General features: G+C 42.4%; 7 protein-coding genes across 9 annotated transcripts; 3 read left to right on the top strand and 4 right to left on the bottom strand.

Annotated features, from left to right (window-relative positions):
* Window positions 1-30,783: 30,783 nt before the first annotated feature.
* thrb (thyroid hormone receptor beta) lies at window positions 30,784-41,040 on the top strand (the record flags this gene model as incomplete). Its single annotated transcript, XM_079231836.1, has 8 exons — window positions 30,784-31,114; window positions 31,952-32,052; window positions 32,143-32,290; window positions 33,057-33,262; window positions 34,400-34,486; window positions 34,713-34,859; window positions 35,046-35,304; window positions 37,149-41,040. The coding sequence occupies 8 exons, from the start codon at window positions 30,784-30,786 to the stop codon at window positions 37,388-37,390; spliced, it is 1,521 nt and encodes a 506-aa protein (XP_079087962.1). The 3' UTR covers window positions 37,391-41,040.
* A 4,009-nt stretch (window positions 41,041-45,049) lies between these two features.
* On the bottom strand, window positions 45,050-53,954 carry nr1d2b (nuclear receptor subfamily 1, group D, member 2b; the record flags this gene model as incomplete). Its single annotated transcript, XM_079231835.1, has 8 exons — window positions 45,050-46,540; window positions 47,338-47,548; window positions 47,652-47,837; window positions 48,120-48,805; window positions 49,649-49,793; window positions 51,243-51,331; window positions 51,439-51,657; window positions 53,936-53,954. The coding sequence occupies 8 exons, from the start codon at window positions 53,952-53,954 to the stop codon at window positions 46,344-46,346; spliced, it is 1,752 nt and encodes a 583-aa protein (XP_079087961.1). The 3' UTR covers window positions 45,050-46,343.
* A 5,356-nt stretch (window positions 53,955-59,310) lies between these two features.
* On the bottom strand, window positions 59,311-62,301 carry rpl15 (ribosomal protein L15). The gene is made up of 4 exons (XM_079232342.1): window positions 62,267-62,301; window positions 61,210-61,391; window positions 60,987-61,123; window positions 59,311-59,665 (listed from the first exon to the last, which is right to left on the bottom strand). Exons 2-4 carry the CDS (start codon window positions 61,379-61,381, stop codon window positions 59,360-59,362), a joined length of 615 nt encoding a protein of 204 aa, XP_079088468.1. The 5' UTR covers window positions 61,382-61,391; window positions 62,267-62,301; the 3' UTR covers window positions 59,311-59,359.
* A 975-nt stretch (window positions 62,302-63,276) lies between these two features.
* nkiras1 (NFKB inhibitor interacting Ras-like 1) lies at window positions 63,277-65,024 on the top strand (the record flags this gene model as incomplete). Its single annotated transcript, XM_079232329.1, has 3 exons — window positions 63,277-63,370; window positions 63,539-63,780; window positions 64,782-65,024. The coding sequence occupies 3 exons, from the start codon at window positions 63,277-63,279 to the stop codon at window positions 65,022-65,024; spliced, it is 579 nt and encodes a 192-aa protein (XP_079088455.1).
* Window positions 65,025-66,554: 1,530 nt separating this feature from the next.
* Window positions 66,555-80,044, bottom strand: LOC306748776 (ubiquitin-conjugating enzyme E2 E1). Of its 3 annotated transcripts, none has more exons than XM_079231988.1 (6): window positions 79,833-80,044; window positions 78,405-78,563; window positions 77,959-78,009; window positions 69,219-69,351; window positions 68,509-68,656; window positions 66,555-67,236 (listed from the first exon to the last, which is right to left on the bottom strand). In XM_079231988.1, the coding sequence occupies exons 2-6, from the start codon at window positions 78,554-78,556 to the stop codon at window positions 67,139-67,141; spliced, it is 582 nt and encodes a 193-aa protein (XP_079088114.1). In that variant the 5' UTR covers window positions 78,557-78,563; window positions 79,833-80,044; the 3' UTR covers window positions 66,555-67,138. The 3 variants fall into 3 exon arrangements, with proteins under 3 accessions (XP_079088114.1, XP_079088116.1, XP_079088115.1); XM_079231990.1 differs by lacking the exon at window positions 79,833-80,044 and adding an exon at window positions 79,503-79,557; XM_079231989.1 differs by lacking the exon at window positions 79,833-80,044 and adding an exon at window positions 78,735-78,742.
* Window positions 80,045-85,251: 5,207 nt separating this feature from the next.
* LOC306748775 (ubiquitin-conjugating enzyme E2 E2-like) lies at window positions 85,252-137,761 on the bottom strand. The gene is made up of 6 exons (XM_079231987.1): window positions 137,657-137,761; window positions 134,257-134,455; window positions 128,487-128,537; window positions 96,416-96,548; window positions 91,580-91,727; window positions 85,252-85,989 (listed from the first exon to the last, which is right to left on the bottom strand). Exons 2-6 carry the CDS (start codon window positions 134,445-134,447, stop codon window positions 85,892-85,894), a joined length of 621 nt encoding a protein of 206 aa, XP_079088113.1. The 5' UTR covers window positions 134,448-134,455; window positions 137,657-137,761; the 3' UTR covers window positions 85,252-85,891.
* A 1,444-nt stretch (window positions 137,762-139,205) lies between these two features.
* sf3a3 (splicing factor 3a, subunit 3) lies at window positions 139,206-143,679 on the top strand. The gene is made up of 17 exons (XM_079231713.1): window positions 139,206-139,385; window positions 139,498-139,545; window positions 139,886-139,938; window positions 140,090-140,195; window positions 140,292-140,364; window positions 140,520-140,611; window positions 140,710-140,792; window positions 140,974-141,112; window positions 141,200-141,268; window positions 141,378-141,445; window positions 141,793-141,900; window positions 141,996-142,065; window positions 142,153-142,317; window positions 142,833-142,943; window positions 143,072-143,162; window positions 143,263-143,318; window positions 143,420-143,679. The coding sequence occupies exons 1-17, from the start codon at window positions 139,290-139,292 to the stop codon at window positions 143,495-143,497; spliced, it is 1,506 nt and encodes a 501-aa protein (XP_079087839.1). The 5' UTR covers window positions 139,206-139,289; the 3' UTR covers window positions 143,498-143,679.
* Window positions 143,680-144,179: the final 500 nt, after the last annotated feature.

Here is a 144,179-nt window from a genome sequence, read left to right as displayed (position 1 = left end):
AATCATTAGGTTCCTCCAGTGTGTGATATGTATGTTATTCCTTAATTTCCAGTTCATGAGGATAGTTTTCTTGGCGATAGTTAGGGCCACGAGGAGTAATGGGTGGTTTGTTGCTGAAATGTCTCCTAGTAAGCACAGTGAAGGAGATAATGGGACGAGGAAGACAGACAGTGACTCAGTTATTTTTTTCCAAAAGTGTTGAACTGGTGTGCAGTGTATAATTAGATGTTTAATAACCACAATGTGTGTGTGGTCTAGTTTTTTGGAACTGCGATCAATTGCTTGGTCAATTGACATTGGCATTGGCATTTATTAAATTTTTTTATATTTCACAATTGTCTGTCATTCATCAAGTAACAACCTCAAAAATGATTTGGTGCCAGCTTGTGCGAGGATTTTAAAAGGATAGTACATGTTATATCTTTGGCAACCTCCGGTTCTGCCGAGTGAAGCCAATGCGGAAGTGTCTTAAAATGTGTCTTCTCTCCACTGACCAGCAGGGGGCGACTCCTCCAGTTTCAAAATGAAGTTCGATTGTATAGAAGTCTGAGAAGATGACTCTATTTCTCACTTGATATATTACCTCAGTAAACATTGTTTATGGTCTCAATCGCTAGTTTCAAGTCTTCTTCAATACAGCTTGATGTTCGTTTAGTAAATTATGGTCCCATTTAGCATAAAATAAAACAGAGTATGCTTTAGGGCGGGCTTACTGTGATTGACAAGTCACTGGCGTTACCAGAGCCGTATACAACGTCTCTCCTGCGCGTTCCAAATAAGGTAACTTCCGTTTATTGGTTGCCAAAAAAACAACATGGCGACGGCCATTTTCCAAGATGGTGACCCTAGTATTTCGCTTTTAATTTGTGCTGTGGGCCATCTTCTTTACTCTTAACCAGTAACATATACAGTGATATTAACACATCTGAACAATTATTGTTTATTTTGATACCAATATTATTAAAATAGACATTGTGGTTGCAGATATACACCTTTCTTTAGTTTGGGTATGCAACTTCAACCAATTAAAGAACAATTAGATCCGTTTTTAAAGGGTGAAAATAATTACTCGTTGCAGCCCGAGCAGTAATGCAAGGTACAGTATTATTATTATTGTATCCTCTGTCCACATCTGATGGTGTGAGATGAAAGCCATTAGGCTGCTTAACCGCAGTAGCCTCTGCAGTTTATCTTGTTGACATTAAAGTCTCAGAGTTAATTTACCGATATTAGGATTCTAGCAGTGTGACGGCTGCAGGCCCGGCCTCAGTCTGGACGCCGGTCACCTCAATGTCACATCTTGCAGGAAGCAGCAGCTGCGACTGATCAGTGGCTCTGTGAACATGTACTTCCTGTGGCGCTTCCTGTCCGCTGCAGGCATACACTCCCGGCATTCGTGGTGAAACCGGTTCACACGCTAACACACTTCAGATACCACTGTACACACACACAGAGGTCGCGGGTGGGTCACGGTTTCACATAGTATGGTTCAGCAGAGGCTTCTATGTCAGCGCTGTGGTGGTTGCTGCGGTGCCGGGCAGTTAAATACCAGCTGGGGGAGGGAGAGTTGACACAACATGCAAGGTCAGTGTTAACAACGCTGCCGGGGTCAAACGGTGTGACCCAGGTTAGGATGTGAACCAGTGGCTGGACACAAAATGTAAACAATTTCTTTTAATCTTTCTTCTTTTTGTCGGCATTATGCCTTCTTTTCTGATTAGTGATGGAATCACAGTCTGCTTGGATTCATTTTTAGTGCTGAAAATTAGTTGGATCAGATTTTTAACCATCATATTCGCTCGTCTTTCAGTGTAATCTTGTACCAGTGGCACAGTGAGATTTATATTTCTAATTTTCAGTTCATATCCAGCAGCATCTTGTTATCCCTCCTGCTGTCCCACCTCCTCACCGCCTGTATCTAAATACATCTCCGAGGCTCCACAGAGCAGAGAAGAGTCAACCTTGTCCCTGACTAATTCCCTTTTATATATAAACCACTAAATGCTTTTGCCAAATATGTTTTGGAGAAAACACAATTGCTGCATGGATTACATTCAGTGGAAATGCTTCCAGTGCAAGATGTGTTCAGGTGTTGGTCACTGCAGTAGATGAGGCGTTCAGGTGTTTGTCACTGCAGTAGGTGAGGCGTTCAGGTGTTGGTCACTGCAGTAGGTGAGGCGTTCAGGTGTTGGTCACTGCAGTAGGTGAGGCGTTCAGGTGTTGGTCACTGCAGTAGATGAGGCGTTCAGGTGTTTGTCACTGCAGTAGGTGATGTGTTCAGGTGTTTGTCACTGCAGTAGGTGAGGCGTTCAGGTGTTTGTCACTGCAGTAGGTGAGGCGTTCAGGTGTTTGTCACTGCAGTAGGTGAGGCGTTCAGGTGTTTGTCACTGCAGTAGGTGAGGCGTTCAGGTGTTTGTCACTGCAGTAGGTGAGGCGTTCAGGTGTTTGTCACTGCAGTAGGTGAGGCGTTCAGGTGTTGGTCACTGGAGACTAAAACGTGGATGTCTTGGTGTAGCAAAATAAACACATTGTCGTCAGTGAATGTCATGCAGAACACAGATTTAGAATACCCTGATAATAAAGTGAGCAAATCAAATCTTAAGTAATAATTGCATGTTGTTGTGCACCCGAACATTATTATCCAGCCAGTAATATGCTTCTTCCACAATGTAGGTAAACACTGATTAGACAGAATTAGTAGAGAATACCACCAAGCATAAAAATACAAAATAAAATCTAAGTAAATAAAATCTGCAGAATATGCTGTATGCTTTCATTGCCTTTTTAATTTGATTGATTAATCAATAAATGATTAATCAATTCATTAAAAAAATAATTACCACAGTCAGTGATCATAATTTCTGCACTTAATTAAAGCTGTGAAAAGAGCTGCAACTTGATGACATGCAGCATTTTATAATTAACCGTGTTAACAGTCTTAAGTCACACAATCAGTTCATCTGTCACTGCATGTGTCTGTATTTTTGCTTTATGTGGAGGTGAAAACACTTATCGGCAAACTGAAAGAAGAGGCTTCTCTTCATAATGATTGAGAGACTTGTGAAAAAAATATAAAATGTCTGAAAGGAAAGAACCACATAACCTAATTTATCTAAAATCCTTTAGACTCGGTCGTACAAAGCAGCGATTCGGTGTACTGGTGCAGGTCTAATGGCACAAACAGTTGAAACGGAGAGCCGCTGCGTTCATATTTGTCAGAATAAAATGTTCAATTCCTCCATCCTCCGCTGATCCAGACAGTATTTTTGTCTCCTTTCCCTCGCCTCCCCTCCCTCCTGTCTCTCTGCATCTTTTCCCTCTTTTTCCTTTTTTTCCATTGTGAACAGCTTACTGCAGTATCCTTAAAGTCCCTGCATGTGTCCTGAGTTGTCCTCTCTTACCCGGCATGCACCGCAGCAATGTGGAGCTCTGTCGGCTCAGGATGGGCGCGCACTTTTGATGTGGGGAGGGAGGGGGGGGGGGGGGGCAGGCAGACGCTATGATGCTGCTTTATACACTCTTTTCAATGGTTTCCCTCGGCGCCCACTGCTGTCATCAATTTGAAAAGAGAGTTTTTTTTTTTTTTACCCACCCCTTTTTTTTTTGCTGTTTTTTCATCCGGGCCCAAAAATAGTGTCCGTGAAGCTGAAGAAGAAGAGAAAAAAAAAGCGGGGGGGGGGGGAAATATATTCTGTATTGCTGCAAACAGAGTCTGCAAGCCGGCGCATTGTCCTGATGTGACCCACACTGGCTCACACAGGCGAAGGCAGAGACTGTGTGAGGGAGGGGGTGAGTGAGTGTGTGTGTGTGTGTGTGTGTGTGTGTGTGTGTGTGTGTGTGTGTGTGTGTGTGTGTGTGTGTGTGTGTGTGTGTGTGTGTGTGTGTGTGAGTGTGCTGTGAAAGGCTGTGATGTTAGGAAGGCAAGAGATGCATGAAATGTTGATATTTTTCTCATCTTTATTTGCAGGATCCCAATGTTGCACATTACTTTCTGTATGTTAACAAACATAATCCTCTGCGTCTCGCACACATTTCACTCTGCGGCGGTGATCTTCCCTCGTATTCATCCTCCTCATATCACACATTCTTGGCAACAACTCGGTTAGCGTCGGCACAATTAGTCAGTTAATTAATTGGTAAATCAATAGAGGGTTGATCGTCAATCATTTTGACAATGGATTCATGTTCATGCCATATTAACAAACGTTCTCTTTTTCCGATGTTTTAAATGTGAGGATTTACTGCGTGTTGTTTTCATTGTTGATTCCGTCAAGAGTGACGTGATCTTTTTATTTGGATGATGGATTAACCATTTTTAGAATATCATAAATCAAGATTACAAACCATAACGTGTATCTTATATATTATCTCACCTGCCTAAAGTTCACAAACAAGCCAATGATACAAACAAGCAAACACTAAAATGCTGAGAGTTGCGCAATAGTTTTTCTGTTTATTATCTATATTCAGCCATCATGGACCTGGTTTTCAGCTGCTCTATAATAGATTTCAATTCATCAACTACAATTCATTAGTCTACATCTATTACGTTACATATTAATCCAAAGGCCAACACAAACAAAGCTGACTACACAGACTAATTAAATTAAATTGTCTTCCTTACATAAATGTATCCCATGTTTTCCATTATAATTGATCTTGCTTTTTTGCAATAAGTATCTCCATATGATGTCGTTCTCCTCCCAGGAGAGTGCTAATCAATGAATCATTTGGTCTTTAAAATGTCTGGTTTTATACAACCATCTGTCTAACATCCAAAGATGTTCAGTTTACAACAATAAAGCAGAGAGAATTATTGAATGCTTCTACTTGAGAAGTCAGAGTCTTGATAGATGACCGAAATTATTTGTTTGATTGAGTAATTGATTATTGGCTGATTTTATACAACACCAAATTGATTTCGGACCAATGGTTAGAGAAAATGAGCAATGAGAAAATGACACCTTGGGTATCTTGGGAATTCTGATAGTTTTATGACCTTTTATGGACTGAATGATTTTAATCTACTTGTCAAAATTGTTCGGTGTTGTTGCGAGGTAGACTGGACAAAAGTTCTGAAGCTCCGTGAGATCCTAAGCGGACCTTGAGTTTGGATTGTTTTATCAAAATCTATTTTTTTTTTGTTCACGGATGGAATTTTTAATGAAGACGCTGATTGAAAGCCCTGTTAAAGCTAGTAAGCAGACCTTTAGTTAGGATTGATTTAATATGGCAATGATGCAGACAATCCTTTAAACACTTGCCATTATTTTTTCCAGAGCTTTCAAACATATCACACAATCTTCATCAGCAGATAAAAGATGAAATTTGTGTTTTTACGGGGGAGTTTTCTAGATGAACTCCATCCGCTGATGGTGAAAGCTCTGGGAGAAGAAAAAAAAAAGAAGCTCATAACAGTGAAGAATGAACTTCGATAGCATATTTGATTAGAAACCTAAGATGACACATTATGTGGAACATTGTTGGAATGTAGTGTTTTGACTGCAGTCTTAATGTCGAATATCAGTGTTATTATGTCACATGTTCACGTAATGTATTCAACACTTTGCAGAATCGGCTCTGGTACTGATTACATTGACTCATTTTGGTCCCAGCTGTTTCCTCAGGTGCTGACCGCACAGATTGGTGCTTGACTCAGACCAATTATGTCACTTATGTTTATCTTTGTCCTCGCTTCATTTAGCTCAGCTCACTGGAAGGTATCGTTTACTTGAGGGTCGATCTCGACGGTCTCCTGTCTTGTTTTTTTTTTTAAATGTTCCCAATCGATGTTTTCTTTTCTTTCTTTTTTTACATCAAATTAGCCTCATATCTGTAGTTTCCTCTCCCCAACTTCCTGTAACAGTGTTTGTTCCAGATGCAAGATATTGACATCGTTGCATACTGATGTATTTCTTGGAGGAGCGGTTCATTTTGATCGTGTTCAGTTTGGGTCCATTGAAGGCCGCTCGGCCTCCAGCATGGGAATGGCTTTCTGCTTTCTTGTGCTGACTTTTCTTTTTTCTTTTGTCTGATTCACAGACGTGTGCCACCCTTGAAGTTCAGTTTCGCTCTGACCTTCATATTCCTACTTTCAATACACTGAAATTTTTCTGATCCAATCTCCTTTTTGTGCTATTGAAGCTTTAAAGGGTGATGTTGATACAAACTTAAACACTTACTGCTGCTTCACATTAAAAGCCTACTACAAAACAAATAATATACATTTACTTGCACAAAATATTTAGATTTCTTTGCCCTATTTTTGAAAAAGACAACATTCCTGCTAAGCTATATGTTTGGCTAATAAAAAACACTAGTACGACATGACACGCCCCAATGAGGTGCGTCCTCTGGCCACGCCCTTTAAATTACTTACATTTCCTGCTTTTTCCAACTTGTCAATTTTGAAAACCTGTGTTCTTCAAGCTATTGTTTTTTTACGTCAATGCACGAGAAGAGACTGCGCCGCTGTAAACGGGCAAGAGGCCATCTGTTGTAAATTGTGGTTTTTAAAAAAAACAACCTCTAATTAAACACGTATTTCCAGTGCACCGCGTACACGTCCAAAGAATGCTCGTAAAGCCCGATTAATCAGACTTTAACTTAATCTGAAAATGCTACATTCAGATTACTGCCTGTCGTGGTGTTGGCATGGTCCTGTTTCCTGTTTTTTATTTTTGAAAGTTTTCCCAGGAGATGAGTTTGAAACTTTGCGAGGGAGGAATGGAAGATACAGGCGCAAGACAATGATTTAGATTCAGAGCTGAAGGTGACTGATTAAAGATAAGACACACCTTCTAACATGCTGTTCCTATTTCATGGAAAACTGGGGAGGGACAGATCAAAAACTAATGCACCTTTTTACGACCGATACTAAATCTTATGTTGAGCGTCAAAACTAGAAATATGTCTCATCAGATCTCTTTTCTTAGTGCAGCACGCTGCTTCTCTACTGCTGTGTGCATGTAGAAAACATAACAAAAACTGTGTTTAAACATGCCTGTTCTCACTCAATTAACAGAGAATAATACAACAAAGTTTTGTAAATCAAGCTCATAATCGTGCCGCATGGCTCTCTCCAACTACATGGATTGATATTAAGTCGGCGTCTCGTGTTTACGTTGTCAGAAGAAAATAAAAGTAATTGAATACTTTCTGTCTCTTTGTTCTCTGTACTGAAGTGAAAAGAAATACATAACTGTGACTGCAAAACCATGAAACCATTGGACACTGTCTTGACACTTTTCTTGAGTGAGTCATGGGGACCACAGTTACCACAAAGTCAACTGCTACAAATCACTATAAGCTATTTACCGACATTATGTTTTATTGTTTTAACATGACTCAACTCACCAGGCCGTTTCAAGCACAACAGCAGAGTGCAAAAAAAGAAATGCTCTTGTAAACAACTAGAGGCGCCTCTCGCTGCGAAATAGGTGATGTGGGCGATCGACCCCGAAGCCACTGTTGCAGAGCACCCGGCTTGAAAAACACGGGAATCGTAGCTTGTTTGCGAGCTTTAAAAGCGAGCGATTGCATTTCTGACCACATTCTTGCATCTTGCATCTTGCACATTCCAGAGCACTAGCTAGCCACGCATCCCGTTTACACACGGTACTGATTCTGAGTATTAGCAGTAGTGGATTCTTTGCACACGGCACTAATCACACTGGACACATGAAGTGGGGACTCGTGAGTGAGGATCACAGGCAGAAGAAAGCATTGCATTCATTAAGATTTCCACAGACCACTTGACACACCCCATGGAGGAAAATGCATGCGAGCACTTTAACTGAACCATTGACACCATTGACACCATTACAGTCCAGCGTGTGTCCAGTTCATTGTGTGGACCGTCTGCAGGACACGGGCCCAGATGTCATTTTAGTCTAAACCACACACACTTTTAGCTCACTGCACTGGAAAAGATGAAGACCAACGGCAAAAAGTGGAAGCTGGAAGCGTGCGTCACATTGTCAAATATAACTCAAATCACCATGGAAACTGAGTAACAGAGTCTATCAGTGGGTGTTTTTTTTTTTTCACGCACATTTTTTTTCATCTCTCTCTTTGTGTGTCTCTCGACCGCAATATATACACACACACACACATTTATGGGTAGAGTCTGAAAAAATATTTCAGACTAGAGAAGTTGGAATCAAGAACATGGAGGACTTTAGTGGTATTGCGACTGCTTTGTCTTTGTCATATATACTCTGTGGGCGTCTCAAATGAATTAATGGTTATGTGATAGTGAGCATGTACATTTTATTTATTTTATGATGTTATTGAACTACTTCACAGACGTCTAACTTGTACATGGAAGCTGAATACAGGATAGTAGATTGCGAGAGTGTATCTACATATGTATTAATATCTAAAATCAGAATGCATCTCAGATCTATTATGTATCAGTGAATGATGTGCACTAATATATACATATCTTAAACATAAACTAATTTTTGTTGAGGGGAGAGATGTTCTTTTGTTTGTTCTTTTGCAATTTTAGTGACTTAAGTAGGTCGACTCTTCACAGAATAAATTTGGGAAAAAATTCGTTCCTCTATGTTCAGTGTTTTTCATCCCCCCCAAAAATTGTGCTTTTCAAAACCGCTGTCCACAATGTGGAAATGCCTGCCTTGGCTTCTTACAGGGGCCATGTGGAGTTTTCTTGAACGTAAACAAGTTTAGTTTATATCCACTCACTTTTTTTCACATCCTTGTTTACCAGTTTGCAGTCTTGTCTGCTTTAAATGGAGCGTTATACCTCATCTAGGTGTGTTACCGCCACCTGTTGATCAGTGGAAACGTGTGACGCCATTATTAGGATTCTGTAGCCGCGTAACCCGCATTTGCCACCTGCAAATGTTAACAAAATGTATTTTTTCCCAAGAAATCAAACGTATTATTTGATAATATATTTAATTGGTGTATAAATACTATTTATAGTGCCTCCACACAGATGTTATATGACTTTAATTCCCTATAGCGGTTAACTTGCTACCGAAAACAACGCAGAGAGTTCTGAGGTCGCGGCACCATTGTTGTGGGTTCCAACAGTCCGGTCATTTGTCATCACCACATCTGGACCCACTGTAATGAGTCCTTCTTTTCTGTGCTGCGATGCGGGAGCTGCATCGTTTAAAAGGAGTCTGACAGCTCAGTGTTCAGCCGTCATAATACTGCAACAAGCTTTCCAGCGCGAGGACGTGGGAACCAAAAAAGTTAAGGCGCCACTGCTTCGTAGTAATAATTTTATTATTGGGCTCATGGACATTCTCATAACTGATGATGGCCAAGACTGCAAAAAAAAAAAGTGGATTCTCCTTTCGTGAGCATTTGTCTGATTGTAGAAGTGTTGACGGAGAGCAGGAGGAGTCAGAACTGAGCTTCAACCAGCTGAAACTCGGCCGTTGCAAATGAATGAATGCAACTCAAACCGGCAGAGAATATGAACAGGCAAATATGTAAATTAGCATCACACACAAATAGGACTTGATTATGTTGTGCTGTTATGGACAGATGGCATTATTTAAAACAATAATTCAGAGGAAAGTGCGGCGTTGCATTTCCCCCCAGATGAGTTGTGTGTGTGTGTGTGTGTGTGTGTGTGTGTGTGTGTGTGTGTGTGTGTGTGCACGTATCCGCGGACGAGTGCTACGGAAACGGCGTGGAGGGAACGCATTCCCATCAGGGTGCCCATTAAGGCTGATTACACGTGATTGTCGTCTGTCGGAGAGAGATGACCAGTCCATTAATGACATAAACAAATGCTTTTCCTCTCTCACTCTCACCATAATCAAACCCCCTCCTGTTTTTCTTCTTTTTCTTCTTCTTCCCTTGAGATCTCAACATGAACTTGACATCACTCCCAATGATTTTTCTGGCAAAAACACCAGACTCCCAACCCAAGCACTTCTGCTTCCCTGCACATGTTGTTTTGTCGTTGTTGCTTTTATTTATGGCGGGTTTCCTTCCAAAATGTCATTCTTCTCTTCAGGGGCTGACGCGCACAAAAAGATATATCGACCTATTTGAGGGTCCAAAAGGGGAAAGAAATGTATACCGGGATTCCTCCGCCCTTAATGCAGCGTGGAGAGGTGGGAGGTGGGAGGGGGGGGGGGGTATTGTGGTCGTAACCACATGTGGAAACCGCCAGAGGTTACTTTAAAGTCGCTGTGGGAGTTGCTGTGTTGAGGGTTGTGTTGCATGTAGGTCATCTTATCCGGATGTAGTGATCTGACTACATCCTGCCGCACACACTCTGCACAATAGGCATTAAAACTGGCGTCCGTGCTTCACTGTGATGTATTTACTCCCTTTTAAAATATCCTATTCTGACTTGCATATAATTACAAAGGGACAATGAGGTTTGCATGTGTTTTTAATGTCTTTGCTCTCACCCAGTGAGAAGCTTTCAGATCTTTTGAGAACTTTAAAAATGCCTTTGGGTTCATTTTTGATGCCATGGCAACATGTGTCTTGAGCCTTCCTGAGGACCTACTGGTTTTGATTTTCATCTCCGTCGCTCATTAGCTGGACTCGGCTCTGACTGTGTGTGTGTGTGTGTGTGTGTGTGTGTGTGTGTGTGTGTGTGTGTGTGTGTGTGTGTGTGTGTGTTTTTGTAGGTGTTTCTCTCGGGGAGCTCAGCAGCTCCTCAGCGCTTCGTGGAGCCAGACTTCTCCTCTTCCTCTGGTAAGACCTTCATGTCTCTCAATTCCATACAGACAGAGGCCTGCAGCCTGCCAATGCACTGTTTCTCCCCACTCGACCTCCCTGCTGTGGCCACACACACACACACACACACAGACACACACAGAGAAAACCAGGGTCTAGCAGTGGCGAGTCGTGATGTAAATGTAATGAAGCTTAAATCCTGGTCCTGATCCAGGATAAATCATTCTGTGCCAGACTGGGGATCTGTCTGTTTACTGTCTTGTTTTTGGGGGAGTGACAGCTGCAGCAGCCTGCATGTTTTGTCATAAGGCTGGTTCATGTGCAAGAATTTGTCATTTTTTTAAAATTATATTTAGAGCGCTTGGAGGACTTTTCCTCCATGTTGGCTTAAAAGTTAATTTTCAAAGTTTGTCAATCTCACCTCAAGATCCATTTGGCAGCTGTGTTTTGGAGCTTTTGGGGAAATGTCATGCTTTTCATTGGGAATTAGAATCAGAATTGTAGACGTGAGGGGGGGAGGGAATTCAACGTCTCCAACTCAAAGAAAACTTTCCCTCTGCTGATGAAGATCATGTAGCCAAAAGCTTCAGAATAGCTACTTAATGCTGGAAACGACTGTATCCAAATATGAATGAGAAGTGTATCAGTGCAAACCTCCGACAGTTTTCAAATCCACACGTTTTTTACATGAATCATTTCCAATGATTTTTTTTCTAAATCTGACCCAACAAATGAAGTAGCTCACTGGTTGTTAGCTTATATCAAGTCCTGCTTATTTAGCTGCCACAGTACAGCATTTAGCCGGTATATAATGGGATATCACACTGTGACATAATATGATCTTGAGATCAAACGATCAGATTAACCACAGAGATGTTCTAAAATACTACTGGACTCGAGCACAATGGGCCTTCTGTTGTTTAAACTTCACTCAAAGGGCTATGCTAACGGTTTGACCGTCACATGGGTGCATTAGAACAGCATGCCTGCTATAAAAAGCACATAATGCAAACGCTTCCCCTACAGGCTTCAAGCTGCTGCTCATTCAGCGCAGTGGAAAACTTGCTTCGCTCGGCACCTATTTCAAAAAGCTGATGCATCAAAACCTCACTGCGATTGATTTAAAAGTCAGCTAATCAGAAAAGAAACACACACAAAAAAATAAAACAATTATGAAATTGTTGTGACCATTAAATTAAGACAGCTTGCTACATTTACTGCAAAGGCTTGCATTACTATAAATCCTCGACAGAAGCAGCATTGTTTACGCCGTATTGCAAGGAGGGGAGAATATATGTGACAGCTTATTAAAAATGAAGACCAACAGACTGGCCGTGTAGCTCAGAGGAGATGTCAGAGGGAAAACAGAGAGGCCTCCGTCTGCACGCGATGAAATAGGAAAATGAGCCGGAGCTAAAATGTAATGGCGGTAACTTCGATGCCAAACATCCTTTATGAGTCTGCAGGTGACTCGTTGGCTCCAGCTGTCAGCCATTCGTCATGACTGTGTTCTCCCCGCTGGTCGTTGCAGCATGGATTATTGGTTGTAATACTACCGATGCATTATTTTGGACGCGCTCGGCTCTCTTCGTCTCCGGTGATGGATCGGTAACAGGAACACTGTAGCAGGAACACTGTAGCATTTACCAAAACACATCAGATAGCCCCCTGTGCATCAGCGGTCCTCTCTGACATTGGCCTGTGTGTCTTTTTTTTTTTCTCTCCCTGCAGAACTTAATGTAATATGATAAGTGCACCGCAGACTCCCGGCACAAAGTCATTCGGTTGATTCTTCTATCAGCTTGAATTCTTTAATGAAAACACCATCTGCTGTCCTTTTTGTGATACCAGTTGCCATGATGATGCACCTGTATCACGTTGCACAGTTTGATGCAGCTTCGTAAATAAAGTATTAGATGGCTCTAATTATAATGGTCGGCGGATCAAGATCGAGTCTTATCTGAATGCGACCTCAAACAAGATGCATGCTGGTCAGAGCCGTGACTGTTGTTTACCGCTGTTTACCGCTGAGGCAGAGGTCACCGGTGAAGACTGCTAGGACAGCTGATATTTAGACTCCGATAAAGACCCTGATGCCCTTTTGAGTTTTCAAAACAACTAAAGCCATCGTTTTTTTTTATCATAGGTGAATGCAGCATTGTTGTTTGTATTAAGCAACAGTCTAAAAGAGGCATTCATTGAAAGCCCTCTGAGGCAAATTTGTGATTTTGGGTCATACAAAATAAATGGAATTGAAGGAAGAAGAAGTAAGGATAATAGTGCATTATCAGTGCTTGAATTAGATTTAATTTGAAAGATGCATTAATATTGATGCTTCAATGTGTATGCAACATTTTATAAACGTCTATTTTAGTCCAGTGTTGTATGTGAACACCGAAACATTGCACATGTTAATCATAGAATATTAATATAAACTCAAGGTTTTCCGACCAAATCTCACGGCTATCTTCTGCAAGTTTCTCAGGGCATGTGATGACACGTAAGCGAGTCATATTTGTTGAGGAAGGCCATGCAATAGGACTGAAAGCTCTGGGGAAAAAACGTAGCGTATTCATGTATGTTGAAGTGTGGTGAGATCTGTTCATATACAAGCCCAGAAGTACACAGAGGCAATGCTGATGTTCAGCAATTACTGTCCAATTAAAACATAAACTCTCCCTTTTACCAATTTGGCAACAACATATATTAGATTTCTTCTCTTGAGACCAAAGTTTTATCTTCCAAAAATAATTATACCATATATTTTAAAACGCTAGGCAGACTTAGGAGCCAAGAATGAATTATTAAATATGACCCTGTTCTTCACAGATTCTTTCCCGATTTAACGGGTAACTTAAATGTTTTCAATCTGGACTGTATTTTCCCATGTTTTGGCATCAAAGTGACTAAAGGGTACAAAACATTTAGAGAATAAAGAGTATGGAGGGAGTACCCTGCAGCCGCTAAACAGGCTCCTCTGTCAATGTGCATGCACTAAAAGTGCTTGTATTTGCCTGTGACAGGCTCGGATGTTTTAATATTAGGGTCTGACAACATTATGAACAGAACTACATGAGTGTAGCTTCATGGCTGAATATTGAGCTGATTTCCACAATGTGGAATGATTTCAGAATGAGATTTCTCTGAGCGAGACTCGGTTAGACACAGTGACAAACAAAAATCGAAAAGGTAAGACATTTTTTATTTTATTTTTCCTTTCAAGTCCTGCTATAATGTTGTCAGAACCTTCTCATAAGAATCTGAGCCTGTCGGTGGCAAAAACTAAACACTTTTCTTGGACATACGTTGACGGCCCGTTTAGCGGCGTTCTCGCTCAATACCGGACCAATTTCACATGTGTTTGTCCCCATTCGTCACTTAGACACAAGCATGACACAAGCATGACCTAAACAGTGTCCAGCTTGAAAAATACAGGTTACCCAAAGTCCACACATTCACAAAAGACCGTTGTTTACTTCCAGATTCATGAATACATATTTACATCTATAGCTTTTGTGCATGTTTGAAGTGTTTGTGTTTCACCTTTTTGTTCCTCAGAGCTCAGACTGACTTGTGGTAATCACCATGAACCTCTGTTGTGAGTTGTGAGTCACTTTGTTACATTACCTAGAAAACACTCTGGTGGAGAAGGTGTGATCTTATGCTGCTCAGAGGATGGCCCGTCTAGCACATTTGACCATATAGTGGAAATGTTAAGTTTCAATTTCTACGATGAAAGACGATTTTGTTTGCAGAAGTTGCCACAGCTTTCAATGTGTGAAGTTCAGAAAATGTATTGGGATGGAAAGTTTGACGTGGGCGGAAACCCTGTTAATGCATTGCATCGGTTTGTGCTCCTCCTTTAACTAACTAGTAGAAGACTTACGAGAAATGGGTTCACTGAGAATCCGTTTGATGATATGGGAGCGTGATCGTGGTGAGTGTGAAACCTTTGATCCAGTTATTCGTCGGCCTTCTTTTTCTCAGTGTAGCTGCTTTACCGAATGCTCTCTGGTGGAAGCTAAACAATGCATTAGTCAGAGGGAAACACTCCTTCTAGTTTGAAAGTGTGGGGGGATGTTGATACAAATGTGTTTTTCATTACCTTAATGTCAGACTCAAAGAATGTTGAGTTCTTTCATGCCTTGAGCTTCGGCCCCATTTTGATGACTTGTTGTATTTTCGTGCTTCCCCTCTCAAACATCGGTTGCCCTCGTTCATTTTGGCAAAAGCTTGAACAGGATTCCGCTGACATTTGAAGAAAGCATGAAAAACAAACTGATAACGGGCATAAACAGTTCAGCTATGAGTCCGCTGAAGGTCTTCATCTGTGTGCTTATACACTGCTGTGGTCGAGTGTATCTGCAGGACTGGCGTTGAACGCAAAGAATGAGAAGGATTCAGAGCATCCTTCATTTACTGATCTACAGATCTACTGCGGTTTCACTAGCTTTTGCAAGAAAACAAAAAAGTATAACATTGTGAAGACTTTGCTTGAATCAGCCAGTCCCATTGAACTCTAAGTCGCAATAATCAGTTAATTTGTTCTTTGAATGCCAGCAATGAGGAAATAAATATGTACTCCAGTAGGAGCCTATTTCCTGTGTCCTTCCTTACCCCTAACACTTGTGAGTTATGTCACCACGCTTTTTAAATACAAGCTACGGTGTGTCAGTTATGATTCCACTGGAAGGTGTGTGTAGTTGTCACAACCTTTCAAAACCGAAAATGTTAAGTGACGGCCAAAGCTGTCAAAATCTGTCTGCCATATGTGTTTTACATCCCCACACGATCTCATATCTTCAAAAGGGGAAATTCAGCCAGTATCATAACATCAATGTGTTTTCTATATTTCTATTTGTGATATTCGCCACGTATTACATCGCATCATTCGTTTGTGCATCATGCTTTCTAAATGGTGGGAGGAGTGAGCACGGTAAATGAGCGTGTGCTGGTGAGCTTGCATTTCTATGTCCTACTGTCATGTTTTATTTGCAACAATAACAGCAGCACATAGTACACAGTGTTCTTGTGCAGGATGCGGTAGTTGTTGTGGCGGAGAAAATAAAATGCCCCGGTGTAGAGGAGGAAGTACTCACCCACCAGCATTAAGAGTGCAGCGCCGTCTCCAGACCAGAGGCACACAAACACGCCCACAAGAAGACGGTGCAGACCCGTGAGTGGACCTGACGTCCAAACACACAGTCTGTTGAGTGTTTGCAGTTGTGCAATCTGTGAAGGAAACAGTTAGAGCGGGAATAAGGGTTTTACTCTCTGACTGCAGATCAAAAGGTTTTAATTTTACAGTTGTGGTAAAAAAAAAAAAAAAAATCAGTGTGAGACAGCGTAAGTGGAAAGTTGCTGCCAGTACAATCTGAAACTTGCTGGCTTTGGTGACCCCTTGAGTCTCTAAAGTGGAAGTGTTTTACATCATCAGTGTCAAGGACAGTCCGTGTCAAACGGAGTCACCAACGTCCTGAGACAATACTATTAAAATGACTCGCTTAGTATTTCGGCTTTTGCCTTTTCTTAATCTTTGTCCCCGCGGGCTCCCGTACATTCAATCAGACTATCATCCCAAATCAGATGAAGGGGGAAAAAAATCTAAAAAGAAAATAACTTTAAAAAGATTAAAATCTCAGTCTGAGTCATATATATGATATCAGTTGATCTAAATACTCATAAACATACAGCATCACTGAATGACAGGTACTTTTTTGGCTCATGCTTACTGAAGCCGTTTAAAGCAACATGCACAGTCTTGATGCTGTATTATATTATGTGACTTGAGCTGTGTTCATGTATAAAGAGCGGCAGCAGTATCTGGTTGTAATGGTTAACCAAGGCCCGCTTGAAGGCTGCTGCATGCTAGCTTATGCACATACATGTACACACACGCCACACCGTACACACCATGACACGTAACTTTCACGGCCCCGGACGTAAACAGCAGGCTGCAGTATAAATTGCTCAGCACTTTGCTCATAAAAAAATGGTTCTTTCAGAACTCCATTTGCGCTCTCGGCTGTTCCAGGAAAGTCAAGGGTAAAAATCAATATGTGCACATACAGAACAAACAGACAAAATGTGAGACACACCATAGCTCCACGCCTGAAGCAGTGTTCCCGTGTTGTCAGAGACGGGGAGGAAACCCCAGGGGGTTTCTATAAATTTGACAGAGTAAGTTTGTGTGTACTTGAAAAGATAAGAAATTAGAGTTTTTCTGCATGGTAACCGTGGTTTAGTTTCCCCTGTCCGCAGTATAATCACACAACATGTTGAATATTGTTACCGCCATGCCATGCATTATACCAAATCCGGATACAAATGGGGATAATAAAGAAAGTAGAATGGCAAAAAAAAAAGTGGAGGATGCAAAAGCTCAATGCAAAGCGAACGGGTGGACTGGAGTGACCCCGCTCATTTCCACTGCAGCTAATTTACGCCTGCGGTGGAAGTCCATTATTGTCACTTTTGTTTATTTGGGACACTAATGTGCAGAAATGGCAATTAGAGAGCCACAAAAAGCACTCAGCTGCATGATTTGTCGCCCCCTTCCAAAATAAATTGCCATCTGTGGACCTCCTATCTGAAGGATTTGTCCTGGAATGCCTCCTTGTGACCACACATCGTAGGTGTGGCTGACTGTTTTACCTCAAACTGGCTTTCCTCTGATGCGTTTGTGGGTTTTTTGGCTACATTTACATGGACCTATTTTAGCTCTGGTAATGTCCTGGTTACAGTCAATCCGTTTAAATTATTCTCCATAGCAAAGGCAACTGGGGCAGGAAGTATCTAAAGCCACCTGCTGCAGCCCAGTGTCCTAACTAACGTCTAGTGATGAAGCATGAAGTAGCATGCCAAGTATTACTTACTTGCAATTTCCGTTTTCCTTTTTATTAAATGTAGCTATTATCTTGAACCTCAACCAAATGCTTCAGTTGCTCAACCACAGCCATGTAGTTTAATGTACAACTACGATTGAGTAACCTGGACCGTGTGTTCTCTTTCTCTTTCCAAGGTCATGAATTTGAACATGAACTTTATCGAATTGTAACCCTAATTGCCATTATCAAATTCTTTATTACGCTAAATTGGGTTTCTCGTCTGGTGAAAAGCTTGAACTGAAATAAATTAACTTCTCAGAAATGAGGTTGAAATAATTGAAACCGGTGGACAAAACCTAAAACTATTTATCTTTAAATTATGTTGAAGAATACTTTCAAATTGGAGTTCACAGACTTGAATCAGCCTGGTCTCCTAAAAGCAACGCTGCCAGACAACAATACTGCATCGGCAATTACGTTTTTAGGGAAAGTAAGTTTGTTTTTAATCACAAATACTTTTCTAATCAAAGTCTGCAGAACCCGTCACATGGAGGAGGCCACAGTGGATGGATAGGCCAAACATATGAAGGACTTTCACCCAGGAGACCGCTGTCTGTGTCCTGTGTGAATCAAAAAGTAAATATTGACTTGTTTAACATTATGTACGTAACTTAAGTTCCCTAACCAAACTTATTTTAACCCAAACTGAACCAAATCAAGTAGTTCTGTTGTATCTTGTATGGGAATGTAATTTTTTTTGGGACAGGGTTGCATTGGCAATACTTTGACTCTCTCCCATGAAGCAACAATTAAAATTAGGGGAGCCAACAATCAAGAGACGCTCATTTCCCCTCCACATCCACATCCGGCCCAACTGTTTGCCTCCAGGCAACTCGTTCAGTCAATAGATGATATAGATATGAGCTACTGATAAAAATGTCCCCATGAGGAGTTTCACTTTGCTCTCTTTCTGCTGTGCTTTGTTTTCTCAAGCGCCTCCTCTGGCCTGCGATCACCTTTCTCTTCCGTCTGTATCTGTGCACTACAGCTCGTTTATTCCTTCCACCTATCTTCAGATTTTGTTCCAGCCAGAACATCTTTGAGCATCCATCTGTCTGTCTGTGGCCTCATTAGAGCTTTTGAAACCTGTTGAATGGATGAACCAGCTTTCGGGCCTCCCCCAGCTGTTGTCTGGATAATAAATGCTCTCTAGGGTGAAAAGCAGCAAACCGAATCATAGTTTCCTGTAATGCTTTTCAAGCCAGCTGTTCTTCCAGTGCAGAGGAATTATGAAAGCTGTAAATTCTGAGCTTGTTGACTGTGAGATTTTATAAACGCAGGCTGAGTTACAAAATGGAAGTCGGCGGTTGGTTTGCTTAAACAGTTGGTCATCTGAACGTTTAAAGGAGCGGGTAAAGACTCGGGCAGCCGAGGACATGCTATGAGGTTATTTCATGGCTTCATTTCATGAGGTTTGTGCCTTGAACCCATTTTCATCTGTTCCTCCGTGCAGCTATGATTTGTATTTGTAGTTTGATTGAATGACCCTCGTACTGTAATGGTAAGGACTCTGGGTTTTCAAATGTTACCGTGAGAAAAAAAATGTGATTATAGGACAGCTTTCCCTTTTCTGGTCATGAAATGGTTCTTGTGCCTTTTATGTAACTAGATTCAACATGATGAAAAATGCTGACAATTCGAATTATATGCTGCAGCATTCAAGGAAAAAGCCTTGGAGCTATAGCCGAAAGAGACTTTCCTCAAATGATGTTAATGGGGTTTACGCCTTGTGTAACTGAGCTATAATATTTTAGATATCATTTTAAAAGAACAGTCCCAAGATTGTAGGACCTTCGTTGGATTAATGCTGAGTCATCTTATTTTTGTACATCCAGTCCAGAAATACTGAAACTAACTGTGACATTAGCATTTCATATGTGAATCGTCCGTCACTTTCTCTTATTTGTCAGTGGGGTGTGTCTTGAAAGGTATTTTGGGAACTCTCAGAGGGACACACTGACTCCAGAACAGCTACTAATTGTATTGTAGGGTATTTTTAAGGGTGTGGTCTTGCGCTCCTCTTCATCTACTGGTCTTTTTGAGGGGACAAATCCCAAACTGTGTTTTCCCTGTTGAGGTAACAGGACTGGAAGACTGAAACCACCCCAACGTAGTAGTGTGCACGTCATCATACTCAGTAAGAATGTAACATAAATGCAACTCAAGTGTGTGTGTGCGTGTGTGTCCTCCTGATGAATTGCAGCATTTGTCACTGCAAGACACTCGTCACTGCTTTGCCTCAAATCATCCGCCTGATTAAAGATTGACCCATTTTTGCTCCTTTATTATCACTCCGAGTGTGCGATGGAGAAAAAAGAAAACAATCAAGCCTTAAGAATAAAATGTCTGCAATCAACGCCTCAGATTTATCATTTCCAAAACAATTGTTGGGAGGTTATGTAAACTGGTTTTCCATGTTTGACCACTAGATGTCATCCATAACCAGCCAGTCTGTGTGCACGATTTGATTAAAAGTAACATCACAGAAATATCTCTGCATTCTGACCTGTTTCATCACGCTGAAGAGGCTAATTACATCCAATTAGTGGCACTTTTTCCTCGACACACACACACACACACACACACACACACACACACACACACACACACACACACACACACACACACACACACACACACACACACACACACACTGTAGTTTGTTAAAATGGCACAGCGGGGATGGACAAGCTGTGAATACAAAATACCGAATTTCAAGATTTGAGATTGAAGTGTTGCCGGCTATTATACGTGTAATGAACTGAGTGATTGATGGTTTCTTGGCTTTGTGTTCAGCTAGGTAGGTACCCAGATGTCTGAGGAGGCTCTGAGGATGACGTCTCGGCCTTAGACCCCACCAGTATGTCAGGTAAGATGTCTGACACACACACTCGCAGCCTCATTCCCCAAGGTTTATTCCAAATTAAGATTTATAGTTGATATTTAAAGCTATATTCACAAACCTAAACGTGACTTTTAGGCTAGAAAAGACACTAAATCTCATTTTTTCCTTCTCTAAACGTAAACCCGAGAACTCAAATGCATTCAATCTAAAAAGAAATAGTTTAAATGGAAAATATAATTAGACCCTCTACACATCATTATGTTTGTGAGTCATTGTCTGCTATTCCCAAGGTCTATAATGACTTTTTTCAAACCAAACTTGGAAGACGTTTAGAAGTGCTCAGAATCGAGGAAGTTGTGTATATATATATATATATATATATATATATATATATATATGTATATATATGTATATGTATATATATGTATATGTATATATATGTATATATGTATATATATGTATATATATGTGTGTATATATATATATGTATATATATGTGTGTATATATATATATGTATGTATATATATATATATATATATGTATATATATATATATACGTATATATATATATATATATATATATATATATATATATATATATATATATATATATATATATATATATATATATATATATATATATATATAGTTAAAAACAACTGAAAAGACGCACCCTGCCGACGCTCCAGAACAAATCAAGTAGCTGCACTCGGGTCAAGAGTGAACCTGAAAGCTCAACTTTCCACTTTTAGTGACCCTTCTATTTCCAACCAGTCGTCTCTCTGGTCGTGACCGGAAAGCCATCGACATAATTCCAGCTTTACATAGCGCACAGCTTGTACCGCTGATCATGGGAAGAGGGCGCCAGACAAATACCTTTTGCGTTCTAATTTACCGGGTTAGTGATGAGCTGTCCTCGCCAGCAGAAGACCCCGCTTACTGTTAGATGCGGTGAACGGCAGCAGGACACCTGTGTGGTATGAGGGAAGATAAAAATCAGTTTAAATCAAATGTCTCCTTTTTAGAAAATAGAATTTTTAGCCAAAATTGATGTCTCAGAGTTAAAGTTGAACACAATGTTTTACTGAGTAGATATTAAGTGCTCTCTTCTTTAATTTCCTCCATGATTTGAGAGTTAAAATGCATTAGTTTGAACTTATAAAGCCGCTGTGCACCACTTTACCTAATTCTCCAACCCCTTCACCATTCATTACAACTCATTCTGAGCACTCTAGGAAAGTAGACTCCCCTCGCGCTCATGAAAAGCAGTAAAACTACGAGATGTACCTGTTTCTGTCCCCAGGCAGTCCTGTGCATTTGCTTACCTAACATATTTACTGTACGGGGGTGAATTAGCCGTTCCCGGTGACCTCGCTGAGCCGTCACACATGCTATTGACCTCGGCGTAGTGAACCGACACGAGCTTACGTGTAGCGCATGAGGAGATGAACCCGATAACCCTCATTCGCTGTAACAACAACATACTGTGACTGTTTCTGATGCTTAGTTCACTTTAACCTGCTGTTTTATTAGCGTCTGATTGTTGAATCCTTTGATTTGATGTGAAAAGAAGAGCAGTGTCAAGTCTGCCTCTCTCACCTGTTTCACTGAGCAAGTAGCTTTATTTTTTTTAAAGTGCCTCTCCCATCTATTTTAGAGCCAGCAGAAAATTGCTCCCCCGGCTGGAAAGATGAGGCCATTCAAAATGGTAATATTTATCCTCCCTCTCAGCTTTTTCCTCCTCTCCTCTCTGAGCTTTTGGAGAACTCGAATCTGTGCTCGAGCTCTTCACTAAAAACTGAGACGCTCTTTTTACGATTTTAACCTCTTTTTGCTTTAAATGTCGTGAAATGCCTTGAGACATGTTTTGCTCATTTCTAGAACATGTTGAGACACTTTAACGTTTTAAAACCCTTTTTCTCATACTGTCTGTCTGAATATAACTGTATTGTCTGAAACGCTCATTTGTAGTGCATTTTGCTCGGCAACAGTCGGGTCCGTGTTTACTTCCTGTCAGCTGATGTCACACACATACACTGCACCAATGAACATACTTTTGACGATTTATAGAATTAGAAAACCTCACGGCTCGTTTAATGGCACAGTTTCTGAATATGCGCTGTGTGTGTTTCTCCAATGGATAATCGTACAGTATTTATATAGCACTTAGACCTACCTTTTGTAATAGAACAACAAAGACGTCTCACTTTTTACAATGTGGGACCTTGAAGCTAAAACTTGAGGTGTCTTTCTGGGCTAAAGAAATCGATAAACCTGTTTAAAAACAAAGCAGCCTTAATAGTCTTTTACTAACTAACTCTTTTGCTTTGCCACAGACTCACTAATGGGTCTGTCCATGCAGTGGAAACTTTCCACTTCTCTATCTCTGCTTTCCTCATTGTGAACCTACTCTGCACTGATTGCTGGTGCATTCAAGGACACTTCAGTCAGCGTTGTTCATGGAGGTCTGGGCTGCTGGGAATGGACTATTTATTTCTGGTCCTCTTTGACTGCTGTTGACACAAAAAGATGACTTTTAAAATGGCCTCAATACAGTTCAAATTGCCTCAATTCAAATTCCATTGCTTGCATTTGTTGAGTTTAGAGGGTTTCTCAAAGTATTTATATTTAGGGCATGTCTGGTGGGTGCACGAGGAAATTGTACGAATTACATTTTCTTGATGGCACTTTCCACAATGTGTCCTCTATCACGTCTTTTCCTTTTAGCTCCTTGCAATAGATTAGAAGGACAAACACGCTGACTTAGATGTGACTTTGAGGTAATTGCCTTGTTAATCAATGTCGACAGTACATCGCCGCGCTGCTTTTTTCTCTGCTCCTCCTGGAGAATACCTTTTTGCGTGAGCCTGCTAACTCCCTAGCGCTCCTCTCTTTTATCTGAAACTAACTTTAAATAGCGAGCATCATTCACATATTTCGCTATGAAAGAGATACCAGACCGAGCCAGAGGTACTGAGAACAAGGACCAGCAGCTCAGCGGGCAGCAGTGTCGATATGGCCGATATCTCTCGAATACGGAGGTTTTTGATATAAGCACCAAATTGCATTTGCATCCGAATACAGAAAATCAGGTGCAAACGCTTTGTTACATCTTGAGCAAAGGGGTTTTATGCTCCGTGTGTTCACAGATGAGCTGCGGAGGGATTGTCCACTTAGTTAGTCGTGACAGTTTGAATCGTATCTGCTTTGGTTGGCATCGCTGGGCTTAACGTACCTTTTAGAAGACACATTTACACTGGGCATTGTGTGTGTCTGTGTTTTTGTGTGCGCCTACCGGGAATCAGCATTTGATAACTGAAGCAATGACCTCATGTTGATGCATCTTCATGGGAATGGACTGTACTGTATACAATGCAGTTTTCTTGCAGCTTTGGAGCAGCTTAGCATTTATCTCTAGATGACATCATCTCCTCAGTCGGCCTCTCAGCTGTTCAGATACAGGAGACGCTGTCACAAATTCACAAATTCAAACTGAGCTGTGTAATCCAACATGTCTACTCGGCGCTTCAGTACGTCATACGTCACCCTCTGACACTCGGCATATCAAACGGATACAGAGCGCTTTTTGTCAGCTTTGATTTGGTGTTTAATTTCTATGCGTCTCAGGAGGAATCTTGTTCAATGATGTTTGTCTCTGCTGTGATGATTCACTCATTGCATCTCCATCTCAGCAGCGGCGTGTCTGCAGACTTCCTAATGAGGTCAAGCTGGGGAACAAAAGCAGCGCTGATGAATTGTTCACAGCCACAGTTACTTGTTGAAGAATGAGTTCAGTTGTTTTCGTTTACAAGCTAGAAACCTTTCAGAACAAAAATGACAGGACATATTCTGGATTTTTTTCTTTTATTTACTTTTTTTACAGCAAACTTAATACTTCAATATACACTAGAATGATTATGTTTGCAAGCATTTGCTGGATGTGTACAGTTGTGGCAACATAAAGGCAAGGCAAGTTTATTTGTAGAGCACATTTCAACAACAAGGCCATTCAAAGTGCTTCACATGAAAGCATTAAAAGCATCAAAACACAATGCAGAAGAAAACAAGATTTAAAAACAATTAAGAACATTCATTAAAACATTAAAAAAAAAGTCAAAAAGCAACAACAAAAATTGAATAAAAGTTGCAGTGCAAAGGGCAAAATTAATGCACGTGGACCTTTTTGTAAGAGAAGCATGTAAACGTGAATATAGTTCAAAAGAAGAGCCGCATCTAAAATAGATTCTTGCACTTCATTCCAAAATGCGGGATAATCCTCTCGAACCTTAACCTTGGGCGTTGGGAGCCTTCTGTTGTTCTCCTGAGCTCACCCCAAACTTTAAGGGGAAAGGTTCAACAACTAATGTGTCCTCTTCAGGTAACGCAGGGTAGTCGGGGACATCTGGCAACGCACATCATGTCAATCGAGGGCCCGGGGTAAAAAGAGACTCCGCACATCCAATAATTATACAGGACCTGCTTTGAACTCCCTAGGCCTAAAGTAATCAATCAGGGAGGGCATATATCTGGGCAAAATCTGGCTGCAGGGTCACTGTGGTGCGGTGCCATCCGGATAGAAACGGTGTCCGCGTTAGCAAGACGAGAAAAAGATGATTGTAGAGTTAGAAGTCTGTGGTTCTCTAGAAAAGACCCGACCGTTTGTCAGGAATACCTGGAGTCAGCTGCTGGAGACGAGTTATATTTATACTTACGCAGCAGAACTTCACACGGGAAGCGGGAAATATTCTCGTGGAAATCGTATTCCAACAAATGTTTATTACAGCAAGGTCAAAAAAAAGACAATCTGGGTAAGTAGAGAAATATTTAAAACATTTTGATGTATCGTAGATTGTGCTACTGTGAAAAGACTTTTGTTTTTATCGACTAAAAGTGATGCATTTGTGGACATTCTGAAAATACAGAATGTGAATGGATATCAAAAAATACAAAGTAATCTTAAATCTTTATTTTTCTTTCAATCACATGACTGATGTGCAGATGTGTCTAACGGGAGCTGTAAACAAAAATAAAGTTTCAAAATCAGTCATTTGGAATAAAAGATTAAAGTGTAAAAATCATTGCAATAATGAATTTACTGTATTTCTTTATTCATAAATATCTCGCTCAATACCTTCATTTACAAAGAAATAGTTTGAAACAGGTAGTCAATACATCAAATATATGGTTAAAAAACAAAAAAGCATCTAACGTGCGTAAACGTTAATACTGTCCTCTCAGACAACAGATTGTTAAAGTATTGACAGGCGTAACACTCTGTCTGATGGACGCTTAACAGTATGTTGAGTCAAAACTCCAAACAAGATTAGTCCATGGTGAGGACATCACCTCATCAAAAAGTTAAACTGGTATCAAGCCCTCTTTGCAAGCAGATTTGCCTCATAGGGCCTCGTCTCTTAGCAGCTGCTGCATGTTGCTCACATCCACTTGTCACAAACTCCCACTTATTGCATGAATAGGGTCAGTAATCCCACGATAAGCTCTTTTCTTCAGACGGGTTTTTATAAAGCAAACATTGATTCATTCACGTGTGCCTGGTTGTCCAGTTTATACACAATTATGTCCAAAGATACAATGGATTTTGCCTTTTTTTTGTTGTTTTATTTGCGGTATTTCATGTTCAGCTACTAGTACTCGTGGAAAGTCTGTCTGTGGAAAAGGTGTTTCCAATTCAGTCTTTTGAGTTATTTTCACTTCACTGGAATTGATTTAAATAAAAAGTGTTGTAGTGCCAGTTCCTGTTTGTTTGATGAACACCATATATTGGAGCGTGTTAAGGTAATTCTAAAGCAACATCCCCAAAAAATACAAAAGAAGTCAGAATTCTTATTTAAGTTGTGATGAGCTTAGTCTTTGGATTCTTATTTACTGAAAAAATCGTATATTCTCATTATTGTTTGCACAGTGTTTTTAGCACAGCCTCAACCGTCTGCCACTCTGCTTTTCACTGCACATATTTTAACACAAAGAAGCTGAACTGACCTTCCTTACACCTGTCTTTAATTGGAATAGGTGTAAATAAACAACAATATCAGACTTTAGGTCTTTTGTGGAACTGTATTCTCCTTTCCCCATGCACTGCCCACTTTTAGTTCATGAAATAAAAAATGTAGTTGTATGGAAACACAATTTACACTTCATCTCCATAGATTTAATGTTACTATGATTCTGTTTTCTTCACAAAAATGTATTATTCCTCATGGAAATATCTACTTTCTACATCAGCAGTATATAATTCGTAATAATACTTGTAAATGTATTGTAATTACCCATATGTAGTACAAGATATAGATATAATCATTTAACAGTTAGGAAGTTATCAATACATTTTCAACTTGTTATTGGGACCTAATCACCAACAAGCTTTTATATGTAATTTGAGATGTTTTAAATCACATTATGACTAGTCAGTTATTTATGCATTATAGCATACTGAGTACAACACAAAACAGTTAATACACAGGTAAGATGCACTGAGATGTAATATTCTTTATGAGGTATTTTACATCAGCACAAATTATATAGATCTGAAATTTGATTTTCTGATGGCTTTGGCATTTTTTATTGGGCAAAATGCTTAATAATTTGGTGAAAATTAAATAAAAGGTCATTTTCAGCAGACATAATAGTATAACTAGTATCGGTAACTTGAGCTTGAACTAAAGGTGATAATAAATCAGGTTTGACCAATTGAACTGTTACCTGTTGAATAAAATGGGAAAAAAAAACAATAAATAAAAGTGACATTTAATAAACTGTAAAGATGCAGCACAGGTTGTACAGTCAAAATTAATTTAATTGCATTGTTACAGTGTTACACATGTTTACTAAACTGTGGAAAAACAAACATACTATTTAAAAATATATTAAAATCAACTACCTTTTGAGGCTAATCTCTGTAAATGTAGGACATTTAATATGAAATGTATGTATCTGCATATTCACTGCTATAATCTAGTTAAAGTAAAAGCCAATTCTTATTTCTTCCAGAGATTTTTGTTTGTTATAATGTAATGGGGAACAGTGATTTAAAAACTGTAAATAGAAGGAAAATAAGTTAATATTTTATTGACTTTAAACGCTACCTTGGGCTAAACATTATAAGGACGGGGGCTCTATTTGAATACTTCATACAGAGTGATATAATTAACTTAGCAAAGCCCTCTTGTCACTTCCAAGCCATTGATGCCTGTGTTTTATCTTTTATATATTTATTTAACGTCTTATATCTTTAGTGAATGTCTTGTTTTAAATCAGTAATGTCTCTTTACCTTGTTGCTGCCTAACTGACTGAGTCAGCAACTTAATTTCATTGTATCTTTTTACAATGACGATAAACATCCTTCTCATTCGTGAAGTTGCATATCCCACTGTATGTGTAAATCATATTAATAAGAATGCAAAGTTGTGCAATATGATCACGGTCTTTAAAATGTGTTGACTTTTCTAGTCAACGGTCCACAACAGAACCCTTTTTATACAGACTTCTTTATAATCCTGAACACCAATTATATTGATTGTCTTTTCTGAGAGGCGTGATGTGAGCGTGTAGACCGGCTGCAATTCAAAGAGTTCAGATAAGTACAAGCAGCAGGGATTTTAAAGCCAACTCTGCTCACACATCTTTACTCAGACTTCGCCATGTGTTCAAGTCTTGCTTCTGACCATCAGTGATCCATTAGCCAGCAGGAAGTTTTGGGTTGTGGTTTTGGTCATTTTAAGAAGATTACAGGTGCCGTGTGGTCAAATCTTACCCAAAATGTGTCTTAAATCATCTTTACAGAAGACTGCAGAAACAAACCAATATTCTGATTGTGAAGTATTTGGCCTGAATTGCAAAAGTGCAAAACTGCAGCAATTTTTGATAAACTTTTAAATTGACCTCAAATACATTCAAGATTCAAGATATTTTTATTGTCACATGCACAGATAACAGACAGTTACTCCGTACAATGAAACGCTTATTTTGCTAGGTCCTCCTTACACACAGAATTACAATAAACTTAAGGTAAAAACATTGCTATAAATGCTAATAGTAGAAGAAAATATATAAAATAAGTCACAAAAATATGACAACAGTATTGCACAATCCAATGCTTTTACATTAAACTTGTTATTCATGTACCTCATCTTACCATTGGATTTCTTGATTTATATAGTAATCTTCAGTTATATATAATAGTATATATCATTTGTTTGTAATCATTTTATTCTTCAGAGAATTAATTACGTCTAAGTATGTGATTATTTCTTTGATCCTCAATAATCGGTTTGTAGCTCTCTCTCTGCATGCTTCTGGAAATGTATAACTAAATTATACTCACATTCACATGGCAACTTAAAACTCCAATTTCAGAACTAATGCAAATTTGGGGATTCTTAATTGTCACCAATAGTATAGATATTATAGTAAGGCAACACATCATGTTTTCCTATTACTTCTCTTTATGATATATCTTTATAACGTCGACCCTGAACGGTCCAGTTTAATTGGTTGGTAATTCAAAGGTTACTAGAATGGACTCCCTTTCAGCCAGCAGTCTCTTCAATCATCCAAATCCTCTCTGAGTGCCAATATAGGGCTTTGTATGTTTTTATTCTATAAATGTATACTGTAATTTTCACATATTCTTACAGTGATGAAAAAATATTGAAGCATTTATGATAATCAGTAGAATACCTATATACATGTTTAAATGTCAGAGACAGTTCTTGTAATAATGAAAAGTGAAAGCATCCATATCAATTAATAAGATAATAATCACAATGAACAGGCTAGTTAAATTAGTTTGGCCCAATACTAACATTAATATTATACAAAAAGTGAAGTTAACACAAAAAAGCATTTAAAAGCGTTTCATTTTTTTAATCTGAAGGTTTTTAATTCATTTTTATTTCATTAAAAGCATTTCTCAGAACCCTTTTTTTAATACAACAACCTGTTGTGGGTCGGTTTAGGGAACATTGTTACATTATTGAAGAAGGCATTAATAATCACAGCAGATACACATGCTCGCCATAAGGCTGATCCTGTTTTTATTGAACAGGAAGCCGCTCAATACGTCTTGGATAATAGATTTATTATCTGAACCAGGTCATGCAATGTGCCACTCAGTGTGTTGCTCACGTGTCTCACATTGTGGGGAAACATTGATTTTTTTTTTTTTTTTTTGTTAAGTCTTACTTCATGATTCAGCTTATTTTTATATACTTTTATATTAGGATTTCAGTATAAAACATAGAAAATGTTATACTTCAATACCTCCATATATTTCAAGAATACAATACTTAACATTCATTTGAGTTTGCATTGTTTTTTATCTTATTAAAAATAAAATATCTATTAACTAATTATAACGCATACATTTAGATTTTATTATATGCATCTTACGAACAATATCGGATAAATAAAAGTATAGTTTATTCCCTGATTTTGATTTGCCCATTAATTTAGATAGCTAGTTTTATTGGAGTTAAGATAATCTATTTGTTATTAAGTGTTATTTATTCTCAGTGAGCCATTAAAATACTGTAAAGAGTTCAGTGTTCCTTATTTGCATTCTGTCCATTATCTTTGCAGTAGGAGCTAAATACGCATGATCGTATGTTAAAGTGTTAATGGTTCAAACTCAGGGTGCGTAAAAAAAGGAAACTTTAAAATCGTGGTTATCTTCTTAGCGTTATAACATTCACCAATTAGTTGGCCGGAGTAATTATATGTCACTGACCTAAAAAAGCTACGGATTCTGTTCAAAATACCCATAGGATGAGTTAGGGGTTAAATTACAAAGGTTAAAGGTTAAATGGTGAGGAAAGGTATTGTAATGAAGATATCTATCAAATCTTATAGGCGTGAGAACCCTCGTTAAAAAAAAAGGCATTTAAAATAAACTTTAACTTTTAGCTTCTTCTTTTTTTTTTTTTTACAGTAGTTTCCCAGTCATTGTTATTACACATAGGTGCAACTTGCAAGGTCTTAATCTGTGACATCGCCACTGTCTGTGAGGATTTGTGGAGTGTAAGATTAGCGCTCTACGTCGTCATAAATCTCTGCTTCCCAATTCGGCCGTGTGGTGGCGGGTGGGGCAATTGAGAGGTGTAGTCTGCGGATTTGGTGGCTAAAGCGTTTGTGCGTCGACGTAGGGTCGACCTCTAAGAAGTTTTTTATTTATTTTTATCCAGACCAGGAAACTTGTCATCGTCACGTTCGTGTGACTCGCGTCTTTCTTTCTTTTTTGACCAGTTTTTTTTTTAAATAGATTTTTAAGAACCTGTCAAGATTTTTGCACAGGAACAAAAAGTTCCCCCATAACTTTTTTTGGTTATATGGTGCTCTGCTGTGGCTCTCCAAGATGAACTACTGCATACCAGACATGTACGAGATGCCCCACTCGGGGATGGGAGGCTACACGGTGCCGGGCGGCGGGGAACACTGCATGTACTCGGGCGAGGGACCCGGGTACTGTGAACCTCAGCCTCTGCACCATCCGCCTCTCATGGACCAGCCGTGGCCGCCCAGCCAGCACTACTCCTGCTCCTACGCGGGCGGCTCGCCTGCTTTTAAGAGCGAGTTTTGCAGCATGGACATCCCTCTTAGTCATTTCCACCACCAGCCTGAATATTTCCCTGAGATCAAACCTGACTTCTCACACCTGCAGTGGATGCAGGAGGTGCACAAGAAAGGTACGGCGTCTGGATTGTGATTGTTCACGTTTTCTTGGTGAAAGTGTATTTTTATGGCACACGAGTTTTAAATCAAATTGTTTTCCGTTGTTTTGTGGTTGTGTCTTTTGGATTGCGTGGAAAGGAACATGTCTTTTCGTATACGAAGAATGCGTTTGGTAATTAGTGATAACTCCTCGATCGACGAATAAATGATGAATTAAGTCTGACTCGCGCAAATCCAAGACTTAAGGCATCCTGTGGCGGCAAGTCTTTGAGCGGGACTCGGTGCATCTGATGCTCAGAGTGTTTGACGGAGGCGGGCAGGGGTTCCTTATTGATTGATGGTGAGGCGACAGAAGGCTGATGCGAGATTCTTGGCAAACCCCAAAAGGTTATTGATCTGTTTGTTATCTCCGGTCCTTGAGTCTGCCAGAGGTCAACACATTGATCCCATTAAGCCGAAAGCCGAATCTTGAAACCGGACCAGGTGTTAAGTTAGTTAGTTAACGGCGCTATCTCAGGAAGCCTCCGCTGATCAGATATTAGGTGTCGTACGGATGGACTTAACCTCTATTCAAAGAGAGTCGTCTAATTTTAAATCTTCTTCGTGTGCGACTTTTCGAAGCCGCACCTGCGTGTTGCAAATGGAAACAAAAGGGAAACGTTGAAATACTTGTATGTACACAGGATGTATAAGAAAGAGAGCCAAGCAAAACATAAACTAATATTATTGTTGATTAAAAAAAGGCATCATTATTAAAATTATCTCTTAATTTACCAGTTAACTCTTTCTTTTTCTTCTTCTCCTCCTCCTCCAATAAAATCTGATACTAATCATTTGTTTCTCTTCTCCAGGGTACATTCCAAGTTACCTAGACAAGGATGAGCTCTGCGTAGTGTGCGGGGACAAAGCCACGGGTTACCACTATCGCTGCATTACCTGTGAAGGTTGCAAGGTAACACAAAGCGGGTCTCCATTGTTATTTCAGAGCCTGTCTTTTTGTTTTTTCACGGCCTTTCTGAGCGTCTGTCTGTCTGCTCTCCAGGGTTTCTTCAGGCGGACGATCCAGAAGAACCTCAACCCGACCTACGCTTGCAAGTACGAGGCGAAGTGCGTCATCGACAAAGTGACCAGGAACCAGTGCCAGGAATGTCGCTTCAAGAAATGCATCGTGGTGGGAATGGCAACCGACCGTAAGTCCGAGATGTTGTGAATGCGTCTTCCCTTGTTTGTTTGTTTGTTTCTGTTGATGTGTCAACCGGCCAAGAGACTGCGGAGAAAATGTGCCTTTTTGATATTTTTTGTATGTTTTTTTTGGGGGCCAAAATAAATGTTGTGCTTACTGTGCACATTACAGCTTAAATGAGTCTACTAACCAATTATTGTTGTGTTATATTTCTTAAAATATCTTTTTATTAATCATTTCCATTAAATATCCGCTGGCTCCAGCTTGTCAAACAATGCTTTTCTCTGGCATGTATGACAGTGAACTGCTCATCTTTGGACTGTTATCCATATAAATCAAGGAGAGGAAACTGCGATTATCACTATCTTCTGACATTTTATACTAAAAATTATGAACAGGTCAATTTTTTTGATTAATTTACAGGTGAATCAATGATGAAAATAGTCACATTTGCAGCCTTAGTATAAAAAGTGGAGAGTAGCACTGTGCTATAGTGAAGGTTTAAGCCGTTTCTTTGGGTATTTTGTCACTTTTTTTACCATAAAAACCTTCATAAAACAGTTGGAATCCTTTGTAAATGAAATAAAGCCCACCAGGCTGAACTCACTGATTGTTATGCTGACTGACTATTAACGACTACTAAGAGTACCATGTTTGATGCAACTTTCTGTTAATCTCTGCCTGTTTTGGGGATTTTTACAAACGCATCGTTCCTCATCATTCTTCTCCTCCCGCTGATTCCCGTCCCCTCTAATTGTCTCCCCTCCCTCCAGTGGTGTTGGACGACAGCAAGAGGCTCGCCAAGCGGAAGCTCATCGAGGAGAACCGGGAGCGTCGTCGGAAAGAGGAACAGCAGAAGACGGTGTTGGACCGCCAGGAGCCCACCCAGGAGGAGTGGGACCTCATCCGTATGGTGACTGAGGCCCATATGGCCACGAACGCGCAGGGCAACCACTGGAAGCAGAAGCGGAAATTTCTGGTGAGACTCCCTCCTCCTCCCTCCCGTCTCACCACAGCCTTCGTTGTATTGATTACCCTGCCTCATCCAAACCGCCCCCGACCTCCTCCTCCTCCTCCTCCTCATCCTCCTCCTCCTCCACCTCCAGACCCCTCCCTGTCTCCTCCACTTCCACCGCAGCCCGTGTTAATATGTCATGTGTTTTTTTGTATCTCCTTGTAGAGTGGGGAGAATTAGCTGGACGAAGGAGAAAAGTGTGTTCAACGCAGCAGCGCTAATTTATTATGGGACATCTTATTCTTGTCTTTTTGCTTCTTTTTTTACGTCTTACAAAAGCAATGATCCTCAATCGCAAATACTAATGACTTGCTTTTTTTGTGCCGTTTCATTTTTCTCTCTTTCTGTTTGTAGCTTTTGATTTTCACACCTCACCCCTTTTTTGACTAATTTTCTTTGCCTTTCTGTGAAGTCTCACTGCTCTCCAGATTGAACGTCCGTCTCAACTGTTGACTCTATGTGGGTTTCTGTGGCACGATCGGGACGAGCGCTCGTTAAAGCGCTGCGTTGAATTCAAAGGTCTTTGGTGTAGTCGCGGAGGCGGAACGCTTGCAGACGAGGATCTCGTTTGACGAGGAATTTGTGAAATATTATGTCATTTCTTTTACTTATCCGGAGAGGAAGTAAATAACATTTTCTTAGTACGGAAAATAAATTAGTTAAACTTTCTGGATAAGTCGCTTTACACGCTTTCCTTATATACTCTATTTCACCTCAGCACTTTCATCACGTTAGCTTGTGAAACTAAACTCTACTACAAAGTAGTGTTCGCGCCTTTAGGATTTTTTTTTTTTAAATAATCATTTGGAAACGTTTTGTAGAATCTCTCAGTGTCCCATCATGGTCCTGGGTTTTTTATTTAAAAAGTCTTCTATAATTAATAATGAATGTCCGCGCGGTCGAGTGTTTCTGAGGACCTGTTTGAAGTCGCGGTCCTGAGCCTGAATCTTGCCACAGAAACCCATCTTGAATTTCTGTCCTCACACTGTTCTCTATCTGCACACTCTTTCATCTGTCCTCAGTTTTAACTTGTTTTCTTTTTAGTTGGCTTGACACGGGTTCTTCATTGAAACTTCACGATTCCTGTTGATTATCCAACAGGTCGAGGAAGCTATGCTTCTTAATGAAATAACATGTAATTTATTCTATACTTCTGACCAGAGTGCAGCGGGGGTGAAGGAAACTAAGGTGAGGACACGTCTGTAGTGATGCGTATTTATTCACATCTTTACATCATTTTGACCAGGCAAATATATTGTCGACTACATCCAACCACTTCACTTTGCACTCCTCATCGTAACTGAATTGTTGATGCGTAATGCTCAATAATATAGACATTTCTATGTGCGGTTTATTTTGTATTCAAACTTGGTGACTGTTAAGACGCTGACCGCCTGTCTCTTTGTTGTTTTAGCCCGAGGATATTGGTCAAGCGTCCATGGTCAATACGCCTGAAGGAAACAAAGTGGACATAGAAGCCTTCAGTCAGTTTACAAAAATTATCACCCCTGCCATAACCCGAGTGGTGGACTTTGCCAAAAAACTGCCAATGTTTTGTGAGGTAAGTGCAGCAGCTTATTTGATAAAGTGACACTTATAGCGTGTACGTATGTCCGTAATCTGTGATTTACGTCAAGCTGAACTGAACTTTATTTAAACCTGAATTTTCCACTGTTTTAAAGTGCCACGCTATCACTAATTTGGCCCTTGTCTTCTCCTTCACTTATCTCTTTCTCCTTATAATCAGCTGCCTTGTGAAGACCAGATCATCCTGTTGAAAGGCTGCTGCATGGAGATCATGTCACTGCGAGCTGCTGTTCGCTATGATCCGGAGAGTGAGACCCTCACGCTCAACGGCGAGATGGCGGTCACGCGAGGTCAGCTTAAGAACGGAGGACTTGGCGTGGTGTCGGATGCCATCTTTGACCTTGGCGTGTCGCTATCCTCCTTCAACTTGGATGACTCGGAGGTGGCTCTTCTACAGGCTGTCATCCTGCTTTCATCTGGTAAGCACCCGGTGTCCGGATTATTGTTACTCATGCATACGTGAGCTGATTAATTCTTATTTTAGCCCTTTGACGTATTCTTTCCAGGAACTTCCAAAGCAATGCCAGTACGGCAGAGAAAAACATTTTAGAAACCAGTGAAACAATAGTTTGTTATTGCATTGCACACGTAAAAAAAACAATCACAAAGCTCACTCCTCCTGCTGTTTCAAAGGCAATGATAATTCCTGAGTAATGCTTTATACTCCCTCCGGCCCAGATTGCGTGCACCGCTTTTTTAATTTCTTTTACATTAAATCCATACCAAAACTACAGTCCAATCAATTAACGACCATAATCATTCTGAGGAGCTTTGTCCAGCTAGCTTGGTTTTGGCTCCGCCGCCATTTCTCTGCATGACGCTCTGCATCTCATTGAAGATCAATACTGTTCTGCTGTGTGTTGGACATGCAGACATGACATGGGGTGAACCGGCCCATCTGTCTGAGCACACTTACAAGAGCCACCGGGGTTTAATCAATACAATTTACAGGGCTAAAAGGCTGAAATCAATCATTTTAGTTGATATTTAGAGCTATAATTGCCTTTTTTTTAAGTCGACTTTGTTTTGGGTTTAAAAATTACATTTATGGCTGAAAAGCTTCTGAAATGAATCGATCCATTGAATGTCAGGCATAGGCCCAGTTTGAGTTTAGGATGGAGGTTTATAAGACGAAGGGCTTCAGTGAGCCACCTGAGCCAGTGGTATCACATTTAATGTGACCTAAATGTCACTAACCCACCAAGTGAATTAATGATTAAGAACACAATGTTCAGCATCTACTTGATTCTGTATCGTAACGAAGTACAAATCATGTCACGTTTTGTGAATTTCTATTCCGCTACAGAAGAAGTGAGTAGATGGATGCAGCAGCTGGTGGTCCACATACTAACCACAGTTTGGTTTCTGTGCGATGTTGTGCATCAGAGTTTACCAGAGTTGACACAAAAGCATATTGTGGATTTATTTTTGCTGCTGTGAAAGAATCCGATTGCGATCATTAATTACATTCATGTGAATGAACTCGAGTGAGAAATTCTGCCAAGAATCTGAGCTTCTCAAGGTAATTATGGTTTATTACAATTTGTCTATTTGTTTTTTTATTGCTGTGGCCTTCATGTCGTTCAGTTATGACTGTGTTCACCGCCGTCATGGCTCACGTGTGGGAAAACAGAGACGTAGCAACAACAAAGTCAGACCAGCAGATTTTTTTATAATCCCACAATGCACAACTGTGGTAAGTATGGTACATGAAACAGGAAGTGAGTCAGTGATTGTTTTACTTTTCCCCTTAGTTTTCTCTTTCAAATATGTTTGTGGGGGATTTTACTTTATCGTTGTTTGTTTTTCCCCAACCGGAGTGAACCTGGCTGCTTGTGTTTCTTGCCCCTTTGAACTGAGCACGATTAGCAGCGGCATTCTCTACCGACCAATTAACTCTGTTAGTAGCGTGTTTTCACCACTGATTGGAATAGGGGTCTTACCTCAGAAAAATAAGATCTGAATTGTCACAAACCACAATTAGTTGGCTGCAAAAAAAATTCCACGATCGTCCAATTAACACAACAGTATTCCTCAGACTGTATGTTGAAAGCGTTCATTATATTTTACAGACTTGCCTCTCGGTTCAACTTTGAGATCTCCACAGTGACTTAGTTTATCATAACAAAGCTGTGAAAAGAAAACTGCTTTAAACCAAAACCGTGATTCATTAGAGAGTATTCACTCATACTAATACTAATACTCTCTGCTCTAAATTCCTGCAGCACGCCGACTAATGACGTCATCGTCTTTGTGTCCTCAGATCGGCCGGGCCTGAGCAGCGTGGAGCGAATAGAGCGCTGCCAGGAGGAGTTCCTGCTGGCCTTTGAACATTACATCAACTACCGCAAACACAAAGTGGCGCATTTCTGGCCCAAGCTGCTAATGAAGGTGACGGACCTGCGGATGATCGGCGCCTGCCACGCCAGCCGATTCCTCCACATGAAAGTGGAGTGTCCCACCGAGCTATTCCCTCCTCTCTTCCTGGAGGTCTTCGAGGACTGACCAATGGATTTTAGTATACGTGTGTGCGTGCATGTATGTATGTGTGTATGTGTGCATACGTCAGCGCCTGGGCACCCTGGTGGTCTCAGGGGTGGCTCCAGCCGAAGGCCCGTCACAATGAACTTTCTATTAGCACTACTGAGTGTCACTTCATTCCATAGTTTAGGAGTAGCTCTCTGGTGTAGTTTTGGATGGAACCATTCCTTACAGTGCGGGTACATGTGAATAGCATTTTGTTCTTTTTATTTTGGTTTGTTTTGTTGTTGTTATTGTTGTGGATATAACCTCTCACCTCGGATTTTATTATAGGTTTTTATTTTTGTTTTGATGATTGTACAGTTGGCATAATGGTGATTTTTATCAACACTTTGCTCATTCAGTAGAAACCATGCAAATGTTGTGTTTTCCTTCCTTTTTTATGTTGAAAAACTCAAAATGGCTGCTCGCCTGATTCAGAAAATAAGTCATCGTTAGAGACCCGTCAGCCTTCCTCCCACCTACTCGACTTTGTTGGACCCATTTGTTAGTATTATATTAACCGTCATCTCGTCAGTCGTCCACATGGTGAGTGTCTGAACTGTGCCTCACCATCCTACTGTGACCTGACCCGTTAACAACAACACTCACTCCGATGGACAACACGGGCCTTTGCAAGTCTCCGGGTCGCCACACATCACAGCGTTAAAGTGGTAATGCGGCGTTCCAAAAATGTCGGAAAAATCTGAAACGGCAACTAGAGGTTAGAGGTCCAATGCAGAAACCTGGGTAAGATCTCCTACAATACCTTTTATGAGATGACATCATTTGACGTCACATTTAAGTGGCAGCAAACACAAGTTCAGTGCAGTGGGAGCATAACCCTGCCCAATAACTGAGTTTTCTGTCGGTAGCTAAACATGGAAGTTTATATTGTGAAGAACATCATTCTAAATATCATAGTCAACTTTAACTGATGCACTTCAACACGTTTGGCATTTTAGAGAAGAAGAAAATATTAATAAAAGGGAGGGGAAAAAAAGCGAATTTCTTACATTTATTTTTGGAAATCTATAAATTGTAAGTCACTTTGGACAAAAGCATTTGCTAAATGTTTATCTGGCACTTCTGTCAGAAATAAGCAAGAAAGATTTGTAAACAGCATAGCTTTGTCGCGTTGTATGTTCTCATTTGTCGAAAACGTGCAACCAAACTCCGTTAAAAAATCTGGTCATTTAATCACAACTTAATGGACATAGCATTTAAAATGCAGATCGGCAGCTATTAATCGATTAGTTCATCAACAAAGTCATTCTTAAAACAGAAGTTCCAGCTTCTCATTTGTTAGGATTTGTCATTTATTTTATATTATGTAATCTCTTTGGATTTTGGAGGATTGGTTGGATCCTCATAACCCTTTGGAGATTGGGTCAGACATTTTAAAAAATTAAAAAGAAAATCTTGCTCTAGTGAATGTTTTTAGCCTTTATTCTTACAAACGCCCTAGAAAAAACCCAACTGTTGTAAATCGGAGCCGACCCGCTGCTGATTCAGACTTCCGACATTGAAAGGAACGCAGCAGGAGCGTTAAAATGAGCCTGTTCATCATTTACCAGTGACTGGTCAGGACCAACTAAAGCACATAATGACACTGATGTCAAGAAAAGACAATCATATACTACTCGTTTTTGTGTAACGATGCCACATGCTGTGCCAAAATCAAGTAAACGATATTGAATCCCTGCTGGTTATGCTAGGTAGTGCATGCCGCTCGCACAGAGTCGTCCCTCTGACTCGCGTTTTAGTCCAGCTTCTACAATACAACCAGGGTGAGTTGTATGTGTTTCATCTCGGGCCACGTTGCCTCACTAGTCCCAAATCAAATGAACCTCCCTAAACACGGGGCACTGTGTGTTAAAACAGTGACGTCATGGTGCTATGGTGAGTTGGGGGAAATGCTGGTTGAACTGTATTGTTATTTACAAGCAGGAATGAACATTATCTCACAACCCACTACCCTCTGTTGATGGCATGCATATACTGTACACTAACACACCCACATGCGCAGATACCTGGTACAGGTGTACCGACAGTGCACCTGTACACATACTGTCCACATGCACATGTATGTGCAAAACACATGGGTCAGACACCACCACTGTGACCAACCAGTGGGGTCTGTAGGCCAAGTAGACATTGGCTGGCCCAAAAAAAACCAAGAAAACAGTATGATTCTTCATCAGCAAGGTACACTGAGAAAAGCGGTGAGATTCTGACAACGTAGCGCTCTTTTCTTTCTTTTATTTTAGCCGGTATGTTCTTTTTTTGTTTGTTGTTGTTCTAAAAGCCTCTCTATGGTCTTGTCGTTTGCCATGTTACAAACGTTTGCTCTGTATATCTCGCTTTATCAAGCTTCACACTACTCCTCAAAGCAGCTTGTTGTTGTTCTTTTTTGTTTTGTTTCCCTCTTTTCTGTGAAGTGATGCCTTTTTTTTTATCAAAGCAATAGACTTGCTGCAGTATTTGAATGACCCCCCGGACCTCACACACGCACACACACACACACACACACACACACACCTCGCAAAACTGTACAGTCTCAAAAATAAATGCACAGACAATCAGAGGGAGAGAGATGGATGGAGGAGTTTAGGCACCGAGGCTCAGGCAGCCCGGGTGTTATTTGACGGGCCGCGCTGAGCCGGAGCCATTTTGGGAAAGTAACATCGGCCACGTTTACATGCACCCCGCTGTCCATGGTCCTGATCGCTCTTCTGCATGCTCGGTGGTTGGCAGCCTGTGACTCAGCCTGGTGCCGCTGATAAACCATTTAACAGAGGAGTCCTGGTAGAAGAAATACAGCAACGCTATTATGTCCAATTAGTTGCGCTCTTTTGTTTCCTGCTTGATGGAGAAATTGAACTAAAGTGAAATAAATCTGGTCAGTTATCACAACCGGGGCTGGTTGCACACGCATGCATATATTGGACGGATGTAGAGAGTTAGGTCCGTCTTAATCCTGCTCTTTTTCAACCAAATACTCCAAGGAACTGAACTTGGAAACCAAATGAGGACCTAAGTTTCACTTTTTGGTGCATTTGTGTTTGCATCAGAAGAACTGTGAGGATAAGACTAGCAAATTACATTTGTGAATTAGACCTAAAAAAAAAAAGCATAAAGGGACAATTTGGTTTGAGACTTAATTTCCTCAATACATACAGAGATGACATCACTGTCGTCTGGTTGTCTTTTGTAATAATCTGTGACATGACTGTTAGAGAAATGCATTGTTAACTTGCTCTATTACCTCTTTTTTTTTTTAAATGTATAGACTTTAATACTTAATAATTTCAGATGCATGACTTTAAACATCAACATTTAAAGAAATTCCCATTCTAAGCCCTATGCTATGCTAACAGCTATCGCTTGCTTGCTTTCAAGCGGAATGAAAGCGGCGTATGTGCCGCGGTAGTTTGGAGACAATACACACTACCTCAGGAGAAGGAACTATGGCCCGGGAGCCCAAACTGGAACTCTGTTCTTTAGGTTGTAATGCAAGTTAACTTCCTGAGTTTCTGGAAATATGTCTGGGTTCCTGCACAGGTAAAAGGGCCACAATGAGAATTCAGCAACTTGCACAAAATAAAAGACATGGATTCATTTTTAAAGCTGCATTAATTGACTCTTTTTATTTGTTTTTTTTGCCACAAAGAGGCAGAACAGCACGGCCAGCTTACAGACACACAACCCTCACACCGTTTGCAACGGCTCACGAGTTGGCAAACATTTTGATATTTGCACATCCTGCTGGAACAGAGCAGCATTAGAATTGATTGGAATATTGAAGTTCTGCTTTCTTCACCAGTTAGTTACTATGGTGGGTTTCTCAGAGCTTTTTTGACTGACAGCTACAGACAAAAGTACTACTGTATATTCACTTTGTAGAGTAAAAGAGACACTGTCTGTTAACTCGTTAGTTTTAACCCAAAGAGTTTTCAATATTTCTGCTGTTTGTCCCCCATCCCACCAACGGGTATAATTTCTCTGACATGTTTCCAGCGCTCTTTTCTGTAGCTTTTCTTTCAAATCGAGGTTTGTGGAATATTTTCTGCAATTTCCTTCAACGAACTGAAGAATGAGAAATTAACGCTCGAGTCCAGAGGGTTAGTGGGACCAAGAACTCTGCCTACGTTTTATGGGCAGTGAGCATGCAATTCAGATTACATCCGAGCGTCAACATACGATGAAAACTGAAGATGCTGACATCAGTCTAAAATGTGACGTATACATATTTTAGTTTTATTTTACGCCTATTCAAAGTCTGCTAGTGCAGCCAGCCCCAGGTGTGTCGTAGTCAAAGCATGAACTTTCAAGATTAATGGTCTTTCAGTCACAAGTCCTTCAAAAATTCTTGATGGAGGTGAGCTGTTTTTTAGGACAGATTAGGTGCTGAGTTCTTTCCCTTAATGCACATTGAGGTGATTGATCCTTCAACATCTAAATGGTTTGTTTAAGATTACAAAATTCCGATTTCCAGTCTAAACAGGGTAATAAACCAGACCTCACAGCCGTGTTCTTTAGTCATGACGGTTCAGTTCAATCTTGAAGGCCATGTTTTTCATTTAAATGATTTCATTTGAAATGTTTTAAGGAATTAACTCTTAGCTCAACCGGGTAGGGTTATTTTTTTTAGCCGTAAGCAACCAAAACCGTACCTCAACATTAACCAAACGTATTTACAGTAACCTCAAAGCTGCGTTCATCAGTTTCAGTTGCCAACACGGTGGCAGTACTTCATAACTCACGGAAATCACACTTATCTGACCAATTATGGCTTATGATGACGTCATGGCTGACATTTAAACCGTAAATCAGAATTAAGACGGAACCAAAATAACATTGTTTGCCATGAAACCAAAACAATGCTTCATGATGGGGGTTCTTCACTGCATGCAACCCCTTCACTTTCCATTTAACTCATTATTCATATACAATAATATGAGTAGACAAAATAATACAAACGTTTAGTTGTTTTTTTATCAAGTCTCCTCAAAATACAAATGAAGTATTACGACCCTTAACTTTGTTCGTGAAACAAATGTTTGTGTTTTTTTGTAGGTTATGTGCACATTTGAGGTAATGGCCGTATGAATATGTTGAATTGTACATGTCCATGACCATAATTACTTGAATTATCGTATGCACAGAACTGCATGTAAACGTTGTCGATGCTGCCTGCTGGTTCAGATGATGTTTACTGTTCCTGAAGAGGTGTTCTCTCCCACGAGTTGTTCCTCTTACGGTTACTCAGTTACAAACCAATAACAAGAGTTGCACCATAGAAAAGCTATTTTACAGTACAAAGGAAAAAGGATGTATATTTTCAAACTGCAGATTTTTTTTACGAATGTTGTTGGCATAATATGAACATGGTATTGTTTTGCATAGCGTTGAAAAAAAAAACAGTATCTTGCTCTCAAACCCATTTCCACATCTCTGTAAAAGACCTATTAGCAAGATGTTATGAATCATAAAAAAGACAAATAAACACGTTAATTAGTGCAGCATTAGTTATATTATTAAAAAAAAAGGAAAAAAGGATTGTAGCTGGACTCCACTGTCAGTACAAAGCTGAACACATGTAAGGTCAAGAAAACGCAATCCACCGTCACCACAGTTCTCTCCTCGTGTGTTTGAGTGTCTTCTTGTTCGACTCATCTGTTCAACACGTACTGGGAAACCGTCAAGGAGAGAAAGGGAGTGAGATAAGAGTGAATGTGTGACAGCAAAAAAAAAAAAAACAGAAGATGAGAAAAATTATTCTGTTTACAAATTTGCTGTCTTGCACTCGGCATTTACCGGAAACCTTCGTCCGGTGATCCGCGGTCCGGCTCTGGATTGTGCTGCGTCATGAGCGCGGAGGATGACGATGCAATTAATGTGAATTAGCTCTTGAGAATAAAGATGGTTTTGAGAGAATTTGGTTTTGTGCTTTAATTTGTGTTGCAATTGAATGGTCTTACTTTTTAATCCCAGCACAGGAGTTTTTTTTAATTTCTTTAAATTTTTTTAACCATAATTAAAAAAATGTTTATTGTTGTAGTTTTTTAAACAAACTAATCATTAACATTGTTACTGATCAAATGCTTTGTTTGCATCCTTGAGTAACAAAAGTATTGGATATTTTCTTTCGACATACTGTATCAGTATATTGGGAAAATTGACTTGTTAATCAAAGCACGTCATTTAAAAGAAAGGCCCCCATTATTAAAAATATTGCACAACCACAGCACTACTAGTGGCCAACATTTTCACAAGGTACCCCTTTTAGTCAATTTTTTTCTCCTGTCTGCAGTTAGCCACACTAGATCAAATCTGAATATCGTCTCATTTTATGACGCAAAATTGGCAAATTTTGGAAAGTTTACATTCCTTTATAAGGGAGCTTTAAGTTATAATACCTACATCCTGGTCTTCTAACACACTGATTCTTAAATTGGGGTATTTGAGATTTAAAAATCAAGTTTTTTTAAGTTATTTAATACATATTCAATAATATAAGTAAGTTCTTAAACTGAATTGTATATATTCTATATTAAATCAGACACTGATGGCACAGCGCTGTGTATTACATTGTTTTTTCAACCCAAAATGCTTTGCGCTGGTTAGGGGTTACTCAGCTGAAAAGAAAATTCCACAGGGGTTCATCACTGAAAAAAGGTTGAGAACCACTGATCTAACACACTTTAGTACAAATTCAATGTTTGACATTCCTGCAGATCCTGGAAGTGTGTGTGTATACGAGAGGACGAGGAAGAACTGATGCAGTTGTTTAAGTGTTTAACAGAGAGGCTCAATATTGATCTTGAGTTTAAAATATTAACTTGAAGCCTTTATTGACTCTTTGTGGGCGGAGAGTGTTTTGCTCACGAAGCAATGAAATTGCAGAGCAAACACAAGCCGGCTGCAGATGGCGTTCAAGTCCCAGGAAGCCGGGAGCGGCGGTGAGCGGACGGAGAGGGAGGGAGCGGCCATGTTGCCATCTGCTGATGGATAGTGACACTGCCACCATCACTGTGACGCTTGTGCTCCTCCAGGTTTAGATTTACATTTTGCACATCATCTTCTCAATAAATCGCTCGTTATTTCATCGGACGTTCCATGACAGCTAGTTTTATTTAGTTATTTATAGTTATTTTTTATATATTCTGCAGGACTCCATTGCCAATCTAAATGTGCAACGATTTGTGTCCAATACTTTGAGTGATTGCAATAAAATCACTAGTAATAATTAGTTTTGTATCTAATTGGTGAAGCGTAAGGTGAGAAAATAGCATTGTTACTGATAAATTACATTTTAATTGAGTCCAGGAAACCTCCCAGTTAATGAGACAAGTAGACGTACTATGTCTGCTTTATGTTTTAGTATTAAGAATCAGTAATAACGGTACGGATGTTAGTCAGACATTTTGCTCACATCTGGATTACTTATTTTATACTTTGCCACATTTGATAAAACCTTTAAAATGAAGTTTGGCATTTGTAAAGGCGGAGTTACAGGTGGATCCATCAGAAACCCTTTTAACAAGATGTTTAAATCAAACTCAGACTTAATATTAATTTAAACATATAATGAATTGATTCTGCTCAACTGAATGACCAATAACCACTTCACGACATAAATGCATTTATAAAATTTATTTATATAGATATATTCATCTATACAGTTATGTATGTATGATAGTATGTATATATTTATATAGAACTCTATGCATACTGCAATCCTTTCACAGAGGAGAACAGAACCACATGGCAGCAATGTTAACACAATGACAGAAGCTCTGGATATTAAAAGGCCCGACATTCTGAATTCATCAACAGGCAAAACAAAAAGATGGCGTCGCAAAATATCTGAACATCAGCAACTCGGCTCGTCGCCTCGACTCAGCTTATTTCTTTAAATTACAATCAGTGACATTACAATCATATTGTATGTGGAATACGTCCTACATATTCAGTTTAACTACACTCAGCTAAAGTCTGTACAGTTTTGTGAAACAGAAATCTGTTGGAGCCGCTGGTGACGATGTTTCCTCGACAGGTAGGAGAGTCGCGTAGGACAGCAGAAACAGTTCTTCTTACACTTCTTTAAAAAAAAAAAAAAAAAGTATCACCACAAATCAAGGGATACCGATACATCAGATTTCTCTCGATGCCAAAAAATAATTTAGAGAAATGTCCGCAACTAACAAAAACACAGCATATATCATCTTGTTTTGCTCCTAATTCATTCAGATTAAAATGTCCACCCCCCGAGTCCTCTGGGACTCTTAGCAGCTTTACGTCCACGCTCCTCTCATTGTCGCCTGCCTTTTTTTCGTTTTGTTTTTTAAAGAGAATTCTAACTCGTCAGTCTTTCAGTGTCTGCGTTTTTGTCAGCTCCGCAGCTTCCCCCTCATCACATGAGCACAGCACCGATTCAAATTAACGTTTTGCCACTGAAAGTATACACACACACACGATTCTGGACTCATCACTACACGGCTAAAATCAAAAAAAGCAGTCACATATTGCACTATGAATGCAAAGAAATATCAGTCTACACTATACAGAAAAGTGCATCTAATGTTTGTACAGTTGCAAACATACAGTATGCTACACACAAACACAAGAAACATATACATCAGTCAGTGTGTCTGTATGTACGCATCACCATCACACAGGCATTACGCCCTACAGTACAGTACAATAACTTGTTATGGTCTTTTACCCTCTTTACATTTCAGCTTTGACTTTTAGTTCTATTTGTAGCTTGAAAGAACAGAACCGTAAGTCTGATGGGAGAAGGGTGGAGGTGAGGGTGTGGTTGGGTGGGTGTGAGGGGAGGCGGAGCTGGTCCATGTGGCCCCTCCCCCCCCCGCCAGGTCCGTTACAGTTTGTGTCGAGGGGGAGGGGTTGTCAAGTACGAGAGGAAACTTCAAGAATGGACCTTGAAGGCCAGCAGCTCCTCAGAGTGCATGTTGTTGAGCGAGCGCAGGTCGGGCAGCTTGAGCAGCAGCTTGGTGAAGATGGCCGACTCGTTGGGGTGGTTCTTGGTGATGAGGCTTCGCACGGCGCGGATCAGCGTCTCCTGCAGGGCCTCCACCGAGTTCACGTTCTCGATGCCCGAGCGATCTGGGGAGAAGGGACAGTGACAGGGTTGTGCTGTGAGAGGACATACATTTTGGAAACATGAATTAAAGATCAGACCGTTTGGGACACAATGTTCCAGTAATTTGTCATCTTTATTCACTGCAAAACACTATTTTTTTCTTATTTTCCTTAAAGGGAATTAGTAGCAACCTTTAACTCATGTTCACATTATTGCAGAAAACTATTTGCGTCTGCTTCCTGTATTATAGCTTAAATAATTATTAATCGATCAACAGAAAAAATTCTAAATACGTTTGATAATGTATTCATTACTATCATTAATGTATAATAATGACGAATCCTCTAGGTCCAGCTATTGAATTGGAATTGGCTGCTTTTCTTTGTGACGGTAAATTGCAAATGGGAATTCTTTCTTTTTGGCAATTTGTAGACTTTTTTTATTATTTCTTTACTAGCGCTAATTATAAATTGATGCACTTGTATGTGTGGAGTATATATATATATATATATATATATATATATATATATATATATATATATATATATATATATATATATATATATATATATATATATATATATATATATATATATATATATATATATTATACACACACACACACACACACACATATATACATATACACACACACACTTTTTTTTTACTAGGGATCAAATCAAACGATAGAAACATTAACAACCAGGATAAATATGTTGGCATCTGCCTTCAAAACTCCATTTCCCTCTGTGGTACATAAAAGGTGCGTTGCATTGTACTTCCTGTGCACTGGTGAAGCGCTTTACCAAATCAAACGCACCTGCAGAGACCAGCACCACGGCGGTGAAGAGGCTCATCTCCTCCTCGCTGAGGCCGAGGTTGATGAGCTTCTCGCTGAAGTCAAACATGGAGTTGAGCAGGTCCCCGGCCCCCATGGCCCTCAGAGTGTCCACGCTGTATTTCTTCCCACCCAGAAAGGTGACGGTGCGGTCCTTCACGTCGAAGAGAGAAGCAAAGCGAACCACCAACACCTGGAAAAACACAAACACAGCTCTGTTGGTCCGGACACAACTGTTACCGACCGGCGCCACCGTGTCAGCCATATTTTTTTTTACGAAAACAAAGTGATCTTACCTCAAAGGTTCCCGCCTTCAGCAGGCTGACCTGGTCGTGCTGGGTCAGGTCCCTGAAGCCTGGGATCTTCTTGGCAAACTCCACCACCTCCCTGACGGCGGGGGTGAAGCTGTGGGAGAACTCCTCCCACACCTCGTGGCCGGACTTCTGAGGGTCCACGTGAGGAGAGGTGTTCATCGGACAAACCTGAGGGGCAGATTTATGTTCATTTTAGGAGGATGCACCACTGCGACGGAGTTTTTACCAGTCGCTCCAAAAACTACAGCAGCTGCAGCCGATTTCCAACAATTTATCAAATATCACCGGATATTTCTGCAGTATTTCTGCACTAGCGCTGCAATTTGTATTTACATTTCCAGCATTAAAACTTGTTTTTTCTTCCCAAAGACTTGTAAATGGTGTTGTACTACACTTTAATCCAGAATCAAAGCCCACTGAATTGACCGTTCTTGCCTCCTTGTATCTTACCAGATGCATCCTGTTGCCTCCTCTCCACAGGGGCCCGCTGTAGGCTGCGTTGGCGTGGCCCTCTGAGGCCGGAGCGCCGAAGGCTCCATGTGTGTAGGCCGGACAGTGGCTGGTTACGGCGCTCCTGGACAGCCTGAAGGGGCAGTGGTCCTCCTGGCCCTCGGGGCCCAGGCTGGAGGCGGGCTCCTGTGCTGCCACGGTGGCCATGTTGTTGCAGTGGTTCCAGGCGTCCTGGCGCTCCTCTGCACGGAGGTTAGTGACGCTTTTGGCTGAGCCGCTGTTCAGGGGGCCCGAAGGAGGCGGGGCCTCGGCCGCCAGGCTGCTCTGCTCCTGGTTGTACATGAAGGTCTCCTGGTGGGCCCGGGTCACCGAGCCAATCACCTCCTCCTCGCCGCTGTCTGAGGCGGTGGGCGAGGCCGTGCTGGTGTCCATGGCCACGGTGGGTTCGGGGTCAGAGCTGGCGTCTGATTGGCTGGAGCACGGTGCGGTGGAGGAGGGGGCGGGGCCTGCATCCTCTGAGGTAGGTTCTGTGGCACTGGCCGGCAGAGGTTTGCCGATAGGTAGCGTCTGGCTGCTGTGCAGCTGGCTGTGCAGCTGGCTGTTGTTCATCATGTTGTTCATGGCACTCTGCATCTCCAGCAGCATGCGCTGCTTCTCACGTTTGGGGATTCGGCCGAAGCGCACAGCTGAACAGTGAGGAGAGAATCATGAGGAGGACTCACTTTTTACTCTTCTACAGTTACAGTTTCTACTGATCAGACTGTAATGAGTCATGTTACGCTGATTCACACTGAGCCGGGTTACTTTGCTTGAAGTGATGCACATATAACATTACAATCATCATATGCATTATTGTTAAAAGGGGCATTCAGGACCAGTTTGCTGGTCTGGAGGACTATACATCTGTAGCATGTGAGGAGCCTGTGATCCAGTGATGCTATCAGCTGTTACCTCAACTTGAATTCTTAAAATCTGAATAATTTTAAATAAATAAAAAAGGAAGAGTTTAAATAAATAAAACCGTATATAATAAATATTCAAATGACTAATTACATACAATACAAAGTATTATTTAACCCTGCCTATTTCCACAATAGTTAAATATTAAAGATCTGAGTTGTAAAAATGTATTCAATAACTTCATAATTACATTCTTACATAATATATATTTGTGTGTATTTATTCATATGAATCTATTTACAATCTTTATTGATTTGGTTTTGAAAATGTCATATTCCCTTATTTTATGGCAGTGCAATACTAAGTACCCCTTCAAATACACAATAAACAGTTTGTTAATTGTTATATAAATGTTGATTTTGCTGAGAGAAAGATCAACAGTACAAAGTACGTCTGTTAATTTGAATAATGGTCTTGAGAGGCTGAACGATGAGCTGTGTTATTCATATTAACATTATTGTGGACCGTTTTAAAACATTGAAGCTTTGGCAACATAACGTTGTTTTCTTTTCCCACCGTCACGCCAATAAAGCCACATTGAATTGAATTGCATTACTGCGGATACTCACAGTCTCTGGACATCCCAACCAGCATGCATTTCTTGAAGCGGCACTGCTGGCAGCGGTTCCGGTTGATCCTCATGATGGGGCAGCTCTCGTTCTTAAGGCACTTCTTATACTGGATGTTCTGCTGGATGCTCCTCCTGAAGAAGCCCTGTGTGTTCACCAAGACAAACAGCCCATTGTGATGACACAAGTCACAGAGAACTCTGTCTGGACAATTTGACAATGTTAGCATGCACATGACCAATAACACTCATATTATTTGCATTCCTCGCAGTTTAATTTACTGTGTAATATCGGATAACCAACGCATCAGTCTGAAATGCGTGTGTGTGTGTGTGTTCCTCCTCTAAGGCGTATTGTGGTGTGTTTGTGACAAGGGCTGCAACAACGAATCGATAAAAATCGATTATCAAAAGTGTTGGCAACGAATTTCATTATCGATTCGTTGTGTCGCGCGATTATTACGCCGGGAAATAAGTCGCAGAGAAGAAGAAAAAAAGAGCGGAGCAGAGCAACTGGCCGGCCAGCGTTTCTGAGATTGGAGTGAGACACGAGAAAAGCTGAGGTCGTGATCTTCTCAAAAATAGAAGATCTTTGACGAGTCGAGTCTTGGCCAATCAGTCTTCATGTTCCTCAAACTTGTTTTAAATGGAAGCTAGTCAGCTTGCTATCACGTTAGCTAATGTGTTTGGGTTGTGTATTGTCGTTAAAGTTACGCTATGTTCCGTTACAGTTCAGTCTTGCTTGTAAAAAAATGTAACGTGATGAAACATGCCGTCACCCCCCGGTCTGGTTCAGTTCACGCTGTCACTCGTTAACGTTAAACCGGCACACCGGAGGATCTGGCTGCAGGTTTTTTATTTTTTTACTCAAAGTAGAATGAAGCAAATCACGTAGTTGGGCTTAGCCAACAACGTGACGTTGTGGTCATAAGAGACCCAGAATGAAAGAGTTTAAGGAAGAGGACACTCTATATGTAGCAGTACAGCTTCCCTCTGTCCCAGTATTTCATACATATTGATAAAGCAGGGTATGTAAATGCAGCCTCTGGAGGGATCAATTACAGTAAAAAGGGCTCACATTTGGCAGATGTAAAGCATAGATGTGTATGTTTTTAGTGTTAGTCCATTTTATTGTTTTAATTAACAGCTCAGGGATGTTCAAGGAGCAACCTGTTTGTGCACTTTCTGAAGATGTTTTGCACTGTCACTTCTCTTTTTGAATAATGCGTTGGAAATGAATGCTTTTTTGATTATTTTATTTTTTTATCCGATTCATCGATTAATCGAAAAAATTATTAAAATAATCGTTAGTTGCAGCCCTGTTTGTGACTGCACTCCGCTCCCCACAGTTAACTAGGCCACGCAGCAACATGAAGTATGAGGGGCAGCTGATATTAATATGGGGAGAGTGAACTAGTTTCACTGAGTCTCTGGGTGGAGCCGTGCAGATGGCTACGCCTGCTGCAGTGACCCACTTCAGTCACAGCTCAAATCACAGCAACATCCAGCACAGCGTGGCAGTGAAAATCAGTCTCTGTGTGTGTGTGTGTGTGTGTGTGTGTGTGTGTGTGTGTGTTAGAGGGAACCGCCCTCACCTTGCAGCCCTCGCAGGCGTGGACGCCATAGTGGAAACCAGAGGCCACGTCGCCACAAACCTTACACAGCAGCACCAAGCCGTTGATTTCTGATTAAAACGAAAAAAAATATTTTAGTTCATCTGAAAGCTGCACATGTTAGCGCCTCCACTGATATGTAAGTATAATGTAAGTATTTATGGGGTGGCCTACTTACTTGTAATGCCACATCTTGCAGTGGAGGCGGTGCGTCCGCTTTTCTGAGTCCCTGGAAGGTTTTGGCCACCGCTCGGGAGTTTGGGGTCAGCCTGCTGAGTCAGCTGGTGGCGGTTGGCCAAGGCGCCGTGCGGCGGGGAGGCCGACTGGTAGCTGCTGTTGGAGGAGTCGCTGAGGCACGACTCGGGGCCGGACGAGCTGATGTAGGCTATTACGCCCCCTGGTGCACAACAGAGAAAATGAGCCGTGAGGACAGGGACTGCAGCATCACATCAAACACTGTGCTGAAACAGATGCACGTCATATTGTGATTTCTTATTTTAAAAAAGGCAACAAAAAAATCCCCCTTAAAACATGAGGCTGGTGATACTAAATCTATATTATGTGCAGAACCAAACCAGCAACACATATATCGACAAATACGTGCAGCGTTTACATTAAAGCCCGATTCCTTATTCCTCTGTCTTTACTTTTTGTCTCAATCCGACAAACACCGTCCTGCTGCCACAAATACTGAATAAAAACAAAAACTAATGTGCACTAACCTTCTGCAGAAAATAGTACCTAACAAATGTGGTATTTCTTCCCGTTTTATTAACCTTTAATGTAATTAATTGATAAGAATAATATAATCTGTTTAATTACACTTAAATAAAATGATAATACAGATGAAATAAGACTAATTACACTGCAATAAGATGCAACAAAATCCCTGTTTTAGCACACAATTCCCTCTATCAAATGCTGCACTGTGGCATCTTAATCCTTTGATTTATTGTTGGGATTCAAGTTCTAGAAGTGGTGTATTTTTCTTTTTTTTTGTCTGCTCTGTCCCATTACTGCACAAGCCAACTCCCTGCGGTTTCCTTTCCCTCAAATTAAATGTACAGTGACTGGAACAATCGCCGGCTCCAGGCAGTTTGACTGTGGATTCGGATCATTATGCGAAGACAGATTCCTGAGCAGACATGTCGGCTGCTGCTGTCGCCGACAACGTTTTTCTCCCTCAACATAAGCTGACCTGATTTCCTCCCCCTGCCATTCTCAGTGATTAGGTAACCGCACATTACATAATGTCAGCTGCACCAGGGTGTGTGATAGGTAGTCTGGCACATCCCTGCAGCCACTCACATACACTGCTCCATCACAAACGAAAGTATTAAGCATAAATAAAAACGGTATGTTTTTTGACTGTGCCACACATTTTGCAGAAAAAGAGACCGATGGATTTTATTTTTTAAATACACATCATTGTGTGTTAGATAATAGGGAGCGTTTTATTAACCTTCCGGTGACAAAACAGGAAAGCTTAACATTTTATTGAGAATAAAGCTTTTTGTCAAAATAGCATGAATTATATCAAAGTATAATTTAAATAGTAATGATATGATATAATGACAAGAACATGTAATAATTATTAACTCTGCCAATCATATAATTACATTACAATTACACAGTACTACACCGCACAATTAAAATGACAAATTATGAGATTCTGTATTGGGGATTAACTCGCTGAAATATTTTGTCTTGGTTTGATTTATTCTATCCAAACATGACAAAACTGTAAAACTGGGGAGAGGTGGGTTGCATTCAGGTCTCGTGGGAAATGTTACCTTTTCAACACGTACACGTCAATAGGAAACATGCAGGTCTAGTACTAAAGATACATTAAGTTTGTTGTGTTGCATCACCGGGTTTTGTAAGCAGTATGACTGAAAAACATTCATTTTAGGTTTTAAAAAGGAATGTAACACAAACTATTTATTTTATAATATATTTTATTATAGCATTACTCTTAAATTCAATGAATAAACAATGTTAACATCAAAACTACCGTATGCATAAGACGTTATCGCATGACAACTAAGTTGGATGTAATTTATAGAAACATTCTTCAGCCAAAAGCCCTGTTTAACAATATATAATTACGTTTATCCCGAGGGCCCTGAATGCACCATCGACGTTTTTTTTTTGTTCTTTCTCTCTCGCGCTCAACACGCCCCCACGTGGACCAGGCACATCTTTTCCCCGGGAAAACTGGGTCACCGCGAGCTGCCTGGGAGACGGCTCACGTGTATCCGCGGCGAGACCACACACCATTTCAACGGGCGGGTTTATGCAACGGCTACGTCACGGCGCCGCTCAGCCAATCAGCGGCGACGCACGTGGAGCGTAAACACACGGTGCACATGGCTAGACGGATGGGTCCATGTGAGGAGGAGACGACTGCAGTGCTGCCGAAGCCCTCTTCCTCGGGTAATAACAACAGCTAGGTGTCACTCCTAACCCAGTTTAATATTAAACACACACAATTAGGCGCCACAGCACAACCGTTAACATATTAGTATAATATAATAGTCTAAATTTGTACAATATAACGCATTATACTGGTCACACAAAAAAGCCGTTTCCCTGAAGATGAATGACCACATTTAAAGCGCCACCGCAACAAGCTGCACACATCATCACTTACATGGAGGTTAAAGCAAACCTACCAGCTTTGGTCGACTCCATATCCTCTGAGCTATTGGGGTCTTTTCCTCCTCCGATGCTATCTCGGTGCTGAAGCCGTGTTTTCTGTTTGTGTTCAGCAACTGGAAAGTCGCTGATTTGATCCCGGTCGATAAAACTCGCTGTTGAGCTACAACATTTAGATTAACGACACTAAAACACGTTAAAAACCACGAGCGATATGATTGCAAACTGCCCCAAAAAAAGCAATATGTTTTCAAACACCGGCTTCAATGACGCTTACAAAAAAAAAAGGGGACCGTTTTTCGTCCTCGACGCCGGAAGTCGCTTTATTCTACACCACCTCCCCCCCCCCCCCAAAAAAAAGACTCGTCTGCTTTCAGTGCAATCGAGCTGTATCTAGAAATACACCGTTTCCCATTCAGAAAATTCAGGAGAAAAACTGCGATACAGGCGCAACTCGGCGGTGTGAAAGACTGGTCTTTACAGCGTCTGTTTCGTGTCGAGTGTGCAACCATGTGACCCAGTTCACGGGCTCCTCCTCCTGCAGCGCCGCGCCGGTGTCGATGTAACCCACTGACATACTTTCACCAAAGTGAACAAAAGACAGTTGGCACTAAGAAGAAAGGAAACTACCCTGCAGTAGAACTATGACGACCACAGTTTGGTATGCATCCTAATTTGTCCTCGGACTTTTTATTAAAGGAGGCCAAAGGAAAACTAAAACATGTCTGACCATATAATGCTTCATATAATTACTAGTAATATTTACATATATATATGTATTTGTGTGTGTGCTTTTTCTAGAATACAAAAGCTTTAGTATAATATAATGTGAAAGTGACAAGAAGTACCAAGGTCATGAGTCTGACTTTTATTATGAATATATTTATTTTGAGTTTTTTTTTGTGTGTGCATTGCCAGATGTGGTGAAGACACCTACGGCAGTGTGAATTACGACATAGGCGCTTTTGAGTACTTTCCCAGGTGTTTTATACGTCTGTCTCTGGATGGGTTTTGTCACGTTGATACGTTGTCACAGAACTTCACAGGTGTGCAGTCGGGATCAAAATGAAGGCCGAATTAGAAAATGGGTGTTGTCCGAGTAAGGGGGAGCTCTTTTAGCTCTGCTTTTGGTCTCCACATACTGTCTGGTGCTGTGCAGGCAGTGCACAGTGTTTATCCACAGCTGTGTGCTGTCGCTGGAAATTAAGTTGATGAGAGCGGAGGTTTTGGGGCGGGAAAACCAAAACAAAGGCCTAAAAGAGGCTACAATTCTTCATATAGTGAAACTGCAGCAAAATCTTTCACATTAAACGTAATCAGTTGATCCTTTTGTACAATCAAAAATATTGTGTCGTGCAGCTTTAAAATAATAAATATTTGAATTGCATCCTTGGAAGGGTTTGATGCATCACGTGGAGCATCATAACTGAACATTAAACCCTCCATTAAAACCTGACTTCGCAAAACAACGGATCCTTTTAAGACCTAATGGGAAACAATTATTCCTCATGACCACTGCAGCGAAAAATATTTCAAACGATTGTGTCGATTGCGTAAGATGACTTGGCAAACGCAAGGACACTGTTTGAATAAGATACACGCCACACTGGCGGATCCAGTTCTGAAGGCTCGGCGTCAGAAGGCTATCGAGCCGTTCTCCCCCACACTAAATTCTCACTGGGTTACCGTGACATGGAAAAGCAACCCCACACTGTACTGTGCTGGTCTCCACTTTCCTTTTTTTAAATGTGTGTATATATTTTTTTCTTCCACGGAGTACGTCAGGGGTTACTGCTGCCCCGCAGACTAATGTCTGCAGAGACAATAGGGAGTAATGTGAGATATGACCGTTGTTCTCACTCCGCCCGTCCATGTTTTCAGTTGACCCTTCCACTCCGCAGGCCAGGGAGACACTATTTTAGCTCAGGGGTCAGGATACTCGGTCACCATGACCCAGTTAATTAATTCAGTTGCGGGTAGATAACAATGTAAGATGGGCCTACACGTCCCTGTGGGGTCACTGAAAAGACACACAGCAACTGCAAATAGTAACAGCACACACACAATTGGAAAGAAATGTGTCTGAATCCTGCAGATGTTTTGCTAAACCTGCTGGTACAAAATGTAAAATGCTGCACAGACTCCAGGAGCCCAAAAATAAAACATGCTCAAGTGCAACTTTTAGTCGACGCGATGAAGCAACACATCTGTGCTGGTTCTTCAAGTTCACGAGCCGAGTGAACTACTTCAGAGCAGGAAATGAGCACAAAGTGAAAGTATACTGTGGGCTATGTGGGATAGCGGCAGCGTAGCGGTTAGAGGGGCTGCTGCCTCGTGATCGGACCAGTTTCACCCTCACACGACTCCAGGCAGGGAAAGTGAAAGAGCACCTGAACGCCTGAACTGCTCTAGTGGAGCTGCTGAGTGGCCAACGGGTCAGACTGGTTTTAATTGTGTACCCAGATCTTTGCTGGTTTACTACAATACCAGGATCGTGTCAGACAAGCAGCGCACAGGTGATTGTCATGATGACTTGATGTTTGTATTATAGTCATAATTAAATACACTTACATTTCACTTGTCTAAAGTACTGTTATCTGTGCACTTTACATTCATTTTATATTATATTGTAAATGTCATGTTCCTATTTTTTTGCACTGTTTATTGTTTAATCTTATGCACCACCTGGCAAGACAAATTCCTTGATTCTGATTCTTACAATACAGGCCCAACTTGAGTAACAGGAATAATGTATTGTAGAGCAGTGGTTCAACCAGGGCCCCATTCCTTGTACCTGGCTTACTGAGTTAGCTGGATAATTTTCAGGATAAGATGACGTAGGTCAGGCTTTTCGGTTCCACGAAGCAAGTTTGGAAAAATCACCATAGCAACACATCCAAATCCCTTAACCAGCTCCAGCGTAGGTTTAGTGAAATTCACTGGATAAGCTGGCCATTCCCACCGGACAAAAAAGGCAGCTCCCTTCCTCATTGATGAAGGAGCGATATTAGTTATATTAGTTTTATAGGGAGAGAGTTCTTCCAGATCGCCAAGATCCGTTCTCACATCTTGATGACTTCCTGTATGAGCGCTATCGATTCTGCCGACAAGGAATCACTTATTTACGAGAGCTTCTCAAGCCGTACATTGAACCACAGGCGCAGCCGAGCATTGACCGTCTCACATGCTGTATGCAGACTGGATCACATACTGTATGCAGACTGGATCACATACTGTATGCAGACTGGATCACAGAGTGTATGCAGACTGGATCACAGAGTGTATGCAGACTGGATCACAGCCTTGAGCTTTTTTGCGAGTGGTACATATTTGTACAGTGTCAGCGATGCAGAGAACATCGGGAAATTCCCTGCATGGCGTGCTGTTCGTAACGTTTATTTAGCGCTTAAGAAACTTATAGATGTGTTGAAAGCATTCATAATTATATGACAGTGTTATTAGTACACCATACATATCATTATTGTAGAAAATGATTAAGGTGGACTCATGATAAGAATACAGAGAACCATACACAATTTATTTTCACTGCTTCACTTGATTGAATTTCTGATTATGAATAATACATACATACTGATAATCTTTGGGCTTGTTTTATCTACTTATTCTGAAAGCCTACTGCCAGCAGGCACATTATAATAATCATATCATAATATAAATCTAATTGATTGGGGAGATGACGCACTTAAAATTAGCCGATACATTTTCCCAACACTTACGCATTTAACTTGTCTGATATTTGACCATATTTTGCCCTCACAGCGGTGGTGTTAAGTTGCGTTCACACGCAGCTGTGAACGCAGCTTTAGACTTTGCCATGATTAAGGTCTTGACAATTATAAGCTGCGAGAATATATGTGCTATAAAATATTATATAATATAAGAGCTTTGCTTTACAATGGAAATAAAAAGGTGAAGCTGAATATCACAAGATCAAGCGCAGTGAGAAGAGAACCGGCTGCGTTGCTCATGTTGCATCACACTTCATGATGAACCATGATGGTTTCTGTTGTATTTGGATATATTGTGCATCAATCCAGATAGATATTTGTTTTACTTCCTATACCATTAGCTCTGACTGTTTTGATAGTAAAATACTTATGTTCAAACATTTGAGTCAATGAGCTCTCAGAACAGCCAGACGTTTCCCATCATGCCCTGGGGCGAGAGAGACGTGCCTCTCACTTCTGTTAGCAGTCTTATGTTTTGTTTTATTTGAGCAGGTTTATAAACGGGTCACATTTCTCTACTTAAATGTAATGTTTTGGTACTTTAACTGCTAAATATTCTTCCCTGTGTTTTCAATGTGAAAGAAAAACTCTGCTGATTGAACGAAGACATAACCAGGTTTTTTTTGTTAATACAACTTGACAGTAGGATATAGCCCTAGTAACAGATGTGTTAAATGCTCATCACTCAAATGCTTCAGGGTTACATTTTTCAGAGACTAAACATGAACCCTCCTCCCCTCGACAGCCAGGTTCAGCTACACGTGTGTGTGTTTCCTAGCAGTTAAGAAAACACAAGGACTCCATAATAATAAACTTTACTGGGGCCGTGTCTTTAGAGTGATAGCAGGTGCGATTTGCTCCAGAGATTTGTGCCACAGGACAAAGGTTTACTTTGATTTTAATATAATTCTCAGATATAGATGTTAGATGATAGTAAAGGCAATTATTTATTAATATAGTCAGAGCTGTGCATACATTAATGGTTATTATGCATGGCTGCATTTAAGACAACCATTTGAACAATTTAGAGATCCATTTCACAATGAACAGTAAAAGTAAATATTCCACGTTTCAGTGCATGTGAATGACAGGAAGTGAACCTGGAGCCAAGCTGTGCTCAGCAGTTGAAATGGTCAGTACTTAAAAAAGAACTAGAGGGTCCAGATTGGGTTTCTTTAAGTGGTTCTACTGAATATGCTCAAGCCTGGAGGCAACACCTCAGTCAGCACACAAGGAATCAGGTTACAGTCAACATTGTTTTTAGCCATGTCCCAAGAAATAAGAGATCTCAAGTGAAAACCATGAAGATGTCATGCGAGGAATATTGCCGTTTAAAGGTTTCACTTTCAACTGGTTGGAAGTAGCTCAATGTGGCAGATCACAGGAGATGTTTCACCTTTTAGTTTCCTAGTTGTACTTTTTGTTCACTAACATTTTGAAAAGGTCACACTTGTGAGTCCAGGCTTCTGTGTTGTGTGCATATGGAGTAGTGAGGGAAAATCACCTACAAAGATGTGTATTCGTATTTAATCAATTAACAAAGGTTATAAAAGTGAAGCTTAAATATCTTAACTGTATTCAATATGACGTATGAGCTGAGAAGTTGTGTTTAATATTCTAACAGCAGAATAAAGCAGACGGGATTGTCACCATAAAAAGGGCTGTTTATTTGTTTAAATGTACAGACAAGCTCTAACGATAACGGTGCAGCTGCATGGTGTTGCGCCTCTTCCAGGCGGCACGACGGGAGCCTCCGATGGTCAGGTGGAACTTGTGGCCCTTGCCGAGGCCGCGGCTCTTCTTTCCTGCAGATGTCAGGCCACGCATCTCTCTGTGCTTGTGCACAGCCTTTGTGATCCATTGGGTGTCTGGGTTGCGTCTGATGGCCTTGTGGAAGGTGTCGACCAGAACCACCTCAAAGAACTTGAAGGTCGAGTCCTCACCCACCCAGTAAGAGCTCAGCACTCTCAGACCTCCGCAGTGACGACCAGCACGCTCCTGGGGAATGAAAATAGAGATTAATAATTCAAAAACAACAACACAAGGTAATATGGCACCATTGTAAATATAAAAAAGGCAACTTTGTGCTTTGGCGGCTCCCAGTGGCTGCAAGAACCGTGATCTTTAGTACTCAGAAATCCCATATAAAAAAAAGGTGCCACCGATTGAGTGGCGACAACATGCTCATATTTTTACCACCCGTCTAGTCTGGGATAATATTGCATAAAAAGGGAACTATACAAACTAATGATGGCAAGTACATATTTGCTAAAGAGCAGGAGACACCTTAAACTCAAACTTAATATTCAGTGATACGGCTACAGTGTGGATGCATGTCATACTACACCAGCAGCGACAAATATGAAACAACTTCCATCTTGACGTTTTTGTGACGCTGCTTGTGAACTAAGCTGATGAGATACTTTCAGTATTCCCTGAATCCAAGTTAAATTAAGTGTTTCATTGGTTTCTTTTTGACCAATCAAGTGTCGCAGCAATTCCTTTTAGAGGACACTGAAGCACCTAAATGTAACCAAGCAATCACTGAGACACCCTTCATTACTTTTCCTTTAGAGTACGAATTGTGGTTTCAAAATAAGCTCCAGATATGCAAGTTGTGAGTTAAATATTAAAGTTCAGTTAAGGCATCTTATCTCTTGGTAATTACCAACATTTTGAAAATGACACTTGAGGCTTTCGTTACTTGGTTGCACATGGAAGGGCTGAATTTGACTGCCCTCGCCACACATTTAGAGCAATATTCAGCAATATAATACTTTCCAAACACCTATGCTGCATTTCCTACCATGAACAAAGTTATGGCCTTATAGGAAATAGAGTGCTCCACAACAGTTTGGACCAACACCGGCACATGTAATCTAAAATGTGCCAACCAATGTACCCTTTTCAGTTTGACAGGGTGCATGAAAAACCTGGTAAAAGTGTTTGGAGCAGACTGGTTCTACAGAGGACAGCACATTGACTTTACAGTTTCCAGTCCACTTAACATTTAAACTGCTGTGAATCTGTTGTAATCGGCATCAATAGAAATTGACTATGATGTCAAAGACAATTCTAGAAATGTCTCTTTATTTATGAAAAACAAGAGCCCACTTGTGCAGATTTTTAAGTGATGCTACCATTTGCCGATTACACGACCATCATTTTACTATGTGCAATCAGAACGGACAACACAACACCATGTGAGTTCCAGTACAAACTGAACACATTACGTTCATCCAAAGGGTCGTCACACCAGCAAAAATGTGTCTTCTGGCCCTAAAGCAACAATATAATTAAAGATGAACAATGAAGGTACCTCAGCGGTTGACTGCAAACTGCGGGCAAACTTGATCTGGTTGACACCATGGTGAACTGGCTTGCCGTAGGTGGCACCCTTGGGCGCGGGGCGTTTACGGCCTCCACGGCGAACACGGACGCGGTACACTACGTAGCCTGTTAGAATAAAAAACAAAGACGTGATTAGCACGGCGAGCAAAGATGACAACTGGGAAACTACCAACTCCGGGCTCGGCACTCACCCTGCTTGGCCTTGTAGCCCAGTCTACGGGCCTTGTCGGGTCTGGTGGGTCTTGGGGCACGGTGGAGGTTGGACAGCTGACGGTACTGCCAGCAGCGGACACGGAGCAGGAAGCGCATCACATCGGACTGCTTCTTGCGCCACAACTCCTGCATATACCTATACGCTCCCATTTTGACTTATCTGGAGAGAAAAAATAAAATACCAGTATATTAAACATTGCATGACTTGTTGATGTCCAACATAATGCAATTAGGAAATACAGGATGAAGGATGGATAACATGCAACCAGCCTCTATAATAACATGCTGTAAAGATGAACAACATTTACAAAAATATTATTTGAGAGGGTTTCACTGAGGAGCCATGTCAGAGCCTGCAAGACAATACTTTGACTAGCTTGCTCGTATATGAAAAGTGTGTCTTTTGGGTCAGTTAAATTGAAACCTGCACATGGTTCAAGACCCGAGACCAACCATTTAGAGAGGGGAGACTTTTTTGTTGACTGCATCAAGACTAAGTAACCTCTTTAAGTGGCGTTAATGCAAACAAACATATGATACAGAGACCCGGATGTTTATTATGTTGAATCACGCGGCGGAAATGTACACGTTATAGCGGTGCAGACGTCCATGCTGGTTAGAAAGCTGGAAATCAAGCTAACGTGAGCTAACGTTAGCCGCGTAGCTTCTCACTCACCAACTACAAGGTTGTTGTTACATTAACTTTAGCCCTGTAACGATAAACTGAATATGCAGTTTTTTAAAACGGTTAAAACGCAAAGACTTTAAGCAAACGTTAAGGCAGCGCGGTAACGACACATTAGCTTTCTACTGCGGCCGGTAAAGCCCATTGCTAACGGATGCGACAGCATCTCAGCATTATTGAAACCGGGCCATAAACAAGTGTTTTAACAATTTTGGTAAAAAATAATCAAGCCGCATAATGTCGTTGATAGGTCTCTTCGCAATGCGCGAAGCCAAAAAGACAGATGAACGTACATTTATGTTGATTTGAATGGATTACGTTTAGTGAAAAGCATAGAAATACTCGCTTACATGATGGCGTACCAGCCGGAAAGAGAGAGGGTTCCTACCCGGCATGCCTTATGAAAACGACAGTGACGCATTTCCTGTGGGGGTGCTCATGGGAAATGTAGTCTTTATTTGTGTATTTTTTTCCCCCTTCCTTTTCTACACGTTTGAAGATACTTTTATGGTAATTTTGAGAGACAAACACGCGCTCCATTTTCCAATTTAAATTAGTTTTCAATTAAAAAAAATATTCGTAGCATAATGCGGTCAAATAGAAAAGAAACAAAAGACACATACATTGACCCAAACTCTTGGAAATCACTGCCATACAGGAATACAGACGTAACCGCTTGTTCACCTATACTGTAATATGATTGACTGATCTCCTGTTGTTCTGTTGTGTACAATAACAACTACGACTGCAGAAAACAAATACAATAATAGTAATTATCAACAGAATGAATACACGTCAGAACCGATGTATTATGTAATAAACACAAACACGTCTTCAAGCATTTAATATACATATATTTTTATCATTTGTATTATTTAATCATTATTTCAATTTAATGATTTCAATTTTTTTATTTCAATTTTTTTATTTAATAATTAGCGGCGGTGTTGTACTCCGGCGCGCATGCGCAGTGGCAAAACAAGTCTCAGCGCTCGCGGAGCAGAATGGATGCACTGGTTGTGATGCTACGTTCAAAGACTTGATAGACAGCAACTTCTCCGGACACAAGTAAGGGACTTGAACCGTTCGCACCAATAATTAACAAAGAGCGGTCTATAGCTGTATTGTTGCCGTAGTGTTTTGTTTATGACATGGCGCAGAACGAGCTGTTCCTTCTCGTCCGTTAGCTCGCGAGGCTAAACAACAGTTCGCTGTCATAGTTAAACCAACGGTAATGTAATCAGAGCTGTTTTACAGGAGCTCTTGGTGGCGTTCACGTCAGTACAGGGTATCTTAATATACGCCATACGGTACTATACAACCCACGTGACATTCTGAGTTTCTACATTGTAGACTCGAAATGGGAAAAGGCTGTAAAGTTGTGGTGTGTGGCCAGGCAGCAGTGGGAAAAACGGCCATACTGGAACAGCTGCTGTACGGAAATCACTCTGTAGGTAAGCACTGCACCTGGACCATTAGTAACACAGCTGCAGGCTGCACACACAGGTCACATGACACTTATACATAGCCATTTAGATGACCTTGATATGGTTCATTGAATGTTTCAGATTATTTTCCTGATGTTTGTTGCGTTGTCTGTTTGTTTGTTTGTTGTCCTCCAGGTTCTGAATCCAATGAGACCCAGGAGGACGTGTACGTGGCCTCGGTGGAAACTGACCGCGGCGTGAAGGAACAGCTGAGGCTTTACGACACCAAGGGCCTCCACGATGGGCAAGACCTCCCCAAGCACTACTACTCCGTGGCAGACGGCTTCGTGCTCGTCTACAGCGTCGACAGCTCAGAGTCCTTCAAGAAGGTGGACGTCCTGAAGAAGGAAATAGACAAGTCCAGAGATAAAAAAGAGGTGTGGCTGGTCCAAAGTATGTTTCAACCGCCATTCATAACACGATTGTCCTACTCAGCACTGCTGCCTTTTATTACATTGGCAAACATTCACGCCGTGGAGAACATTCATTCAAAATATGTGAAATATCAGCCCCTTCTGTATTTTTTTTCAGTTTAGGATGTGTTCCCTGAACACATCACGGTGTGGTAGTGAAAGGTGTGAGACACTGAAACACTAAATGAAGAGATGAGAAGACTACGGTGCCCAGTTTGAGGAAATAACATTTGCATTTATTCATATAGGGCAACTGCTTTTGCATGTAGAGGCACACAACGTACGCTGTATTTGGACATTTATTAAGAGTTTAGAAATAATGCAACATGATGGAAACGTAGGGGTAAAATTGTATGCAACACTCATTGTTGCGTTCTTAAAACTTTTTTTTTTTGCTGCATAACTCCAGCTATTCAACATGACACATCAATCTAATGATAAATGGCAGCTAGTAGCAGTTATTACTGAGACTAGGCAAGGCAAGTTTATTTGTAGAGCACATTTCAACAACAAAGCGATTAAAAGTGCTTCACATAAAACCATTAAAAGCATCAACACATAATGCAGAGATAACAGGATTTAGAAACGGTTAAGAAAACAGTCAAAAAGCTAAATAAAAATTGAATAAAAGTTCAACTGCAGTAGTGAGATGCAGTAATTGAATCTGGTTCAATTAAAGGCAAGAGCAAAAAAAGATTTAAAGGAGCCGAGGGTCACAGCAGACCTGCAGCTTTCAGGAACCTTGTTCCAGATAAGTGGAGCAGAAAAGCTGAGCGCTGCTTCTCCATGTTTAGTTCTGACTCTTGGAACAGAAAGACTACACAAAGTTGACTTGTTGGTGAAACGTGTCTGAATCATGAATAAATTATGGCGTCATGTTCTCTTCCCCCAGTAAAGTGCACCGTGCACCACCTTACTTACGTCTTTTTAAAAACTTAAATTGGCCTGTGTGCATCTGTTCCCAGGTGACGGTCATCGTGCTGGGGAACAAGACGGACCTGCGGGAGCGGCGCCAGGTGGACCAGGAGGCGGCGCAGCAGTGGGCGCGAGGCGAGAAGGTGAAGCTGTGGGAGGTGAGCGTCACCGAACGCACCTCCCTCATCGAACCCTTCACCCAGCTGACCAGCCGCCTCACACAGCCGCAGAGCAAGTCGGCATTCCCTCTGCCCGGACGCAAAAGCAAAGGCACCCCGTCCAATGACATCTGAAACTCTGAAGACACGCCCACACCTGCTCCTTTTAGTCGGCTGCTTTCATAACGCGCAGGACGACGTGGGCGTTTAGTTTAGCAACGACTTTGGTAGCTCCTTTTGTAAATTTGACAGTTTCACGCACATTCTTCCAGTTATACACAATTTAAACATCATTTTAGGGGTTATGGTTAACATTTTGGGAAATGTGCGTATTTGCTTTCATTCTGAGAATTGATATGAAGTCCAGAGCTGTGGTCAGAGTGTGGTTAGCCTAGCTTAGCATAAAACTGGAAGCAGGAGGAAACGACTAGCCTGGTGCTCTCAAAAGTAGAAACTATTCCTACCAACACCTCTAAAACTAATTAACTCACTTATTTATTATGATCTTGTTTGTTTAATCTTTACACAAACAGAAGTATAAAAACACATTTTCAATTTCAGGGGTAGTTGTTCTTCTTGACAAACGAGCAGGTCATCCATCCGCCCCAGAAAGAGAGCAAATGAGCATATTTCCTAACATTTTTAATAATCTATTGGTACATGTTTTCTGTAAAATGTTCGTCGTCTGTTAGTTTCTAGAGTTTAAGATGCAAAAAAACACCTTAAAAACTTAGCAGTTCAGTACCAAAGATTGGACACAAATCATGTGGATTTACTCTTTAGAATTGTGATTGTGCAATAACACTTATGTTCGCTCTCCTTTTCAACTGAAATATGTTTTCCATTCCAACTTTAAAAGATGGGAGTTTAGATTTGTTCATCCGATGCGTTGAAAGAGTCATCGGTCGCTGTAATCGTCCCTCTCGTCTACCCAGAAGAGATCTCAGTCTGGTGCTGCTACAGTGACAGGCGGTGGAGTCCAGCTGCCAGTCACTCCTTCAACACACGTACAGGCTTTTTGTGTGAAGACAAAAGGGTTGAGAAAGAACGGTCCTGAAAGCTGAGGCTCCAAACTCTTTGAACGCTCAGAAAAAGCTGAAGTCTGAGCGTGTTTTCCTGGACAGGAATAGTTTTAAAGCAGGACTCGAGCTCGCCTTCGTCCGGTCCGTCTCGTATATCCAGTGCGGCCCGGCAGCAATAACGTTCACGGTGCTGCGCTTTGCTTGTGTTGTAAAAGTTAACGTCGTTAATGTCTGGCGTTCCTGTATAATCCAACAGGGCTACTAGTTAAAGCGGCTTGAGTCTTAACAGTAGGAATGTCTTGTGTTTGAGAGGAAATATTTATTTTTAAAGAACTAATTTATTTTTGTCACTTTATTGCGCCACGTTCCTTGACTTGTGAAGACGGTTAAACAATGTGATGGATGAGCCGCTGTGTGTGTGTGTGTGTGTCCTCAAAGTAATAACATTTAATGTGCTGCTAGTAGAACGGAGTTAGTGGGACTGTAATCAATTATTCTCTGCTCTGTAACTCCGTCTTAAGATGCACTAAATAAAATGTAGCCTCTTCATATTTCATCTTGGGAAATCTTTTCTCTTTGCTGGCATTTTTCTGAAGAAGATCACAAAAAAAAACATCTTTCACAAAATGATCAAACCAATTCATACGCTTCAGTTGGTCATGTTTAATTCTTAAGGGGAGAAACAGAACAGCTTTATTTTTTTAATCAGTACAGAACACAAATCACAACCAATATCCATCCATATCTAAACACATCTACATGTGGAAAACACCTTTTCAAAGAGCGGAAGTTTGGAGGGGCAAGCAAACACAGACTGCAACCTAAAACACGCGCGTGAGAATTTACACCGACTGGGAATCATGCTGCGGCTCATTTCATCTAGCAGTTTAGTATTAATGGCCATCTTCAAAGCACAAGCTACAAATTCAAAAAGGAGAAAACACGAAATGCATAAATGCCAGATTTGATTATAGTTGGGCCGGAGATAACTTAAAAAAAAAAGAGAAAGAAAATACAACAATAAACAACAAAATATCAGGAGTTAAGACTTCAATTCCGAGATAAAAATCCACCCGCCCGTCTGTCGTCCCCACCTCCCTCCTCCGCTGGGAGCCCCGCCCAACCCCCCCAAAATGTTGATGCCCCGCCCAACCCCCCAAAATGTTGATGCCCCGCCCCCTCCCCCCTACATCCCCGAGTCGTCCAACCAGCAGCTTCCTCTGGCGACTATGTGGCGTAGCGTTTGGTCCACTGTTTGGCTATCCTGTCGTGCTCCGGTCTGTTTGTCGTGTACTGTGTGGCGATGCTTCCCACCAGAGGGTCGGCTGCGAAACGGACAAACAGAATACAAACATCAGCATTTCTACAAACATCCTCGTCCTTTCCACTTTAACATCTGTTCCGGGGTTTATCGCAGTGAGAGATTTCGATACTAAAATAGCTCAAAACTAGGTTTGCGGAGAAACAGTGTTACAGACCTGACCATTAAATCAAGTAGTTCATTATAGGATCACAAAATGTGTTGGTCAACATTTCTTTAGTTGAGGAAAGCCTTCCGAAAAACATTTTCATTCAAATAAGCTCACACACACTGGTTCTCCTGGTTCTTCGTGAAATTTTCATGAAAAAAAAATGTAATCTAGTTTTCATTCTGTGTACATGTCCATATTCCTAAACAATAGGATAGGATCACTGTTTTATATAGGAAGAAGCAGTCATGTATATGCTATGTATCATGTACTTAAACCTCATTTTATCTATTAAATAAAAAGGTGGGAATGCGTGTTTTTTTTGTCAAACCCAGTAATTCATCTTAAAAACATTTTTTAAGTATGAAGGTAATTCATCAGTGTTACACACATTATCCACAATGGCCTCCTAGGAGATTATAAAGGGATCACTATCACTGCATTAGCTGTGTTGCAAAAATTCAGATTGACAAATGTTTATAATTATTGCCCGACCATTCACAACAGGGGTCGTTATGGCTACAACTATCAAATAAAACGTGTACTGTATAATTACACAGCAGTTAGGTGTAAAGTTATTCTGTAAAATACTGAAGACTTCTGCCCGTGACACACACACCTCCGCACACCGCTTACAAATGTTGCAGTAAATGCCGTTTAAGTCTGAGAACGTGTCTCACGAGAGGCTTTTCCTCAGGCGGTCTGAGCGCCGCGCCACCTTCTGCCTTCAATCTGGATTTCGAAAACCAGAGCGGCTTAAATCTGGAGATGTTCGACGTTAAGGCTCTGTAATATGAGCTGGAGTCAGGAGGAGATCTAATGAACCGGATCTTTAAAATCCTTTAAAGTGAAGTGCTGTAAATCATATACGGCCGCCTGCATGCAACAGCCGAGATTACTGGATGGAGAGTTCCTGCTGATAAAAACCATCGAAGGAGGAATGAAACAAACCCTGCAACCAAAAGGAGTTTTGACTCCATATTACGCATTCGTCGTTTCATTACTTTAATAAGTGCCCTGTATTTAAATGGATACCTTGCTTATATGTCAAAGCTGTTAATTTTGAATATAAAAAAGGAAAAAAAGCATTAAATATTGTGCTCAGCTGTGAGCGGATGCAGCGCTCACCAGGGTTGCAGTCAGTGAGCAGGGAGCAGATGGACAGGAGGACCTTGGAGATGGTGAGGGCAGGACTCCAGTTGTCCTTCAGGATGTCCAGACAGATCACCCCCTGACTGTTGATGTTGCAGTGGTAGATCCTCGTGCGGAACGTCACCTGGACGCGGACAAAAGAGAAAAGAGGAGTCTGTAATCCACGGCTTTGTATATACTTTTCTCTCTTATGCTAAAATAGTCAAATTACTCCAGTCAGGCAAACTACGTTGTGAAGTGTCACTCTATACCGGATCCGAAAAGTCAATTTTAACTCCTAACCCACGGAGCAGAAGTTTCATCGACTAGAAACTGGTTTGCTTATTCCTTCACATATACATTGCAAAATTTGGAAAATCACCTTTAAAAGTGCAGCTCAATAGATGACATGTATGCCCATGTGTGGCAAACATGTCAGGTCAGTGTGAATTCACGTTTTTTTTTTTTTTTTTTTAAATACAGTTTGGTTGTGACAGCTCCTCCTTTAAAAAAAAAAAAAAGGGAGAAAATGACCTCACACAATAGAGAGAGGCCTGGGGAATTCAGACGAGAAATTTGAGCTGCTGATTTTATCGAGCAGCATTGCAAAGCACAAGGGCGCCCTCTAGTGGGAGACGTGAGAACGACGCCCCTTTCAAATGGAGCCAAAAGGGGCTTTCTTTGCCTCGATGCTATTCACAGCTCACCTTGGGTGGTTTGAAGGGGTAGTCTGGCGTGAAGGCGATGTCCAGGAAGAACACGCCCCCCTCGTAGGCGGAGCCCGGAGGGCCCAGGATGGTCGACCTCCACTCATAGATGTTGTCTCCTTTGGGGCCGGCGCTGTCGGCACACAGAAGACATGGATTCTTGATGAACATTTTAGCGGCCGGCAAAAACAAAACCACATTCTTTGCGTCATTTTTAAATGGAGACAAGACATTTAAAAACACACACACACAAGTGACGACTCAAAGCATCCGTATGTCGACGAAGGAAAAAGGGGCGACCGTGCAGACAGCTGCCGAGTCTTTGTCTGCACATCACTCGCCAGCACGAGCAGCCGCCTTCACACCGCCACGTCCTCGTATTGCCATTTGATTAATTGCTCTTTTGTTCAGGGAAGGAAAATAATAATAATAATTGCAGACGTTTATTTGTAATTCTGTAAATGGCATGATTACAGGTGTTTTGAGTCCTACTTCAGGATTCCTAAATGGCAATCGGTCCAAACCCCCCCCCCCCCCCCCCCAGAGAGCTACACACACACACACACACACACACACACACACACACACACACACACACACACACACACCTCAAGATCATGGCTTCACCAGACAGCCTTCCCACGAGGAGCCCTCAGGTTTAACCTTTCTCTGTTTATCTTCTTGTGCACTGAGGCTGATTCTCCACATCTGCGGAGCCACTAAATAATTACCATCTCGCCAGTCGGGACTCGATTGAGTCTATTCCCCATCCGTGTCATCTTATTGGTAATTCATTAAAACAATAACGCGCAATTGCCCGTGTGAGTCATTATGCCAACACAGTGGGAAGTGATGAGAAAAAAAGAAGAAGAAAAAAAAAAAAAAGAGAGAGATCAACACGACTTCGCTTGCCCGTGGAGACAAAGCTGCAGCCGCTTCACAAGAGCCCTGATTCAACAGCCGCGTCGGTTAGCGGTTTAAACGCCGGAGATACTTTCGCACAATCGACTGCTTGATGAGGCGCTCAAAAACGCCACCTTTCCAAGTTTGCCCTTTTATTTTGAAAAACGATTAGCCAGCCCCTTAAAAGCTCGTTTGGATGCAAATGTGAGACTCCTTTCCGGTGAGGGGAAATGTATGCAAAACATGGTGTACAGCAATAGGCGTCTTTGCATAAACAAACGCATAATAATCTATTATTCCGATGCAGCAATTTCCAGAATAATTCAGCGCACAAATCCAGTTTCTGTGCACAGAGCTCGTGCGGTAATCAGCAGCCTCTGTACGCCGTCTGCTCGGAGTGACGACAGAGGAGGTAAATGTCAGGCGATAATCTCGACTTCTGAAGCAGACGCTCCAGTCCACGGCTGAGAGGGAGAGCTGAGACTCGTCCGTGAAAAGGAAGCAGACGTAGACACACGGGCGGGAATCTGAAGCTTCGTGAACTAGTCCGAGGCTCCAGGCCGCTGACTGGTGGGTTCACAGTCTTTAAAACTGCTCTCAAAGCTTTGCTGGCACATGAACTTCAGCAGTAAACAAGTGGGCAAAGGGCCAAGAGATCAGATCAGTCCAGATTAATAAAGCTGGCTCTGGAGCTCATACTTTCCATGGCGTCTTGTTGGAGATGGAATAAATTCTCACTGGACCGTTTCCAGCTGATAAAATGAATAAAATGCCGACATCTATAAAATAAGCAGAAATTGAGCAATCAAAGCAAATATCAAAATCAATAAAAACATTCTGTGGAAGTGTGTTTCTATGTTAATAACCACGATAGATGCCAATAGCAAAGTAAAGCAAAACATGTCAAATATGACGGTTTAAACTGACTTTGAGAGTCTAAATTATTTTTTGGGGCCCAGTAGAGAAGTTATTCTGTTCAATCTTCATAGTCGTTTGATAAAAGCCTTTTTTTTAAAACGTACATGTTTACACCAAGGGCTTTTTGTTGTTGCTGAACTAGAATAGGAAACGATACAACACACAATATACATTTGTTTTTGTGCGTAAATAAAAATTTATCAAGACACATCTTTCATTTTCACACACACGAAACACTGTTTGCTTCATTTAATGTTGTCTTCATATAATACTGCTTTAGTTATAAACCATACCTATAGCTCCATGCAAACACTGTGCCGAGGGACACTAATCAGCTAATAAAACAACGGGGCATCATAAAAAGGTGGACTTGCAGAACACCTTAAGCCAAATACCAGTTTTGTGTCAGACTATTTTTAGGTCGCAAAATGCAAAACATTACAAAGGTCGGTCTTACTACACTACCCTGTGGTGTGTGTGTGTGTGTGTGTGTGTGTGTGTGTGTGTGTGTGTGTGTGTGTGAAGCCAAAGCTCTACCAGGGACATTAACATTGACCAATGGGACAGTCTTTGTACATTTCTACGAGCGACCAAACCCAAACAAGACCATATTATTCAGATTGAATGTAAAAACCGCCGAGGGAAATCCAGATGTGAAAACACTGGAGGAGAACCAGCAGCTTGGTATAACACATGCATGTTGTTATGGGATGGGACTCCTGATATACTGGTCGCACCACAAGACCTCAGTCTTGCCAAGAATAGATATTGTATCATTTCCCACTGAATCAACCCGACTGAGCCTTTCTTCGGCCTGACGACAGAGGCCTCTCACATCCACAGCGAGCCGCAGAGAGGCTTCCTCCCCGCCCGCCTCCAACGCACACAAAGGCTCCCCAGTGCTTTGTGTGCGGCAGTAATGTGCCACACTATCACTGTTGTCATTCACTTCAATATCAGGGGAGGGGGGGCTTCTTCTGCCACCTCTGTGTACACGCGCACTGCAAGAAGAGTGCTGACATTTCAGCCGACTCATTCTTTATAAGACTTTAACCTTTCAAACAGACACACACACACACACACACACACACACACACACACACACACAGCGAGTTACCCGCCCCAAAAAAGAAAAAACACGGCTCTTGCAGCAGGAGAGAGCAGTAGATAAATACAGCACTAGTATTAAAATACAATGAATAATCACTGTTGAGCATTTTAATGAAAAGTTAGAAAAAAAAGCATGTATTAAAAATGTCAATGTAGATTTTTCTCACAAGCAAAAAAAACAACAAAAAACAAAAAAAACAGCATTTCTAGTGCACAACAAGCTACTGTATGGTATTCATCTCACGTGAGATTGGGTCACCATGCCAGCGCACGTGTGCATCACAGAGTCATTTTTTTATGTTGGCGGCCATGTTAGCAGGTTGGAGCAGCTGCAGCCTGCGGGAGCAGCGCGGCTCAGGTGCATCTTCTAGAGCGCCAAAGCCTCTCCTGTTTGTTTCCGTGAGCAGCGTGCTGGTCACAGCAAGAAATAAATAAAAAACAAACATCTTACCAGCTACATTGCTACAGCTTTGACTTCTATATCTGGAGAATACATGAATATCATGTCACACACATGAAAAAAAAGAGGTGAATTTATGATTTATCTTGAACTCAACATTCCCCGTTTCAAAATAAAAGCCCCCCCAGAGTTTCCCCCCTGTGGACAGGATCCCGTCATTGTTAACACAGGGAGGTTTAACTGCACGCGTGTGCGCTGCAGCTTGCGTGTGCGTGTCGGGCTTTTGGAATTGATGCGTTGCAGTGTTCTGTTTTTGACACTGATTGCACAAATCAAATTAAAAAATTATCATTATCAAATCATCATTTACAGCCAATAAAGAACACCTATGCTGTGGTGCCACTGCAGAAAAAAACAACAATTCATTCTTTTCATTTATGCTTATTACAGTTTTAACCAAGTAAGTGCATAAGCCAAAACAAACACCAAGGGGATATACTGTATATTGCTTTCTTAGCAAAATTTATTTGATTTTCAGTTTGTCTTTCAGTGTAAAAGCGTCAGAAATCCTCGAGAATCTTTTTATCTCAGTATTCCTCCTTCTGTACTGAGCTCTTCTTATCACTCTGTATGCTTAAATTAATCTTTGTATTGTTTAACGAAGCCTTTGAGTCCCCAAAACACAGCTATGCGAGTCCCGACTCGCCAGTGTAGAACTTAAAACACACACACACGGCTTTATTTTCAATCACCACGATCTGCTTGTATTGTATTGTGATGACAGAGCGAACCACTGTAATAAGCTGCCTGACGGAGACGATATAATGACTCCACTTCAGAGTGCCGAGGAGACTCCGTGCAACAGCACCCTGCACCCACCCCGCTAATTTAATACAATGGCAATCAGCCTGCAAATGTTCATTCAGAGCTTTATGAGGATGAATATCATGTGGTCGCACATGATATTTTGTATTCCTCAACCGAAACAAGAGTCAGATTCCACTCGGCAAGTTTAGATATTTTTTAGACATACAATTAAAGCCGAGTGACACGGAGGACATTCATATCATGACATAAACTCCTTTTATTAAGAAATACAGGGGCATTGCAAATGCAGCCAAAAAGGCCATTGATCAAATATTATAGTTATTACATCACTGTTACAAATTAAAGCCGGCAAATCTTCACACATGTAAAACTTAACCTAAAAATGTATGTTTAAAGTTGGATGGAACATTAAAAAGCAACAACAATGCATTGGGGCCGACTGCTGCTCCATAACGTTTTAAATTCTCGCTTTTTAGTGCCGATACAATACCTTAGTTATGGCACAAATAATGCAACTTTCTTTGATATCTTTAAGTTGAGAAAACATAGTTTAAAAAAAAAAGCTTTAACCAAAAGTTAGATTACTGTTTAGTTAATTTAAGTTTACTAAGAAATGCTGAAAGACCCAATATAGACATGTTAGCTATAAAGTTCAAATGATATCGACTCCTTCTCCCGACATGGCAAACCATTGAGCATATTTTTGTAAGTTAATATGCAAGAGAAAAGCTTAATCACTAAAAACTATTGTGCAGTCTAATGATGACAATATTGTAAATGGTGGACCCGGCTAAGGAGGATGTGGTTCATTTGGCTATACTATGCTATGCTACGGCTAGTGTGCATAATACTGACCAGCTAGGACAGATGGACATGGGTAACATGGTTCCGGCTTTATTCATTAATTTAGAAAGAAACCTTTGCATTGTGGTTTCCAAGAAATGGCACTAAATTGGGAATGCAGTCGACGTTCATTAATGGGCGATTCTTCCTCACCACATCTTGTGAAGTGTGGAGTACCGCAAGGCAGCTGCCTCGGTCCACTTCTACACTTAATTTATTAAAAAAAAATGACTTCCATATACACTCACGATAAGTCCGGCACTACAGTAGGATGACACTACTGAAAGCCAGGTGACCAAAATGATGGCGCTTGGAGCTAAGAGGGCTTGAACAGATTCAAACTTAAATGTATTAATTTGTATAGTTGTTTATCATGGACTCCCCGTATCAGTCACAGGCTGTGAATGTGACACCTCAGTAACTGAATTACTGAGCACTCTGGTGTGGTTGACTGAATGACAACGCCAGAATTAGAGCTCCGTCACTTCATGAGGTTTGATACTCGGGCATACCTGTCGCTGACGGACATGAAAAGAAACATCTACTTCCTCTTGCTGCCCAACACAACAGCCCGGCACACAGAGGGGGAACTCCTTCAACTTCAATCTGTGCCGCAGCAGCAGGAGCGCCGTTTCATGGCTTTGTGAAGAAACAACGGCGTACGGGCCAGCCACTTCCTCTCCAGGGAGGAGGCTTTTTATAGACATGGAGAAGCTGTTGAGAAAAACCTCAGTATTCTCAAACATGCAAGCCGAACGACACGCCGCAGAGGTGGGTGTGAAGAAGCGACTGTACCGGAGGATGGGGGGGAGGAATCACATGCAGGCCTGTCAGACTCTTGAAAGCTAACAAAATAAGTGATTTGCACAGCTCAGAAATATAAATAAACTTGTCTTTCAAAACATCAAATTTGTCCAACCCTACTTAGCACTAATTACCCGACTGTAGACAGCTTATAACTTTTCCTCCGCTGTCATGAGCCCCAGACCGGAATGTCAGGAATCTGCCACGACACCCGAGGGCAACTTCTCAAAAGAGGAGACGCGGTGGAGTGCGGCGCGAGAGCACACGAGGCGGAGAGAGAGACGGAGACAATTAAGTGCGAACGTCAGGAAGAGAGCAATAAATAAAGTAGCTGTTCGAGGGAGGGGAGAAAAGAGGAATAAAACATGGTGAATGAAAGCAACACAGGGCGGGTGGGAGGGAGGGAGGGAGGGGGCGGGGCCTGTGATGTCTGCAGTTCACACTTCAGTGGCAACGAGGAAGCAAAAAAAGAAAAAAGGAGGACCTGCACGGTATTCCCTGTGTGGAGTGCAATTAGATTTCGATGAATGACGAATGAAAGAGTGCTCGTGAAACGAAGTTTGCAGCGAAGACGATGGACACTCGTCCGGGATGAGTCTTTTTCGGCATCCGACGGTGTCCATTTTAAGAGCGGCGAGGCCCGATACGACCTCAAGAGGAATGAGACGTCAACCAACTGAGTCATCGATGTGTAATCCATTAAACGGCATCTGCGAGGCGTAGCTGTCCAGCTCCATTCTTACCCTAATGAGTAGCTTCTCCGCTAAATGAAGCAACAAAACCACACGCACAAAAAAATAATAATGAAAGAAATCCCCTTTCTGCACGTGGTGCTGAATAGCGGGATTGGAACAGAACAAAAGCGAAGAGATGAGGCCTTTCTCCACGCTGCTGGCGAGATGGAAAGATAAATCGCTCATCACGCATGTTTGAAGCCATTTCTCTCAACTCTGAAGCATTTTCTTCTCTGGATAATTTACTGATCGATTAAGTAAATTGTCTGGTTTTCTTATTAGTCAACAAAATCTGATAGAAAAAAACCCATAATGTTAATACTTGGCTACCCGGCCTGTCTGTCGTACTCAGACTCAAGTTCATTGGTTCATACAAATATCAAGTTTTACTTGAATGTGTGATGGACTTCGTTCCATCTCATCTATAGTCAACCAACACTCTGAAGTCCCGGAGAAGGATTAAAAACAAGAACACGGCAACCGGTGAATAGTTTGTCTCTTTGTTGCACCAGGCTAAACGTTCTGTATCCAACATCGGTCTTGTACATACTACCACCTTATGTATAGTGTTTTCATATTTGATCTCTTTCTTATTATAGTGTGTTTTTCTGTTGACTCAGAGTTCTGCACAAACAATTCCAATGTGTCTGGGACTGTTGGTCTGGGCACAAATGGCAAAATAAAAAAAAAACCTTGAACCTTGTGTATTCTCCGTTTCCCTTTGTAGAAAACGGAACTTCAAAAACAAAAACAGCATCTCTCGTCAACAATCCTGCATTCATTCGTCTCATTTCCTCACCGAGCGATCGGCGCTCCCAGCTGGCCTCAGTGTGAGGAGTTAATCCGTGACGCCACGGGAGGCTTGTGGGTGCAGCTACAGTGCACAGCCTCCTTTGACTTGAGCTCTATGACTCACACAAAAACACAGGCTGAGGAGCGATGAACGAAGCGGCTGCCGGGGAAACCCAAAAGCTCCTCTGTGGCCGGGCTTCGTCGGCTAAATGCCTGTTTTGGGTCTCGGAGCGTGTGCTTACGAGCTCGCCCATTACGCAATCGGCTTCGCCGTCGAAGGTCTCGTCATCCCGACGCCCGCGCCGGCTCGTCCTGCCGACGATCAACAACAGACCCGTCATCGCGGCAAAGACGCCGTCAGAAAAGACTTTGAAATTTCCCTCCTTCCTTTCTTCAATAACGTAGTGAAGTAAAAAGGAGTTTCAACCCGTTTCGCTTGGATGACAATACACCGATCGCATAGATTGACCCCAAGTGATCAACGCAGCAGAAACGCACGACCCACCGGATATTTATTTTCTCCAAATATCAGAAGTTATGCTGGGGTGGTCCGTCTTCTTCGACAAAATGTAAAGAGTACAAACTCCAGCGAGCTGACGCATCAACCAGAGAACAGCCATGAGTCCGTTTAGCTCACCGACTGAACAATTCACCTCCAACAGGTTGTTAAGACGCTGGCTTGAAGGGACTGAAAAGGTTTGAATACAAGTGCTGAAACAAATACCAAAAACAAGACTTTCTACGAAAGAAGCCAAATATCTGAAATATTAAATGGTTGTTATAAATACAAAACCATCTAGAAGAGAGGTTTGCCTAAAAATGTAAATAGATGAACGTGAAAGCTTTCGATACTTGGTGCCAGGGACATATTTCAGTCCCTCAATAATAACGTTCCACTGAAGTGGGTAAAGAGCAGCGAACAACAAAGAGATGGCCTTGATGTTCTATAAAAAGGTTGTGAGCGGTGAACCACTCACTCAATCCTTCATCGACTGAGAAGTCTATAGGCCAACAAACAGAACGATGAAGCTCAGACCGGCTTGACCTTGATCTCTACATCATTAGTAACATTAAAGGATGTCTAAATGTTGTTCCATCATGTAGTGTAAATATGTTAAAAGCTAAAACTTAAAACTTCTGAGTGGCAGAAGAAAAACAACAACCACCAATAAGTCATTTTCAGACTCAGCATGCAAGAAAAACGATTTTCTATTCTGGCGTCCAGACATAGACGAGCTTTTTAACCTTCACATTAAAGACACCGGCATGAAATACAAATTAAATTTATCATAACGGACTCAATGTCCTCTGTTTAAATAAATTAATTACCTGCACTGAGACACACGTCGATGACCCACATGATGTTTCTCATGCACACATTCATCCTCCATTAAAACCGTTCACTCACCTGCAATTCGGTGGGGGATCCAACGTAATGTCAGCCAATTCCTTCTGGATTCTGCAGAAAGCAGAGAAAACACAAGCATCAGAAGCTGAGCGCTGAGCCAAACCCTTTAAATCCAACCCGACACGCCAGAGGAGGCCTGATGGACACCTCCATTCTTGAGTTAAATAACTTAAATCATGTGTCAAACTAAAGCGTTCCAACCCTCAGGAAAAGTTCAACGTCAGCTGAAGTGGCCGCTAATAAGGAGGCCAGACTCCTGACTTGTTCTCAGCTGGTGGAAAAAGTGATTAATACTTAAGAGACTTTCAGAGATTTTCAGTTCCGTGGTCTGTCCTCAACTATTCTTAGTCGACTAACAGTCATATGATTTCGGGGACTCATTGATTAGTTGATTCAATTGACACATCTGTAGAACCGAGCCCTACAAATTGGCAGTTAAACGTCACCTTTTGGCGCTAGTGGAGAGGAGCTTGGAGGTCTTGTTCATGCTGGCTTTGCTTTCTCGTTTCTTCGGGGTGTTCACTTCCTGCTGCTGGTGATGAGTTGACGATGACGAGGAGGAAGAGCTGCTGCTGGCACGGGAATCTTCATCCGACATACCTAGCCTAGAGGTGGAAACACAACATTTAGAGGAGGTAGACACACAAAACCACTTCTGTCCTTTAACATATTTACTCCACATACAAACGCCATTATTAAAAATGAAAAAAAATAACTGCAAAGGCTTGATTCAGGGTAAATGATTAGATATTGTGTAAGATTTGAGATATTAATACTCTTCAGGTTGCACTCCTGGATTCGGCATGCATCCAGTACACCAATTACTCGCACCGTCTTCCTCTACTACAAACGGAAGTGGGTTGTCTGGACCGAATTAGGTTCAAGCTTTTATTTAAAATGCACAGCTGTCAGGTGGCACACCTGTATTCCGAATTACCAACGGACCCCCACTGTTCCTCTCGCACACCTCGTCGTGTCTCATCAAGCACCAACTGCCGCCAGAAGGCGAGTTAACTTTTAATTTTAGTTTTTTTTTAAACGGAACCTCGCACCCTCGTGTTTCTACGGAACATTTAGCGGTGACCGCAGAGCGCGAGCTGTGGATCCCACGGACTCCGTCGACGCTTCCGTGGTTTTAACACCCGGGCCCGGACCAGCCGTTGACCCTCGTGAACTGGATCCATCAGTCTAAATCGCCACTGTGCGGATTTTATTGAGGAACTTATCGGCGCGGAGTATTGCTTTTCTTTCAGAACGCCGAATTAGAAGAAATAACAACAACAGCTATTGCAGTTATTAATTATTATTTTTTTGCTGCGACAAAGAAAAAAAATAATTTGCTGAAATAGTTCGGCTAAAGGCCTACTTCTGGTCTCGACAAGCACACGGAGCGAGACGCGACCACAGGACGGAGAGGTCGGGATGGAAAGAAGAAGAAAAAAGCAGAAATGCATCGACGGGGGCCGATGTCGCAGTCGACCCCCCCACCCCCCAAAAAACACACCAAACACTTCAACAATTTACAGGCGGATGAAAACTTTCACCGAGAGAAGTCAGCGAGACGCCGCGACGCCGTCAAGCCCGTTTGTTGACGCGTTAAACCCACATCACGAGAGTCGAGACAAGAAGACACCACGCCGCTCACTTAAAGGTTTTCCTTGGCGTTTTTTTTTTTAAAGCTATATCCGTCGACATGCAGCTGATCTCAGACCAGCCAGGCACAGGATGGAACGACTCCTAAATTCTCCTTCGACGGCAACACGGACACATTTATACTGCCCTCCCCCTAACAACAGCCTCTAGACAAAGACACACGTTACGTTAACTGACATAGTATTGTGCGTTGTAATACAAATATGAGAAGTATTTGGTACCTTTCTTTGTGTGTGTGCACAGCCTGTGTGTGTGTGTGCCTCCGCCGCCTGGACGCACCACCAGTGTCAAAGCGCCGACGATGGAGAGGAAGTAGAACTTCCGGTCATCGTTTTAAGAAAATAAAAGCACGGGGAAAACGGAGGCAGCGATAATGTAAAGATAAGGTCATCTTCATTGATGGAGCAGAACAACAAGTACAAGAACAGCATGTAAACACATCATTAATTTTAAATAAATACTATTCAGCAATAGTAACTATGTTGTAGGTTTCTTTTTTTTCTTCTTACATCTGACAATCGATCTGTAGGTTCAATCAATAATTAATCATTATCCAACTATTTTTCATCCACATCTCATAAGGTTGATTGGTTAATCTTTTTAATTTTTTATGTGTTCATATTTGTATTATTATTATCATCTATAACCAGTGATGGATCGTATACAATGCGCAAACATATTTTTGAAAATACTTTAAAATAAATTAATCTAAAATGTATACTTTTATTCGGTCTAAAATTATTGCCATGTCCAATGTAATGACACACTTCGCAATGTAAATAGAGTGTTGTCAATAGTTCGACACAGTTGAGGTTTTTATTGAGGCTTTTATTTTGCAGGGTTTCAATCGCCTCGTTTCCGGGATCAACGTGAACAATTAACAAAAAATTGACGCCATCGCTGGACGCGTGCCTCTTCTCGCCGGAAGTGTTGGTCCAGCAGGAGACAGTCGACCCGACATTGTAATCTGGATTCATCATTTTTATTCTTTCTTTATTCGTTTGTCAAAGAGTGATGACGGAGAGAGACAGGCTGGATGTGTCACAGGTAATTAAACAAAAGGGCTAAATTACAGGATATTCAACGGAAACATGGCAACTCTGTTCAAAACCATTATTAGAAAAGATAGCCATTCATTTAAAAGGTGTTTTCTCGAAAAATGGCGAATATGTCATTTATTTATGAATGAAAATATTCTTCATTTTGCTCAAAGTAAATCCATTGGGATGGTGAATCCTTACTGTAACAGTATTTCGCTGTAATGAGGCAACAAAAGCTGCATAATCTTGTGCAAATTCATAAGACAACTCAGTGCTGGGCAGTAATAAAATCTGGCTACTGTTAGCCATTAACCTGAGTTACTACCCAACACTAAAAACAGGGCGACCAAGAGTTGAGTGACAGTTTTAAAAGGCCATTATACCTCCTGATAAAGAGGCCCGACATGTGAAATGGGTTGTGCATTAAATAAACATCAGACAAAGTGGTTGCCATGAGAGTCGTACACAGTCACAGAGTGGCCCTTTATGTAGCACCTCCTCTCTTGTTTTTTGAGTTTGGCTTCCCCAGAGGGATGTTTCCGCTGAACTTTTCACGCGTTTCAGTTTATATTTACGACTCCAAAGCCCAACAACGTGAGAAATAAAAGTCCCTATATTGTCCCGGGCTGGATGGATCCTCTCAGGGGCAGAAATGAGCGTTGGACACTGAATTTCTTCCATTCTGTGCATTCTGTATTTGTTAGTAATTATTTAATGGTAGGTCGCTACAGGACACATTCATATGCAACATAATACCTGTCATTTCCATGTAAGTGGTGTTTTCTGCGTCGCATACAGAACAATTAGCATTATGACAAACACAACCACACCACAAGGGAACCTTGAGGAACCTTGAGGGCCATCACCGGTATCATCTTTTTGAAACAGCATTTAGACCTCCTTGTTGGAAAATTGAACTTACAAAAAAATATATAATGGAAACAGTTGAATGAATTAAATATGAAAATCTCACATAATGAAACTCTCCTTTCCGTGTCTGGTCAGAATTCACACGGCCTCATATTTGTAAGTACAGTGTGTGTTGTCATGACTGTATAATGAATGTGACATGAACGTTTATGCAAAACTAAACATTAGAAAAACAAACACTGTCAGCCACATGCTGAGTAGGTCAAACTACGTGGTTTGACATCATAACCTGTTTGTCATTTTGGCAGCAGTAATGAGAGCACGTCTCCACTGCAACACGTTAAACCTGCGTAATACACACACACACACACACACATTATCATGCAGACCGGGTGCATTTTTATTCACAGATCAACTTTGGCCTTTTCACTCCTATTGATCTCGTACCTCTCGTTGCAATTGTGACACTATTGTAGATGCATCAGGGACTTCTCCTTTTTCTGTCAGACTCTTCCTCCCCGCAGTGTGTGAGGAAGGGAGGGAGGAAGGATGAGGATGAGGGCTCCCCCTCCCCCTCCCGACACGTCAACCATAATTAACTCTGCCACTGTTGCTCCACTTTGCTGGTTTTGCAACGTAGTCAGACACGAAAACCACAGCGACGCTTTGTCTCCTGTTCAGAGCGAGGCGGACACAGTTGCTGTGGAAAAGGACCGTCAACAAGTGTGAGTTTGTTCAGTGGTGTCGTCTGTTTTCAACACACGATAAGCCTGCAATCAATCATACACACACACACACACACACACACATGCACACGCTCACACACGCACGCGTACACCACCATTAACCCACCAGTTTGCTAGAAAGCTCTTGCAGCATATAAAGGGCATTCTGGGAAATGTAGGAACTGGTTAAAATAGAAATGAATGAGAAAGTAATTGGAAAAACTTGGTAAAATTAGACTTTTTTTGTTGGAGGAATGCAATTTAATATCTAATAGATTGTTTGCAGAGAAAATAAACGTGTGCACTCAATGTATATTTCATATCTTGTTAGTACAAGATCATAACTGTGAGATGATGTGAACGTACACACACAATACATGATCTGATATCGTGTTCCCAAAACAATCACTTGAGCTGACTTGCGTAGAAAAGAATACAATATCTTATTCACGCAAGAACATTATTTGTTCTGACAAGATATTACCTGACATCTTGTCTGTGCCAGATAATTATTATTTCCAGCTCACAAGATCCACATCGCTCAGCGAACAAGATACAAGTCGTCTCTCGGGACTTCCGGGACTGTAGAAAGTTAATAACATCCCAGAAGCATCGGCTCTGAAATAACGCCTGAAATCCACTGAGTGACGCTTGACAGTGCGAGAGCAGCCGAGAGGAGGGTTGACTGACAGCTTCACATTGGTTGTGAAATAAAAAAGAGGAACGTCCATCATCTTTAGACCGTCCTGTCCACTTCACTGTCACGTTCACGTTCAGGCTCTCGTGTCCTCACTTGAGTGGTGTTTGAAATGTGGGGCTTTTTTGTCCGTATTTCAGCTCATGGCTTATGTTTGACCCGAGGTAATGAGCAAGTTGTTCTCTTTGGACATTATAAATGAAGTATAAACACGAGGATGACGTCACATTAGAGAAAAATATGATAAAAAAAGATGATTATCTACGTAACTAAAGCCAGGTTTATCTCTTCTGATCCGATTGTCTGTAACAGCAAGAGGAAACATCACAGCATTCACAGGTTCATTTAAACATGCTCATTTTATTCTATTTTGCAGACTTTTGCAAAAGCTGTTGATTTGATGTTATAAAATATGAAATATTTCATAATCTGACGTGCCTTCTCTTCTGCAAGGCATCATTTTGCCTTTGCCACATTTCTGCTCAAAATGAAAATCAGTGGCAACAAACAGAAAAATATGACAGCCAACAGGCATTTACAACCACAGAATATGTGTGGCCTGAAACCACTATCATATCAATCAACATTCTCCCAAGAAACGCAGCATAATGCGTTGTGTGTGTGTCTATACTCTGGTTTGAAATGTGTGGTGAGTTTACGCTGACTCGCCATTTTATTCGTCCGGACGGCCGGTGGCTCCAGCATCAGTCGGCGCTCAGCCGCGTGGTGGGAAAGAGCAAAGCGTGTGACCTTGAGTGACTTTGAATGTGGCGCCTGGTTCATCGAGAATGATGAGGAAAGCTAATCAAACCATTTGATTGGTTGACTTGTGGATGAGAGACTTCAGGATGTGCAAAACAGACACCTCTCATACAAATTCATTCGTTTCAAAAAAGGCTGCGTCCGCCATAATTCTATGGGTTTGACTGTTATAAGGACGACAGTTGCTTCATCCTCCGTCTGCACCGTGTAGAGTAAGCAGTAGAACTACAAAAGTAGCCTCATGAAAGGAAATAGGCAGCATGCTTGTTCCCACCCTCACAAAAAAAATGTCTCCAGTGAGCACTGGAGCATCAAAACTACAGCACTTCAGAGGGGAAAGAACATGATTGAGATACCTTTTGAGGCCTGGGAGAACAGATTGAGATACCTATTGCGTCATGCAGAGGAGGAGGAGGACCAGAATTGGCCTTTAAAGCCTCAGGAGTAGACGGAGCCATCTTGTTTCGTGTCTGCAGGGCCGGTCCTGGCCGTGCGATGATGTAGGAAACTTTAAGGCCAACATCGGAACACGGCGCTCATCGTCTCCTCCGGCGCTCGTCCAGATGACAGAGAAGACGAACCCACGCTTTTGTGTGAAGAGAACTGGATCCGGCGTTGGAGGCGGGCTCTCTGTTAATTCCTTTAAAGGTTGCTCAGTGGCACGAGAAGACAAAATGGATCGACTGCAGAGCGATGAAATCACCCGGATCTCCAGCATCGCATCAGCGTTTCCTTTAACTGTTCATTCACGTGGACGAAGCACACAAAATAACCTCGGCTACTAGTGCATTTTACAACTTTTAGGGCGATACTAGTGTTCGTAGTGGGAAGTTGATTTATCTTTTATATGTAAATATATATATATTTTTTTATATCCCATGAGTTTCAGGCGTCTATTTCCCAATGTGAGTGTATGGGAAAATCCGGAGGTTCCAAATCCCAGCTCCCTTCCTGGTTGCTTGATTTAAGTTAACCAGACTCAACTTTTGCAATGCGATGTCATTTAGATAGATAGATATATACTTTATTAATCCCCAAGGGGAAATTTCAGCATACATACAATTTTAGCATACATAGAAGCAGATGTTCCTGGTAGTAAAAGTGTAATTTGAACCGTATAAATATGCTGGTATCCTGACTGGTGATGGAGGGTTATGGGACTTTCCAAAGTTTTAAAAATCCTTTTGGTTACCTCTGACACCTCCTGTGCTTTATGTTTGGTTTGTGAGTCTGTTTGTCAGCAGGATTACAAAAAAACAACTGGCCCGATCGTCAGGAACCTTCAGAAGAGTGTAGCTTAGACAAGAAAGAACCAATTAAATGTTTGTAGTGGCCTTCTAGTATGGTAGTACTCTGCATTATAGAATGCAGTCTAGACCTGCTCAATACAAAAAGCATCTTGACATAACATCTTGAGATCATTTCTTTGCCTGTGGACGACCACAGAGGAGTGAAGTGGTCACAGAGATGAGCGTATGTATGTATACACGCTGTAATCACACGCACACACACATCATATCAACACAAGAGACTGAGACAGGGTCCGTCACATTACAGCCAGTGTTTAATTGAGTATTCAATGAGTATGTATTCTCACAAGGCATTAAATGTACAGCAAACTACCACTATCGTCATACATGGTGATGGGCTCACTCCATGCCAGAAATAATACACTACATGACTACATGTCCACTGCCTGAACACATATCCTGATGCCATGCACTAATATTGACCATTAGCTGTAAAAACCACTGAAAGAAAAACAAACTAAATGCACTCACTCGGTATGATCATTTTACATGAAACCATCACATGGAACGGGAATAGTACACGCACGCTTTTAGAGAAGAGGATGACGAGGGTGGCGACAATGTTATAAACAATGCAATAACGATAAGAACGACGACGACAAGAACAGTAACAGTATTAAAGCTTTTCATGACCATATCAACATTCAGTGTATTGGAAAATACAATCCCAATAGACTCTTTGTATAAAAAAGAAGCTTTTCAAGTCAGCATGGAACAAATAACAGTTCGTTTCTCTGGGTTTGGGGGAGGGGAGGGTGGATGACAGGAGCGGGTGTGCTTCCATAGATTTCGGAGGAGGTGTTGGAGGTGTGTGTGTGTGTGTGTGTGTGTGTGTGTGTAGAGTAGGGTGAGGGGTCCTGGAGGGCTGGTGCTGGTCTATGTGGCGTAGCGTTTGGTCCACTGTTTGGCTATCCTGTCGTGCTCCGCTCTGTTGGTCAGGTACTGTGTGGCGATGCTTCCCACCAGAGGGTCGGCTGTAACACAGGAGGAATGGACAAACAACGTATTTATTGATTATTTAGATAGATAGATAGATAGATGGATAGATGTATACTTTATTCACCCCAATGGGGAAATTAGTTTGTCACAGTAGCAAGTAAAGCACAAGCAAAGTAAGACACATAGAAGACACACACTCAATATATACAACAAAACAGCAGAGCGTATTAATTTAGGAAATTAAACAATAAAGAAAGTGCAAAAATGCAAAGTATGTGAAGTGTCTATACTTGTAAGCGGTGCAAAGGCTGTTGATGTTGATGTTACATCCAATTTGGATTGATTGCTGCCCTTGTCTTAACTAACATTTCATAGTTCTTTCATGTTTCAACTTTTATTTTAATTGGTTTGTTTTGTCTGTAAAATCAAGAAGGACAGATTTGTTGAAACTTGACATATTATCACCTCATTAAGACGTTATTGGGGGTTATGTTTGCACACCCAGCATTAACAGAGCAACATTGACTTTTCTTTGGATTTGTGTTTGTGGCCACCTAATAAATCCAATCTCTTTTCCCTCTTCGGTCTCCACCAACTCCACAAGGAAATCTGTGACTCTTCAGCTGCTAAATGCTCCACTTTAATCAACAGCCGACACATTTGCCTCTTTGTCGACTGGAGCTCAGCGGCCAGCGGGTTTACCAGACTTTTATCACTGAAATCAGCTGAGAACAGAAGCGGGAGCTACGTTTTAGGAGAGCCATGACGATTAGAAACAAAACCAAAACCAAAAGATTGACCACAAACTGCTCGGCCTGCTGCCGTCTGGCATCCGGTCTGCTCCTTATTTATTCGCAATTTCGTCACACGTTTACATTTCTTCATTTCATATTTCTTCATGTTATATTGTAACTTATTGTTATATTGTCTCATTCTGTTCCTTACTTTACTTCACCAAGATTTTCTTTGACAACAACGCCAATTATTGTGAATTTGATAATGAATAAGTTGAAACTTGAGCCCCAATGTGCTCATAAAATGTCATCGCAATTTCCCTGTCAGATTTGAATATTTCTTGTTGACAAGAAGAAACTCTGATGGTGGCCCTAGAAGAAAGGTCAGGAGGTTCGTTAAAAAAACATTCGAGTTCATCCACTGGGGACCAAGAATATCAACAGGAAATGTACTGTAGATCCAGGCAGCCGTTTTGGAGATGCGTGACACCGTCATGGACGCAAACCTCTCACACCTTCACAGAACAGATTTCCTCAAAAATCCTCATCTGTGCGAGTGATATTATATTTACTAGGACACGCAGAATGTTTACACACACACACACACGCACACACACACACACACACAGCCGTGCGCTGCTGTTTGACCACCTCTCATCAGCGTTGACGGTAAAACATTTTTAATATCACATCCAGTGAAACCCACAGAAGAGACAGAAGTCAAACGCATGCAGCTCCATCACTCCGGCTGTTTGTATCCGATGTCAACACTTTTATCGACGGCGCAGAAAAAAAAAAGAAAAAAAAAAAGGCGCCCGCCGCTGTAAATCGGAGGTGATCTCGGGCGGGCTGAGGCTCCCGTCTGTTGACACGCCGCACACGTCCGGTCAGTCAACAGCCGCCATTATGAATTCCCACCGGCTCGCCTATCGATCGCGCCCGCTGCTCAATTCGTCGTGCCGCCGGTCAATTTCTCAGCGAGGGGACGGCGAGGGAAACGAATTCCTCGGAGCCTCGCACACACACACACACACACACACACACACACACACACACACACACACACTCTGCTGGGCTGCAGACCGTCTCCTGCGGGGCTCGGCCTGCTGACGGAGCAGTGTGATGAGCTCGGCTGAGCAAGCAGCACAAACACCCCTCAGCACTAATCCCTGCTCGGGTTTCAATGATGTACAGGCTTATTCCTATATTTCTGGATGAATGGATGCCTACATATCACGGCGTCGTAGCTTGAAGCATCTGACTTCCTCGGTGACGACTTGAGCCAAAGACGGAAATCCCATTTGGGACTGCTGGTCGGTGAAAGCTTGGGAGAGATTTAGTGTCGTGAATCATCAGCATTATGTTATTCCATCCTCGTCTGACTGAGTGATGGGTTTTTTTACGGCAAAAACTAAGGTTGGCCTTTTGAGATGAGGGCTCCTGAAGAATGGCATTCTGGGTTATACTGTGTTCCCACACCAAGCCCAAAGCACGGCTCACCACGTAGGGTTTGAACCTTTTTACATTCTTCACACTATTACTACCTCTTCCATCCTTCAGTGCAATGAGGTCAACGCTGTGAATTTCTTTGAGGAGAGACTCGCCCACACACCTCCAGCCACGGTCATTCGGCACAGCTATAACATCCTTTGACCTTGGACGATGGACGACACTTCATGCAAGCGAACCGTCTCATTCTTTGTGAAGCAAACCTTCGGAAAAGATGCTGGTTGTAACCTAAAGACAACCGATCACGCTTCTTTTGATTCCCTGGTGAAATGGACGCCCACGTGAAAGCGCTTCAGACTAATGGAGGAAAGACTGATCCATGATTTCTCAAATATGTCCTCCATCGGTTTCTGCGGCGTCAATGTTAAAGTGACCCACACATTCTGCTGCAACACAAAGTACGTGTGCATCGCAAAAGCATTCGTAGAAAAAGATACTTTGACAACTTGCACAAAGTTGGATTGTCGACTTCCAAATAATGAGCCCGAGGCCTCAGTAGGCTTCAAACTAAATGCTTGTTAAAACATCCAAAAGCATCTGAAACCTCCTTTATGCGATCGGTGTAATCAAACTGGACGGCAGCCAACCACACAGACAAGATCTCTTTTCAGCGCTTTTTCATGTGCAACACCACGAATGCCTGCGAGGAGAAACTGACAGTGAGCATTTTGTTATTTCATTATTTGTACAATTCATTGTGTCGAGCTCACAAAGGCAAATAAAAAAGAATTAATTGCGGTGGAAGGCAGCCAAGAGGAGGCGACGAAGCCGTTTGCCTTCAGACGACACGCTGAAGGAACTTCTTACTTTGAGTTTTTTTTAAGGTTTTAGAGGCAAAGCTCCTCTTCCAGGTGGCTTAATGGTAACCAGAGTGTTGTAAGGTCCAGAAGACGACGAGGCAAATATTCAGATTCCAGACTCAGACTCATTTTCATGGTAATTTGCCCCTCTTTTTGCATCAGCCTCTTAGGTTGGCGTAAAGCAGGCGCTGCCCTGGCTGAGTATCCTGTCATCAATCCACACAGTAAAGCCTCCCGGGTTGGGCATGTGTTATTACAGGTTTGACAAACTGACAACCCTGAAGCTACTGAGGGGGGAAAAAAGAGCAGATACCTTCATTATAAAAGACGAACCGTATAATATCAGCACATATCAGCCTGATATACGATCCGGCCCCCGACAGCAGCAGCAGAAAACCCTCTGGCTTTGTTAAAGATTTTGAGGTTGCCTTTTGGACGCTCCACAGGAAAAGACAAGTAGGAAAAGGGATGACATTGGACAGAGGCCCGGGGCTGGATATGAGCCCCAGATACACTTTGACATGGCCCCCACCCGTATGCCAACAGGACGCCCCAGGTAGAGCTCTGCCTGTGGGACTATACTGGGTTAAATGTGGCATGACGGTTGATTAACTGTCATTCCATCCGCTTCCCCCGCTTTAATGAGCTACATGCCAATGATCTCCGCCTGCACGGGAGAAGAAAATCTTCAAGACGGAAAGGCGGCGGAGAGGGAGGGAAAGATATTTTTAGGGGTATTTCAAGATCCAGGGCCCACTTTCAGCACTTGAGGCTGGGTTTTAAAAAACTTAAACAAGTGGTGAGAAGTGCAGCGATTGGACTGATTTGATGAGGCAAGAGGCAGAAAGAGGCAGAGTAAGCTGCGTGTAATAGGGAGGAAGGAGGAAGGAGGAAGGGGGGCAGGGTTTTATTTTTTGCCGGGTACGACAGGGCGTCGATCAAGTCTTTTTTGTATCACGCTTTAAAGGAATCGGCTCATTTCATCTCGCCAACATCTGAGAACGTGGAGGAGGAGGAAAAAAGCTATTCTCATTTTCGCCCACGGAGGAAGAATCTACACGGCTACGTTATCAAAGAGCAATCCCCGCAGAGAGGACACAAGCTATCATCAGAGGTCTTCACAATCAGCACTATCCCCCCCCCCCACCTCCCTTTCACTCTTTCTTGTTTGTTGCCATCTCATTCCCCACCATTCACATGTGAAATAACCTGTCACTCTTCTTCATTCTCCTTTCTTTTCTGGCACATTTCTCCCCTGTTCTTTCACCTCATTGCTGTGATATTGGACAGATTTTTTATTTTTTTTTACAAGAGCTGCTTTTACCACCTCTGCTTGTTCAATTTAATCCGTCGTAACCAACAGACAGTAATAGTATTGGCAGCTGAGGAGCTGTCTAACTGGGAAATGACCGGTTTAACGGGTCCATAAAAGCTCAGCTGGTAAACTGGACCATAATGGATCTAATTAGCTTGAAAACTGTTGACGTCTTCTCCCAGAATGGTGTCAGCTGTTTACAGGCTTGTGTTGAGTCAGCCAGTCCTGGTTAAATATTGATTCAACTGCAATGAAGGGGGCATGAATACCCAGGCATACTGTTCATGAGACAACATTGTAAGAGGATTGTAAGAGGATGAATGCAAATGCTATGAAAATGTGAAAATACTTAGTTTTAAGCCCACAGTGGATTTCCAATCCAACCGGGCGATTCCGATTTTCTTTTTAAGAATTAGAATTGACAGCAAAACAAAAAAAATATTGAAATTTAGAACACTGACTATTAATTAACTTAGATTTCTCCAACACTGTTAAGTTTCCGGAAGTTAAACTGACCATAAGTCCCTTTCTAATCACTATTTTAAATTGCTGAGAAAACAACGCTATTTATACAAGTTATTGCCGAAAAAACTACATTTTACTAGATTATATTTTACCTTTCCAATACTCATGTTTACTGAGTAGAGCTTGATTACATCATGCCAATGCAGCGTTATCTGCTTGGCTCCGAGCCGGTCACTGTGATTACTCAGGAGCAGCATGCATGGGTCTGAATTACAATATGACAAGAGTCCAATCAGCTGCTCCGAATGTGTTACGGTTGTTCCTCCACAGCATATTTTGGATTTTCTGTTGTGACAAATTGTGAGCTTTATGTCTTCGCCCCTCAAGCTAAATAAGATGGGCTACTACTTGTTCATCACACGACAGAAGGTTCATGCACATAGATTAAAGTGTTCCACCTTCTTTAGATCACTGTAATTCATTGTATTAATTATTCATTCGAATGAAGCCATTACAGAACATTTACCTAATGGAGACCTCTCGTTTGAAATCTCAGAAGCTCTAACAGATGGACGCAGACGGCGGCGCTACACGAACCCGCCCGTCTGTCCTCTGTGACTGCGGCTGCTGCTCTGCTACAAAGAGTACGACTCCAGCTTCAAAGTGACACACTTCCACGTACATTGTCCACACAGAATGGATATGTCAGTCAACCTGCCACTGCGAAACTTGGAGCGGGGATATGACAAGGAGAAGTGTGTGTGTGTGTGTGTGTGTGTGTGTGAGCGGATGCAGCTCTCACCAGGGTTGCAGTCAGTGAGCAGGGAGCAGATGGACAGGAGGACCTTGGAGATGGTGAGGGCAGGACTCCAGTTGTCCTTCAGGATGTCCAGACAGATCACCCCCTGACTGTTGATGTTGCAGTGGTAGATCCTCGTGCGGAACGTCACCTGGACGCGGACGAAAGAGCGTTAGAGCAACAAAAAAGAAAACCACAAATATTTGCATACAAGTTGCATCATTAAACATTTTGAGTGGGATAGGATTATTATTATAACAGCAACAAAAAAGGTCCTGGGGCTCTATCCTTTACTGCAAATGTAACAAATGTGTATCAATCGGCTTAGAAGCAGGAACGTCTGTAAACCAGTCTGCATTTATCGACAGCATAAATGCATATTATATATGTGATATGTATGAAAAGCTGCTTCAGTTCACTAAATCCCTGAAGCCATCCGAAGGAATCAGGACAGATGTTCACAAATGAATCTGCAGCCTCTTATTGGAGAAGTGCTCAAGCGTCATTACGCACCGCCACCAGTGTTTACCTTCATTTAATTACATGTAAACAACAACGACAGGCTCCTACAAAACAACCACACAGTTCAACGCCTCTGCTTTCAGCTCTGTTTTGGTCTCCACCGAGTCCTGAGGGACATCTCTGGCTCCTCAGCTGCTAAATGCTCCGCTCTGTTCATCAGCTAGTAGATAACTTTGTCTGCGTTTATCAAAGCTTTTTCCACTGAAAGCAGCTGCTGCTGGAGTCCAGATTGAGACTGAATCAAACATCAAAGTTGAGGGCTGTGAAAGCAAAACAATGAGCTGACTGCAGACTTAGTGCTGATTCTCTGTGGATCCATTGTTCATATACAAATAATGATTTTACAGATATTGAAATAACACATACAGATGTGAGGCCACTGCAGGAGAACGCAAACTGAGTGCAATCTAATTAAGTACTAAGTATATCTAGTTAGAGCAACATTTCCTTCGGTGCTGCACCAAATTGTTATTTTCATTATCAATTATAAAACTAAAAGAAAATTGGACAGGATTGCGACATCCTCAAATATATTACCAACACCAAACACATATATTTAACACACATGATATAAAACAAGGTGCTACACTTTGCTGCTGTCCACAGAAGTACATTGCTGACCGTCATCTACTGCAGGAAATACACTCATTGAGGAAAACTACCTCAAACGGCCCCACTTCAAAACATCAGAACTATCCCTTTAAGGGATTTTCTGTCTATTGACCAATCAATCAGTAAAAAAAAAGAACAAGAGCAACCTTGTGAGCACAGAAACAACTTGAACAGTCAAGCTGTTTCTGTTTCTGATTGATTTCCAAAGTCCAAACAAGCCGATATATAACGGATGCCAATACACTGATGCATTAATAAACATCTGCCTCATCTCTGGGCTCTACAGTAAATGCACAGGTCAATACAGCGGGGAGACGGACTGGGTCCCTGTGGATCCGCTTCAGCCAAAGGCGAAGTGAAGCCGGTCCCGCAGAACTCAGCAGAGCACAACATCGTTAAGGAGTGACCTTTGACCTCTCTGCTTCCTTAATCAAAGGTTGCCGACCAGAGCAGGCGCTCCATCGCCCCTCCTCTCTCTCTGCGACTGCAGCCTTTCCTCCCCCTCCCTCCTTCGCTCTTTTATCCTCTCATTAACGCTCCGATCCTCCCTCCACATCTCCCTTGTAATGAGAAACAAACAAACGGCCATCTCCTCCCCTCGTCGCGGCTGCTGAGTCGTGATGGACGTACGGAGCAATAAACGTCCCGCTTTTCATCACACAAAGACGTGGCAAGAAGAGGCAAGAGTGGGGAGACGAGGCGGTCGGCGGTGACGAGCTGAGAGAGTGTCGCGCCCGGTGAGACGGGGTTGAGCACGCCAAAGCCGCGGAAAAAGATCCGTTGCCAGCCTGTGAGGTCTCATTAACAGCCTGTAATCCCATCATGGCTGATGCTAATAGATTATGATGCTGCCTCCGCGTAACAAAAGCAGCGGGTCTAATGCTGCTTCCCCCCCCGTGTTACGGATTCATCCCTCAGCCTCCAAACACAACCTCTGCATCCTCATTTTTATATCACAGCAGCGCTCGTTCTGATGAGCACATTTAGGCGTTTCTAGATTAAACACGTTACACCTCAAATGTAAATACAAAAAGCAAACGCCGTGGGACTATATTTCAATATATTTAGCTTTAAATTAGCAATCTGGACTAAGGGAGGAGCGTCCATGCCTGTCTTTAAGATGATTCTGTAAAGAAGTATTGAAAAATCGGGGTACTTCTTTACGTTGATGCATGAATTGGACCCCAAAAATTTTATATTGCCATCTTCACTAATTCTGCTGATTTGCTCACAGTGGGTGAACACAACCAGAGATGCTAAAGCTACCTGGCTATAGCGGTATCAAATAATCTCCCTGTGCATGTCCTCATATCGCATACATATTAGAGCTTTTTTAAAATGGTTTTGCAGGCCGTAAAACTTCCCCACACATGTAAAAATCCCACATTTGGCGTAGCTATGATAAAGCATGTCCGTCTATCTTCACCTCAGCTCTGTTCATTCCCAATGTCTGCACACAGGAAGAAAATAGTAATTTCGGGCAAACGGAATGGAAAGCAATTGAACTGATTGGCAGTTTTATGAGAAAAGCAGTCATCGTGAAGGTTCGGTTTAGAGGAGGGAATGTATTGAATGGATGATCATCGCCAAGTCTAAGCTCGACTTTATGGCTCTTCACGGCCCGTTACACAGTTGGAAAACGAGAACCGTATCATGCAGAGGAAGATAAAGCGTGCACCGGAATTCAGTCCAAAGCCGGGAGGAAATTAGAGTTGATAGAGGGGGATAATGTTAGTTAGAGGAGTCTAATCTCTCAACCTGTCACTGGCTGTTTCTGCTGCACAGGTCCCGCAGTGGAACAAAGCGCAAAGACCGAAGTGATGTCTTCGCCACCTTCCACCCTCTATCTAAGAGTATCACTGCCGGCCTTGACTGGCCTTACCGTCCCAACATTAGTGAGAGAGCCAGTGTAGTAGTGAGCAGCTGCAGCTGTCGGATTGGCGGCTGCTGGATGGCACAGCTCACAGCCAGACTGGAAAAACATGGCAGCAGGATGCCAAGAGTTTAGACGAGCTCTGTCTCCCCTCAGCGCGGACTGCCAGGAAGGAGGCAGTTTTAGCTGTTCGGGTGGGGGTGGGGGGCTGGTGCTCATTAGGAGTCATGTTTCGCACCAGACTGCAAACCAAATACCCGAGGCTGGAATACAATTCACAAGACGCTCGATTTGTTATAAAAAAAGAAGAAAAACGTGCATTTAAAATCATAAATCAAGTTTATTCAGTCTACAGGTGGAGACGGTTAGTTCATTTATTTTTGTCTGTGCAACTGGAGCTTCTGGGTCTCTGCTTTGCATTGTGGTAATCAGGGCTGGGTGCTATTTAAAAGATGCCTGAACCCCAGTACTCGTTTAATGTTGAATATTTATTTTTCTATTTGAAGAAAGAAGCCCAACTTCCTAAACGTGCCAGTGTCATCATGGAGACATTTCCTCCCTTTAGTGGTTGAATGTGTGAGAAGACGAGGGAGAAACGACTCACATCCAGCATCATCGTCAACTTAAATGATCACTGTGGATGCAGCGTAATGAGCTGAATGGGAGACATAACGCCAACGAGTTATTGAGAAAGCACCGGGGAGGAGGCTGTGTCTTTTTTTGAAAAGCAGAACTGTGGAATATGTCGGGGATTTTTCAGGTTTTATACACAGCTCAAGGTTATCTTTCCTATGACAAGAAAGAACATCTTAATTCTCAGGTCAACTGAGTAGCTTTCCACAGCCTTGAATATGAGATGATGTTAACTCTGGTATCCTATTTGTTAAATAAATACCCAGATCTAGTATAGTATGAATTTTCTTTAAAACAATGCTGATATAGAACCTGAGTTTCAGTATTGATAGCAAAATAATACTCCACATTATTGAATATAAAGAGTTTGGTATAAAAACCTTTTTATGTTGTATGAAAAGGTTTCTCAAAACATTTTTTATTTATTTGAGATATTACTAAATATACCAAACTTCTAAATGCAATGTTACATTTGGTCTCAAATAACTTTTTTCTTATGAATAATAAGTCTGTCTGTAACTCTCTCACCTCTCACCCATAATCCAAAGCAAGACGGGTCCGTAACAAAACAGGATAAACATGGCAGGTATCCTAAAATATGTTTATGTCGACTCTATTCCTGTTTATTTTTTCAATATGCGTCTCTAAATAGCAGCGAGTATTTCTAGACTCGAAACCAAAACCCGGGGCAAAAAAAAAAAAAAAAAACAGAAGCACGACTCAAAAGTGAGGGAGGTGGCAACCGCTGTCAGCCAGACTAATGTGTAAATACTGACACACACACACACACACACACACACACACACACACACCAAACCACAAACCCAGCGCCTCACTGGAGGGAAGCCAAAAGGTTGTCAAATAATATTTTTCCGGCATACTTTCCGTTAATGAAATTCACTCCATTTCCGACGAGGTTATTTGACAACGAGGAAGATAAATAAAATAACAACCTGCCTCTTCCTTTAACATTATACTGTGTGATTTATCTTCAGACCGGCCTCACTTCTCTGTTCGCTGCCGTCACGTTATTGTGTCAACGTGCTGTCGGCGAACGAGCCATAAACAAGTCATTGTTGCTGGACAACGGGGTTAAAAGCCGACGGCCTGCCGGGACAACGGCGACATTGTTCGAAGCTCTGGGTGGAAGAGGCAGGCGGGGGCGGGGCGGCGCTGCATAGCTGCGGGGCGCCACTCACCTTGGGTGGTTTGAAGGGGTAGTCTGGTGTGAAGGCGATGTCCAGGAAGAACACTCCCCCCTCGTACACGGAGCCCGGCGGGCCCAGGATGGTCGACCTCCACTCGTAGATGTTGTCTCCTTTGGGGCCGGCGCTGGAATCACAACAAACAAATAAAAAGGAGGAATTTAATCCACCAGCAGAGGTTTAGAGAGAGAAGAAGAAAAAAGACTCTCTAATCGTGTAACTCAATTTTCTCCTCAGCGGCACGGCGGTGAATAAATAAAGTGTGTGATTATCAGCTGTTAAATCAGCCGCACAAAGCTGCCGTTTAAAGTTCTTATCCATTAGAGGAGATTACGCAACATTACAGCGTATATATATATGTGACAAAGGCTGCGAGCCAGGAGAAATGATGAGTGTGATCAATGTCATGTGTATGACTGATCCGTCTGACACACACACACACACACACACACACACACACACACACACACACAAACAGGAAGGGGTTGAGCAGCAGCAAGCGGCTCTGTTTCCTAACTGTTCATCAGCGTTTCACTGTTGGGCATCTGGCGGCCGCCGAGCTCCATTGTTGCCTCGATTTACGCAACAAACACACACACACACACACACACACACACACACACACACACACACACACACACACACACACACACACACACACACACACACAGCTGGAGAAGGGAGGCACTAATCCAATTCCACTTTCTATTGGACTTAGGCCAGATGCCCCTGTCGGTTTCTTGTATTACTTTTACTTTCATCATTTACACACACACACACACACAGAGAGAGAGAGAGGCGCATCAATGTAAGATGAGAGGGTGAGTGGAGTTGTCCATGTGAAACAGCAGCCTGTTGTAAAGCGCCACACTGCAGACCTATTCCTTGTCGACGTGTGTTCGGACACAGAGTTATGGGAGCGGGTCGGGGAAAAGAGGTGCCGACATGTTTCCCCTGGATGGATAAAAATAGTCCGGAGAGCCGCCGTGTGCCGGGGCCGACGGGGGCCAATAAATCGCTCGGCTCGGCTCGAGGCCGCGACCTGACGTGACATCGGTGTCACGTCGGAGAGAAATCTATGTTTGTGTGTCAAATTGCTTTTCTAAATGCCAACAATCGCAGAGCAGCGCTGCCATATTTGGTGAGCGAAACCACGATCCGGGTGCCGATATTGATCTATTTTCTCTATTTACTCTGGCACATAACCCTGAATACTTGAAACGAGCACATCCATTTTTAAACGCTTTGACCGGCAAACTTTGAAGCATGCAGAGCCATTAAAAAAAAACTAAAAAAAACTGTCTTTTGTGCCCCAACTGTTTCAAAAACTAAGCTTTTGTTCTTGAAAAGCGGCACATGGATAAAGAGTATTATTAATGGTATTATTATAAATGGTTTAAGTGGAGAGTTAGGATGATTTTCAATGGTTTAACTTCTCTTTAAAAAGGCTTTTCTACACAGACAAGGATAACACTCTGAGTGCAACACAGCTTTTATTACAGATTATTGCTTTTATGATTTCCTCTATTCAGTTTAATGTTAGCTCCTGCAACAAACCACCAAGTAAAGTTTGTTGCACTGGTTTATTTCATTGAATATCAGCAACTAAGAGCAGCTGTTGGGAATCCACAAACTACCAGTGTCGGTTCTTGAAAAACCCACTATTAGTCAAATCCTATTGCGAGGGAGACGTTTAAAATCGACCTCTAGGCCTCTTAAGGTTGCCTAACCACAGGTTTTTTCTCTCTCCACTCGTTCCCACAGTTCCGTCTGCAGCATCTGGAAATGTTTAGAGCTTTGCCAGCACCACCTCCTCTTTATGTTCCTGCAGCCTGGTACAATCTGCGCCGACAGGAGGACAGATTAGCGATGCAGGGAGAGAAGGATCTATATTTCTACCGCCCTCCTTGGCGCGTCAGCATGATGGAGGAGACAGACCTCTTGAAACTCACCCCGGGGCATGCCCTCTCTCCCACTTGCAACTTGACTTGTCTTTATGTTCAATTGCTGTGGGAGTTATCTTTAAGAACCGGCTTCGGATGTTCCAAAACTCAAGCTGGAGGGAAAACAGTGCTGTTCGTAATGAAGGCTAAATAACAATGATGGATCCCGCTATTTCCCACGGTGTCAATTTCCACCCTATAAGCCATTAATAACGACCCTGGAGCCCTGAGAGGAGCGATTGAGAGCAGGCTGTTTCTGTGCCCTTTAGCTCCCTTGCTATTGTGAATTATTCACACAGTCTGGTACTGACCATCTACTGCAAAATGTAGATTGTACCTTCTGAAGTGATTCTTTTATTTATACCGAAGAAGAAGACAAATAAAATCTATGAACATTTTCTAAATAGCCAGAAGCTTCTTGTCAGCCGTCAGCCGCTGATTGAAAACCGTGACCCCGCCAACCGCCGCCTGACTTGTTGCTCCTTTAAGAAATGTTATTAAAACGGGGTTACTCTCACATTGCTGAAGTCTTGGAAACTCGCCCGCATCTGAGATAGTTTGAATGTCTTCTTTGTCAAAATGAATACCCGATGATTTAAAATGAAGATGCTACTGTTGGTCCGAAACAAACGGCAGGGATTTACTGAGAGCCCACGGCTGCTGAAACAGATCTTATATTTGAAATCCAATATTATCTTACTCTCACTATTGACCGCTGTGCCATCCAACACTTTCATAACCCTGCTTGGATCACACGACCCCACCGCCTTTTGTAGCTCTTTCTGAAAACTATTTTTACACACACACACACATTAAATACAAGCACTTTCACTGGTGGCTCCAGAGGAAGTCGCTGCGTATTCCGTGGCCATGCCGGGCCGCAGAGAAGAGCTCAGCAAACAGAAGAAAGAAAAAAAACTCTGCAGTCTTTTCTCAGTGCGGATATATATGCTGAATGTGACTAATGTTTGAACTGGGTGGGCGTTTGTCAGTTGTGGTTGAGACGGTGACCGTAATGCAACAACTTGTTAGGACATCACAGAGAAAACAGCAGAAGATTAAGTCACTCACTATAGAGATGTCAACCTTTATTTAGCAAGGAAATGTCTAGTGAGCTCTGTGCTCTTTCACACCAGCTCCCTGCTGCACATTCACGCACAATCAGACGGACACAATCACAGCCTTGTGCAGCAGCAGCTGGAGGCTCGACGCCCCACCCAAGGGAACCTCCACGGGGGTGGTTAAGGGAGCGGAGAGCCCGTTTTCCTCACACACACATTCCCCCCCCCCCCCCCCCCCCCCCATCGGTTTGGAGATTCAATGAAATGTTTGGGGATTTGAAATGGTGACCATCTGTGTATCGTCAAGGCTGCTGCTGCTGCTTCCTGATTGTTAACTCGTACGGGACGACGCGTACTCGCTCGAAAAATGTTCCTTGAAACTTCCGAATGTCAAAGAGGAAGAAGAGGAAGCATTAAAACCTTCCGAATATCTTTTTACAATGATTTATGCTATAACCTTTAAGTGGAATATTGATATGCTGGCTGTAACATGAGCCGATACATTATTTATGTGGATGTTTTCGCCCTCTTCTATGGAGGCGTGCTTTGCTCTCTATGTGGGAGTATCAGCTTCCCCTCAATCGTGCGCCTCCCGCCTCACCTGGGCGGTGAACATGCGTGTGCTACTGCTGGTTCTGCGATGTGAATGTGACTTGACCTCTGTCAGATCAAAGATGTCGCCAGCAGCTATCGGTTCGGTGTACGAGACATTGCCGTCCGTAAAAATGACATCAAGGCGTCGTGACAAATCGTTTTGGCGAACGCGATCTCACAGATCAATTCTGCTGCTGAATGAACACTTCCAACGCGGCGTGAGGAACGGCTCCCGCCAGCAACACAATGACAGTTTGTACATCGCGACGATTCACGTAGGACCCTGCTCCTATTCCGAGTCCACGCGGAAACACGCTTAAAGATTCATTGACAGTTGAAAACGTTCGCTGCTCCACAAAAAGAGTGAGAGGAATGAATGAAAGGACAGGCGTCTGGGACCTCTGTGAAGCAGCCACAGTGATAAACACTCTTAAAATCTCTGTGTCATGTCGAGACCATTCCACCGCCGCCACACACCCACTCAGTGATTCTCACATCGAAAGGGGGGGGAGGGGCACAAACAAGACCGTTTGCAGTTCAAACAGAGTGCTCAAACACACAGGAGCTAAAAGGCAAACTGATGAGCAAATGTATTCAGCGTTCATCATCCCCTCTCCCTCTCATCAGCCTCAATCTCCTCGGGCTGGACCAGGTCCGAGTATTCATACGGAAGCGGATGATGAAGGGCATCGATCGCTCAACGTCTTCAAAGGTCTCTTCCAGGACACACTGTGCTTTTCTCTCGTCTGCGGTTGAACACAACGGTTTGTTATTGAGGAAAGGGTCAGTTTTTTGATGTTAGTTTTCGCCAATGAACCGAAATCAAATACGTTCCAACCAATCATGTCCACTTGTTATACGATCTAGTTTGAATGACTGCAAATCTTTATGTACGATTAATCAATTCTAAGCTGGTTGGCCAGAAAAGCAGCATGAATCCAACATCCAACATCCGTCCAACACTTTGATCCACACTAGAATACGGATCGGTATTAGGTTGAGTACAAACGTTCCTGAATCCCAGAGAGCGTATCCTGATGACACTTTGCTTTATAACCAAATACCAGCAAAACTAATGACGTTCCCATCAGCCTCAGCTGTACTTTGTGTTTTGTGCAAACTAGCAAATGTTAGCATGCTAACACGCTACACTGAGATAAACACGGTAAACCGTATACCCGCTAAACACCAGCATGCTAGCATTGGTATGTTAGCATGCTGCTGGTTGACACGCTCTGGAGTTAATAATAATTGAGTTTCAATACGAATTCAAATGTTTGTATTGAGGATAATATTTAAGTCACAGAACCCAAAGTAAAATAATCCAGTTACCATCTTTGTTTGGGGCCAAGGTTTTTTTTTGGTGATAGTGTTTATTTACGGATTATGGAAATGTTTAAAAATAAATAAATCAAAAGACTTAACTGTGGCTTGAATTTTGTCAACCTGAACAATACGACCAAGAAAAGACCAATAACATATGCGCACAAGTTATCATCTTATGTGCACAAGATCCATATCTTGTTTGCACAAGATATTAAACTGTGTGCCATAATTGTTATCTTTTAGGACTTTGTACAAAAGAGTCATACCAATACTGCAAGAAAGCCTTTCCAAATGGCATGCAGGAATATTATGTACAGAAACTACACAAATATATATATTTCTGAAAATTCTGGCATGATCAGCTAAAATAGAAGCAGCAAAAGCAACTCCAGAAAGCGAACGAACCCTTGAAAAAAATGCTGTGGTTTCAGCTGAGAGCACGAGTCTCTTGAGTACGCAGTGTCTCTGTGACCTCTGAGCTCAAAGTGGCATCATTTATCATTTCCCTCAGTGGGTGTTTCAACGACTGCATTAGCTAATCAATTCAGCTAATGAGGTTGAGTGACAAAGAGGAGCCCTGACTGTCTATCTCTGTCAAGTCACATACACTAACAGTTTAAAAGCTTGTGGGGTTGCGAGAGATTTAGGGTTGGCTGCACACAAATACATCTGTAAAACCCTTTTCCCTGTTCTTACATTGGTTTTGTCATCTGTAGCTGGTGGTGGACTGTGAGAAGCAAACGTTAAAGTAGTGACAAACTACACAATACACAGCAGACAGAGTTAGCGACCAGCTGGTGAAGCATGGTGGAGCATTTAGCAGCTCGAGAGAAAGGTACAGTATTTCTCTCAGGAGTTGGTGGAGGCCAAATCAGAGCTAAAAGTAGATGCCAATGGTTTAAATATATTAAACAGGGTTTATGATTGAGTCAAAGCTCAAGAACCACTTTAAGAACCTTGGCCTCTACATGCTATCTATGTGCAAGACTGAAGAAGATTGAAAACGTACAGTAACAAAATACTTCAGTACGTCAGACCTTTATGGTGCTGGAAACAATCATTTTCCTAAATCTCTATTATGTCTAAACCAGATCTTCCAAATAACCGTTGTCCCTTAAGAGTGAAATCAATCTAGATGTCAGTGTGTTTGCTTACAGCGTCTTCGATGCCTTTGACACCTCAACTATCCGACCAGCGCACTGTGATTATTATTGAAACACCTCCGCTATGTTTCTACGCTCAAGGGCACTGTGCAAATGTCAGTGACTCACCAGGGAGTGTGGAGAGAAGCTACACCACACAAATCTATTACAAACAGGCAAATAGGATATATGGCTCACGGACAGAAAGCCAGGGAGGAGAAAGTCAGCATCACTGTCAGGAAGCAGAGGATGGAGTCATTTAGGTATTGCTCAAATGTGACTAGAGTCGGTTGTTTGAAATAGTGTGTACATTACCCTTAGTGGCCATGTTTGACCATGTTAACAAATCAATTAGTTCAATTGGAAAAAACACAGGTTTTATTCCCAGTCCAAATGTATGCTGGTAAAAACAAATCAAGATGACCTCTAATCAGTAAGTGACAATTTAAATGATCCAAATACAGATATGGTTTCAATTTATTTTTGCTGCTCAGTGAGATTAAATGAAGTCCTTGCCCTCACTCAGCATCCCCTGGCAGGCAAACAGTTGTACAGGTGTGATTAGATTGTGATCGCATAGCGCCCTTTGACAAGCAGGGCAGAGGGGATTCATAAAGATGGGTAGATATCCATGTACGATGAGATTCAAGAAGACACGCCAGCAGGATGTTGTCAGCCTCAGCTCCTGTTTGCTGCAGTAAAAGACAGGACCAAAGAGGAGAGGACGGCGGAGGATGAAAGCCGACTGGCAGCATTACCATCTACTTACTTTCCAGCCTGGATGGCTAATCCCCCCTCCCTCTCTAGATTACAAACTAACTGGATCAAAACCTGACAACGAATGATGACTCAAATATCCCACGACACACTCAAAGGGCTTCAAAAACACATTTGATTTGATACTATCTCTCCCAAACGTCAATTATATCTATAATCAGATTTTTAAGATGCATTATTGTCTATCGTCGGAGTCATGGGGGGTCATTGGTTTGGTGCCTTGCTGGCACCTCTCCAAGTACCAGTCCACATGCCATTCCTGGTCCGAGCTTAACTCCATCGTCCACCAACCACCATCCGGTCCCCAAGTCCCTACGGACTGAGCTACTGCCCCACAGCTACCAGCTTGCCTGGCATTTGTTGGCACCGATGCGATGCTCTGCCCCGGCACTGTACTCTCCATATTGTACCGTGCACAGCTCATGTTGCTGGTTGCACGGAGGAGGGTCTTAGGGCCTCTGAATGGTTCAGACAAGTTTCTTGTTGGATAATCCAACAGCCTCTGATACCCCCTCCCCAACTCATTTCCGGACTTTGGAATTGGGGAACCTTGGAGCTGGGGGAGTTTTTGTTACTTTCCAAAACCTGCCTGACAAACATTCTCGTTTACGCATGCATTGGTCAGGTGTGTTGAGGTGCGACTGCGGGTGCATCACTCAAATACCTTTGAGGAAGGACTGGCTGAAAGCGTGCACCTTTATCCCAATTTGTAAGATTCATGACCTTCCATGACAACTAAGAAAGGAAAACGAGAGGGAGTGTTTGGCCATTGGAATGCTGGAATCCTTTAGATGTGGTTTGACAACATTTCATCAAGTTAGCTTCAAGGATGCTGATCCTTTTAGTTTTCGTGATCAAACCCCAACCTACTCTGGGTAACAGACCGGACAGTGTATTACACCTTATAAGGGTAATTTTTAATTGCTTATTAACGACAAACCACTTACTTAATCCCCCGAGGCTCGAAGAATACCTGCCAAATCTCATTAAGGAAAACTCCCAGGTCCCAGTTATTGATGGACCATCAACTAGTTATAGCAGGTATTATTAAGCCATAAATCTCTGGAGGCGGTTCCTTGCGGCTTAGCAGGATTTCAAAGCCTCATTAGCGAACACTAACCAGCATCATCGCGCCAGTTCTTTTAATGAAGGGTAGACTCAAGGTCTCTGGGAATGATCCTTTCTAAAAGGCCTCCGAAAGAGGTGAACCGCTTAAACCCCCTTGAGATGAAAGCTCTTTTGATTCCTTTGTTGCTTTAGCTAAAAGGACTAAGTGTTGGCTTGCGCAGGCTTTTGTCCCTCTTCATTTGGTTCGGCTCTATATTCACAATGCACAAATTCACTGGGAGCAGAGGTGGCAAGAGCAGGCAACGGAAGGGCTGATTGGAGGAAGGTTGGCCTTGGTGCAACTCCAACACCCTCTAACCTTTGAATCAGCACTAAACCAATTGCACTTTGCCATTGTCTTGAACACGTTGCCTAGCAACATGTCATCCCTGTAGTGACTTTGTGCGTGTGCGTGTGTGTGTGTGCAAGAGCAATTTCCATGGAAACAACACCAGCAGTACAAGCAGACACAACTGCTTCACTCACCTGAAAACGGTTTAGCCAATGGATAATAAAAAAAAGAACAATAAATGAATTATCTCACACATTCATCTTTGCTTATGGCTCATCATCTCCAAATAGGCCCTTCGGGGACAAATCAACAAACATTAAGCGATCAAATTAGCCAACAAGATCATATGAGAGGCATCGAGACACAGATTACTTTCTAAATGTTAGTGACAGCTCATGGGCAGACATCAAATCTAATACACTCCCCGCGTGCTCGTTCTAATGATGCCTCAAATAAGAAATGAGATTTGCATCAATATAGAGCAGTTGGAAATGAATTAGACCGTTCAGACTTTGTGCATGATTTGCTTTGATGGCGAGCACCGGCGGTGCCGTCATGGGGAAAGCTCGTCATCCCCAACTCAGATGCTTCACGTCTTATCTTTATGAAACACGCGGGTGGGTTAGTGCTCACTCGATGAAGTGCAACACTTGATGCTTAAAAAGGTGCAATGTGTCGTATCTGGCCACCTGCTCCAAAGCGAAGCAGCCCCCCGTTGCTGAGGACAAGGCAAGTCATTTCCTTGCTTCTTCTACATTGAATTTGATCCAATTAAAAAAACTCAAAATGCACATGGAGACTCACCACCGCCTAATAAGGTCTATTTGTTTATTTCCCATATTTTTATCATCCATTTTTATATTTTGCTCTTTTTTTTAATGTCTCATATTGTTGCACTGTGTTTTTTGTTATGTACCTTTCACCAAGTCAAATTTCTTGTGGCAATAAACAGATCCGATCTGATTCTATAGACCAGACCTTGCTGATTGGCCATAGAAATCTGCACAATACGTATTAGGCGTCAAACATCCAAACTGTTACTTCTTCACACTCTTTTGATTTTGTCCGTCGAGTAGCTGGGTCTCTGTTATGATGCACGCCGCTCTATTGTAACGCCTCCGTGGGGGCAGGAAGCCAGCAAATACCACGGCTTCTCCGGCTCCTATGATGAATTACAGAAAATGTCATCCGTCTCTGGAGTAAACATTGGAAAAGTGTCGAGGGCAGACTAACAATACAGCGGAGACAAGTGCATCAGCGCATGCACGATTACAGGCTCTAATTTAAAAACAAACACGCGAGACGGAAATAGCCTCCGTCTGTTGGGAGGCATAATAAAAGTAGACTTCATGGAGGACCCGTTGAATTGTATTGCATTAGACTATACAGGTGTACACAGTAAAGTGGACACTGAGTGGATAGACAGTGTGCTGCCAAGTTTTTTCTGTGCTGCCCGACGCAGCATAAGCTGCACGGGTGCCAAGAGCAGATGAAGATGCCAATGAAGGACACGTCATTTTTTCATTACGGTATACAGGAAAAACAAAGTTCAGCCATGCTGCTGACTCCTTCGAGAAAGGAGAGGGATTCTCCGGCTCCCTGTCTTCATTTTCTGTTCGTCGTTTTTTTAGCTTGGGTATTTGCTTCATCTCCCCTCCCTCTCCTCCCTCATCCCATATGCGTATCCAGCCTTGTTCTAACACACTCTTCTACAGACACGCAGATGGGTTTTTACTCACCCGATAAATCAGCTGGAAATGGGAGGAGGAAAGAAGGCAGTCCTACTTTTCAACACGGTAAATTGTACCCTTGTTTTTCTATTTTGAATCGTGCGTATGAATTGTTACTCCGAAGTAAAAAACAGCCGATCATCAATTACTTGCAGTCTGCACAGACTTTTTCTTACACTTTAGGAGTTGAGGAGATTTTGTCGACCTTCTCTTTTTTGCACTGAAGCTGCCAATAGTTTTGGTCCTTGTATCTATGCATCAGTCAGGGCTGGGTTTTTGACTATTTGGGTTCTGAGAGAAATTATATCAAAAACTGTTCCAGAAGTTGGCATTGAATGGTTGTTCATTCTTGACCTTGGACACAATCGTTTGGCAATAATTGTCAGTCAGAGTCCACTTACTAGCTTTTTCTGAAGCTTTCAAACAAATCCTCAACACATTCATCAGTGGAAGGAGTTTGAAAAGTTGCTCAACGTCTAAGATCACGAGATGATGTGAAAAGCTTTGGGAAAAGCTGGTAGGAGTCAAAATGTTTTATGACTCTTAGATTGAAGAATAAACCATTGTTTCCTTTTACAAAAGAATCCAAATGTCTCAGATGTTAAATGTTGTGAAAACACAAACAACTATGCCTAAATAAAAATGACAATGACATTTGATTTTCACCAGGAACGATCAGATAAAAACACAAGTTAACAAGATGGGGAATCTGACCAGATTTCAATTCAAACCAAAAAATAAATAACGCAATCTTCATAGTTAACGTAACCTTGGGTTTTGTTTAAAACCTCAGGAAGCTTATACATATTCCAGCATTTTCCTTTTCAATATGACATCCCTGTGTTGACTCCATGAATGACTCCCCGGTGCTTTCTCAATAACTAGTTGGCGTATGTCTCCCATGCAGCCTATTATGCTGCATCCACAGTGATAATTTAAGTAAATGATAATGTTGGATGTGAGTAATTTCTCCCTCATCTTCTCACACATTCAACCACTGAAGGGAGGCAAATGTGTTTATGATAACCTTTACTGTTGCTGTAGCTATTAATGGCTCCCATCACGGTGCAGAAATGGTAATTCATTAACCGTCCTCCATAGCGGCGAGGAACTACCGGCAATAAACGCAGAGAGAGAGAGGGAAAGAAAGAAAGAAATAAAGAAGGGGAAAACAACAAAAGAGGTTTGTCGATGTTTCGCTTGGTAAAGGTAATAAATCACTATATCAGTAACAGGTGGATGAATCAAGTTGGTAAAAATGTGCACACCATAAATAACAGCACTAACTTAACTCCTGTGCTAAATCACGACCATGACAACGATCATCATCCCGTCAAAGATGGAGAGTTGTCGGACCTTGGCCGGACGCTCTGATTGGCCAAAAGTGCTGTCTGAGGGGCGGGACTTATGAAATCGTCAATTGGACAAACATTTATTTGTTCCCATGGACCAATGTGGTGCTGAATGTGGGTCTAATGAAATCTCAGTACTCGTTTGTGGTCCAGTGTGCTGCTCCTTGCCCAGAAGAAAAGGCCTCTTTCATCTTTTAGAAAAATGTCTTTAGCTTTCATCCTCAACTAATAAAATTCCACACTGGCGGGAGGACGGAGATTTTCTTTGTGTGTGCGGTTGTGTGTCGGCAGTGTCTCGTCTCGTTGACATGGAACAAAAATCCGGCGGCTGCATCACAACAGCAGCGAGCTCTGTGGAGAATTAATCCGGCGTTGCCTCCCGTGCCACCTCCACCTTTCATGCGCCGCGCCGCGAGCGATATATTCTTTAAGGGTGGAAATGTTGAGACAGCGAGCGCTCGCACTTGAAATAATTCTGGAGAAGTCGAGGAGTGACGGGAAACCCGGTGAACACAAACGCGCCTTGTTCTTTTACCTTTCAGACCAAACGATATCTGACGCTCACAGTGCATTGTGGGGCTGCAGGATGAGCGGATACATGAAGTCACTGCCACAGCCGCTTTTGTCCAGTGTATGACACAATCCAAGTCGAGGCTGTGAGCTCAATCACCCAGCTGGGGCCAATAAAAACACTATTTTCTTACCATATAACAATAAAAGAATTACGCTCTGTTTAATGTCGTGCCACTAACCATATTTTTGCCCCATAAAGTACAACCTCTCGTGTGTTAAAGGGGTAGTCCGGTGATTTAGTGTTGCGCTCCCATGAAGTTGGAGGATTTAAAAAGACACAGAATTGGAATTGGGTCACAATCCCTGTCCACGTCTTTTAAACTCCACTCCGCTGTGACATGACGGCATCTCGACGACGTCATCGGGGTTACCTTCTCAAACGCAGGAAGGCTCCGATGAACTCATTTTCAAGTGAGAAACTGGTGGAGTGCCACTTTAAAAACAAAGAACAGGGCGGCCTTTGTGATCTTGTGAGCCGGGCTCAACATGAGACTCGACTCTTTACGCTATAATAAACCTGGAGTTCCCCCTCAAACGTCCCCCATACGTGATGCCAAAGAAAACTCCACACCATGGCGTTGGTGCACAGCGATTCTGTACAGTATCTGCTTGTTCTTACACTTCTTTGAAGCTACCACGTGAGGACTTGAGCTAGACGGTTCACTCTCGACCTTGGAAGCAGCAGCTGACGAAAACAATCTCCACTAACCACTCACTCGCTCGTTCTGGAGCTTTCAGCCGTCTTCATTATCCCGAGCGCTTCTCGCTCGCGATTAAGACCCGATGATGGAAACTTTTAACTGAGCAAACTTTCATCTGCCGAGGAAGACAGTGTGGTACGGTCAAAAGCTCTGGAACAAGCCCGAGAGGGGATCTTGAGAAGAGACTGTTTTGTCATAAAAATATTTGCCAGGTGGTGACGTCATCGACTTGTGACAACACATCAAAGTGATTGACAGCTAGTGCGTGCGTGGCAGACTAGACTGGCAGTCGAAATGTTGACACTGCTGCAGCAGAGCGGAGACAACGAAGGATGGAAATGAAACTTTCCGACCTTCCAAGTTTTTCCAAGTTATCTTTCATAAGCGTGAATTCATATTGAACACGTCTGCATTTGTCAGCTTGATTCAATTCAGTTCGGCGCGATGGGATAACTGTCAATACTAACTCAAGTGCACCAACCACAGGAGGGAAAATAGATGTTTTAGAATGAATTCATTACTACAATTAAATTGACTGGATTCATGTGCCGAATATAGGAGCCACTCACTGACCAGCATGTGTGAAGCTGTGGCTGAAATGTCAGTTTAAAGCAGATGATGTGTCAGTTTAGTTATTAATGGAGACGCAGCAATTGATCTGCCGATCGAAACCAGCTGTTTTTTAGCTGATCGGCCGTGACGGGTGACCGGCCAAGCACTCTCATATTTTGGATTTTTTTTTGACTTTGCCAGAGACATTTATACATGTACTGCCGCCGCATGATAGTTTTACATAACAGCACAGATGGTGTCTCACACACACACATACACACACACACACACACACACACACAGATCTCTACTGTAGAGTAAAGAAGACACGTATTGTCCTGTAATTATAAATCCCCATGCTGCTCAGAGTAATCACAGTGACTGGCTCGTTGTAACGCTTTCATGATGTGTTTTTAGTTAGAAACTGCAATTCATAATATATATTAGAAAGGGAATTATGACCTGTTTAACTCACTAACACTAGCTCTAAGTCGCTTATAATAAAACAATTAAAACTTTCGTAATCATGAAATGAATTGTGTGTTTTTATGCAAATAACCGCCATCGATGACGATAAAGTAAAAGGAGAACATTTGACGGTTTACACTTTGTGATGGTTGAAAATATTTTATTTAACAAAAGTTAGTCTGAAGCTTTAATGTCAGTTGTAGTTCTAAGAAAGAACATCAGAATTGGCAGGTCAGACAACATTGCAACCTGTGCATCTCTAGACGTCAGTTAGGTTAAAGTGTGACTAAACTTGACAGTTGAAAGGTTCGCTTATTGCTTTTCTTTTCCCAGCTGTGCGAGGGATCACCACTTTGTCAGTGTTGCGATGCATGAATCTTCTGTGAAGTTTGGAAACCATAGGAGCAAGAAAAGCATTTGCATTTTCTTCCTCTTTTTTTTCTTCTTAACGTGGACTAAAAACCATCAAACTACAGCTGTGAAAGTGACCTGACACACTTTGAAAAGCACACGCCTCAACTTTTGTCAAACTCCGTGCTTTATGCTGTCCTGTGATGTCATTGATCACCGTGCACTCCCTACTTGCACACACTGTAATAGACTTCTGATGCCTTGTGAGCACCACTTCAAGTAAAGTGCAGCTATTATTATCTGCTCAAGATGAAGTCCAGGGATGAAGTCAAATAACGTTTCAATAATATATCAGTCTCCTCCCCGGGCCTCTCTACAAGGCCATTACACGGTCTCCTTAAGAGGGGCGCGCACACACACACACACACACACACACACACACACACACACACACACCTACACACCTACACACACACACACCAAGGTCACAGAGACCTGCAGACTCAGCTCGCTATTGTGAATAAATGTCCTGAGCAGCTCGTTAGCCGTCCTTTCAATATCGTATGCAGAGGAGCGGGGGGCGGGGGGCGCTCTCGCTGAAATGAACACATTCTCTGTGGGGACAAACCCAAACGACTGAGGGGAAAGCTGCAGAGTTGCAGTGAAAGCGAGACGCGTTGAGCAGCCTTGGTGGGTGTGCAGTCAAAAACCGCAACGCCGTTACGTTAGCATTAAGAACCGCGCTTCTTGTGAGGAGGAGGAGGAGGAAGGAAACGCAGGGTGACCTCCGGAGGCAAACCAAATGAAACAATCTCTCAGTGCCCTTCCCGTAGTCATCATGGCCACATTGATTAGGTTGCACTCTGAACATTGATTTCACGTCACTGCTCTATTGTGACGGGCTCTCATATAGGCCGCAATCACTCACAGCCAGAAACATTCAGTCCGTCTATATTTCACGCGGTCCTTCTTCTTTTTCACATGGGTCAAATTCCTAAATAAAAAAATCAGAGTATAAAACTCTTTTTTTTCTTTTCTTCAACCATGCAACTTGTCTCATCTCTATGAATGCACCCAATGGCTTTCTCTCTCTCTCTCTATCTGCTTCACACTAGGCGGGCGTGGAGCTGGATAGCTGTAAAAGTTGGTGCAGCGACATCGGACGCAAACTGTGAATAAACAAGCAGTCTGTGAAAGCAGCGGGGGGGGCGGGGCTCGCTGGGCTGTCGAGGATGTCGTCTGCACACTGACTGCAGATCACTTTCGCTGCTGCATGCTGGATACACACTGAAGTTACAACAGAAGTCTTCTTCATTTCTGGAGTCAATGAGTCTCTACAGAACTGCAAGCCGCATTGCCGTGGGGGGGATGGGACGCTGCACTAGTTCAAAGACAAAGCCACAATGCGAGCGCAATGTTAGGCATCTTGACACGCTGCTCCCTGTGTTCTCTCATCTGTGATGGATTACATAACCGTTTTTTTTTTTTTTTTTTTTTGCAGGACACTGAAAGAGACCATCGCGAGTGTGAGGGAAGATTGCCTGCGTTTCTTCACCAGTGGATGCCCAGATAAAATTTCAATTAAATTCTACTTAATCCTTAATGAGATAGAATAGAGAATTGTGCTCCAGATCATACACAGTCTGTGAGACGTTTGCGTGGATGAAAGCTAAATTGTCATGTTGACTTTCATGGAAAATTGACTTGACAATAATAAAGCGTACGCCTGGAAGGGGCTGATGGGTAAAAGACAACTCGTTAGCGGTGCAGTCCTTTAACTGGCACACAGTTGAATCCATGTGTGCAAATTATTAAATTAGATACAAAACAGGCACAAGTGTTGCGGCTTTAAGTCTGAAGGCATCATCAAGTCTGCACCATCGCCTCCTCTCGTATTAAAGAGCATGTGTGCTCAGCCGACCTGCATTAATAAAAGGTGAAATATCAAAGATGGTCCATCAGCGTTCAACATCCTCGTCAACGCTTTCCTTAATGATGCCATTTATTACATTATCGGCCAGAAAAGCCAAGTTTTTTCACCTGACCTTAAACTGAATCAAGCAATTACACAAAAGCGTTGAATGTGCGTGAACATGTCATTACTTTATAGAAATGTAGAATGTAATTAGGTTGATTATACGGTATTTGAAAATGGTGCCTAGAATAACACCGAAATAAACTATGTTTACAGTATATTGAGCTGCAGGAATCGTTGTGTAAAACGAGTGTGCACATGCATCAACATGTCATCTTGTGTGTATCCTAAAGATCACAATCTGAGGACACAAGACCCTGGTGTCCTCGCCCCCTCCCCTCCTCAGTGGCAGCTGCTGGGGATTCGTCACCTGAATAAAATCAAAGCCCTGGCAGGAAGCGGATCCTCTGTGTGTGTGTGTGACTGTATGTGTGTGTGTGGCGGCAGCCCGGGCCGGGTCTCGGCGTGGCTGTCTGTGCAAAGCTTGCTGCCAAAACAGTAATGAAATCTCACCGTAGCGTTTCTGCGCATTGGAACTATTTGTCCCGGTGCCAAGATTTCACTGTTTACCCACACATGAGCCCTCGGGCAGGAGCCAGACACCCGTGCAGGGAAGGGGTTACATGTGCTCACTGCGCAGTGGAAAAAAGAAGAAAAAAAACCTCCAGCCAGCGATGATTTACGCTGATCCATTAGCTCATCTTAAAACAGCATTAACATTGTTGTTTTTCCCCCCCCTGCTGAACTGCCCTTAGAAAATAAAAGCGGAGACACCCCCCATTAAGAGCGCAGGCTTGAAGGTGATAGCTGTTGAAAGCTGACCTCAAAAGGGCACATTAAGAATTCAACAGCTAGCGCAACCACATCAGCTGGAAAACCGACCGAGGCATGCATGGAGACAATTAACCCCGTGATTTACTGCGTGGAGGATGATCGGGCGTGGTCTCCTCTGAAACACGCTCTTTGAGTAATGGCAGCTCGGGGGCCTTGCCAGCGCAGTGACTGGTGTCAGGGTGGGAAGGCTGGTGGCCCGAATGGCTCCCACAGGCTCCATCGTGCAGGTGACCTACAGGAGGCCGGCTGCAGCACAACTACCTTGAAACTCCAACTGTCTTTGCACTGAGCGCTTAATTAATCTTATCAAGGGCAGGCGTGTGCGCGGAGAGGATGGGCCGAAGGCGACCGGGCGAATGAAAAAAAACCCTCTTTCGGTGGTTGCCGATACGAGTTAGAGATACCTTTCAGAGAGGCGAAGAGAGGGGGTGTTTTAGCGCACGATAGAGTGATAAAAAATAAATAAAAACACATACTTTCCCACGCCATGAAACACATTACGGGTGGATTTTAAGGCGGCTGTAAAGTGTATGCTCCAGTGGAGTCTGTGGGAGCAGCCTGGCTCTCGCTGCACTATTGATTCAGCAGCACTGCAGTTTAGAGAAGCTTTGGCCGGGTATGAGAAATGGAAAATAAACAGAGGGAACCAAGTGGGAGCTGTGGGAGCTCCATGGGAGCAGACCGACAGACACTGAACCAGTTAAGGAATTAAGATTCATGGTTACAGAAAAACGACCCACTGCATACGACTTTAGAGAGAAAATTTGATTCAAAAAGTGTCAACGGGTTTAAGTTTTCCTTCAGGTTTATTGAAGATATGTTAATTATACAAATGAAGCATTGTCTTCTCAAATATGTGCTAATTTTTATTTTTTCCCAGAACAGAAATCCTTGTTTCATTTTGTTGACATATTAGAGTCAACGTTTTTTTCCACCGGAAGGCATTTTGGATATTTTCTTTTTATCGCTCCATTAATCTGAAATAACTGTCAAGAGCCATAAAAAAAAGAAAACATTTCGTCATGTTTTTAGGAATAAATATTCGATAAGTCAGGCTAAGATTGATATATGACCAAACGCTTTTGCAAACAAAGAACAACCGTCAGAATATAGATAGGAATTAAACTGCAAGGCTTTGTGTGTGAAAGCTGCTGAAGTGGAGATTTCTGGAGTGAGAAATAACTCATTTTGAGATAATGTTTTGCAATATTACATTCTGAAGACGCTACAAAGGGAATAGTGAAAATAAAACAGTTAATTACTTCCATTAAAGCAATTATTTTGACAGAGCAGTAGCCCAAAATCTCAAAACCGACCAGTGCATGTTTTTGTAGTGACTCCCCTCTTGCTTTCACTTCAAACTCGAGTTTTAAATTCAATTTGGAAAACCTTTCACTCAGTTTAACTCGTTTAAAAAACAGAAAACAAGGCGTCCACATTGACGCAAATGGAAAATGGAAAAAAAACTTCAAGATCGTTTATGGATGGTTAAAAGGGGACTTGGGGCAAGGCTCGGAGAGTCATTTATATTTTTGGATCGCCCCGGCGACAATGTGTTTGGTACCAATAAAACCATGTGATGGGGGATCTGGCAAGCGATACAGACGCATCAGCTGCCGTAGAACCAGACTACAGAGCAGCTTCTTTCATCCGGCTGTGAGGCTCCTAAACTTATCCTCCAGCCTCAGCAGCCACGCAGCTGGACATTCATGCACTCTTATAAAAAAGGCGATTAAAGAGGGGGGGGGGGGCAATGGAAATCTGACACTCGAATAGAACAGTCATTGTGTTATTAGTCATATCTGTGCTCTTCCTACTGTGACAAGTCAAAATGTCTGCTAGGGGGAGGGTCTACATTGAGTTATATGAAGTGTAGGATCAAAGCGTGGAGCTACAGGAGCCCTGCTTTACCACAGCATCAGAAGTACTCACACAAAGTGCTTCAATGGATAGTCATGAATCTGTCCATTCAAACATCTATTAAACTACAATGGACAGCCCCTGTGTGTCATGAAAAGGAAATTAAAAATAATAAACGGAGAGACATACAAGTATAAGAAACAAGTATGCCTACAGAAACAAAGCAGCTCGTTAAACCTGAAAAAGCAGTGTTTATCTTTCAGGCATCGATATCCGACCTTTGACCCCGAAAAGAGAGGAACCAGAGACAACAACACTTCAGACTGTGCCGTGTGTCTGGCAGGTTTTTCCTGAGGCCACACATTTCTGAAGGCAGTTTCGGCCTCAGCGATGCATGCCGGCGTGAAGCGCGGCTCACCTTATCTCCCCTCTCTCGCAACTGGTTGGTTGAGTTAAGCTGTAACAACACGGGCAGATAAAGAGACGCCCAGGACTGTTTCTGTCAGCCGCCTGCTTTATCTCTGTGATGACAGGGAACTCTGGCTACTAACCAGCCACACACACACACACACACACACACACGCACACAGCAGTGCATCCTGCTTTGTGTTTTTGCAGGAGCATACATTCTCAAACTGTTTATTTCTCATATTCTGATCTATTTATCTTTTTTAGCATTAATTCATTAATTACTCACTGTCCTTAAATTACCAGTGTGACAAGGCAGGAAAGTGGCAAATCTGCATGTCTTTGGGAAATACTAGGTTCTAGACTAGAGTAGTGTTGGTGTGACTAAAACCTCCGGTTCTGCATTTGTGTAACGCACAGCAATCCTTTTCTTGTCTGAATTCTTTGTACATCTTTTGAACAAAGAATTTTTGCTCCAAATACTACCCAGATAGCAATAAATGTGTATTAAACTGAAAATGAAGACTGAAAATAGTCCCAAAGGCAACATTTGCTAAAAGCTACAGTGCCCTGCTGTTTAGGGAAATAACTGAGCCCTTTTTTCAAAAGATATAATACATATTAGAAAGACTCTTTTAAAGATGTACATCTTTAATTGGAACTAGTAGTTTGGTCTTTTCAAAAGGGATTTGTGGACACTAATATAATAAATATAGAATATCACTTCCAAAGAAAAGTAAAAAAGATAAAACAAATCATTAGCGCATCATTGAGCTACAGAGAGCAACCATGCAATAGCCCAAAGTTGAGGTCGCATACACCCTATTCACGCTAACAGACATAGCGGGGCTGGTTATTTGTAATAACAACCACACTGGTGCCAAAGCTAAACCAGTTTGGGTTTCCCTGATTCCTTCACCTCTGGGTCGTTTCGGTGCGACGAATCTATATTTTGAACGTGATCATGTTCTCACAGCGGCTTCGTACACAGTGATGAAACACCATGGCTCCTAATCAATTAAATTAATCAGAATCAGCTTTATTGTCACGAGTTATTGGAACGGCTCAGACCCGTGGAGAAACCTTCCGATCAGACGGGGACGAGATGTCTGCAACAAACGAGCGCTGTGGCTGGAAGTACCACTCTCTAATGGGTAATGCTCAGGAAGTCAAAGTGTGCTTCTGTGTATCAGACATGAATGAAGTTTCCTCTTTAAGCGTAGGAGAGGAAGTGGTGCATTTATGTACGAGTGCAATTGTGTTTCTGTTTGAATAGAGCGTGTGTGTGAGCGTGTGTGTGTGTGTGTACACAGAACATGTAACTGAGACTGAGCGGCGCTGAAGGAGGATACTGCAGTCCTCGCTCTGCAGAACAGGACGGCATATCTAATGAGAGGCTAATCATTCATCCAACACGGAGACACGATGTGCATAGCTGATATATGATGATGACCTCATTCACGCACACACACACACACACGCACACACACACACACCACTGCAGAGACAAGCTTAGTCAGCTGTAGCAAACTGCAGACAAGAGATAGGAGGAAATGAGTGAGGATGGAGGCGCAGAAACAGGCGAGGGACACGTGGTCGTCAGTTATAGCGCGTCGATACATGGGCCTCTCGGACACACGGGAGAATTTATGGTTTTATTTGCACGTAAAAAGGAGTGTTAGTAGGTTTTTCCAAGCCATGTTCGCTGCACGGCACAGTTGGCGGAGCCGAAGGCACAGAAGGATGCTCCACATCCTGCCAAACACAGAAAATACAAGGGCACCCTCCTTTTGCGTTTCACTCCCAAAACGCCGCAGTAATATTCTAGAGCAGCTGGTTAGGTCACTTATGGGTCCTTTAAACGCAAACACCCCACCTTCCCCTGCTGTCGGATGGGAAGCACGAGTGCAGTCACTTTAATGAAATGTGCTGTTTTCTCTTTTTTTTTTTTAAATAAAAAAACTGCGAGATAAAAGCAATTACATTTTTTTTTTTTTTTTTTTAAATAGATGCATGGACATGATCAGAATAACCATGAAAGCTACGAGATCCACTCTCATGGTTCAGACATGGTGGAACATTTCCGCTTGTCCTTTCTGTATCTACATTGTCATAATTTTCAAAATGCATCATATAGGTTCATATTAAAGCTTTTCCTTTGACATTGATGGTCTTCGTCTGACAGTCATAGCGCTTCATCTTTCAAACAGTGTCCATGGACGCCAGTAAACATCATCACATGCACCTAATTCTTTAAGGTGATTAAATGTCATTGAACATGTTTCATTGATAAAGTTGATGCGCCTCCATTGACAGAGGAAACGATATTTCAATAATAATATAATATTCGTTATTAAGCCTCGGGGGGTGGGGGGGTCGCTTCACGGACGTTATTTAAAGCAGCGATGTCAATGTCTTTGGAGCATTTAAAAAATGAGAAGAAAAAAAAAATAATTTAGTCGCAATCAGTCGCTGATGTGTGAGAAAATAGACCCACACTGCTGCGCCGCGGGTCAGATCATCCCCACCAGCGGGGAAATACTCTTGTCTTAAGGCGACACACACACACACACACACACACACACTCCGATTGTGAGCTGGCGTGTGACGGATGATCAGTCCGGATCCGTCGGGGTTGTCGGTCTGTGGATAAGATCATTTAGTGTGTGAAATGAAAAGATTCCAGTCTATCTACAGCGCTTAACGGCTTCATTTCTTCCCGCCTTGGTCGCTGATATCACACTATTAGATAATTAACAGACTTTGACGCACAAGACATTGCATATTTTTCAAATCATTCCGCGTACTCGACTGCATTACCAGATAGCGAGAGTCTCTTTGACAAAATGAAACCGAGCGCAATGTTCCCTGTGATGGATTAAAACTTCTCGAGCGAGTTGTAAGTTGATTTTTCCTCATTGCTCGGTAAAGAATGGAAAATACTGCAGCAGCTTTTGGTAGCAGACACATGAAAGGTCGTAGAGATGGAGGGTAAGTGAGAGCTGTATGAGGTGTGGAAAGAAAAAGTCAGACAGTGGGAGAGCAAAGCTGGCTAAAGACACGGAGAATAATTAGTATTTCCATAGCGCTGTCTCCCTGCAGGGGGGCTGCAGAAATCTTTAAGGGCCTCCTCTGTTTCCTCTCTGAAGCAGATGTCTCTCTCTCTCTCTCTCTCTCTCTCTCTCTCTCTCTCTCTCTGTCACTTGCAGCTCAACATCCCATTTTATTTTTTTATTCCTCAAACAATCTGCGAGCCTCAAAATACAAGGAGGTTTTAAAAAAAAAAAACCCCAGGGATTCTACCGATGCAGCAGGCGCCGCTGCACAAATGTGGAGTGATTCGACAGATCATCATATCTGCTGCTTGTTCAAATCTTTTACAGGAGAACAAAGTGGCCCTAAGCAGACGTACAACCGCATAATCCCCCCGGAATGAATACCGTCTGTATCTGAAGTGGAGATTTTAAGATTATGTGATTGTACAGAAACAGATTTGTATTTTTAATTCAGGACATTTCCTGAGTTAAGAGTTATCGTATAGTCGTCACATCGCCGACGTCGTACTGAGGATTACGGGGCAGACGTTCCTGTAGCCGAAGCTCAGGGGTAAACTAACTAAAATAACAGACCGCCGCCAACAACTGGGGGTGATTTGGACGAGCAGGAGAGCCGTTAAGAGATCTGTTAGCCGTGCAAAGAGCAAATACGTGGACAAAGAAGAGGAAAACCTCTCCCAGATCAACTGGACCACACCATCAGGTTCTTCAGGGTTCACAGCAGTGAGGACCTGGACTGGACTCACCACACAGACACAGACACGAGACTTCTTCCCTCGAAGGCCGAGGAGGTTCAACATGGACTACACACGGGCACCATTGAGATCCTGACCGGTTGCATCAATATAGCCCCATATGGTAACGTCCACTATTACTGTCTTAGATTCTAATCCTGCTTTTACGTCTCTGATTTTCTTTTTCTTTATACATACTTATATATGTACACACACCATAACAATATATTTTCTTTAACAGCGACTATCAAGTGACAGACAGCGAAGTCGACTGGTGTGTTTTCAAAATGAACAGCACCAACCGAGGGAAGATGGCGAGCGGCTTCAGCTTCAGCGTCCTTGTCAATAATGTCTCCGGATGTCTGCGGAGAAGCTGTGACCTTGAGCTCCCCTCCGATAAATCAGCGGCGTCGTGGAATTATTTCAGCTATTTAAAGTCCGACGCCTTAAACGACCCGTGGCCACGAAGAGGAGGAATGCAGCCGCCCCCCCTTGTTTAATCATTTTCAACTGCATTGTTGTATTAAACAGCTCATTGTTACTGTAATCCACCCCCATAAACAGTGAGCTTACATGGTCGCTACACTTGTATTTTCTCTGCAGTAAAGCGCAGCCTCAGCTCTGATCCCCGTGTTCCCCATGCGGCAAAGTGCCGGACACATGCTGCTTTCTTATTCAGCCTTTAGTTAATGGAAGTGATCACTCCATTCTTGTTTTAGGAGTCCTTGCGCTCATACTTGAGTCTGCATCTTCCCTCCGTGTGTGAACAAATGCAGCTTTTAGTCTGAGCAGCGAGTAGCTGCCTGAACAGCTGGCGCGCCCACGAGCCGGCTGTTTTCACCGCGGGATGTTCCCCAATAACAAACTGGATCTCCTCCTCTTCCTCACCACGGCGACAGAAGCTCGCCCGGGATCCTGCAGACCTGAACTACGAGCCAGACCGCTTCGACCTCACCCCAAAACATTCCAGAGGAAAGTGGCTGGACCCCAGAGAAGAAGCTGAATTAACTCTTCTTCTAGTCTTCTAATAAAGGGTTTAACGATTCCCTCTTTAAATGAGAGTAAACAACAACAAAAAGAAGGTCTTGCAGACATTTGTCAGACGAGAAAACAGACAGGCAGCTATTGTTGAACTTTGGCCCGGAGCTCAAAGCCGGCGTGCGAACGTTTCGCTATTCCTGCAGATCAAAAGCACAACAAACGAGCGACAATATCCTGGTTTCCATTCAGCTGGAAAGATCATTTTCGGGCGAACTTTTGAAACGTTGCAAAACAGGAAATGTGAATCAGCACGTTTCCATTGATTCAAACTCAGCTGCGGCGCAGTTTGCTCAGAAGCTGGAACTACAGGCGACTGCATGGCTGTGAGTCTGGAATCAGATTAGAAGGAGTAGAGGTCGAACCATCGATGAGAGGAAAATGGATTTAGTTCTTCAGGAATTTGCCTCAACTGCTCTTTGGCATTACATTGGCCATGTTATGAAGACGCAGACAGCTGATCAGTCACGCGACTTAAATGATGGATTGACTTGAAAAAAATCTCAGGCGAATTTACAAGTTTTGGGTCACGATTAAGGAATATTCTCTTTAATTGTTCCGGTTAATTTAGGTTAAAAAAAAAGAAGAAAGAAAAGTGAGATGCAGAGGAATGAAAACAAACACTGCCCTTTTGACACACACACACACACACACGACACTGACTCATCACAGCTGCTGTATCTGTGTGTGTGTGTGTGTGTGTGTGTGTGTTAGACAAGTTGAACTCGATGGCGCGTCTGCCGTGATGAAGTGGTTGTAATGAAGCGCGAGCGCGTTGTTGATGTATGAACGGCTCCGGTTACAGCGTCATATTACCTCCGACAGACGATGCTAATCCGCTCCACACGTAGAAGCTTGCATTGCTCTGATTGTACATTTTGAAATTAAAGAGAACTGGTTTCGTGTCGGTATTTGGTGTCGACAGACGTGTCTTGGAATCGTTGCCCGGGGGGGAGAAAAGATTGGATCTGTGTTTTAGACATGTTTTGAGATGTGGTATGTTCTTGCTCAAGCGTTACATCCAGTTATAAGTGATTCTAAATTGCGGATTTAAGTCTCAGAAGTGGTAACAATGCCCCTTAATCCCATAACGCGGTCCGTGGATGAAATGTTTTCCCATATCGGTTCCGACTTGTACGCTTTGTTGGCTTTTGGATTTATCATCTCTGTAGTAAAAGCTCCATTTATATTTATTTCATATTTATTATGGCTGGAAAGCAGCTGACAGGCAGCGCAGCTCGTGAGTCAATAACATCCTGCACTGATTTTTCCTCTGTCAGTCACTAAGAGACTCCTGAGGGCGACGTGAAGGGGAACGGAATTCATATCGTCCATTTTACTGACATCTTTCAATTCTGTCTTGTGGTGGAATTAGAAAACATTTATATATGAAACCGTTATTGACTTTGATCTATCGCAGTTCTTACAGACTCTTTTACAGCCAGCGTTATAAAAAAGTATACATGTGCGCGTTGGCCCGACCGGACGAGTTAGAAAGCTTTGAAGATGAAATAAAACACGGTTAACAGCGTCACAATGTCTGGTTGTAGCGAGTGGCCGCGTTAACTGATGAAACGTGTCCGCAGTTGCTCGCAGTGACCTGCATAAAGCGGCTGTAGCGCATGGGGGTTGTCCTGAAAGCACAAGGTCGCCGGTTCGATCCCCAGTCTCCCCGTAGTTTGCATGGCCTGGAGCAAGACACTAAAACCCCAGTTGCTCCCTGGTTCATCATCCAGCCCACTGCTCCTTAATTACCACTACAGGTTAGAAAAAAAAATTCCCCACTGTGGGATTAATTATTATTATAAAAGGTCGGCGTAGACAACAAAACCACGGATGCTTTTGGAGAGTCGCCAGTCAACAAGGTCACTCTTTAAACCGAAACGTCAGCGGCGTCTCTGCGGCGGCCGGCCAATAAACGCGCTGATAAGACAGATAGCGTGGTTGGAAGCACACAGTGATTTTTATGCTTGTAACTTCTCGTTGACAAGCCGTTGCACACGTGCGTCATCGTTGTTTACAAACTGTAAAAGAGTCGATTACTGTTCACAGCTGCTGAGAGACGAACTGACTTCTCTCCAAGCATTAAGTTATGAGAGAGACATGAGCAGAGTCCCTGCTAGGAACACTTACCGGCAAAGAAAATCATGTTTTCTTCCATTTACGACAACAAAAAGTAATCATGGGAAAAAAGCAGCAATACAGAAATCCTGACTGAGAGTCATACTGCTTTCCACCCTCCAGCTGGCCAGGACCAGGACCAGGACCAGGACCAGGACCAGGACCAGGGCCAGGGCCAGGACCAGGACCAGGACCAGGGCCAAGACCAGGATCAGGGCCAGGGAAAGGACCAGGACCAGGACCAGGACTAAGACCAGGACCAGGACCAGGACCAGGGCCAAGACCAGGATCAGGGCCAGGGCCAGAACCAGGACCAGGACTAAGACCAGGACCAGGACCAGGGCCAAGACCAGGATCAGGGCCAGGGAAAGGACCAGGACCAGGACCAGGACCAGGACTAAGACCAGGACCAGGACCAGGGCCAAGACCAGGATCAGGGCCAGGGCCAGAACCAGGACCAGGACTAAGACCAGGACCAGGACCAGGGCCAAGACCAGGATCAGGGCCAGGGCCAGGGCCAGGACCAGGACCAGGACCAGGACTAAGACCAGGACCAGGACCAGGACCAGGACCAGGGCCAAGACCAGGGCCAGGACCAGGGCTAGGACCAAGACCAGGACCAGGACCAAGACCAGGATCAGGGCCAGGACCAGGACCTGGACCTGGACCAGGACCAGGGCCAGGGCCAGGACCAGGACCAAGACCAGGATCAGGGCCAGGACCTGGACCTGGACCTGGACCTGGACCTGGACCTGGACCAGGACCAGGGCCAGGACTAGGGACACACAGGAGCAACCAGTACTTTCCTGCAATAACCAGATGGGACTTTTGGATACAGATTTATAATGTTATGCTGTTGTTTCCATACAAAACAAGTTTAATTTAAATATGCTCACACAAAATCCCAACCATCGGGGATTTTCAGTTTACGTATCACAGGCTCGTGATTACCACCATCCTCAAAACAAAATCCTCTTTTTTTGGCAACCATTGAGTGTAAAGTGACTAATGTTCATGTAAAGGACACAACGGTGTTCAGTTAAACACGTCTCTCCCTTTTCCTCGCGTGAGCTCACACTTAGGGCTCGTGACGCTTGACTTGCCTGCTGCATGTTTGAACTAACAGCACTGATGTCACTGGTCGGTCACGGAAAACAATGCAGCGCTTTGTTTTCTCGCACACAGGGATTAACCCGTGAGGGGGAACTGGGGCGAAACTTTGCTGGTGGGCCCTTATTGACATGCTGCACCACTACCACACACACACACACACACACACACACACACACACACACACACACACACACACACTCTGTCACCTCCAAGCTCCTTTCAGTGCAGTACGCTGCAGCCGATACGACTTTCATTAAGCACCCTGAGATGAAGGAACCAACGAGTGCTCCTCAGCGGGAGGACTTGTTGACTCTTTTTTGTGGCGTGTGATTCCAGGAAAAGTGTTACCAGAAGTAGTAACCCTCCCTAAAACATCTGGCCTTATTAGCGATGGAGTGAGCCGTCGAGTGCCTGAACAACTTTCACACTCATTAAATATTTGCCACTTATCGCAGGGCGAATGTTTTTAGTTTTTTCTTCTCCTTTGAAAAAGAATAATAAAATCAATGTGCAATTTCAACGATCAGCTGCTTAATTCATTAGTCAAAGTAAATTCATAAAGCAACTTGTTTCATGATTGTGAAAGTAATTTTTTCGAGCAAAAAAACAACTATTTACGTCTCAAATGTGTGAATGTACTGCTTTCATATTTAAAAGCACATTGAATATTTTGGACACATGACGACGTCACGTTGGCCTCTAAGCTGCTGGGACATCTCTCTCTTTCTGTTTTTAGACCAAATGGTGATTCGATTAGAAACGATTCATCAATTAACTGAGAAAATAACTGGCACATTAATCGATTATGAGTAGTCTTGTCTCTTAAACGAGACTGGGGCCGTTAATACACGTGAGGTCGACACTAAACAGCAGAATGATTAAAACTCTTCTGTTCCGAACGTCTGAGTCTCTTGTTTTTAGCTTGGATACCCGCAGTCAACAAAAAAAGTTTATTATTATACATCCACTTAAACGACAATTTTAATTTTTTTTTGCCTTATCATTGTACACTGAGAAAGTGAACCAGCGCTTCGCCGCAGACGGCGAGTCGTGTTTGAGTCAATCATATCTACAACCCGATAGTCACGGATCAATTTACATTTCTGTCATTCAATTCCATTCCGCAGAAACACTTTCTTCTTCTGCCTCATTGCTTTCATTTCTAAAAGATCTGCGCCGATACTTCTCGGGAACACACAAAGTCTTGCTGGGATTAAGAAGGACGGAGAGAGAGAGAGAGAGAGAGAGAAAGAGAAAAAGAGAAAGAGAGAGAGAGAGAGCGTGGCCAATTCCCCCTTGGAATCCACACATTGTTTCCCCTCAGCCGATGGGGGATTCTTATCAAAACGCTGCCAGGGCCATCATGAAAGGATATGGTAATTATGGGAAAAACACACACACACACACGCACACACACACACACACGCAGCCAGGAAGGCCGACCTAGCACCGGGCTAATATAATGTGTCTGGTGTGGGGGCTATTTACATACCCTTCCAGAGTGCTTGTCACATTCAATTAATTACTCTCTGGCAGGGTGACAAAGATGATTAAAAAGCACGATGGAAAATATTTCCTCACATGGCTCCAAAAAAAAAAAAATATGAAAAAAATCTGCTAAGTCCTTTTTAAGTGAAGCCAAATGATCACCAAACAAGACATGATGTATTTGTACAAGTTAAAGGTGTTTTTTTTTTTGGGGTGTTTTTTTCAAATCCCAAGAGGAATTGCAGTACCATTCCTCCTTCTGCTGCTGAAAGGAAACGCAGAAAACGAGTCAGAGAGGATGTTTGTAGGAGAGGCTGTGATCATGAGCTGTGCTTTATTCTGGCGGGAGGAGGAGGAGGAGCAGAAGAAGAAGAAGAAGAAGAAGAAGAAGAAGAAGAAGAAGAAGAAGAGAGCGGAAGCCTGTGGGGGTAATGAGCTGCATCACAGCGTCCGTTCACAGCCCCTCTCACATCTGATGTCTTTCAGCGACCGCCGCTTATTTAACTCTGTCAGATCAATTAGCAGGTGAAGAAAGGACCGGGGGAGACGCCGAGCCTTTTGTTCGAGGTACAGTGTGTGATTTCAGGGAATTCATCTCGGCAGAAGTTTTTTTTTTTCCGCTTATCGTACAAAAAAGGAAGCAGGCAGAATCGGGATTGTTGTGGTGAAACTGTGGAGGGTAAATCAAACACCGGGGGATGCGACAGCCTTGTGCGGGGAATCGGGAGCTGTTAGTGTGAGGCAAATACCCCAAGGGGCATATGAATACGGAAATCTACATTTCAAGTAGCTCGTATCTCTGCCTCTCGCTGAAATACGCTGGAGCAGCCCGAGCCTCATTTTTCACATATGACTGAGGACTCCCGACTGCAGCCGAGCTCAATCCATTCGTCACGAGGGCTCCATTCAGCCGGGACAGCCTCCCCGTTACACAGAAATGTCCTTTTCTATACAAATGCCGGCCCGTGAAATGCATTTTCCCTTCTTTCTGCTGTTTGGCCCCTTTGTCAGGAGACATGACGGCCGGCTTCAGCCAGATTATCCTCGTCTTTGAGATCGGAGAGAGCCGACAAACAGATTGCGATTTGCTGAGAAGATCCCCTTCGACCGACTGTGACAGGTAGCACCTTGGTAAAAAAACAAAAAAAAAACAGGGTTTCTGTCATCCCTCGCCCGGCTGTGCATCAGCGTGGCTGAGGAATCGGTCCATTGTGTGTTTTATGAAGCCGTCTGCAGATAGCAGCTTTTCAAAAGGTTTTTGAAGCCGTTCCAGATGCTGTATCACTTCTGACGAGTTCACACCGTGAGCACAGCAGGAGCGTTTGTCACAAATTACAACAGTTGGAAGAATGAGGGGTTCATCCTTACACACTTCCCAAAAATAGAGCTTTTGAATCGTTGCAATCATCCCCTCCCCCCGAGTCCATTTCACACCGGTGGAATAATTGTTCATGAACTCAGTGAAGTAATTGTTAAAGAGGCAGAGCAGAAATCGGATTGCCTGATTAGAGATCTTTAGGGAGACTTACAGCGTTAAAAACTCTAAATCAGGTTCCAGTTGGCGGAGACGATCTGGATTCTGATACTTCAACTCAGGGCACCTGGCAACATGAATATTGATCCAATAACTGTATACCTTGTTGTATGAAATCCATTGGAATCCATTCCTGGGCATGTTTCTCAACAGACGCATATTAATGTGAAGGTAGGGAGAGACCTTTAAGAAGTGGAGACGGCGCCATTCCAGGTTAGCCAACAATGATTATATCGTTTTTTTACCATTAGCATTTTCTTTACTCATTGTTCGGAAGTCCTTTTGAAACACTGCATGGACAAAGTCATTAACGGTGACCTTTAAGCAACGGGAGTGAGTGAATGTAGAGAAGCGCTAATGCTGGATAAACGCTGCATTGGTTTGGGCGCTGATACCGACCTACCGCTTCTGAATACATAATATTGTCTCAGGAGATAATGAGACTGAACAGACAGATCCATGCTCAGATAAAGTTATTAGATATACAACAGCAGCGCTGACCCTCATCCCTGTTCATCACAGCAGCTCAGTTTGCAAGGTCTCACAAGCTGAACATCATGAATGTACAACGATCGTTTCAAACATTTCAGCTTTCAAGGTTAACGGCTGCAATTTGCAAATAAATAAAAGCCTGACTTCCATCAGTGCGACATAAAAATCTCACAAATTTGGATGTTAGAGTTAAAGAAAAGTATTTATTTATCTTTCATTTCAGTACAAGACGCTGTCAAAATAAACTACAGTGTGCAATTGTCTGCTCATGTTTGGGTTGGTTGAGATGCTTCCTCCTTCTCTGTATTCATAACGTTACTCTCCTCCTCCACTCTGCACAAAACAAAGTTAACTACAAGGCAGGTTTCCAAAGAGCACAAGATCATGCGAGAATAGCTTTAGCCGTTAGCTCTGTTATGTCGGGATCACTGCGATTACTCTGAGCAGCGTGCATGGGATTTACAGTTCGATAAGTGTCTGATTTTGTTAGTTGTTTCAAATGTTGGACTCAATGTGAACCGTCAAAGAAAAACGTCAATACGGGACTCAGTCCGATCAGCTGAAAACCTGCCAGTTTCAATCTGCAGCCTATCGATCGGTGCATCTCTATTTAATATAACATCGCAATCTTTTAAACCGTCTAGAAACAATAAAAGTAACATCTGTACGTACGCCTAAAAGATAAGGTGTATGAATGTCTCCACATGGAAGTTACAGGCTCGTGTTAACTTAAATAAGAGGTATCAGGTTTGGTGTTGGAAGAGAAAACACTGGATCTTTGCATCCCTTCTTTTTGCATTGGCTATAATTATGAGGAGTGACTGATCCCAGCTGTGCCTACAAGCCCGAGAGCGTCCATGCAGCAGATGGCTTTTCCTGCTTTCTTGGCCCTACGGGAAACGCCTGGACCGCTCACAGTCACCTCCACCAACCCTCTAACACCGCTCCCAGAAGTCCTTACTCAATGAAAAAAAAAACCACACAATGAGAGCTCTTACTCACATCTTGATTGGCAGGAGTGTACGCCTGTCTTTCAACCGCGCTCTGAGGAAAATAAACCGCGCGGACCAGTAGAGCCGCGGCGGAGTGCCTTTCACGCCCGGTTGGGAGTGTGAGCAAACACAGGGCTGCCGCTACAGTGATCCTCACGGCAAACACTGCCAATCAGGTCAATGGCACAGATATTTATTTATTACCCGCGAGTCAGATGCCTCAGGCTGCTCACAAGGGCCATTCATTACGCTTCAGACTGAGCAAACAGTGGTGCAAGTACGGCACAATAAACCACCTATGCTATTCATGTGACTCAGTGAGTTGGCACAATCCATTCACACACAGCCCACACGCACACACACACACACACACACGCACGCACACATAACAGTGCCTCAGGTGTCGGAGCAAATAGCTCTCTTAAAAAACAAACAGTCAACAAGCTCCTACCTGCAATTTGGCGGCGGGTCCAAGGTTATCTCTGCTAGCTCTTTCTGGATTCTGAAATGAGAGGAAGATCTGTGTAATATTCATATTCATAGTCACAACACACACACACACACACACAGAGTAATATAAATCCTGCATGTAAAATCAATCTGCAAGTGTATACATTGAATACCGCATTGATTTCTTAATGAGCGCCTGAGCACCGCGATGGAACACAAGAATGATTCCTGTCACGCAACATCAACACGGGGGATGCACGGCTGAATATTTGCCTTTAAAAAGAAGAAGAAAAAAAAAGAAAAAACACACACACACAGGAATGAATTGATATTGATGTAAAATTGGGTAAATGAATCATATCACATAATTAATCTGGCTCCTGATCACGGTCCTGCTTTCAGGGAGCATTTCCACACTGGGCACATAAACAAAAAGGGTTTAATGAATAGACCGTAGAGAGGTCAGATTTCTCCCACGGTTAAATATTCATTACAAAACTATGTCAGTGATTTGCCTACAAAGATCCAGTAGCCGGGTGTTACACTTTAAAATCACTCAGTCAGCTATAAATGCCGCCGTTATCCTCTCCGTGCAGAGAGAGCCACCTCTGCCTCGTTTACAGACTGATGATGGAGCAACTCGGCCGATTTCAAAGCAGGTTTTCCAACATGGTTGATGTGTCTATATCCAGCGTTCCTCCATATTCCCTGTGTAGCAACCATGATATCTCCAATTATTTCTTTCCTTCTTGGTTTGTTAAGTTGCTTTTTTTTTTTAGGGTTTCTAGCGGGGTTAAATATATTCTCTTCCTGTTAAGGCGGTTGAAAACTACAACAAAAAGCATTGTATATCTTCTACTTTGTTAATTCTTGATCCTCAAATTTCTTGATTCTTAATTCAAATGTCATGATATTCCAGAAAGCATGGATTGATCTGATTTAGCCTCCATTACCGACAGTGGCAGAGTTCGACTCGGCACATTAGATCTGACGGTGGAAGCGGACGCTTTTTGGGTTAATCACCTCCGACGGGGGGAAGACAGTTTGTGCGAATGTGGAAGTTATTCGGTCTCAAAAGTAGGAGCTTTAGGAATAAAATAACATTCACATGACTTCCACAGAGGGGGAGCTCATTAAATTCAGCAGGAATGACTTGCAAACCTAAGATTTTAATCATTAAAGTGCCTGAAATGTGAAATCTATCGAAAAGCTATTGAGTGAAAACTAAAGAACGCCGCTGTCTCCAAATGACAAAAGGGTACATGAAGTGTCCTCACAGCCGGATAAGTCTGGACTCAATTTGCTCAAGTCTGAGTTCTCAAGGACGCGAGCTCAAACTGTATTGAGAAACAAAACAAGTAAAATAATCCATTTGTTTTCCTTTTTCGTTCCCCTTCCAGCGTGCTTTCACACACTTACTCTGCCCCTATAACTCAAAAATGCTCATGCTCGCTTTTTAAAAAGCGAAAAGACAAAATAATTGAGTACTCTTATTGATCACGCTGTCTCTTCACTCAGCTGTTTGTTAGCTGGGGACATGAACATAATTTGCTCTTGCAAGAGAGAGAGGGAGAGAAGAAAGTCCAGCAGTCGATGTTGACATGATATATTGTTTCAGCATCGACGAGGCAATGAAAGGATGTGCAATAGTCACACCGGAAAAAAAGCCATTTGGGGCTCGTTTACATCGCGCTGCAACCGTTTCACTGCTCGAGAAGAGTCTCAAAATGCTACTTTATTGCACCCTGGAGAGCAAAAGCTACTGTATGTAATGCATCTGCAGCACGGAGGAATCCTACGGGGATTAGAGACAAAGAAAGCTGTGCAGGAATGCCGCCGCGCCATTTATCTTACTGTCAATCACGAGTACTTATCAAGACAAAAGTTGTTTCTGGAAAGGTGCACTCTAGCAGCGAGCGAGCCGGTCTCTGCCCGGTGCGTCTGCTGCATTGTGGGATTGAATGAGTACAACCTGCAATTGGTGGAACACATTGGTCTAGAGTAGACACTAGTGGGCTGCGAGGTGTCAGCGAACGCACGTCGTTCAAACTTAAGAAACAAGTGATGATGAATCCAGGCAAAGCAGCTGGAAGTCACTGAGTCACACACTCTTGCATTCCCAAAAACATGTTTACTCATCAAGCTTTCCGCTCACACGGCTGCAGCAACATACAGCAGTGTGTGTACTGGATAGCACGGATTTGAGCCATGGGAAAAAAACTGAAGTCAGTGTAAACCATCCCAAAAAAATGCCCTTTTACTTTATGAATTATGAATATGATTGTACTTTTACTGATAAAAACAACCTTGTCAATAGTAGTTTTAATGATGCATTATACGGTGTATTAGAGCTAGTGTGAGGATTTAAACAGAACATAATTCCCTTTCTAACACTATTTTTAAACAACGTTAAAAAACATCTCCTTCAAACGACTGTATTAATTCAGGTTTCTCGCAAAATACGACATTTTAACACATCAAGATAACGTTTTAATCCATCTTCGGCCAATACAATTTTTCACTGACCAGAGCCTGAACGCACCGTGATGCATGATGCATGATGCATGATGCATGATGCGTCCCGGCTCTCAAAACCGATTTGTTGTTCACGACGCAACATTATCAGGGAGGATAATTACACCACCATAACCGCCCCGCCCAAAATATGATGTCACCTGCAAGCAGAACGCGAGAACAGACATAGAGGTGCACGCTCTAATTTCACCAACCGGTTCCCCGTTTGGAGATGGCGGTGGCATGATGGTTTACTGGGAATATTGTGTTTTAAATATACGTTGTCTTGTGCCGGCTAAAGGACTGTAAGTACAAGAATGCCAATAACACGTCCCCATAGAAGAACGCCGAGATGGGAGTGTACTTCACAGGTTGGTTGATGATACATAACACAAATCTTTAAACTCCCTTCTGCGAGGAAATGACTGCTTGAGGGAAGAGGGGAGAAGAAGAAAAAAAAGACATATATTTGCAAAGGAGCCTGTAATACAATCTCCACGGTTATGGAGTCGTTCTCAGCTTGAGTGCGTGCTGTGTAATTTTATCTGCAGTATTTCCTGAGGTGGCACATTTGACGACAGAAGCTGGAGACCTGTTAGGGAGAGCGGTGCACTGAAAAAGGCCGGGGAATCCAAAAAAGGGGGGGAAAAACCCTGATTGTATACCGCAAGTTCCTCGCGCTCGCGCGTCGCCTCTGTAACCAAACACTTGCTTTCTCTAATGTTCCAACAGCTCGTTGCGTTTGATAATCCCTTGAGACACTGCAAGCACTAAACTATTACATTCTGCATGCCTCGACATATGCAAATAAGTCAATATCATCCGAGCCCAGTTTCTGTGATGGAAAACACCGGCTTTGGCTTATGTGTGGAGCAGCCGGTGATTGATCACAGGAGCAGGCGCTGAAAAGCAACTAAATAACAGTGTGCCTGTCAACCTTCCTATAAAACGGTTACCCTCAAGGTCCTTATTTTTTATGTTGCAGCCAACTCGGGTGATAAGAAGTCACCTCTGTATTTATTTCAAACAGTCTCCCGTCGTTACAAGAGCCAAAAAGCAGAGGATTTCATGAAAATAGAGCCGTGGACAGACTTGGCGACGTGCTGGCCGACGTGAGTAGTTTAGTTTTATTCCTAGGAAACTACACTTTGGTGTGAAGGCATTTATTTTTCTTTCACACGGGACCCTTAAGATGTCACCGTGCTTTAACCAAAGTGCTTGTTGGACGACCGAACAGCGAGTGAAAACCCGCCCGTAACGTTCCAGTGCCAGAATTTAGGGGCCGCGTCTGCGCTCTTATTTTGAAACGGAGGCCAAATGAGGTATAAACCATGTGGTAGCCTGAGGCAGGAGTGTTAAGAACCCTCCCAGCATGCACTGGGTCTATAGATGAATTCGTTCCTCTCGTTTTATGGTGTCATTTGTCTTCTACGTTGTGCTCCACAACATTTCCGCTGATGAAGTTAGATATATTACCAGTGAATGTTGGTGGATGATGAGTGAGGTTCTCCTCATGGACGAAGAATACTCCTTTAAGTGATAATCATAAGTCTGTTATGCAAATGAAACCGTGCAAATATCTCCTGAAAGCAGCTTTAATTGCATGAACAATTTACAGCAAAGTCCTGATTTCTGCAGTTAATCCATTTTATTGTTCAAATAAAAAATTCTTATTTTAGTTAAGTTTGTCTTTTTGCTCACAGTATCTCAAACAAAGTTTGGTTCTATTTTGTTTACAAACTTGCATTAAGCTTTTCTTCTTCTGCATAGTTTTACAATATCCTGCACGTTCTCATACGAGATCCTCATTATATTAACACTCTTTCATCAAGGGTCGAACAACGCAAGCGATTTGTATTTGAAACCTGTGCGATCGAAATGTGGGCTTCCCACAATGTCAAAAACATGATCAACTGCGGTATTGACATTTAAAGGGCACGCTCGGTGCACAAATCAAGCGCTTCCTAAACTAACAGCAGGGTACGATCCAGATGTTTCGGCTTCTTCACTTATTTAGCAGTAGAAGAGTAACATGCTGAACATGCAGGTGAAGAAGAACTTTAACTTTAAGCCTCATTTGATGCAAAGGTTTGTTAATTAGAAGGAATTTTGGATCCAAGGTTTTGCAACACATTCATTTTGCTACTAGAAGGACAAATACTTCATTTGATGCAAACAATGTATTCATTAGCAAGAAAGCAGCATATAAAGGAAGCGAAAGCAGCGCTCTGTTTGTTGAAATGAGAACGTGCCGTCAAAATATTTAGACCCTAGAAACCATGAATAGTTGTGTCAAAGGATCGTGATCTCAATATAGATACAACATGATTGTGTGTATTATTTTGTCCATAATCATGCGGCCCCATGTTTTCCAAACACAAAGGGTTTGACATGAATGCCTGCGGGGAACGATTGTGCGTGCGCAGTTATTTCTGTTTGAATGATTATTATGCCTCTATGATGGAAAGCTTTTCAACCGGCCTTTTATGAGCTAATTAACACCTTTTTTTCCACCAATCATGATTGGTCAGCTGCGTGGAGGTGGAAAAAGAAATAAAAGGAGCCGGGGTTTCAATTTCTCTCTCGAGCTCCTCTTCATTTTCATTCTTTACGCGACTATTTCTGTCCCTCTACGAGTGAACGACACTACGAATGTCTGACATTTTTTTGTTAATTTTCCCGTATTTTAAGTCAAGTCAAGCAGTGACGTGTGTAAACCCAACCGACTTCCAGACAGCCATTAACATACAACGGCGCCGATTATCCTCATAATGATAATCTATTTGAACGAAAAATCAAACATTTCCTCATTTGGCACAGGCGTCTGGAGAAATGCACAGGAAGTGATGCTTTAATGTGAAGACGATAAAGTCAATAGCGTAGTAACTAATGACTATTTTCATTATCGATTGATTTCTTTATTACCTTTTGAATCGATCGATAAGGGATTTCACAGAGCCCCGAGGTGACGTTTTCAAACGTTTTAGTTTTTTGAGAAGCAGCACATCCTCACATTGGAGAAGCCGGAGCCAGCGAGCCGCTGCTGTTGGTTTCAGCCTAATAAAAAAACGACTCAAACGATTCATCCCAATTTAAAATCGTTCATTTTCCGTTGCTCGACTCAAAAATGAACCGACTAACCGACAGACGATCTCGAGGAGAAAAAAAACCCAGTGAGTTTTCAGCGCCAAAGACGGAGAAAGAACTTCCCAACAAAAGAAAAGTGACAGAGGGGAGCGGCGCAGCAGCGGACCTACCTCTTGGCGCTGGTGGAGAGCTTGGCGGCGGTCTTGCTGGAGATCTTGGCCTCCTTCTTCTTGGGCTGGGTCTGGTCCCGCTGCTCGGGGCCCGGCTGCTCCGGTGGAGCCGCCTCCCTCTGCTCGGCGTCCGAGCTTCCCCCACTGGTGTTGGGGCTGTCGTCCGGCCTCGGCTGCACCTCACTGGACATGCTGAACACTGCGCACACACACACACACACACACACACACGTAAGAGTTACGGATGCTGAATCCACAGAGACGGTGTAATTAAAAAACTGCGTGAACTCAATCCGCTGGTCAAGATTCTGTGTGATGAGCTAATTGTTGTTTTTTCTTTGTGCAAGGATGAGTGTCTTATAATTCCCATGTGTGTAATATATTTAATGCATTATATTCACTGTTGTGATGCACCATGTGATTATAAGTTACTCTAAAAAGTCATTGGGTGCTTAAAGTAAAGAAAAGATGCATTATAAGTATGTTTATAATGCATTATAACGTGTTTCCACATTTTCTGTCCATTTTTACAACATTAATTTGAACCTTGGTCTAATATTTATGGTTTGTCTGCTTAAATTGTTATTGACACTCTCAGTCAGTAATTATATGAATGAAAAAGAGGATTAGTCATTTCACTTCACTTCATCTGCAACTGATGATCATTGTCATTGTGCTGCTTGTTTTCTTAATTGATTCATTCATTCAATTGTGAAAGATGTCAATCCCAATTTCCTTTTGTTTGGTTTGTTCTACCACCAAAGACATCCAGGTGTATATATGATATACAGAAAAACCAAAAGGGGAAGCAGAAGTGCTCCCCCGTGAGAAGACGCAGCCATCAAACGTTGTGTTAAATGCACTGAGGTGCATTCAGTCTTCGTTATGAGAAGATTGTAATTGTTAAAGAAGTTGAATCTGCAGGCCAGAGGATTAATTACACTAGAAGAACATCTTGCTTTGGAGCGACGGACTCATATGTTTGTTTGTTTCTCTTTCTGGGAGAGTGATTGTGTGTTTAAATATTAAAGTTAAACATCCTAAAGCTCAAATCAAATGTAATCTTTAAAATGCTCTAAGCAAGACTGGGAGTAGCTCAAGTGCCTCTCACTGGCTCGCAGCATGGCAAAGGCTGAGAAAAGAGATTATTTAGGAAAAGTGCATCTTTTACTTCCCTAAAATGTCTGCGTCTTCTCAGTCATTCACCAATTTACCTCCTTTTTTTGGGATAATTTCATTGGCTCATGTACTCAGCATCTGTAATATAATATATCAGGTTAATATCACGTGTTCTTTCACCTGATAAAAGTCATGTATAATCAGTCTGACGGCCTTTTTCCATTTTTTATTCAACAGTGGCACTAAAATCAACAAAAAGACCAACACTGCCTTGATCGTCAGTCTAATGTTATCTTTAAAAAGCATGCATCTTTCTAAACATGAGTTGGGTTAATTGGCATTTGACCACAAATGTTCCCTATTTGCAGACTTTTAACACACCAAGGGATTAATCAATCGTCAATTGCAGCCCTACGAGGTCGTTCCTCCTCTAAGGGTCATCTCTCCAGAGGTATATTTGCAGCATCGGGCGGAGGTGGAGGTGGAGGTGGAGGTGGAGGGGGAGGGGGAGGGGGAAGATAAACACGGAGCACAGATCCTTTACCGCTCACACAGAATCAGTCGAGTTGCACACCCGCTGGTCACAAGCTTTGAGTCTCAATAATAAAGACACCTACAAGGTCATGTTCACTAAATCCAATTCCTCCATCACTCTGCGTGTGTGTGCGTGTGTGTGTGTGTGTGTGTGTGTGTGTGTGTGTGTGTGTGTGTGTGTGTGTGTGTGTGTGTGTGTGTGTGTACACGTCAAGGTGAATGCCTCTATTTACATTCCCACGTCCGTTATGAAAAATGTATGACACTAGACGAATGGCTGTGGGGGCTGTTGAGCTGAAATGAATATCAAATTGGACAGAAGTGAGGAGCAGATTGTTCAATAAACATGACAGCGGCTTTGGCAAGCCGACTCCGCGTCTGACATTTGACAAACAGCCACTGCACACAAGGCTATCTGATGCAATTAACTGCATTTGGTGGCCAGCCGATGTGGGAGATAATTGGGGGATTATATGGGGTTAGGGTGATACAGGAGAGAGGGGTGGTGGGGGCATCATTTTAAAAGGTTACAACATTTGCATGCTCCGGTGACTTGAATGCTCTCGGGATAAGCGGTGATTATGACGTGGAGAACGTCGCCAGGTGGGGACAAACACGCTGAGAAGTAAAAGTTGCAGACAGAGCAAGAGATTGGAAAGATGTTTGTTTTTGTTTTTTTTCTTCTCTTCCCCTTCAGGTGTGAAACTGTCAAAACACCTCAACCATAACTGTCAACCAAGGGGAAGCTTCCCAAATTGTGTTATTGAGCAGGCCTAAAAATAAAAACAAACAACAAATATTTATATATATATATATCCCAGAGACAATCCCAATGCATTCAGTCCCTTCATTTAAAAGACCAAAATGTCAAATTATAAAGAAATATTGCATTATGCTTTTCTAAATTTAAGTATATTGTAGGACCTCCCGCCAGGACAAATTCCTTGTATGTGAAAACATACATGGCAATAAATGGTTCGGATTCTGATTATTAACAAACCAGTCATGTATATATATATATATATATATATATATATATATATATATATATATATATATATATATATATATATATACACATATAGTTGAAATGTAATATATTAAAAATGACATTTCAACTTTGACATTTGGTCCTCCCCTTTAAGCCAATGCATTTCAGCCGGGAAGGTGTTGGGACCAGTTCCCCGTTACAGAAGTTTAATCCCTATTTGGTCCGTTTTGGTGCAATGGGTGTAACGCCGAATGAAACAGTGGCTGTTAACGATTAAAAAAAATGTCTTTCACTGCACCCCCGCGGAGTCTACGTGCACGGTTACAGGGGAGTGGGTTTAAATGATTGATATTTTCCACGGGGTTCGGGTCGGAGGGGGGGGGGACGTTCCTACTTATTCAGCACCACGAAGTAGAAGAAGAAGAAGAAGAAGAAGAAGAAGAAGAAGAAGAAGAAGAAGAAGAAGAAGAAGAAGAAGAAGAAGGCACGTATCGGGCTAATGTTTGAAGACCCCCCCTCCCCTCTGAGTTAACAGCTAGACAGCCTCGTTATGAGACGTCTTGATGAAGATGATGGAAGGAGATGAAGCACAACACATATAAAAACACGTCCAATGTCGGAGCGTTAACTGACCGCTGCTAAATCTGCTCCCGCACAATAGACGGAATGGATGCCCCCCCCCCCCCCCTCCCTCTAATACCGTAATAACCGTTTTATTCCGTTGGTGGAGTCGCGTGTTTAGAGGAGAAGACTCACCTTCTCTAAGCAGGCTGGACGCGCTGGCGGCGGGAGAGACGCGGGGTTAATGTCCACCGTATTATATTCCGTGATCTGTAACGCTGGTCGTCCGCGCTGCTTTCCGCCCGTTGCTTTGACTGACTGCGAGAGAATGTGCTAAAAAAAAAAAAAAAAAACCGCGACGGTCAAGTTATCGGTAATTACACGCATCGTTTCCGGTGTTGAGGTGACAAAGTAAAAGCCTAAATGAGCACGTTTCAAGCGAGGTGACATCTTGCGAATGAAGTTAAACTGCATCTAATTAATATCGATTTATTATTATTATTATTTTAATCTAAGAGGATCGTCCTCACTTTTATCTCATTAGACTTTTTGCACATATTTGCACAGCCATTCAGAAAAAACTCAAACCATGGTGCGCCTACATGGTTCATCTCTTCAGAAAGCCAGTTTTGTTTATGTTTTATTTATAATACATATTTTGTTATTTTGATTTTGAATGCCAAATTCGCAATTTCTTAATTTGTTGTATTTTCTGTCACCGCTCTTCGGATCAAAAAGATAACACCTTTTATCTGATCCTATCCTAAATAACATGCTGCTGTCGGCAAGTGGAGTCAGGTCATCTAATTTATTTATTTTTAATCAAAAATTGAATGCACACTGCTCTTCCTTTATGTCTTTTTTGTTCATTCGTCAATCTTTGAAGAGACAATCATTATAATTTGGACCCAAAGTGGCAAACGTTATCTCATGAAAGAAAAAATAACTCACACTTTTTTTAGAATAATAATATATAATTTGCCACAAAATGAATAACACGTTTTCCTACACCCCAGTAGCCCACTGACCTTTTCATCAAACGTCCAATAATTATTTTATGTTCATCCGGAAAATCCTCAGTTCCGATTTCTTTCCTTTTGTTTTCCGCAGCTTGACGAATCCAGACCGCCTCCGTGCGCGCTCCCACGCGAGTCCGCGCAAACGGTGTGCTCTCTGAAGCGTTATGGCAGGCTTTGATGATAGTAGACTACAAAGGAAGTGCAGAAGAGGGGAATTGATCCATCTCGCTTTAAAGTGTGCAGCGGGATTTAAAAAGCAATTTCCCAGATAATAATTACATATAATTAACAGTCTATGCCGTAGGCTGCGTATATAAAATGTCCATACTCAGATGCACGAGTTATTGGTGGTGTCTGTGTTTGGTAACCTGCCTCTGTGCGGAGGAAAGGGACAATTAATCAATTAATCTAAAACAAGTTTGAATGAACAGCTTTAATTAAAACACCACAGGTAGACCCCTAATATTTCAAGTGACTATATATAGATGACTAAGTGACACCTATCTCCTCCAGATTTTACATTTCCTTGACTATCTGTACCACATGTATTATTAAAAATTAATTAATTAACATTTTTAGAAATACTTACCCTATTGTTCACAGACCAAACGGGACCAATTCACCACCCCGGAACCTTTCACGCGGTCGATGTTTCTCTACAGTCGAATACGGTGACGGACCGTAGATTTCCCCGACATGCGCCATTGAAAACAAACGTAGCAGAATCGGCGGGTCGCTGATACGTTTTAATACCAACGAGTTAGAGGGATTGTTTCGTCTTTAATAAAGTCACGACACGTTTGTAAACAATGGAGACTATTCTAGAGCAGCAGCGTCGCTACCACGAGGAGAAAGAGAGGCTGATGGACGCGAAGACGAAAGAAATGTTACACAAGAAGTCCACGGTAAGAGCTAGCTTTAGCATCGCTGCTAATCAGCGCTGCTAACTGGAAATAACCGCTAGTTAACTTGTGTTGTTTTTAAAGTGTATGTTGTTTTTTTGTATTTTTCTGACAGCTGCGGGACCAGATTAACTCCGACCACCGAACAAGAGCAATGTTGGACGTAAGTTAAGCGAGAGTTTTAACGTCGCCTGTAATTTCAGAGAGGAAGGTGAACTTTGGCTCCATTTAGCATCTATGTGGCAAAAAGAATAACTGTAATGTAAACATCTGCAGCTCTAATTTGTGCACTGCATTTGACAGAACACCCCGAAACTTAAGAGGTGCTCATAAATCACACCTTGCTGGTGAAATTTAAATGTGTTGTTACATTTTGATGGACAGTAGCCTTTGTTTAGAAGGTAGTTTGGTGAGATTTGTTCTCCATGTGCAGGTCTGTCCAGTGAGTTATGTGGTCATTTTAAATGTTTAAAGATATTTAAATCTGTTTCATCTTTTGACAGAGGTTTATGGAAGTGAGCGGAAATCTCAGAGACGGCTATGAAGACAAAGATGGGTGAGTGACCGACTGGCTCCAGTTAAAGTGGTGCCACAAACCTTAACTCTAACCCAGACGTGTTGGAATGGAGCTTCTCCAAATTACACACATTGCATTAGTATGTCAATGTGTTAAGTTGAACAATGATTAATTTTTTTCTTATTGACAGAATGAGAAAAGATGAGCTTGGTGCCATCTCAGGACCAAATGAGTTTGCAGAGTTCTACAACAGACTGAAACATATAAAGGAGTTTCACAGAAAGCACCCTAATGAGGTAGTTGACGTCTTCCTTCTCTACAGTCTAATTTGAGACTATACGAACCTCTTGACATGGATCATTTATAATAATGTCATCACATCTCTCTTGTAGATTGCCATTCCAATGTCTGTAGAGTTTGAGGAGCTGATGAAGGCCAGAGAGAACCCCACCGAGGAGGCTCAGAGTAAGTCTAAATCATTTGAGCTAGGCTTTCTAATGGCGGTTTGCTCTGGAGACGGTCAGCTGACCTGCTTCGGGATCGACCCTGTTAAGCCTAAACTAGCTCTGACTGATGTTGCTGGCTAACGCACTGCTCTGGTTTTTGTTCGTCTTCCACAGACATGGTGGAGTTCACTGACGAAGAAGGATACGGCCGCTACCTCGACCTCCACGACTGCTACCTGAAGTTCATCAACCTGAAGGGATCCGAGGTTCAGATCCCCTTAAAGTCTGCATAAATCCCGCTGTTCCTCCAAACTGAAGTAGTTTTATTTATTTATTAACCACTTTCTATGCTCTTTCCTGACAGAAACTCGAGTATATCTCCTTCCTGTCTTCATTCGACCAGCTTTTTGACATCCCCAAGGACAGGAAGAATGCTGAATACAAAAAGTAGGTCCATCCTGCTTCTTCCCATCAGAACTGAACAGCTGTACGTTACTAAAAGTAGAACATTTATCGAGCTGTAAAGACAAGAATCCCAACTTAGCTTAATGGCGTATCATGGACCGTTTCAATTTATCACAATATGTGTATGCACTATGCTAACCCTGTGTGCTGGTTGTTTGTGCAGGTACCTGGAGATGCTGCTGGAGTATCTGCAGGACTACACAGAGCGGGTCAAACCTCTGTTGGACCAGAACGAGCTCTATGGCAAAGTGCTGATAGACTTTGAAAAAAAATGGGACAATGGGACCTTTCCAGGCTGGCCTGTAAGTTCTCCTATTCATATGTGAAGATGGTTAGTCTTGGTCGGCCATCTCATCTGACCTGTTTTTATTTGTTTGTTTTAACTGTAGAAAGAGACGAGCAGTGCTTTGACACATTCTGGAGCTCATCTGGACCTCTCTGCTTTTTCTTCTTGGGAGGTAAAACATTCAGTGCTCATGTTTTAAAGATGTATCTTTTCCGAAAAAATACTACTCCGGCTGCTTATTCATACTTCGACTGACGTGTTATTCTTATTCCTTTGCGCAGGAGTTGGCTTCTTTGGGTCTGGACAGATTGAAGTCTGCCCTCATGGCGTTGGGACTGAAATGTGGAGGGTGAGAATGTCGTTTGCAAAGCTGAAATGTATTTATTTAACGGTAAACTGATATATATCTGAAAAGTCATAAGAACCTAAAACCAAACTCTTGCAAGTACTTAAAAGGTCGGGTTATGAGAAGTGGAAAATGTCTGTTTAACTTTTCCAGGAATCTTGTAACTGTTAGAAGAATTCGTTACCTCACGTTGTCTAAAATTTGATATTTCTAAGCGTGACGCATCAGGACAGCTGATTAAGTGTGTGTGTGTGTGTGTGTGTGTGTGTGTGTGTGTGTGTGTGTGTGTGTGTGTGTGTGTGTGTGTGTGTGTGTGTGTGTGTGTGTGTGTGTGTGTGTGTGTGGAACAGGACTCTGGAGGAGAGAGCTCAGAGGCTCTTCAGCACAAAAGGCAAATCCCTGGAATCGCTGGACCCGTCCCTGTTTGCCAAGAACCCCAAAGCCAAAGGCCCTAAAAAGTAAGTGTGTAAAAAAATAATTATAATGCTGCCGGTGTCTTTATGATAGTGCTCATTATATAATTCATAACGATTTCCATCCATCACTTCTGCAGAGACACAGAGCGTAACAAGGAAATTGCCTTCCTGGAAGCGCAAGTCTATGAAATTGTGGAGATCCTCGGGGTGAGTGCATAAATCCACTGAAGAATTACTTTGAGAAAAGGTTCTCCTTATTGTCGGCTCAAACGTGACCATTTCCATCGTTTACAGGAGCAAAGGCAGCTGACTCACGAGAACGTCCAGCGGAAACAGGCCAGGACCGGAGAGGAGCGCGAGGAAGAGGAGGAGGAGCAGCTCAGTGAGAGCGAGAGCGAAGACGACGACAACGAGATCATTTACAACCCCAAGAACCTGCCGCTGGGCTGGGACGGCAAGGTGAGGCCACGCATGTGTGACTTAAATATGACGACAGTTCTTTAATACAGAATGAAAGACCGATCAAAGAAGTTTGCAGATGAAGTTCAGACCAAATACTGACTTGTTACTCGTATTACCCGACTTCAAAACCACTGAACGATCCCTTTAAGTCCATACAGTGACTCTGATGTCTGATGCAGCTGTTGCTCTTCCACGTATCTACTAGCACAGAGGGAGTTTCACATGTTTTGGAGATGATTGATTTGATAAATAATCTCCAAAACCGCGAAAAGGAAGAACTGGGAAAAAGCATTTCCAAATGTCGTAAAGATTGACTACATTTTATGGAGTATAAAAATGTTTATTCTTCCCTCCTAACTTGTTGATCCCGACCTCCAGGTTGTTAACCAATACCGTAAACATTTATCCAAACTGGTGCTGCAAAATCCTGTTTTTACAATGCTGTTCTGTTATTTGCCGCCTGTTTATTTAATCAAGTATCAATGTGTGTCGTGGTGTTTTATTCCCTGCAGCCAATTCCTTACTGGCTCTATAAACTCCACGGGCTGAACATCAACTACAACTGCGAGATCTGTGGAAACTACACTTACAGAGGACCCAAAGCCTTCCAGAGGCACTTTGCGGTATGTTGTTTTTATGTCTCGTAGTTATTAGAGGGAGTGTGAAATCTGCCCGTCTTCAAACGCCATCAACGCCACAGAACCGCAAAAGAAATTAAGTGTTGTTTTGTGTGTGTTTTTTTTTTTTGTAGGAATGGAGGCACGCTCACGGGATGCGCTGCCTGGGAATCCCCAACACCGCTCACTTCGCCAACGTCACACAGATCGAGGACGCCGTCTCTTGTAAGAGTCTTCGTCTCACTCGTTATGACCGTCTGTCTGGATTGATGAAGCGTTTTGGCAGTTGGTTTCAATAATGTTTTGTTTGTTTTCGTTACTCCAGTGTGGGCGAAGCTGAAGTCCCAGAAGGCGTTGGAGAGATGGCAGCCAGACACGGAGGTGAGTCCACACGGGTGGAATCAGGGCGACTGTTTTCGGGGGAGACGACGCTTCCTAGTTCTAATTTAATGCTCACTCCATGACTTGTGTGTGTTTTTCAGGAAGAGTACGAGGACTCGAGCGGCAATGTGGTCAACAAGAAGACCTACGAGGATCTGAAGAGACAAGGCTTGCTGTAGATTGAGGAGAGCATGAGTCACACAGGAGAAAATGGAAAGAAATCTACAAGTAACAAGCGTCCTTTAAGAATTGCGATGTTTTTTTATCGCACGTGTTTTTATTTGTAAGTAGTAATGTTGTTTTACAGACTTTGTAATGGCGTAACCCTTGATCATTATAATAAACGGAGTACTTTTTGTCACCGCTGGTTGTCTTCATTATCTCCGGTTGGTTAAATCTGAATGTGCTGCTCTGCGAGTGAGTCTTCCCTCTGAAGGATTTCTGCCGGTATTCATACTTCACTCGGCAGAGACGGACCTCTGGGACCGCGCTTTGATTTATTGTTGCAATTGGCTCGAGAGTATATTTAGACTCTCTCTACGCCGGCTACTTTACTGCTGTGATTATAACGGAGTAATAAACTACAACACGGGTACTTGTATTTATTTTAATGAACAAACCTGTCGCCAGTGAGACAACATATAGTGAAAGAAAAATATAACATTTGAAGTTTTTTTTTTCCTGGGATAGATCACATATTTAATACCATAAAACAGAAAGTCATCAACATAAATATTGTATTATTTTTCATACTGCGGAAGGCATTTCCTCGACCTCGTTCAGAGTGTTGCATATCACCACATTGTTTATAGAAGGATGTTATGAGAAGGCGCTGAGTAATTGATTCAGACGAGAGACCAT

This window comes from Taurulus bubalis, assembly GCF_910589615.1.
Source record: "Taurulus bubalis genome assembly, chromosome: 16".
NCBI classification, from domain to species: Eukaryota; Metazoa; Chordata; class Actinopteri; order Perciformes; family Cottidae; genus Taurulus; species Taurulus bubalis.
This window is presented reverse-complemented; position numbering and strand designations above follow the sequence as displayed.

Bases quoted from the DNA above. Each gene is read 5' to 3' on its own strand.
- LOC306748776 (XM_079231988.1), bottom strand. From the start codon at position 78,556: ATGTCGGATGAAGATTCCCGTGCCAGCAGCAGCTCTTCCTCCTCGTCA. The intron at 78,010-78,404 runs GTGACGTTTAAC...TGCTTTCTGCAG, and splicing joins CTCTCCACTAGCGCCAAAAG to AATCCAGAAGGAATTGGCTG. The intron at 68,657-69,218 runs GTGAGCTGTGAA...GTCCGCGTCCAG, and splicing joins ACCCCTTCAAACCACCCAAG to GTGACGTTCCGCACGAGGAT.
- rpl15 (XM_079232342.1), bottom strand. From the start codon at position 61,381: ATGGGAGCGTATAGGTATATGCAGGAGTTGTGGCGCAAGAAGCAGTCC. The intron at 61,124-61,209 runs GTGAGTGCCGAG...TTATTCTAACAG, and splicing joins GGGCTACAAGGCCAAGCAGG to GCTACGTAGTGTACCGCGTC. The intron at 59,666-60,986 runs GTACCTTCATTG...TTCATTCCCCAG, and splicing joins GTTTGCAGTCAACCGCTGAG to GAGCGTGCTGGTCGTCACTG.
- sf3a3 (XM_079231713.1), top strand. From the start codon at position 139,290: ATGGAGACTATTCTAGAGCAGCAGCGTCGCTACCACGAGGAGAAAGAG. The intron at 142,318-142,832 runs GTGAGGCCACGC...TATTCCCTGCAG, and splicing joins CGCTGGGCTGGGACGGCAAG to CCAATTCCTTACTGGCTCTA. The intron at 143,319-143,419 runs GTGAGTCCACAC...TGTGTTTTTCAG, and splicing joins GATGGCAGCCAGACACGGAG to GAAGAGTACGAGGACTCGAG.
- LOC306748775 (XM_079231987.1), bottom strand. From the start codon at position 134,447: ATGTCCAGTGAGGTGCAGCCGAGGCCGGACGACAGCCCCAACACCAGT. The intron at 128,538-134,256 runs GTAGGTCCGCTG...CTCTCATTTCAG, and splicing joins CTCTCCACCAGCGCCAAGAG to AATCCAGAAAGAGCTAGCAG. The intron at 96,549-128,486 runs GTAGGAGCTTGT...TTGTGATTCCAG, and splicing joins GACCCGCCGCCAAATTGCAG to CGCCGGCCCCAAAGGAGACA.